Raw genomic sequence first — 141,825 nt, 5'->3', positions numbered from 1 at the left:
CTGAGATCAGGTTGGATCAGGAATCTCTGGCTTATTCTTATTACTAGAGGGGAGAGATTCCCCCCCACCTTGCAACACCTTATCAAGCTCATAAGATTTTCTCCCCTGGTTCTCTAGAAGATAGTGTGGCATTCACTTAGAGACTAATCATTGCTCTGGAAATTTCTAAATAAGATGAGGTTGAGCTAGCAGTCTAGTTGGAGAAAAGCTGGATGATCTATCATCAGATGATGTTTCAATAGCAAGTTTGGAATTTTCATTCAGAATATAAATCTTTTGCAGCGGGGAAGGTGATTGTGGGGAAGGAGAATTGTTGATCATCCCCAGGGGTCTGTGAGGATCTGATGAGGGCATTGCTTTCCGGGGTAGACTTCTTCAGTCTTGCTTAGCGTTATCCTGATACAGGGACCATTTAACCTCTATGCTGAGGTTCTCTGGCACCATGGCCTTTTTTCAAGGACAGCTGCTGTCCACCAAGGACAGCTACTGTCCACAAGGACTTCTCCAGGGATGATTTGGGTACTCATCCTGAGTAAAGTTCCAAAGCCACATGGACCTAGGCACCCTCGTTAGCATGGCAGAGTCACAAGACAAACCTGGTGTGGCTGGAAACTTTTCTGTCTTTTGTTTTGCTGGGGAAGGGTACCCCCTCCCATTTTTCCCCTCGCTGTAACCCCTCCCCTGTAACCCCGGAGGTCAACTACTTTCCGCTGCCCTGAGCGGAGGTGATATCCCCTTCCGGCTTCCTTCGGTTCTAGGAGGATATAGTGATGGGGGGTGTAGAGAGACGTGTGGTCATCTGGGCCCAGAGCTAGTTGCTGTGACCATCCCCTTGGCTTCCCTCTATTTGAGCAACCATTTTCCATGCCCCCTGGACACTCACCTTAGGATTCCTGTAGGAAGGATGAGTCCAGGTGTTCTGGAGCTGTGGTTTTCCAATTACTGAGTAGCAGCACTGGGAAGACTTAGCAGTGAACAGATAGTCCAGTGAATTGCAACCAGGGATGGAGAAATCTTCTCTGAGAGGCAGTGCTGCAAGTGGAAAATGCCACAGCTCTGCAGTCACAGGGCTGAATCCATGCTCAGCTATAGATTAGGTATGTGTCCTTGGACAAGCTCTGGGCTCTGATGTCTCAGAACCATATTTATAAAGGGGAGACATAAAGAAAATAAAGGGGGGACATGATACCTCTTTCAGAAATGCTTGGAAAATTAGTGGTAAAATAACACTGCACACAGGACTGTTATGATCTCACCAGAAAGGAACAACCACAACAGGGCTTAGTCATCTGAAGGGGCCACTCTGGCTTGTGTGTGGTTTGCCTAACCAGAAGGGGTTAAAGGACAGTCTCATCAGTGCACGAGGATGGGAAGTTAATCAGGTCAGTACCAAGCCCAAGAAGAGTAAGCTTTGTCTTGTGAGAGCCAGGATGCAAGAAAACTATCTTTTCAACCAGCTTATCTAGCTTCAAACTACTCTATTGCCCTTGATTATTCCCTATTCTGGGGATACTCCTAAACCAGCCTGGGCCAGGAATCACCTGTGGGCACTTCATTTAAAATATAGCTATCTAGAGCTCTTTCCTGGAAATTCTGTTTCCAAAAGTTTGATGTTGGGCCATAAAATCTATCCTTTTTTTATTATATGAAAAACAAGAGGAAGATGGGGATATAGTTCAGCGGCACAGCACCTACTTGGCAAGTATAAGATCATGAGTTTGAATCTTGGTACCAGAAGCCAAAAACAAACAAACAAACAAACAAACTCCCCAATGTATGCCTATAATCCCAGCGTTCAGGAGGCTGAGGCAAGAGGGCTGCTGTGCATTCAGTGTATGCTACAAAGTGAGAGCTTGTCTTTAAAAAAATCATAAATAATATGAGAGTAAAAGTAGTTATTATATTATGTATTGCTATCTTCAAAGTAGTTACTCAGAGTAAAAGTCATAGGCCTGAAAGATTTTTACAAAAAAAGGAGATAACACAAATATTTCTTTTCAGTGAACTAAGATAAACTAGTAATATAAATGAAACCCATTAGCGTCATATATTGAAATATTTTTAAAGCTATAGAATTTATAATTTGGTTAATTATTTGAATTTCTCTCTACTTTCTATTTATCTCTCTTCTATTTTGCACTTTACTTCTACATATATTTACATCTCTATATACAGTATATATCCTACTTCCCTGAAAATAGGGTCTCCTGGAATATAAACTTCAGGTGTAATTAATAGCTGGTCATTACCATGGGGATGGCCGGTGTCATACAGAAGGTTATGCCTCATTATCTTGCTTGGTGGCCATTCTGTAATGACAAGTAGGGGAAGGACAGGCTGATTTAGGCCAGTATTTTGAATCTCTAGTTAGGTCTTTTTTTCAGGAAAACATGGGATACATACACACATATATATATATATATATATATATATATATATGTGTGTGTGTGTGTGTGTGTGTGTGTGTGCATGTGTGTGTGTGTGTTTAGTGCATGTTTTTTTTTTCTTTTTTATCGATACCAGGGATCGAACTCACGACTGTCTGCTTGCAAGGCAGGCGCTTATGCCGCTGAGCTAAATCCCCAGCCTTTTAGTGCATGTTTACAGTACATAATGATCATACTTATTATGGTGGACGTATATATGTACATAGTGCATTTCAATTTTTTTTGGTTCCTTTTCCCTCCTCTCCCTCCAACTCTTCTTCTCTACTCCATTTACAAAAGGTCTATTGCCATTTTTCCTTCAATTATAAGAAAAATCATGCAATGCTTGAGTTTGTGTGTCTAACTTATTTCACTTAACATTACCTTCTCAAGTTGCATCCATTTATCTACAAGTGTCTCAAGTTTATCTTTCTTTATGGTAATACTACTTCACTGTGTATAATATCACATTTTCTTAGCCATCTGTTAATAGATGGAGAACTAAGATCTAGCTATTATAAATTGTGCTGTGACAAATATGGGTATACGTGGTAAAATGTCATAATTTTAACTGTATTTGGAAGATAGAAGGAGAAATAGCTGAATGAAATGGAGTTTCGAGTTTTAGTTTGAGGAATCTCCACTCTCTTTTTTTTTTTTTTTTTTTTTTTGTGGAACCGGGGATTGAACTCAGGATCTTGCATTTGCCAGGCAGGCACTTATGCTGCTGAGCTAAATCCCCAGCCTGGAATCTCCACTCATTTCACAGTGGTTGTACTACTTTACATTCTCCTAACAATCAGGTAGAGTTCCTTTTCCCCCACATCCTTACTAACATTTGTTATAATTAGATATTTTGATGATAGTCATTCTTTTTGTAGTAAGAGGGTATATCAGTGTAGTTTTAAAGAATTTTTATTTTAAGGAGAATAAAACAAAACAAAAAACAGAATAAAGCTAATCAAAACAAAACAGTAAAAGTGATACAGCACTTCAAAACAGGATAATTGGTAATCAACAGTGATCACCACAATGCCTCTTATTATCTTCCAAATTGCTGCCCATATCATCAGACACAACAAAATCAAACAAATGGAACAGAATAAAACCAATCAAAACAGAACACTGGGGGCTGGGGATTTAGCTCAGTGGCATAAGCACCTGCCTTGCAAGCAGGTGGTCATGAGTTCAATCCCCAGTACCAATAAAAAGTTAAAAAAAAATTAAAAAATAAAGTTAAAAAAAACCCCAGAACACTGAAGAAAACAAAAGAACAAACTGGAACAAAACAAAACAGAACAATATTGGATTTCAAAAACAAGACAGAAGGAATTCTCCCATTGTTGCTATTCTGCACATTGTTATCCTCCAAATAGATGCTCAGATCACCAGTCCTAGGCCTGCAAAGTCAATCAAACAACACAATAATTGTTTTTGTATTTCAGTTGCTATCAACTCAGGCTGTGATCCACTGTATCAGCTAGTTGCTTGAGTGGGAAAGGAAGGGGTTCCTGTCTCCCAGTCTGTGCACCAGCTGGCTCATGGGAAAAGCAAACTGGCTTCTTGATTCTCTTTCTCAGTGTAGTTTTAATTTACATTTCTCTGATGGCCAGCAATGATGATTATTTTTTCAAATATCTATTGGCCACTTGTAGTACTACTTCTGAGAAGAGCCTATTCATCTTGGTTGTCTATTTATTGATTGAGTCTTTTGTTTGGGGGAATCTAATATGTATTTTAGTTCTTTATATATTTTTGATGCTAGGCCTCTGTCTATGAAATAGCCAGCAAAATATTTTTCTATTCTGTAGATTGTCTCTGTACTCTTTTGATTGTTTCTCTCACTGAACAAAAGATTTTTAATTTGATAGGATTCCATTTGTTGATTCTTGGTATTATTTTTTGTGTCACTGGGTTCTGTCCAGAAAGGTTTTGCCTACATCCATGCCTTCAAGAGTTGTACCTATTTTTATCTTCCAGTAGATAATGTATTGTTTTTTAACTCTTAGATTTTGATCCATTTTTTTTTTAGTTTGGTACATGGTGAGATATATGGGTTTTAGACTCGGTCTAAATTTGGACAATCTAATTGTCCGTATTTGTCTATAATCTAATATGGATATCTAATTTTGCCAGTGCCATGTATTAGTGGGCATATCTTTCCTTCAATGCATGTTATAGGCTCCTTTGTCAAAGATCCAATAGTTTATGTACCTGGGGATCTTTCTGCTTCTTTTATTCTGTTCTATTGATTCACATGATACTATTCTGTTTTAATCACTGTAGCTTTATACTATAAATTTAAGTCTGATCTTGTGATGCTACTTGCTTTGTATTTGTTACCCAGGATTGCTTTTGCTATTCTGGATCTCTTCTGATTCCATATAAATTTTAGAATTGTTTTCCCCAGCTCTGTGAGAAATGATGTTGGTATTTTATTGGAATTACATTAAATCTGTTTATCAGTTTCAGAAGTACAGCTATTTTGATTATATTAGTTCTACCAATTGGAATCAGGGGATATTTTTCTGATGTCTACTTTTATTTTCTTTTTCAGTCTGATGTAATTATCATTGTAGAGGTCTTTCACATCTTAGTAAGGGTAATACCTAAGTATTTAAATTTTTTGATGCTATTGTGAATGATATTATTTTCCTAATTTCTTTTTTTTTTTTTTTTTTTTTTGTCTTTTTCGTTTTTTTTTTTTAATCGGTACCAGGAATTGAACTCACGACTGCCTGCTTGCAAGGCAGGCGCTTATGCCGCTGAGCTAAATCCCCAGCCCCGTTTCCTAATTTCTTTTTCAGTGAGTTTATAGTTGTGTACAGGAAAGCTATTGGTTTTTGTGTGTTTACTTTGTATCCTGCTACACCACTGAATTTGGTTATCAGTTCTAAAAGTCTTTTGGTGGAGTTTTTAGGTCTTGTAAATAAAGGATCATGCCATCTGAAAATAATGGTATTTTGACTTTGTCCTTTCCTATATGTATCTTTTTATTTTTTTCTTTTACCTGATTGCTCTGGCTAATGTTTCAAGAACAGAAGATAATGGACATCCTTGTCTTATTACTGATTTTAGAGGGAAGGCTTTCAGCTTTTCCCCATTTATTATGATGTTGATGGTCAGCTGGCCATAAATGGCTTTTATCATATTGAGATAAAGACCTTCTCTGCCTATCTTCTTCAGGTTTTGTTTAAAATCGTGAATGGATATTGGCTTTTGTCAAAGGTTTTTTTCTTTATCTATTGAGATGATCGTGTGATTTTTTTATATTTTCTTCTGTTTATGTGATGAATTACATTTATTGATTTGTGTGTGTTGAAACGTCATTGCATCCCTGGGATAAAGCCTACTTGGCTGTAATTCTTTTTTATTTTAAAGAGAAAACAGAAAAATCAAGAAGCAAACAAACAGAAAAAAACAACAACCAAAGCAAAATCACAACAACAATAAAGAAAAACAATACCTATATAGGTTTGCAAAACAAGATGATAGAACTTCAACAACGGTAGTTATATTGCATATTGTTATCTTCAAAATAGTTGCTCAGGTTACCAGATACAGGAATAAAATAAAACAATAAAGCATAACAAAGCATTGGATTTCATAAACAAGACAGAAGGAAATCCCCCACAGTTGCTATCCTGCATATTGTTATCCTACAAATAGATATGCAGACCACCAGCTTTAGGCCTGCAAAGTTGATCAAATGATTCAATCATTTTTTTTTACTTCAGTTGCTATGATTTCAGCCTGACTTCCTCCAAATCAGCCCATTGCTTTTGGGGTGGGGGACACAGGGAATGGCTCTTCCTGACTACCAGCCTGTGCATCGACTGGCTCATGGGAAGGTATGGTTTGGCTTCTTGATTCTCTTCCCAGTCCCCATGGCAGCTGCCCCTGGTTAAATGAAGCCACTTGGTTATGAGGTATGATCTTTTTGATAACTTGTTGCATTCTGTTTGCCAGAATCTTGTCAAGGATTTTTGCATCTATATTCATTAGAGAAACTGGCCCATAGTTCTATTTTTTGATACAATCCTTGTCAGGTTTTGGAAAGAGGATAATGTTAGTTTCTGAGAATGATTTTGGAAGTACTCCTTTTCTCTCAATTTCATTAAAAAGTTTGAGTATTGGTGTTAGATCTTCCCTGAACTTCTTGTAGAATTAGACTGTGATTCATCAGGTCCTTGGATTTTTTTAGTTGGTAGATTTTTGTGGTTGTTGTTGTTACTACTTCAAGATTTTTAAGTTCTTTTTATTCGGTTTCGGCAATTCATACGTGTCTAGGAATCTCCCCATTTCCTATGAGATCTCCAGTCATTTGGCATATGGATTTGTGAAGTAGTTGCTAATAATTTTCTGGATTTTGGCACTGTCCATTGTGATTTCATTTTTAGTGCATTAATTTGTGTCTTTTCTTTCCTTTTATCTTGGTAAGATTGGCTGAATTTATTTTATTTATTCTTTCAAAGAACAAGCTCTTTGATTATTTGCATTTTTTAGACTTCATTTCATTAATTTATGTTCTCATCTTTATAATTTCTTTCCTGTACAAGTTCTGTGAATTTGGATTGTTTTGTTTTGTTAAGACCTTTAGATGCATCAGTAAGTTATTTATTTGGGCTTACTATATATATTTTTTGATGTGGGTATTCATTGCTACGAATTTTCCTTGTAGGATTTCTTTCATTGTGTCTTATAAGTTCTGGTACATTGCACTGGCATTATTGTTTCTTCCTTAATTTCTTCTGTGACCTATTGATATTCAAGAGTATGTTGTTTAATGTAAATGTTTGTGTGGTTTCTTTTGGTATTAACTTCTATTTAATTTCACTGTTATCTGATAATATACATGATAAAATTTTGATTCTTTTACATTTACTTAGGCATGCTTCATTTACTAGTATGTGGTCTATTTTGTATTTGATTTTAGCAAAAATCAAGTGAGAAGTGATGTGAGGTCTATTTTAGAGAAAGTACCATCTGGGACCAAAAAGAATGTGTATTCCATTGTTGGGTGGAATGCTCCAAATACAGTGGAACTTTGCTTCACAATCCTAATTTGTTCTATAATTTTGGAAAAGATGGCCACATTTCTGTGGGAAAGATGGCTGCAGTTGTGTTTGTCACCTAATGCAGAGTTTTCAAACAGAAAAAAATTTGCCAAATGCTTTTGTGTATTAAATTGTTTGTAAACAAAAATGTTCATGAACCAAGGTATCACTGTATATCTATTAAATTCATTTTTACAAGTTTGGTTCAACTCTGATATTTCTTTTTCAACTTTTTTGTTTAGCTGACCTGCCCATTTGTCGTAGTATTGAGATTCCCCTTTATAACTGTATTGATGTTTATCTGATTTTTATATCTAATACAGTTCTTTTTTTTGGTACTGGGGATCAAACTCATGATCACATGCTTGCAGGGCAGGTGCTTATGCCACTGAGCTAAATCCCTGGCCCCAGTAGAGCTCATTTTATGAAGTTGAGTGCACCATAGTTTGGTGCATGTATATTTGTTATGTCTTTCATTTGAATAATATTTATGTTAATATATAATGTCATTCTTTACATCTTTTGATCAGCTTTGGCTTGAAATCCACTTTGTCTAAAAATAAGATAGCTACTCCTGCATGTTTTTGAGAAGTTTAATAGTTATCCTGTTATGTAGAATATTGTTTTCCATCCTTTGATTTTTAATCTATGAAGTTCTTTTTGTGTGAAATGTGTTTCTTGCATACAGAATGCCACTGGATTTTGTTTCTGGATTCATTCTGCTAATCTATTTCTTTTGATGATCTTGTTAAATTCACTTATATTGATTGTCTTGGTTACTTTTTCCTCATTGCTGAGACAAAATATCTGATGCTTTAGTCCATAATCAGCTGTCTGCAAGGCAGGGTCATGTGGCACTGGGGCAACACTTCAAGGCAGCAGCCAGAGCAAAAAGGGGGAAGCACAAGCCTTTTATCCTCCCTTATATTGTACACAGACTATCCCTGCTCCAGACCTGGCATAGCACTCACAAAATCTCCTTGCCCTACTGTTGCACAGAATGAGGATATTTACAAAGTAAAGATCCTGGCTTCCTGCTGAGTCTCTTAGTTACATTTCTAAACTTCTCAAATTGACAAACATGATCAACCATAAAAATCCACCCCTTGTCAGCTTGGCAAGAAGACACATTTCTTTCCAGACACAAAACATGCTTATTTTTAACATTTTGCACTTGAACAATATAACACAGTGTAACAGTCCTTAAGAACCAGCATTAAGTCTATCAACACTATACTACATTAGAAACACAATATTTTGTCTTTAGTGCCCCAAAGACTAATGCACATCCCTTTATGCAAAGGCATTTAGTCCATAGCAAGAGTTGCCAAAGTCCTCATAGTTTCAGCATTGCTGAAAAGTGTAAATCCCTCTCTTCCAAGATGTAAGGCAAACTTTTGTGGCAAGCCTCTATACAAATGAATACAAAGTTAAACACTTCCAACATGCAATGGTACATGATGAACATTCCCATTCCAGAAGTTACAAACAGGGGAATACAAAAGGTTGGGAGCAAACAGGTTCAAAATCCAGCAGGACAAGTGTTGTCCTACAGTTGCATCTCCAACATCTGAAGCAATCTGTGGCAAATTGTGAGCTCCAAAGGTCTTGTGTGGTCCCACCCCTACAGCACTTTTGGTGGTTACAGATCCCATGGCTTTTCCCTTAGGCTGGCTTTGCTCCCTTCTTGCAGCTGTCCTTGGATGATCCACATTCCTGGCTTTTTCAAACTGCTATAGTCTCCACTGCATCTTCAGCTTCACACACTGCTGTCTCTGGGAAACATTGCCTGAAATCTGGGTAGAAGCCTTTTTAATCTAAGAACTCACATATTCTGTATGCCCCTAAAACCAGTGCCATGTGGATGCTGCTGAGGTCTGCTGCCAATTGGAGCATTAACCAGGCTTTCCTCTCTCTTGGCTGTAAGGGTTGAGTGCCTGGATTGCTGAGCACTCTGAACCTGATTCTGAGGAACAGATTCTCTATAATGCTGCCATTCTGCAACCTGGTGCAGCCATTGCTACCATTCTGGAACATGGTGCTCTGTGGCTTTCTTCTCTAAGCAGTCTTTCACTTTTGCAGGCTGCAAAGCATGGGAACCTGCTGCCTGCCTATTCCTGTGATGGCTACAGGCCATCTTTTTTAGTTTTTGTCCCTTCTTAGCAATTGAGATCTTGACTCTATCTTTTTTTTTTTTTTTTTTTGGTACCAGGGATCAAACTCACGACCTAGTGCTTGCCAGACAGACACTTATGCTGCTGAGCTAAATCCCTGGCCTCTTGAGTCTGTCTTTACAGTCCACAACTATACTGGAGCTTTTTTTCTGGCCAAACTCACAGTATTTTAAATCATCCTGCTGAGTTCTTTGCTCTGGATTTGCAACATAAATCTGGTCAAAAGCCCCAAACAATAGCCATGCTACACATCAATATTAGACTACATTGAAATTTCTTTTGCAAGATTAGTTAGTCCACCACCCTTAGTATCTGTCTCAGGTAAAGTCTCTGGACACAAGCAAAATGCAGACAAACTTTTTGCTAAGCCGTACACACACTATGTGGAGTCCAACAACCAATGGAGTCCTTTCCAGCAGAAACCTCCTGAGCCTGGTCTCTACTGGCAGGGTTTCCATTAGCATTCAGTTTTAAGCTCTGACCAGAATCTCCCAGGCAAAACAGTCTAAGGTGTTTCAGGTCTATACATTCTGGTGACATCTCTCAATCTTTCCAAATTTTTCCACAAGCCATTCCAAAAGGCTCTTGAATCACATGTCAGGAATAGTCACAGCAAGAACCTCACTCCTAGTACTAAATTCTGCCTTGGTTATTTTTTTTTTTCTCATTGCTGAGACAAAATGTCTGATGCTCAAAATGAAGGAAGGAAAGATTTGTTTAAGCTTATAGCTTTTGGAGGTTTCAGTCCATAATCAGCTGTCTGCAAGGCGTGGTGATGTGGCACTGGGGCAACACTTCAAGGCAAAAGCCAGAGCAAAAAGGGAGAAAGAGCAAGCCTCTTCTCCTTCCTTATATTTTATATAGACAACCCTCCTCCAGGGCCAGTGTAGCACTCACAAAATCTCCCTGTGCTCCTGTTGCACAGGATGAGGGTATTTACAAAGTAAGGATCCTGGCTCCCTGTTGAGTGTCTCAGTTAAACTTTTAAACTTTTCAAGTTGACACCAGGTAGCCATAACATTGAGAGTTACAATCAATAGATATTGACTTATTCCTGTCATTGTATTAATTTCCTGTTGCAGTTTTCCTTTCTTCTCCTTCCACTGAGTTACTATTCATATCAGACATATTCATTTTATTAGATGTTTTATCATTGTAGCTTTATTTTCTCCTTCTGGGATATTCTTGAGAATTTTTTAGTGTTAGTTTTCTGGTCATGAATTTCTTTACGTTTTCTTTATTGTGGTGGTATCTTATTTCTATACCAGTTTTAAAACATAATTTTTCAGGATATATTATTATCATTGTTTTATTTTAAAGGTAGTAAAATCCAACAAAACAAGATAGAAAAAAGCCAATCAGAACAATGCAGCAAAATTGGTAAGGAACTTCAAAGTAGGATATCAGGAAAACAATAATAGCTACCATAGTGTATCTTGTTATCTTCATAATAGTTGTCCATTCCATCAGGTATAGCAAAATCAAACTAAAAACAAAACAGTATAAAACCGATCAAAAGGAATAAAGCAAAACAGTTAATCAGAACAAAGCAAAACAGTGAAAACAATATTGGACTTCAAAGACAAGATAGAAGGAAATTCCCCATAGTTGCTATATTACATAATGTCCAGTCCCAAGAGATGCTCAGACTGTTAACCCCAGGCCTACATGATCAACACAATGATACAAGTTGCTTTATGTGCCTTAGTTGCTATAACTCAGGCAGTCCCCAGAGTCATCCAGTTGCTAATGGAGATGGGGGAGGATTCCGATGGTATTCGATTCTCAGCCCATGCACCAGTAGGCTCTCAGGAGGTATTGTTTTTTCTCTCCCTTGAATGTGCACAGCTTGCACAGCTTACCAGGGAGGCTTGCTAGTTGATTTCTTAGTTGGTTCCCCAAGTCCCAGCATGGCCAATTCTCCTTTGCAGGATATAACACTTTGGGTTGAGTATTGCGTTTTTTAAGAGCTTCAGATACTTTATTTCAATGCTATTCTTGTTTTTAGGTTTCTGTTGTCTGGCCTTGAACTTATCAGATAGCCTAGGTTGCCCTCAAAAGTGAGATGATCCTCCTGCCTCAGCTTCCAGAGTGCTGGGATTACAGGCATGTGATACCACACTCTGTACCCCAGCCATTTTTAAAATCTATTTTGAGACAGAATCCTGATAAATTACTAAGTTTCCTCAGGCCGGCTTGAATTTGTGACCCTCTTCTCTCGCCTCAGTTTCTCAGAGTGCGGATAAAGGCAGTGCTACCTGGCTAGTGGTGCTTCAGTTGACTTTGACTGTGTGGCTTTATACATTTGTTCTTAGTAATTGTCCTACAAAAGAATATGTTAGCAATTCAACAAGTGGAAAATGGATTCAGTGGATTGGAAAAAAGATAGGTAGATTACAAAGTTATTCAAGTTAGTCATTAAGGAAGTACAAAGCCAAACCACTTCTCATCCATTAAATGACTTACTTTTATTTTAAGAAAAGGAAAAAAAACCCAGAAAAAGTGCAGCTGAGGGTGTGGATAAATTGGAACCATCGTCCATTTGCTGGTGGGAATGTGAAATGATGCTGCTGTAGGAAGCAATCTGGTGTTTCTTCAAAAAGTTAAGCACAGAACTACCACATCACTCTACAATTCCAGTCTAAAACCTGTGCCTAAAACAATTAAAAGTTGGAGAAAATCATTCTGATTAGAGAGTAAAACAGCAAGTGGTCAAGAAGAATGTGACATTTTCAGGGAGCAGCAGGTTATTGATGGTGTAGCTAGATGAATGTAGCGAAGTAGAAAGTGACTGTCACCCCTCCCCATTTTCTATCCCCACCTTGGCTCTGTGAATCAAAGCCAAGGCCTCTCAAGGTTAGCAAGGTTAGCAAGAGCCACATCCCAATCCCAAATGGGAGTTTTGATGATATGTTTTACCAGTGTAAGATTTATTTTATATGAACTTCTGCTCTCTCTCTCTCTCTCTCTCTCTCTCCCTTTTCATCTTCCTCCTCCTCTCTCACCTTCTCTTTCTCTATGGTGCTGAGGATCAGATCCAGAGCTTCCCTGAAGCATGCTAATGTTTTAACACTGAGCTATACTCTCAGTCCAAAAGAATAGGCTTTGATGATATGTCACACTGTTGAAGACTTCTTTCACATGTTTGTTTATTTATTTCTGACCCAGAGTCTTGAGCATGCTAGCAATGCTCATTCTACTACAGTTCTGGGCTACGCTCTTGCCCGGTGAACTTCCTGTTTTGTGCGTTGGTTTTGTGAAATTAACAAAATTTCCCAGTGAAATTATAGGGTCCTTCAGCACAGAGATTCATATTTTTAAATTTATGTTAATTTTTTTAATTTGTCTTTTTGAGACAGGATCTCACTATGTAGCCTAGGCTGGCCTTAAACTCAGTGATTCTCTTGCTTCAGCCTCCTGACTGCTGGAATTACAGCACTTGCCAACACACCTGGCTATTAATTTCTTTTGCTGCTTTATATTTGAAAATTTCCATGATGATATTGTTTTCAACATTATGTGCAATCTTTCATTTTCATTTCTTTTGGATATTCACTTATCCTAAATGTTAAACTTGTTGAGGCAACACCAAACTATTTTCCACAGCTGCTACATTACTTTACTTTCCCACCAGCAAATAAACAAGGCTTCCAGTTTCTCCAGCTTCTTTTCTTTTCTTTTTTGTGGTACTGGGGACCAAACTCACAACCTCGCACTTGCCAGGCAGGGGCTTATGCTGCTGAGCTAAATCCCTAGCCCCGGTTTCCCCAACTTCTTGCTAACATTTGTTATTCTTCATTTTTGATCATGGCCAACCTAGTGGATATGAAGTGGTATCTCACTGTGATTTTAATATGCATTTCTCCAATGTATAACCTAAATATCATTTAAATCTACTTACCTTTTTTCAACTCACTGCCTCTGTTTTTCACCCCCGCCTCTTCATAGTGTGATTATTAGGATTAAGTGACTCATCTATAATGTCTTTTTTAAGTATTGGTGATTTAATTTTCAAGCAAGATTCCACTGAATCATCGAGGCTAGGCTTAAACTTTTGATCCTCCTGCTTTATCTTCCCACGCACTGTATTATAGACATGTGCCATCACACCCAGGTATGAGATCTTGAAAACATTTATATAAATGAGTATCTCTATATAAAACAGTATAATGAATATCATATATCACTCAGACCAGTGCCTGGCATATAGTAAATACTGTATAAGTCTTAGAAATAAGGAATAAAGAAAAGAAAGGAAGGAATGAACTTCTACTTATTTGTTTATTTTAAAGGAAGTAAAACAAAACAATGAAATGGAACAAAATAAAACGTGAAAACAATATTGGATTTCAAAAACAAGATAGAAGGAAATTCCCCACAGTTACTATATTGCATATTGTCCTCTAAATAAATGCTCAGAGTACTACTGGATTTAGGCCTGCAAAGTCAATCAAACAATTCAAGCATTAAGTTGTTTTTATGACTTCACCTGCTATCATCTCAGCCTGTGTTCCTCCAAATCAGCTAGTTGCTTGGGTAGGGGGCTCTTCTTGTCTCCCAGCCCGTGTGCCAGCTAACTCATGAGAGGGCACAGCTTGGCTTCTTGATTCTCTTCCTGGCCCACATGGCTGCCTGTAGCTCAAGTAGGAGGATGCAGGTTGGCAAATTTTTTTTTTTTTTTTGGTACCTGGAATTGAACTCAGTGCCTTGTGCTTGCCAGGCAGGCACTGTGCCACTGAGCTGTATTTATTGCTGAATTTCTTAACTTTGATTTCTTCCTAGCACACAAGGCCCAAATTGGACTCCTTTCAATTTCCTGAAGGTCTCACCTTCTCATCTGCCTCATGATCTCTGCACACTGTATTCTACCTGGCACAGTTTCTCCTTAGCTCTTTGCCTAGTTAACTCTTACTCGACTAAGTGTTACCTTAAATCACGACCTCTTTACCCCAAAGCCTTGATGATCTAAAGTATACAAAGGAAGACTTCATCTTAGTTCTGGGCAAGAGAGCCACTGCCTTGGGCTTTTTGCTTTAGAAGATGCCATAAAAAAACTGTGTCAATGACATGGGGATGTCTTTCACTTGGGATTCAGTATTTGGTGCTGATCCAAAGTAACCGGTTATTCTGAACACACACATTTGAGACTGGCTCAGTTTATGCTCCAGGGAGACACATCTGTGCATCTTGCCCCCTGTATTACTTATTTAAATTGATAAATAAAAAATTGTATGTATTTTTGTGCATAGCATGATGTTTCAAAGTACTGTATACACTGAAAATATAGCATGCCTCACGGATGTTCAAGCTTTCCCTGCCCAGAGGCCATGCCAGTGTCTGCCAGTTACTCTCTGTATCATTGCAAGTCTATTACAAATGCTGTGAAAATAAGCATGCCCTGTGTCCCAAGTGACAATGTCTGGATGTTGCAAAGGTGCGTTGGTGGTGTCACTGTGAACTTTGGAGACAGACAGGCTTGAGAGTTCAGGGAGGCACTGAGCTGTTTGAACGCTTAGCTAAAAGAAAAGAGAATTAAGTTGTTGAATTCTTCTTTTCCAAAAGCATGACTGCAGTACACTCTTCCATGATGTGTTGTAAATAAGTGCCAGGTGTGCATTTTCTTGCTTGTCTTTGGGTTTGGATTTCTAGTTCTTCAAAGACTCATTAATCAGTGTAAAACAAATGATGACACAAGGGATGGAGTAATCGAAATATATGGTGACTATTTAGAGCCATGTTGCCATTAATCCTTGTTTCAAACACATTTGCAGTGTCTTTGGTTGTTGTTGTTTGCTTGTTTTTGTTTTTTTGAGGCAGGGTCTTTCTGTGTAGCCCAGGCTGACCTTGTACTCAGAGGCAATCTTTCTGCCTCAGCCTTCCGAATGCATGTGCCTCCACACTCTTATGAGGTATTGAAACACTTGGTGAATGCAGCTGCCAAGTGACACTCAGTGGAAAGGAAGGCTCATAAAAACATTACAGTGTGTCCACATTTACCTTTACCACGGAATCGGGCACTGTGCAACTTCTGGCTCTTCCTGAAAGTCAAAATGTCTGTAAAAAAATAAATATTTTGATTTCATTCAGGATATAGAGACAGCCACAGCAGTGCAACTAAAGACATTCATGAAAGGAAACTTCCAGAACTGCTTCAGCAAGTGGCCAGAACAATGGGGATGTGTGTTCAGTGTGAGGGGAGTATCTTGTGGGAGATTAATGGCAATTTTTTTTTACTTTAATATATTAAAAATATAAACATTCGTTGTGACATTTTAGTCTTTGTCTGTGGGTCAGTAGAGCCACTTGGTCCACATGGTGCAGAAATAGGAGGGCTGCTTCCTTGTGGATCCCTGGGAAATACACCTTCCTCATCCTCCAGAAGGCCTGGGGGCCCAGCGCTCCTACTGAATTCTCGGATGGTACAGCGGTTCGCTCACAGCATAAATAGTCCAGCACTGTGTCATTTTCCCCAATAGCAGGTTTTAAAGAGACCAAACTGGATATGATCTCCCATTGAAGAAGACTAACTGGATGGTGGAGGAAGAGGTGGAAAGAGTCTCTCTAGAAGGAATCCAAGAAGATAGTGAGCAGATATGAGAGGTGGCAAAGCTTTGCATCCATCTCCAAAAACAGACTGGAGAAAAAACAGTGAATATAAGAAAACTGGAAAAACCCTTCCTTTGCTGAAAGTCCTTATCTTATTTCTCTTAAGGCAACACCTTTTTGAAATTTTGAGTTCAAAAGACAATTTAGAGTTAATTATGAGGGAAGCCGTGTAGAAAAGAATCATCAATTTTATTAGTGTGGAAATCTTCTACCTGCCTTTATTCCTTGTGGCAACAGCCTCTTGTAAATCTGTGTGAAAATGCTTTCATATCCTGACTGATAGAAAACGTTCCCCACTGGAGAAAAGCCCCATGAATTTACTGAGTGTGGCAAACATTCATTCACGTGATGTATCTTGTTTAACTGAGAAGTCATGCTGAAGAAAAACTGTGCTTCTGAAGATTGAAAAGCCATTGACAGATGACAACTCAACTGAGCAGCAGAAAATTCATCCTAGAGAGAAACCAGTGAATGTAGCATAACTTTATTGAATATTCCAATTAAAAAAAGAATATTACAATTTATGTTGAAGAGAAAGTTGAAAATGTACTACATATGATAAAAGTGTCTCTCAAATTTTTTCCTTTTCTCTGAATTTGAGAAGTCACACATAAACCTTATAAATGTAAGACATGCAGAAATATCTTCAGCCAAAAGTAAATATTTATTCATCAAAAAATTTACATTGGAGAGGAACTTTGTGAATGTGGAGAGCTTCTCTTCTGATGTCACACCTCACTCAGCAGAGAAATTATAGCAGGGGGGAAATGACTTGGCCTGTAAGGTATGCGGGAATATTTTCAGCTACAACTCCAATCTCACTGAACAAGAGCATCTTCACACTCTAGAGAAACTTTCTGAGTGCAATGAATGTGGATGGAGTATGTCATTAAACATCACAATACCCACCAGGAGAGAAGCTTTTTGACTGTAATGATTGTAAAAATCCTATAGTCAGAAGGAAAACCTCCTAACCCATTAGTAAATTCACACTGGAGAAAAATCTTTTGAATGCAAAGATTGTGGCAAAGAAGTCAAACCTCATCAGACACCAAAAAACTCACACAGGAGAGAAGTCTTTCACATGTAAGGAGTATGGGAAAGCCTTTATTAGCAAATCAATACTGAGCATGAGACAATTCATATCAAATGTAATGAATGTGGAACAGCCTTTGGCCAGAAGTATCTCATAAGGCAGCAGACATTCACAGAGAATAGAAACTCTACAAATGCAATGAATGTGAAAAGCCTTCGTCAACAAATATTACATGTCTGAAGATTCATTCAAGTGATAAACCTCATGAATGCAATGTATATGGGAAAGTCTTCTTTCAGAGGTAATCTCTCACTGTGCATGAGGGAAGCCATTTGGGTGAGAAGCCCTATGGTTGTAATGAATGTGGGAAAGTTTTCTCCTATGTCAAACCTAGCCTTGCATATCAGAATACACACAGATAAGAAGCCTTATCAATATAGTGGATGTGGGACAGCTTTCAGCTGTAAGTCCCCACATTAGACACCAGAAAATTCATCTTCATTAAAAACCGGTGGCTGGGTGTGGTGGTACAGGCCTATAATCTCAGCACTGGGGAGGCTGAGGTAGGAGGATCACTGAGTTTGAGGTCAGCCTGGGTTACAAGGTGAGTTCAAGGCCAGCCTGAACTGCGTAGTGAAACTCTCTCAAAAAGGCAAAACATAACAAAACAAAAACAAACAAACCTGCAAATATCTTCAAAATGGGAAAAACATGCACCAGGAATTTCTGTTTCACAGTACATGAGAAATATTTTGAAGCAAAGCACCACAAGTGAGTTGAACTTTAACAAATACTAAAATTTAGAGGACATCAACAATTCATACCGAAGAAAAAGACATTCATATGATGAAAAGACTGTGCCCAACCAAAAACCAAACAAATGAAAAACAACAAAAAACAACCTACAGCAGAAGTAACAGTTTAACTTTTGGTATATTTCTCTATAATTGGGATCAGAAAAGGGAGGCCTGTTACTGCTCTCACTATATAAGTTTGGAGTATAAGAAAAATAAGGTGTAAATGTTAGAAAGGAAGAAACAAAAATTTACATGATAACCTAGAAGTAATAAGCCTTTATGATGGTGACTTTGCAGAGCAGAAGAGACTCCTGAAAGAGACCTATGCATATACACGAATTCGAAATATTAAAGAGATGGCATTAGGAGAAGAGGAAATAATAAGATTTTAAAAAATTATTTGGAGGGGCTGGGGATTTAGCTCAGTGGCATAAGGGCCTGCCTGGCAAGCGCAAGGTCATGAGTTAGATCCCTGGTATAAAACAAAAAAACAAAACAAAACAAAAAACAACAACAAAACCCCACCAAAAAACCCCCAGACCAAACCAAACCAAAACACAACAAAACAAAACAAAATTATTTGGAAGCACTTTGTTCTCCAAGAGGAGAGAATGGATTATGAATTGCAAAGAAAAGTAAAAGGCACAAGAATTGAGGACAAAATTATGAGAAGCCTATGCACTAGAAGTAGCTAAAACATGGCTTGTAACAAATTTAAAAGTACAGATTAGTTTCACTTGTATACTCAGGAAGTATCAGGAACTCCTCTGTGGCTTGATTTGTGGTAACCAGATATTGGGAACAATTTAAATGTCCATCAGGAACAAAATAAAAAGCTCTTATGAAGGAATACTATATACACATCTATATAAATGCAACAGATAAGAAGCACATGTTAATGGAAATGTCTAAAAAATATGGAGAGGGAAAAAAGCTGCAGAATGATGCATACAGTACAATGACTTTTTGCAAATTTGAGTTATAAAGATTTCTTGATGACATTCAGTACTTTATATTGCTAATGGGTACACATATGTATGTAAATGCTTTTGAAATCCATTGGAAGGAAACAGGGGCAAACCTGTTGGTGGTCTGGGAAGAGTACAGAAGAGAAGGGAGGAGTGTGGAGGTGGAGTGGAGCGGGCCTGTGTTTTTTTTGTACTGAGAATCGAACTTAGGACCTCATGCTGCCAGGCAGGCATTGTGCTATGGAGCTATATTCCTGGCCCTCTGCTTTTTACATAAATACGCATTTTCTTAAACACCAAGAGTAATGTATGAAGATACTCACTAATTCTGGATTGTGGTTATGTGGGCATCTTGTCTTATTTTTTGTACTTTCCTGTATTTTAAAAATTTTACCAAATTAAAAGATAGAATTAAAAGTACCTGTAGGAATCATGGTAGAATGAATTAATTTCAAATTGAATACTAAATATTTCTAGAAACTATTTCTAAAATTTTATCAACAAGTGGATGAACTTACTCTCTGTCACATGAAACTATCTATTTTATTAACATTAAAAATGATACACAAAGCTGGGCATGATGACACAGCCTGTAATCCCAGCATTTGGGAGACTGAGGCAGGAGGATCATTGCAAGTTCAAGACCAGCCTGGGCTACAAAGTGAGCTCAAGCCAGCCTGAACTGCATGAGACCCTGTCTCAAAAAGACCAAATAAAATAAAATAAATATTGTATTTTTAGGTCACATCTCATATTTACAGCAATGAATGATGGCTGAGGAACATTTAGCAGTATTAGTATACATTATTCTTAAATTTTTATATTTGTAGGTCTAAATATAATATATGTGAAACATGATATTCCTTTTATTGACTATTCTATGAACACTGAACACTAGAATTACATATAGCTTAATGTTATAAATAAATATATGTTTTTGTCTTTTTTGAGAACTGGTCTTGCTAGGCAGTTTGGGCTGGCCTTGGGCTCACTTTAAAGCACAGGCTGGTCTTGAACTTGCAGTGATCCTCCTGCTTCAGCCTCCTGAGTGCTGGGATTACAGATGTGAGCTACCATGTCCAGTTTTTTTTAAAATATATTTTACTTAAATTTTTAATACTTAATGAAATATTCAGCACTTTCATAGAAACTTTCTCTCCTGCTGTCTCCTCTGGAAGAAAAGAATACTGGAAAACCATGTTTTCAGTGACCCTGGTTTGAAATCAAGGGGTTCCAGCCCAGCTTTACTCCCTTTTTCCCCTCGCTGTCTCTGCTTTTGAATATTTTGTCTTCCTTCCCATCTTAGATGGTGAGATGGGGTTAAGAAGGTTGAGGGCTGGGAACTTAGCTCAGTGGCATGAGCGCCTGCCTAGCAAGTGCAGGGTCCTGAGTTAAATTCTCAGTGCCAAAAACAAAACAAAACAAAACAAAACAGAACAAGAAGGTTGAGCTAAATCCTTGATGGGGGCTGAGGGTGCTTCATTTGCTGGAGGTTTTTTTTTTTTTTGAGGCAGGTTCTCACTATATATTTCAGGCTGGGCTCAAACTTATCAGACTTGGGAAGCTGAGGCAGAAAGATCACCTAGAAGTTCTAGGCCAGCCAGAATTACATAGCTAGATCCTGTCTAAAACAAAAACAAACAGAAAATAAAGGAAACCATATCTTCTCAAACCCTATTTTTACAGGGTCACTAGTAAGTCAACCATGGGGCTCTGCCCTGTGACTTTATCTAATGCTGACATCTTCTGAAGGCCTTGTCCCTAAAGATCATGCTCTGATTAGGTTTCTACCCTCTTAATACCATTGATATATAACTTTGGGGATTAAATTTCCAACACGTGAACTCTGGGGGACACAAACCATAGCAGTTATTGGGAGGATTAAACGAGACAACTGATGGGTGGTAGCTTTCACGATGTTAGGATGTGGAACAACCTAACTTGTGAGTTTGGGCCCCCTCCTCCCTGCACAAGGTGTAGCCACTCTGAGAACCAAGTCCTCCCCAGCAGCAGGGGTAGCAGTTCCTTCCTCAAAGGGTTCTGAGGGGTCCTGCTGAGGTCAGGGGTATGAAGTTGCTTGTAGGGCTCTGCACAAATGGGAAGGATTACTTTTCTGCTTCAGTTTGCCCTCCAGCAAAGGCTGAATAAGACTGAACTGGCCAAAAAGGGAGGCCCAGCAAGGAATGTGAATCTCGGGAGGAGAAGCAGAAGAGCTAGAATAATATCTGCACTGTGTTTCTACCACCAACAAAGCCTGAGTTCCAAGAAGCAGCTCACATCCAGGGAAGGGAGGTGAGGAATGGGCCTGCGAGGGGACAGGGCTGTGTGAGGAGAGGGCAAAGGAGTCCACTGCTAGCAAACCCAGAAGAAAGGAAGCCTCTCAATTCCTGCCTTTCTGTCTCCCTTAGTGAACCCGTCTCCCTTGTAATCCACAAAGCACAGCTCCTGGCCTTGAGCCACAGCAATGTTGGTTTCCAATGCCCCCACCTGGCAGGAAAGTATGCTTGGGACTGGAGTCCAGGGCAAAAGGACAGGGAGGGGCTTGCTGTCCCTGGATGGGGGCTCCTTGTGGTTATGTCTCACTGGCCCAGGGCACAACACCTCTGGCCAGTCCCCTTGCTGCTTTGTGCCCTCCACTTCCCCTTGATGGGCCTGAACCAGGGTTCGATGTCAGGGCCAGGGCTCTGCTGGCCCAGGGCTCCATGGCTGGGTCATGAGTGTCCTTCCCTTGGGAGCTCAGCCCACAGGATGTGCCAGGGAATGTTCCCTCAGATTAGTGCCTCCTGGGGTGGACAGCAGCAGCAGGTGGCAGGAACAGGGCAAGGGAGGGAGCAAAGCTGAAGGACAGAAGCTTTCTTCTTCAGGCACCCATGCAAGGCGGTCTGGGCTTCCCCAGGGTCCTGGCCTCAGGCTCACCACTTGGTACTGCTTAGATCTCTTTATGACCAACTGTGGTGACAATGACAGTAGCATCAGGGTCGGTAAAAACTGCTTCAAATGCAGAATAACTTTTAGAGTAGGGAGAGGGAAGCAGGGGCAGGTGAGGAGGGATAAAGATGCCACTTGTGAGTTCCAGAACAGGCTAGAGGCTGAGGCAGAAGGGTTGCAAATTCAAGTCCCTTAATTAGACCTCTCTCAAAATAAAAATAAAGTGGATGAGTTCAGTGTTCATGGGAGAGAAGAAAGGGGAGAGGAGGAATGAGGAGGAGGCAGAGGGGGAAGTTCTAGCAAGAAGCAATATATAAGGTTTGAAAGAGGCACTAAGGCACCCTAAATTAATGCATTTATCAGGAGAAACATGGTTAAGGATTTATTTTATTTGATATCAGGAATCGAACTGTTGAGGATTTTAAACCCTGTGTTTGTTGTCAGCTCAAAGGTGGAACAGTTCAATAATTAGCATAAGACAGACGTCTGAGGGGAGGAACAAGGAGGCAGTAAGTGCAGGCAGTCAGCAGAGCAGGATGGTGGAGGGAAATCGAGGCCACAGTTCCGCTGGTCTTGCCTACGCCAGGCCTTGTTTATGGATGAGTTTAGGAGTAATCTAGGCAGGCCGGCAATGATGTGGTTTGGGCCAAAACTACTTCTTCTTTTATTTTTTTTGGTATTGGGGATTGAACTCACGATCTCGTACTTGCCAGGCAGGCGCTTATGCTGCTGAGCTAAGCCCCTGGCCCTGAGTCAAAACTTCAATCGACATTGGCCTCCCCACTCTTGGCCTAGAGTGGGGTCCTCTTAACCCAGCTGGCTCCCCGACCTCACAGATCGTGCAGGTGAGGAACTGGCTTCCTGTCTGTGTCAGCATTCTGAATAAACTCAAAGATGAATTTCACCTGGGTCTCGTAGGCTTGGACTGAGATCTTCTCATTGACTCCGTGAATCCTGAGGCAGAAAGATGCATTAGGGGGAGCGGAGGAGGGTCAAGAGCTACAGCACGGGTGTTATACAGAGCAGTCCTGACTTGCTCCCCATCTCCTGACAGCCACTGGCCTGTCTTCCATCTTCCAGGGTGGGAAGTGGGCAAAATGGAAGAGCCAGTTTCAAGATGTCATGTGACTTTTGGTTATCTGGCAAAGTGCAGAGGGAACATAATGAATACATTCTAGTGGAGTTCAAAATCTTCGGCTCTGAATCCCATTTAGTAATTTATCCTCAACTTCCAATTCTCTTTCTGTTAGGACAGATCCCCAGCTAGACTTCCCTCCAAGACAGCTGCTCACTCCTCAGCTTCCTAAGGCTCAGAGAGGGCAGGGAGGACACCTCCAAGGACACCTTGTTCTATCTCCTCCTTGACATAGGGCTTTGCTGCTGATTTCAGGTCCACCAACCTGTCTTCCCACAACACAACAAATCAGACTACACTTGTAACTCAAAGATGATTGGAAATAGAGCGGTACTTGCCTTTCTGTCCTATTTGAAAAATAAGAACAAAAACATCACAGTTATCCATGAGCTCATATCCAAATATTTTCTTTCCTTTGTACAACTGACCTATTACAGGGAAATCAGGTCTGGATATGATAAATAGTAGAGAGGTATATGGAAATGATCTTCCCCTCCATGGGACTCCAGTTTTCTGAAGAACCCACAAGACAGTAAACCACAGCTAAAATCGGTGCTCATGTCTGGGATTTCCACAGTGTGTCTTCAGAAAAGTCAAAGCACATGCCCACTTTTTTTTTTTGGTCTTTTTCCTTTTTATCGGTACCGGGGATTGAACTCACGACTGCCTGCTTGCAAGGCAGGCGCTTATGCTGCTGAGCTAAACCTCCAGCCCTGTCTTTTTCCTTTTTATCAGTACCGGGGATTGAACCCACGACTGCCTGCTTGCAAGGCAGGCGCTTATGCCGCTGAGCTAAATCCCCAGCCCCTACATGCTCACTCCTGATCTCAGTGTGTGTGCATTTCTGAGTGATGAACGGCTTTATTTTGTATAAAGAAAGTGAGGTTCCGGGTATAACTACTCTCCCATGGGCAGGAAGGGCACCCAAGGTCCTAATTCCACCAGGTTTTCACCCAGCGTTTGATTATGTTCATCCTTATAAAAGAGGTGCCATTTCCCTAAGTTCTGGGCAATGACAAACCTCTGGCCATGAGGGCAGTGGACTTCCACAGTGTCTCCATTTTAGTCTGCCAAGCCCTGGCTCTGCCTTGTTCTGTGGACTGTTGGGGTGGGAAGGGACAGGTCACATGTGTGGCTCAGGGCTGGTCCACTCACCTGTTTGCATCTGAAGGCTTCAAGACGACGGGATTGAACAGGTAGATGCCGGTGGTGAGGTTTGTGTAGTGTCGGCTGTCTGTATTGCCAATGCAAGTTCCTAGAGCGGGAAGATGAAGAGGAAATGGGCCAGGGCTGGGGGTATAGCTCAGTGGCACAGCGCCTGCCAGTCAAGTGTGAGGTCCTGAGTTTGATTCCCAGTACCAAAAAAAAAAAAAAAAAAAAAAGGAAAGGAAAGGACTTTATGTGAGCAACCAAGCCAAGCAAGTGTCAGGAGGTGGAGTGGCTGGAGGATTAGGGTCTCTATAGGGCAACACCTGGGCCTTCTTAGGGCCTATGGCCATGCTATTTTTGTCCTTACAAAAACATAATTTCAGACAAGAACATAGAATTAAGGGCATTGGTGAGATGTCCCTGGAATGATCCAAACCTCAGTGTCCTCTCTCCAAGGAGGACAATGATTTGCTTTCATCGCCATCACAGGGCCATTTGCTGTTTTAGAAACCAGAAATCTGGATATAACTTGGTTATCGACTGACCTCTATTCACTATTACGCTTGGTCAGTAATAAACACCGTCTAGATGCAGGCCTCTTCAAGTGGAACGTAACTTCCTGTTATTCTCATCCAGAGGGATGATTCCAGTCTAGTCAAACCTCAGGTGTGGCAAGTCCCAAGATTCTCCTTTGCCAGTTTCCTACTTTCCCTCAGGTAGAGTAGGGCACGCAGATGGGGCTGGGATTTGTCCCTAATAGGTGTGTTCTTTGGGAAAAATCAACGGACAAGTGCCACACAGAACAATTTGAGGTGGTAATGTATGCTATGTCAAATTAACTCTCCTGGTTTCCAATGAATAGCCAGCCCCTTCACAATTCTGTGTTTTGGATTTCTCCCCATCTTTTTTCCTGTCACAACTCAAACCTACAGGTGGGGATTATGGAAAGCACCCCAGAAGAGAAACAGCCAGGACAGCATCTTTTCTTTTTTCTCTTTTTGGTCTTCAAGGCTGGCCTTGAACTCACTTTGTAGTCCAGGATGACCTTGAACTCACAGAGCCAGCCAAGTCCTGGGATTACAGGCATGCACCACCATGCCCAGTGAGGCAGAGTCTTTGAGACCAGGAGAAGAGGGCTTGGGGCTGTGAGGGCCAGGGCTTCTAGATGTTTAGAGAAACCCATGATTAAATCCAGAGAGGACACAGGCATTCACATTAGAACTTCTCTTTCCTATTTCAGGGACCAAAAGCTTCTTAAACTATGATCAGGCATCACTTGTGTCAGAATCCTCTGTGGATATCTGTCAAAAGGTAGACAGACAGTAGGGTTCCAGCCACATGTGGCTGACTTGAATTTCTGAGAGTGGGTCCAGGTGGCCTGCATTTTAAGATGCTCCCTGGCAATCCTTGTCCACTCCTGGTTGGATAACCATTATCATAGGTAGATTTGGACAGTACAGTGAAGACTGGGGTAGAGGCCCAGAAGGAGCTGCCAGGGTTGGACTGGGCTACAGGGGTGAAGGGAGTTGATGCATCTGAGTTCTCCCTGCTGAGCTCTTATTCTGGAGAGAATTAGAACCACAACCTGGGTGTGGGGAGGATCTTGGCTGCCTCTGTGACTCCTCCAGAGGAAAGTGGATTCTAAGCCATTCCTCCTCTCTATGTCAGGGAGCACAGGTCCTTGTTGGCCTACACTAAGCAAGGTCCTAGGCTTGACTGAATTTATTGTTTCTGCTCCTTTCCTGTTTGTTTTCTCACTTCCACCCTGAGGGGAAAACACAGTTCTGGTCCCATCAGCAGGGGAAGCAGCCAGCTGTTTCCAGGATGAACAGCTGGGATGGGTGTGGGGCAGTGGTCACTGCATAGGAAGTGGTTCCAGCCCCACCTCCCTCTAACCACAGTGGATGAAGTCATTACCGGGGACAACAATATTGACTTCCGGGAAGACGGACAGTATGGTCTGGCGGAGCAGCTGGTAGCCTAAGGCCTGGTCATCAGAAGGACTGATGGGCAGAGGGTCAAAGGCTCTTAGCACTTCGAACTGTACTCGGTCATCAGCCACGATGTTCTTGGTGAGTTCTAGGACCTCCAGGGTGGAAACAGAGCAGGGATGAGGGGGTCAGATTTCACATCAATCTGGTATTCAACTGTCATATGAATTTTAAATTGTTCTTAAAGAAGGCTAAACTTGAGACATTTCTGGGTAAATGGAGGCATCTTGAGACCATACTCTTTTTTTTTTTTCTTTTTGGTGGTGGTGGTGGGGGGGTTGAACTCATGACCTTGCACTTGCCAGGCAGGCACTTATGCCACTGAGCTAAATACTTGGTCCAAGACCAAATTCTTAAGTGAAATAAATCAGACACACATGTTTATTGTGTTTAATGTGTGTTAAATTGCATTGTTTCTCTGGTATGGGAAACTAAAAGGGTAAATAAGGATCAAAGTGTGTAATAGATATTGTGAAATAGGAAGAAGACGTTCACATGAGAAGGGGAACTAGGAAGAGGAGAGGGGGAAAACAAAGAAGGGAAAAGAAAAAATGAATGGAAGGAAAATGGAAAGAAAGCTTTTGTAAATAAGTAGAGAAAAGGTACGGGAAAAGGAAAAGAAAGAGAGACCATGTACAGGCACAAATTCCCTATGATGAAAGTGCTCATTATGTATATCTAAAATGTCTTAATCAAATTTTTAAAAAAGTAAAAAATAAATGGTCCCAATTTCTCTCCAGCAAGGCAGAGCCCTGGGGTTTACAGAAAGGACCTCAATTTCAACTGACTTTGGTGATGCAAGAGGTGAGCCTTCCTAGAAAGCAATAGCATGGCAGGTTTAGGCTAAATGATAGGTTTGTCTTATAGCCAGGAGTTGGGTGGGGAATTGGACTATAAGGAAATTATGTGTCATTTTCCTGGAGATGAGGGTTATGTGCTAGTTGAAGGTATAAATGAAACAGTAGATCTAGAATCTCAACCATCTCAAGGCAATGGGAGGCTTCAGCTTCAACCTGAGAGTCTCAGAGAGGTGACACCAGGCCATCGCATCTTCTTTTCTTTCTCTGGGCATCCCTATTTTCTGTTTGTAACCAACTATACTAGAGGGAGGAAGATGAGCTCAGCTCAGACAAAAACATCAGGAGTTCAAATACTAGATTCTAGTTTTCTCTCTTTGTCTTCTTTCCTTAGGATCGAGCCTGAGAGAACTACTAGAAAATTCAGCCTAAAATGACTAGAGGGAAACCAGCAAAATCCCTGACCTAAAATAGGAGGCCAGAGAGACCCTGAGCAGTATACTGGTCACAGTGTGGGAATGAACCCAAACCCACACAGCCCCCCAAACACAGGTCTAGCACCACTCCGGACCCATATGATTGGGGGTTGCATAAAAATGTTCTCTGCAATTAGTGGTCATTTTAAAGCGGGGGTTGGGGGGTCCTATTGTTAGGGATCACCTGAATGAGGGCATCGCCTCAAGTACATGTTGAGTCTAGGGTAGAAGTGAGGCTTCCCACTTCTGGCTTAGAAATTATCATTTGAGTCAAAGCAACTCCCTGTTGCTGGGTGGGTGAGGAGGTCACAAAGCTTATTTTCCCTTACAGCTAAGTTTCATGCTAGCACTTAAGGTCCAAACATTCTATTCTAACCTAAGAGTTAATGTAGCCTATTTAATTTTTTTTCCTTTTGCAGTGCTGGAACATGCTAGGTAAGCATCAACCACTGAGTGACTCCTTTTAAATTTATTTTGAGACAGGAAATTTTGAAATTGCCCAGGCTACTCTTGAACTTGTGATCCTCCTGCCCCAGCCTTCATGCCTGACTAATGTAGGGTCTTGATACATTCTTCACCCACTGCAAGGTTCCTGAAGTCATCTCCTGTGAGGTTGGGCTGGACTGTACACACTGTTCCCTGCCCCAAACCATTTCCTATTTCCTGAAATCAAAGAAGGTAGTCAGGCTGCCTCCCTTCAGTAAGAAGGCAGGCTTCCCACTAGCAAGCAGCTAGTGCTTCCCACCAGCTCAAGGACATGTCCGGGTTCCCAGTATCAAGCACATGAAAGGTCTGTAATAAACGTTGTATACTTGAGACACAAAAAATGGGACCTGTTAAAAACAGTACCTAGAGCTATCTCCATAACTAACTCACCAGAGTCATCCAGGTACTTAGTACTGCTGGACTGGGCATTTCCCTGAGCTCACAGGAATGATGTGTCTCTGCTTCCTGAGTCCACACAGGTGGAGGAGGTGAGGAGAAGGACACTTCAGATCCTTCAAGTGTGAAGGATGCCTTTGCGGTATGAATTCTGAGACCAAGTTCAAAGGAAGGCTGTGAAACTAATGGCAGAGAGGCAACAGACATTCTGGGAATAGGGAGGGCTGTGACAGACTTGGAACTACATGACCTTGGCAAGGTCATCCAGCTGTCTATGTCTCAGCCCGCTTATCTGTCAACACGCAGTGAGATTTTGCAGAGTGTGTATGTGTCTTGTACCATGCCAGAGCCTGTGGAGTACATACATGCAATATGAAAAGAGGAGGGGCACTGATGTTACAGAAAGCCACGTCCCAGCTCAGTATAAGACACTCATACTGGGGATATAGCTCAGCAGCACAGGGCCTGCCTAGCAAGTCAAAAGTCATGAGTTTGATTCCTAGTACCAAAAAAATCCCAAAAAAACAAAAACAAAATACCAGAAGGTGCTTCTAACCAAGTTGCTGAAAACTGGGATGGTATATTTTAAATAACAGCTTGTCTCAGTTTCCTAGTGAGTAGCTGTACAGCAGGGTAGAATCTGATTGCTCAACTCTAAAGTCCTAACCCAGTTTTACGTGTCTATTAGCTTTACCTCCAACACATCTTCCATTCATGAGAGGAACATCAGTACACATAAAACAGCTGTGGGACAACACAACACTGTGGAATGTTCCAGAAGGATGGCAGAGAGAGAAATGAAAGGTCAATGTATTCTCAAGTAACTCTGAGGTCTCCCTCATTATTGGTGAGTCCCTCCTCCTACTCTCAGTCTTGTATCTCTGGTTATTTCTTAGGAAGATCCCTCTAATTCTGAAGAAAAAAATGCTAGCTAACATTTATTGAGAGTGTACAATGTGCCAGGCACTGGCCTAACCATTTACTTCCATTGACTATAGTAATGGGCATAGTTATCCTAGGAAGTAGGTGCTAAAGAAAGGGTGCTAGTACTGTTTCCCATTGAGCTGTTGCTCCCTGGACACATTCTCAGGTCTGTTCCTCCCCGATCTAGTGGAAAAACATACTCAGAGTGGGTGTGCTTGATGGCTAGATTTGACATGGTTCACATCTCCGTCCATCACTCTGGACATGGCATCTATTATTTTCTTCAAGGTACTTCCCACTTAACAATCCTCTTGTTCTTTTATCTGGTCATTTGCTTATTGCTGTTGCTTCCCATTAATGCATAACTGTCATGAGAATGAAATCTTGTTTCTCATGTTCACCACTATCCCAAATGCATAGAAGAATGCTGGTCAGCATTCTGAGTGAATGCAGGAGAGCCTCTTCTCTATGATACCCTGATAGAGTCCTGTGAGGGATGAGAACTCCATTACTGCCCAAAACAGCATATTCCAGAATGTTCCCTCAAGTGGAGGCTCCCTGAAACCTCACTCAGTGGCCATTTCTACTCCTAAAGGTGCATTTAGAATGAACTGTCCTTTCCACTGGTAGCCTGTCTTGTTTTCTCATAGGTAGGTGCTGAAGTCTACCTACATCTGGAACATGGCAGAGACGAGGTGAAGATGGAGAGGACTCTGGTGGCTGCCTGGCTTCCATCTCCTGGATCCAGTGTGGGACTCTGTGCATGCAACCCTCAGGCCATGTCCTTGGAAAATGGACTAGGGTACTTGGGAGGGGGACGACAAGAATCAATGGAGCTTGTGAGCTTTCTGATTGATGGGAGCTTTCCATTCCTCACTGGTGCAGGTGGGCAGGATGGAGTTAGGAATTGAGGGTGGGGAACAGAGGAGGGAAGAGTGCCAGGACCTGGGGAGATGAAAGCCCTGGTTGGGTGGAAAACAGCCCTTGGGAAGGGCATGGAATTGGAATGAAGCTGGAAAAAAACTGGTGGAAAGAAGCTCAATGGGGGAATTCAGTGATTTCCTGGCCTCATGATCCCCCAGGGAGAGGACAAAAGTTGGCACCTGATGAAAAGCAGCATGCTCCAGTACTTTACACCGATTCTAGATTCCCCCTTCCCCTAATGCTAGGTGGCTCTAGGCAGGTTATAAATCTACTTTTCATCTTCAGTGAGGAGTGACTCCTCCCTACTTGAGGACAGATGAAATCCTTCACAGGAAGAACTTAGGAGAGTCTAAGTGGAGCTGACCTCCCATGATCTGTGGCAGAGACCTGCCTCAGCCTGTGTACTCTGGGATATTTAACTTATCTGGTAGTTGTTGGGTAACTATTTTGCAGTCAGATTAAACTTTTGAATTCTTTTTTAAGAATTCAACCTTATGTTTGGATAAGCTGGCATTTCCTCTAGATATTAAGCATGCAGTGTAACTTCTGCTCACTCTTGAGCTTTCAGCTCAAATGTTCCTGCCTCAGGAAAGCCTCGCCTGGCTCCAGAAGAAGTCTCCTCATTTTTCTCAAAGTACTAGGTTCCTTTCCGCCATAGCACCCACTGTTAACTTTGCAGGTTCTGATTATGTTAATAACACTCTGCCTTGTACCTCTAGTTCATTTCTCTCCATATTGGAGATAGTATTGAAAATTGCCTACTAATTTATACACTACATTTCTTAAACTTAAGCCACTATATATTTCCTAGAATTTGTTCTTCTTCCCAAATTCTAAGTCTTGGTGATAACACTTGTGCTAGGCCAACTCCTGAACTTGGGTTAACTCTCGGGGCTGCTCTGCCTTGCTGTCACTGCACATCTGTACATATCCTGTTGAACCCTTTTCCTGCAGGTGAGTTCCCTGTCTCCACCCCATGACTCGGCCTCAGTTCAGAGCTTCACAGGCATTGCCTGAACTGCTGCAATAGTTTCTTGTCTCTTCCTACCCCAGCACTTTCTCTGTGGGCTACTGACATCATCTACCAGTAAATCCAAGCCTAGCTTGGCACTGTTTGAAGAACTCTGAGAATTCATTCCTGTTCTCAGTGTGGCATACTAGGCCTTGATCCCCAAGCTATGGCTCTATCTCCTATTGATTTTTATCTGTTGTTACTTTTCCCCAATTTCTACTCGTTAGCCACAGGAATATTTTATTTTTACTAAGCCCTGATGATCCTTTAACAACCAAGTCACATTTCTAGGGGCCAGAAAAAATTTATTTTGGCTCTTCAAAGTAGCATCGGCTTCCTTTGCAGTGGTTGTACGGTGACTTGCCCATCTCTGATTGTTATAACTGTAGTGTAGAGTACAGACTCAAGCTAGGGTGCTGGGTGCACCATCATTGAATATGCCGTTTAACCGCTCTTTGCTCCATGTCTCCATGTTTACTGGTTGAAAGAGCAATGAAGTGCCTACCTCACAGGGTACCTGTAAAGACTAAACGGGTGGTGTGAAACGTGTGAACATCTAGCCATCTAGTCAAACATACAACAATCTCATTATGTATATTTACTACTTTTGATACCATTTATTCATCTGTATCTCCCACTTCCTACCCCAGACACCAAAATCCTCCAAACCAGAGATTTTATCCTAGCCACACAGCCACAGAATGCCTTGGAGTAATGTACACTGAATAAAGGAAACTGGCCCAGTCCTACGATTGTACTAAATACAGGTCCTTAGGGCCCAAACTCTTCAAGTTGAACCCATTTTCTGGATACATGGGACGTACCTCACTGACTGTCTGTGCAGGGTGAATCCGGAAGTTGACTATGGCCTGTGCCACCGGGGGGATGACATTCACCTAGGGAGAGAATCAGAAAGCCTGGCCTGAGCGGACCTCAAGTCTCCAACCCATGAAATACCAATTACCAGCAACAGCAGGAGCAGAGGAAGGTGATGTGATTTAAGGAACCAGGGCTTACTACTCTCAATCTGTCCTTGTCTTTGCCGGGCCCTTGGGATGTAGTTATATTTAGGGCTGGGGCATGCAGCATTTCATTAAGTCTTCTGCTTCCTGGACCCCAAGGTGGTCACAGAGATGCTCAGAGAAAATAGCTTTCTTGGCAACAACCTGGACATCTGTATTCTGGTCCTGTGCTGCACACTGGGAGCCTTCTGGGAGCCTTTCCAGGAGACCTGGACATTTTTGAGTATGTTAGTTTAATACAAAAATACATACAGAGTCCATTTCACTGCAAGTTTAAAGTGTTTTAATTGGCAGACAATATAAAGATATTTTAAAAACAGAAAAACTATAAATTGAACACATGAAAGTCTTCCCTTTTGAATTTTTAATAAAATACTGCTCTGTATATATAAGATCTAATAAAAAATTCCAGTTACTTATTAAAGGCTTATGTGAGAAAAGAAATGAATTGATATATATATATATATAATATGTATGAATTATACTTAATTATATTAAGTGAATAAAATGTTCACTTGTCTGGACAACTTAATAGTGTATCAAAAAAAGACTTAACAGTATATCGAGTGCTGAAATAATCAATAGCAACTAGTAGTATATTACTCGAAAAAATTAATTTTTATAGGTCTGTATAAAAAATGTATCACTGGAACCACAGTTGCCTTCAGGACTCGAACTTGCGATGGATGAACACACCACTGAGCACGGCCGTATTACTGGGTCACTGAAGCATGCACTCTAGACAAGAGCAGTGGATTGCCAAGGTTCTTGACTAGTAAAACTACCTTCCACAGGTTTTACTTTGCTTTTCACTTTACTTTTCTGAAAGGAGGACCTGTGATATCTGAATTGTTACCTCAGGATGCTAACAAGGAAATCTAGGGGCTGCCTATTGGCTCTACTGCAGAGGACCTGGGGCCGCCCGCTTCATCTGTCTCCTACTGTTCCTGGCAGAGGGTGGGAAAGTGTGATGGAAGTGAGAATTAAGGCAGTCTGCAAAACTGTTCTAGAATTTTAAACTATTCTGATCAGCAAAAGAAATGCCTGCAAAAAAGACTATCTCACTGACAAAAACTCATAAAAATGTACATAAGGAATACTGTCTGCTAGGAATTAACTCGGAGGCATTATGCACTTCAATCAGCGCAGGGTCCAGATGGCCAGATTCCTTCCATCTCAAAGTTACGTTGTTACTGTTTTGCAGTGCTGGGGGTTGAACCATGGGCTTCTACCATGGAGCCACAGTTAGCTTTTTTTATTTGTTTTGTTTTTTGAAACAACCACTACATAGTTCAAGTTGGCTCTGAAATCACTACTAGGTAGTGTGATTAGGCCTTAAACTTGCAGTGATCCTCATGCCTCAGCCTCCCAAGTAGCTATGAAACAGGCATGTGCTACTACACCTAACTCCACAGGTCACGTTGTGCTTTAAGGGAATGGTGCCCTTTTAAACTGTGGTGGTGGCACTGCCAGTTATAGGAGGGATCAAATTCTCTTTAAGATTTCAGAAAGGCCTGTGCCTTTGTGTGGCCAGGTTTGGCCCTTTAACTAGACACTCCATAGTGGCCAATCCACAAAGCAGACTAATTCATTGAAAAGTAAGTCTTGGAACAAAAATTTATCAAAGTATTGATTTACTTGAAATTTATTTCTGGAAGAGTAAACCTCATATAGAAATTATGTTTGTTAAGAACACCCAATATTTAGTAGATTTTGGGAAATGATGAGTTTTAAGTGAGATAATGTGTATATATATTTTTCCTTAATTTTATAAATGGCAAGTGAGTTCCCTCTTTGTTTGTTTTTTTCTTTCTTTCAAGAAAGGGTTTTGCTGTGTAATTCAGGCTGGCCTTGAATTCACTGTGTAGCCCAGGTTGGCTTCGAACTCATGGCAATCCTCCTGCCTCAGCCTCCTAAGTGCTGGGATTGCAGGTGTGCACCACCATGCCAGGCTGGTTTCCCTTTTTCAATTTAGGATTAATACTGGGTAAAATGTATTAATTACTCACTAAGTAGATACATCTTTGAAAACATGAGGATCCTTAAAAAGATCCTTGTTGGTAGAAAAGTTAGAAACCTCAGTCTACATGACCAAAGTGTTAGTAAATATAAAACATGTTGAGTTATAGCCTGACCATAAGTCACAAGAAGGAACTCCCAAGTGACCCTTCTTCACACCAGTATAATGGTTGCTTTGGGGAAGGTCACACCTAAGGAGTTTGAGAGGGTTGTGGATGTCTTCCACTAAAATAAGCACATATAAAATGTGGTCAACAATTTCAGAGAACTGGCAGGCCTTGGCTAGATTCCTGCTCTGGGTGCATACCCATGGCATGACACAGGCTGGTTGTGCACTGCCCCTTCCTAGTGTTCAACTGCCAGGCAGAGAAGGGTGATAAAGCCAAAGGTCAGAGGAGATAGAGAAGGGGGTGGGCAGTAAGAAGGTCACTGCAGAACCAGGTGACGTTACCTTGACCCCGGCATGGAACATGGTGACCGCTGTGGTGGTCCTGATCATCGCGTTGGTTATAGGATTTCTATCTATCAACCTAAAGCAAAAGGATGTTAAGTCGGACATTAAGAACTATCCAAGGGGGACACAGGAAGGGCTGGAAGTTCACCCACTTTCCTGAAGCGTGCAGACCTTCAGGACTGAGAGAGATAGCCTATACCTGATTAGATTAGGTGTCTGTGCAGGCTGAGGGATGACTAGTGAGGCCCAGGAAAGCCAATGAAAGGAGACTGCAGCGAGGGCAGGGGATGAAAAGGAGGGAAGGATAATACTTAACCTGCTTACGAGGGGCTGAAATAGCCACATGTTGCTCAAGACTATATTGGCAGGGAAGGAGAACTGAAAGAAAGAGAACAGCATTAGCAGGATTAGCTGGGACAATGCAGTGTGGTCCCTGCCCCCTCGCCTGGGTCTCTCTGCTGCCTTGAGATCCTCACTGAGTTCCGCTGGCCTCACCCTTGCTAGAGGACAGGGCAGTTTCTACCTGGCAGGGCTAGCTGAATTGCTTAGCAGCCTCAAAGATGACTGAGAACCAGCTCTCAAAGGGTGCCTGGGTACGTTACTCCTTAGGGTCTCAGCTAACCCCGGGGAACAAGCCTGATCTCTTCAGCAAGGCTGAGCCACTGGTTTGAAAGTTGAGATTGGGCAGAGCTTGGGACAGCTCTCCAAAACTGCCTTCTCCACCACCCTCCTGTTCCTCTTCCACAGCTGGTCAGGAGCGCATGCTGCTTCTTCCCACACCTCACTCGCCAACTGCTGCAACATCGTCTTTAGCTGCCCCTTTCCAAACATGTTTGGCATTGGAGTCTGCTCCAGTCTGGAAGAGAAACAGAGTTCTCAAGACTTGGAAGTTTTGACCAGCTATGCCATTCACTTGTGTGTGACTTCAAGCATCTCAACCACTCTCAAACTCTTAAAGCACCACCAGGATCATCTCTACTCTTCTAGCAGCAGCTCTTCCTGCCCGTCAAGTCCAAGTTAGTCCTGTCCTCACCCTCCCTCCCTCCAATTCTTTTTGACATCCTGTGTGTCCAATCTTATGCCCCTGAAATGCTGCAGCCAAGCTGTCAGTCTCCTCTGCTGAGTGTCCTGAGGCAGTGCTGTTTCGTTCCTGGTATGCCTATCCCCTGGCACACAGCCTTGACCATGGCAGCAATGCATTCAGTATTTGCATGAATACTATGTTCCTTCCAACTTTGTGAAGAGAACCTAGCCATGGGTGAATGCTGCTCGTACAGACCATACTGTTCTTGCCTCACAAACAGCCCTGGTTTATCTCTGTACAATGGCCAGGGCAAAAGAAGAATTTAATAGATGATTTAGCCATTTGACAACTTGTGAAATTCTTTACCTGCTTAGCTGACTCTGGACCAACAGTCCACCTGGCCTAGATCTTGCCCTCTGGCCCTGCATGCTGTAGGGATGTTCCAATCCATCCTCTGCTGACCCCAGTACTTGCCTGCTGTGGGTAGTTTTGTCCCCACCATGGGCTCACACCATGGCTTCCCAGCCCAGCATCGCCACCTCAAACCCAAAGCAGGATAGTGCCAGGCCTTCCATTCTGAGCAGAGCACAGGTGCTGCTTACCGGCTAATGGCAGCTGACAGGATGCCAATGCTTGTCTCCTTTGGAGGAGCTGAAGAGTGGCCTGAAGTCATGTTTACTTGCAGCCTGAGGTCAATTGCACCCTTCTCTGAGACCGAAATCCTGTGGAAGGGGATCAGGGATGGCTTTCTTAACATCTTTCTACCCTAAATTATGTTGGGGAGGAAAGCCCAGCTGGGTGGATGCTTAGAGGCTGGATTTAAGCTGCTTTTTAAAAATCTACACTAGAGAAAGGAGGGAAGGGGAAGATGAGCATGCCCAAGGCAAAAGGGCTGACATGGAACAGCCTCACCGGGCTGGAGTCATCACAGCTTGAGGTAGCTCCCTTCCAGGTGGGACAGGGATGCTTTACTCACATGGCAAAGGGCCTCTTGAGGCTGGGAATGAATCCTTCCAAGACACCACTGCCCTCATCCACAATGAAAGCCACCTGGACGCCTCTGTTCTGTAGCAGTGCTGAGATTTTCTGAGCCCCGTTGGTCCCTGATACCTGCAGACACATCCCAAAATTTTCCTTCTCAAATTTCCTTCCTGGGGGAAGTGGGGAGGGCTGAGACAATTCCACCTCACAGCTTCCTGGAATGTCACAGCAGGGAGAGTCCAGCTTCTTTCCTTTTACAAAGGAAGAAACTGAGACCCAGAGGGTGAAGTGACTTGCCCAGGGCCAAAACAACTAGCTGTCCTGCAGATGAGTCATTGATCTTCCTGTTCAGTTCACCGTTTTTCTCAGGGTGTAGGTGACAGAATACCTGCCTGCTTCAGGGAGTTTGTTAAAAATTTAGGTGGTTGCTGGGCTTAGTGGCCAGACTAATTTGAGCCCAGCCCAGCCTGAACCACATAGTGAGACCCTATCTCAGAAACCAAACCAAACCAAACCAAAACAAAACAAAACATTCAGGTCTTTGGCATACGATACAGTAATCTGAATTTTTGGTCATGGTCCTTACATAGTTCTGGCACCCAGAATAGACACCCAGGGAAGTTGGCAAATCACTACACCACTTCATGGAGTCCTTGTAGCTAGGGAGCTACAAGGTAGATGATGGTGAAATGTCTACCAATAGGGTCCCAGAGATAGGTACAGGGGCCTACCTCCTCATCGTGACCCAGAGCAATGAAGAAAGATCTCTGTGGGATGTAGTTTCTGATCAGCAGGAGCTCCAAGGCCTGCAGGATTGCCTGGGGTTTAGAAAAACAATGGAAGAGGAGAGAGTGAGGTTATTTAAGTAGGATATCAGAGACACCCAGCTGTTTCCCTGGGGGCTGGTGGAGCAGGGATCTGATAGACTCTCTTTAAAGAGAACAAATTCAAATGTTTCCAGGGGGCCAGATGTGGGGAAGTAGATTGTTTCATAAAACATTTGCCACCTGGAGAAAAGCATAAACTTACTAACGGCAGAGCTTAGTGGGTGTGTGGGGGATTTTCTACTCCAGGCCCTACACATTTGAGAAATTAAGGTCCAGCAAAAGGAAGCAACAAACTGATGGCTGGAACCCAGGTCTCCGGGAGCCAAGATTCTTTCTACTATAACCTCTTTCCTCCCAGAAGTCAGCCGAACATCTCTAGGGCCCCAAGGCAGAAGAAAGAGCATTTCAGACCATCACGGAGTTCTTGTTGTCCAAGGTACCCCGACCGTGGATGAAGCCATCATGCTCCAGCCCAGAGAATGGGGGCACCTCCCAGCCTTCTTCAGGGGCGGGCACCACGTCGAAGTGAGCCAGCAGCATGTAGGGCTGCAGGCTGGGGTTTGAGCCTTGAACGGTGAGCAAGTGACTGTACTGTCCCACAACTTCATGCTGGATAAAGCTGGTGCTGAACACTGTGGGAAAGACTAAAGGCAAAGGGATACAAGCAGGAAAGAAAATCGAAGTTCTTTTGGTCTTCTCATTGAGTGCTCCCTAGCTTTTTGTTTAGCATGCATTTTCCTTTAGGAAGCCTTATCAGACAAAACTTTTGATCTGTCTGCTCAATCCCCAAGCCTTCTCTTCCTCTTATTTTATTATTTAATTAAGACAGGTTCTCACTATGTGGTGCAGGGTGGCCTTGAACTCACTTTGTATCCCAGGATGGCCTCAAACTCATGGTGACCCTCCTGCTGCAGCCTTTCCAGTGCTGGGATTACAGGTGTGCACCACCATGTCCAACTCTTCCTCATATTTTAATGTGCTATGATTATATCATAACATGCAAAGACTCCACCATTAAGAATGGTCAGTATTGGGGCTGGGGATTTAGCTCAGCGGCATAAGTGCCTGCCTTGCAAGCAGGCAGTCGTGAGTTTGATCCCTGGTACCGATGAAAAAGAAAAAGACAAAAAAAAAAAAGAATGGTCAGTATTTCAAGATCTGGCTCTGTCTGATCTACAACATATGATTACATGTAGAAACCTTTGCAGAAGAAAGAGTGTGTTAACTCTTGAATATAGCAGTTCCCAATATCCAAATTACTCAGACTCAAACATGCTCCCTCTAGAAAAATATTTAAAGATCATTTTCTTTTAGGGGACAGCACTCCTACTGTTTGTGTCACATGGAGTTAAAAGCTTATTCTGACTGGTATAGTGCCACACTTCTGTGTGTGGGTATGGGTGTGGATATTCCCTAGGTTGATTACTCAGAATATTGGTAGGCTTAACACAGGTAGCCTTAGATACATGGGAGAAAGAACTTTATTTCCCTCTAGGCTTTTCGGAAAGAATCTATATGTACCTCTGGGGACATTGGAAAACAAACAACTGAAGAAACTAATTTTAGTACATCAGCCAGCTTATCTAATTTCTTTCTTTCTTTTTTTTTTTTAAGATAGGCTCTTGCTTTGTAAATCAGGCTGACCTTGAACTCACAGCAATCCCCCTGCCTCAGCCTCCTGATCCTCCAGAATTACAGGTATACACCACTGTGTCTGGCTTAATTTTTTTTTTAAATCAATTACATGATAAAGGCTTTTCTGCTCAGCTTCCCAGTTTGATGGCCAGGCATTAATGCCAGGTTCCTTAGACCCAGAGTGTTAGGGTTAGGGACTACTTGCTAATACCAGGCCAGCCTCTCCCACTTCTGAAAAACTTTGGAGGAGCTGCTTTTTATTTACTTTAGAAAGGCTGCCTCTCTTTTCTCCATGATTTTTTTTTTCTTTTTTTGTACCAAGGATCAAACTCCAGACTTCAGGCTTGCCAGGCAGGCACTCTTGCCACTGAGCTAAATCTGTGGCCCTCTCCATTAAATTTTAACAAGGGGTCAGGGGGGCTTCTAAGACTTTTTCCCTCTCTGACCATCCTTCCTTGTTCTGTGCTCCATGGTGGTGGGGAGGAGAGAGGATAGCTCACTCCTTAACTGCCTAGAGCAGGGGTGGAGAACCCAGGACACATTTTTTTTTTCTTTTAAAACATGTTAATGTATGAGTAGTTTTTTTCCTAAATGAAAAGCTCAGTAGTCAGGTTTAGTTGTAGTGTTGGCACTTCACGATAAATAAGTAGGTTTGAGGTTGCACTTTGGGCACTCGTCTCTGAAAGGTTCGCTACCACTGGCCTAGAGGTTTGGAAATGAACTGGTAACAATCTGAGTCTCCAGAGGCAGAATGGGAGTATAGGATACCGCTCTGTGTGGATATAGGGGTGGGTAATGCATGGAACATAGTTCTAGATATTTTCCCAGGTAGAAGGAATCCTGTACTTAACTAAGAGTCTCCCTTTCACACCTCCCCTCTATGTACAGCCTCAAGAGAAACTCTCAGGAATTAGACTCTCCTCTGATCAGTGATAAAATATACTTCTTGATCATGTTGTAAAAGGACTGTGTTCCCAGTGCTGTCTCCTAGAGCCCACAGTTTCCAGCTGACCTTTATGAATGTATTCTCCAAACTCAGCCAGGGCTGTGGTATTGGACTCCTCATGGCTAAAAGACACTGTTGGAATCTGGATGGCACCTGTCAGAGTTAAACAGTCAGAGACAGAAGATTAAAGATGGTACAGGTTAGACATCCCTAACTGAAAAGTGAAATCCAAAGGCCTCTGAAATCTGAAACTTTTTGAGTGTCGATGTGATAGTCAAGGGTTTTGGATTTTGGGGCACCTCAGATTTCAGATTTTCAGATTAGGGATGCTCAACTGACAAAGTCAATTAAAACACTGCAAAATCTGAAACACTTTTTCTGGGCCCCCGTACTCCTCCTGTATCCCCCACCCCATCCTCTGTACATAAAAAGTTATCTTTGCATTCATTATCTTTTGCAGAAGGCAAAATAATTTTGTGGAGCTATCATTATTATTTTTCCTAAGAAGAGGAAACAAGTCTAGAGAGGTTAGATGAGCTGCCTAAGATTACACAGCAACAAAGCCCCGGAAGATATAAACCCAGGTCTTCAGGATTTGTTGACGCTAATAGAGTTTGTAAAGGAAAATAAAGACTCAGATTGAAATTTTAGCCCTTGAGCCTGAGGAGAAAATTTCCATAAATTGTTTCCCAAGGCCTCAATGCACTTCTGAAATAACCACTGTCTTTGATGAATCCCAAGCTTCATTGGTCTCAAGGCACTCACTGTCCTGGGCCCCCACATCAGTGTCAGTTATGTGCTTGTGTGAGTAGAGGATGGGCTCCCTCTTCATGGCCTGCTTCTTCAAATTTCACTGACCTCAACCATGTCAGCTTTTGAGGCAAACAATGCCTGGGATTTTTTTTTTTTTTGTCTTTTTATGGGTACCGGGGATCAAATTCACGACTGCCTGCTTGCAAGGCAGGCGCTTATGCCGCTGAGCTAAATCCCCAGCCCCTTTTTTAAAACTTTTTTTTTTCGCAATACCTGGGATTTAACTGCTACCTTAAATATTCATCCTCCCCACCAGACCTTTCAGTTTTTGAATTGTCGCTAAATTCATCCCTTTAAATCCTGAGCCTTTACAGCTTGCGAGGGCCCCATTATCAGACATAAACACCAGAGAAATGCAATGAGTAGTGAAAATATTTGATTAGATAGCAATCTAACAATCCAGAAACACATTCGCCGGGAAGTCTAGGAAGCACCTCTGAAAAACAACCTGAATTCCATGTTGTGTTTTGCTAAGGATCAATTCTACAAATCACAGCTTGTCATAAATATGGGGAATATGAGGTCCAAAAAGACTAAATTGCCCACCCAAGAGCAGACCCAAGATCTGAACTCAGCTGTTTTGCAGCTTGCTAAGAATTTCTAAATCTACAGTTCCTATTGCTTCTGTGCAAAAGGTCTCTTGAGTAATTTGCTTTATATTATACTTTGAGAAAGCCCTGTTCCATCTTCCAAGCCTATTGTTCCAGCACATGAGCAATCCCTTTGCAACAACAGGGGTTACATTTTGTCCCTGCATCTCTGCCTGCACATGCTTACATAGGCAGTTTTTCTTAATCCACCATTTAGTAATAGGGCAAAGGCTGGAGTTGAGCTCAATGGCCAGGACAGATCTCATCATCCCATTAGATCTACAGAATCTAACACTCAACAGAAACTTTCCTCTTTTCTCCTGGAAAACACAAATTCAAAAGATCCACAGTCTTTCTGAGAGCTATCTGGAGTTCAGTGAAGTCCAGACATTTTCTGTTGTCACCCAGCGCTCATTCCTTGGTCCCCACCCTGGAGAAGATAATTTACTGACCTCAATTTCCCATTTCTAGAGATAAGACTAAGATAGCCTAGTTTGATCTTAAAATATCGAAGAAATTTGACAGATGTGAAACTTAAGCGCTGTACCAATAGCAGCCCTTGTAATACTGGAGGTAAGTAAAGGCATTGGGAGGGTGGAGCCAGTCCAAGGTGGTAAAACTGGCGGGGCAGGGAACACGAGAGCCCCAGAAACCAAGTCTAGGGGGAAAAGTAGCGAACCTAAATCGGAACCTGATACGGGGTGCCGGGACTGGGCCGGGAGGGATGTTCTGCCCAGCTCCAGCTTGCGGTAGGGACTCTCCGCGGAGTCCCAAGGGCCGAAGGACCCACTTTTGGACCCCGGTTCACCTTTCAGCGCCTCTTTCATAGCGACGAGCTCCTCTCGGCTGAAGTGGGAAGGGATTCGCGATGCCCCGCGTAGCTCTCTGTGCCCCAGGTCCTTAGACATGGAGACAGTGGCGAAAACTAGCAGTAACTCACAAAGGTACCACGGAACCATGCTTCGCTGGAGTGCCCGCGGTCAGTTCGCCGCAGAATTTCCACCTGAGAGCCCAGAGCGCGGGTCTCGCCGGGTCACGCCTCTGGTTTCCACGAGCCAATTATCGCTGGTTGGAGCTGAGAAACAACCAGTCATCTGGAAGGCCACGCCCATACCCACAAGGACTTATGGGAGTTGTGGTTTTACCACCCTTGGCCGGCCAGTGTAAAGCCAGGGGCGAGGCCTTAGGCCTGGCAGCCGCCCTTGATCTTCTGCTCTAGGATAACTGTAAAGCCTCTGATATGCGACAACAAACCTAGTTAAAGGGGAAAAGGATCTTACAGGATTTTAATCTGTTTGAGCATCTTCTGATGTTTAGGGCTTGATTACTACTCCACAAGTTTCCTAGGAACGTGGGCTCTGCCGGCTCTGGGTTTGGATTTGAACTACCATAGAAGTGCCTATGTGGAGACGCCCCTTTGAAATACAAGCTTAGCGGGTTTGCTCTTGTTTAGGAATTTCACTGAAAGTGAATTTTGTTCTGTCTCTGTTTTTGGTAGTGCTGGGGATTGAACCCAGAGCCTTGCAGTTAGGCCATGATTATCCCAGAGTTACATCCTTAACCCATGAAAGTGTTTTTGATATTAATGTTGACATTACATTTATTTATTTTGGTACCTGGGATCGAACTCATGACCTTGTGCTTGCCAGGAAGGTTTTTATGCCATTAACCTAAATCCCTGGCCCTACTATTGCATTTAAAAAAAAAAAAATTTTTTTTTTTTTTTTTTAACATTTGTTACAGGCAGCTGAGCTAGTTAGAAATATTGTAGGAAGTCAGGGCTAGGCCCTTGAAGAAGCCGGCACAGAGGACCAGATGTGTGATGACCTTGGAGGAGACATAACATCTCTTGCTGTGGTGGAATTTTGGGACACCCTTGGCAGGCCAGTATAAAGCCAAGGCCAGGCCTCTGGACTGGTAGGTACTGCGGCACTTGATCTTCTGTCCTGGGGTAGTGTAAAGCCTTTGTGGTGGGATGTCCAGACAGAAGGCAGAACAAATGCAACCACACCCTTAAGTATAATCCTTAGGGATTAAGTATGGATCACCTTGAGAAGCCAAGAGTCACCATCCTAACTTCCTATATAGGAAGAGTCACTGATGTGACTCGCTTCCCCGTTTGTCTCTGATTTGGTCAATTTTAGCTGAACAGTTAAACTTATTGATTGACCATAGCTCTGTCCCCCCTCATGCCCATATGCCTTGTAAGTTCCCAGGTTTCCTCAACTTTAGACCCTCCTCACCTCATGTTTTTACTCTATAAAAATTCCAAGAAAATACAGAATCTTTGGCAACCCACTCGGGACCCCTTCTGTCTCTCTCTGACAGAAGTTTTCTTTCTCTCAATAAATGTTTCTGCTCTTAACCTCCATTGTTCCTAAAATTCATTCTTTGATTTTAGAGAACATGAACTCATTCTGGACATATAGTAGGTCAGGAGTTTCATTCCCCTATATCAATTGCATTTTTGATGGAATGGAAGGATTTGTAGGTTGTTCCATTTATGAAAATTTTGATGTAGTTCCCTCTTTACCTGTGGTTTCAGTTTCCATGTTTTTATTTACCCTTCGTTAATTGTGGTCTGAAAAAAAAATATTTTTGTCTGAGACAGATTTTCACTATGCAGTTTAGGCTGAATTTGAGCCCACTTTGTAACCCAGGCTGGCTTTGAACTCACAAAGATCCTCTTGCCTCAGCCTCCTGAGTGCTGGGATTGGTCTGAAAATATTAAATGGCAAATTCCAGAGGTAAACTAAATTTTTTTTTAAATTTTATTTAAGAGGAAAAAGAGAAAAACACAAAACAAAACAAAGCGGTGTAAGGGTACACGTAACACAGAACTACAAAAAAAAAAAAACAGTAAGAAATCACCTGTTAATAGATTACATATTATCATCTTGGAAAGAGTTGCTCAAATCACAGTATCAAAGAATACAAAGTGGACATTCAAACAGAGAGACTGCAAACAGCTGTGTTCAATGATCCAAAAACATTAATATAGTCAGCTATGTAACACCCCTAAACACACTTGCTGTTATATCCGTTAGAGCTCTTTTTTTTCCCCTCTCTTTTTTACAACAAAATTTACACATTTTGGATTTTATTACTCCTTAGTTCTTATTACTTTTTTGGGGGGGAGAGAATAAAGTCAAATATGGCAAAACAAAGCTGTCAGTCAAAACCAAGGATAGACATAGCACATGATGTAGAACAGGGTACAAGGTTATCAACAATGGTTATCAACGATGTCTCTTGTTTCCTTAAAAAGAACTGTCTATCTCATTAGATATTATAAAGTTGGACAAAACAGTAGAGAACAAGACCAATAAAAGTTAGGCATTGTAAACATTACAGGACTTCCAAAGGAGACAATAGTCAAACCAGAATGGGCATCTTAGTGAATCTTATTGCCTTCAAAGTAGTTGCCTGTACCCTCAAACTTGATACCATCATACAGAATGGAACAGAGTCTAATCAGTCAAAACAAGATCGTGGGAGTATTACAGGACTTCAAGTTAATAGGAAATCAAAAAGAGTTACTATTATATATCCTAATTTTTAAAATTTTTCCCCTTAATTAAGACAAACATAAGAAATAACTAAATAATTTTTTAAAGAATAAGGGAGAGATTGAGATAAAACAGGACACAACAATATAACAATACAGGTCAAAGCATGACTGTTTCAGCAACCTAGTGCTTCACCACCAAATAACCCGACTTAATAGTAGTTGAGGTAAACTAAATTTGAATCACTTATTGTTCTGAGTAGAGTGAAGCGTGCCTTATCCCTCTTCCTCACACGCAAGATGAGAATCATACCTTTGTCCAGGGGACCAGTGCTTGTACACATCACTTGTCCTTTTGAGACAGGGTGTGGCAGACTGGAAGGGGAAGTAGGAGTGACCTGTTAATTGCAAAATTTCACAACTGGAGTTGGTGGCAAATGCCTGTAATCTCAGCCCTGGAGGCTGAGGTGGGAGGATCAGCACGAATTCAAGGACAGCCTGAGCTAAATTAGTGAAACCTTATCTCAAAAGCCGAAAGAGGGGAAAAATTCCCTGGACACATGCACAGACTAGTTTCCAAAGCCCTGCATGTGAACTATTCCCAAGAACTGGAGCAGGTTTTCTGTAGGATGCCCTGGACCTGACTGACATCAGTCTGAGGAGTGGATGTTACAAAAAGGATGATTGTCATTTGAATTTTTGCTGCTGTGTTCTCTCTTGCATGTGGCCCGTCCTCACACTGTAGGGTATGCTCCTTCTCCTGCTTTTTCTTGGCCCAAACTTGCCCACAGTCTGTTCTCTTCGTACCTTTAATAGAATTTTGGTACCATTTGCATTTGTCTTGACCCATTTTTTGCTCAGGACAGAGAAAACTTAGAAACCACCTCTAGGTAGAGGCCTCAGCACCCCAAAACCTGTTAACATATTGTCACTTAGTAGGAGTCTCAGTCACTACATTTATTTTGCTGTAACCCATTTATTTTTCAAGTAACCCTAATTTTACTTCATAATGACCTTGAAGTACAAGAGTAGTGACACTGGCAAAGTCAGCTATACCAAAGAAGGACCAAAGTGCTTCCTTTAACTAACGCCAACAATTCTCCACATAATAAGGAGAAGAAAAGCTTGCTGATATTTTTAAGATCTATACTAAGTATGAATCTTCTCTGTGAAGTTGTGAAGGGAAAAGAGGCCAGGTATGGTAGTACGTGACTATAATCCTAGCACTGAGGAAGCCTGAGACAGGAGTACAAGTTTGAATCCCACCTGGTCAATTTAGGGAGACTGTGGGTCTCACTCTAAAGTGCTGTGGATGTAGCTCAGTGGTAGAGTGCCTCTGGGCTTAATCCCCAGTATCCCCACATTATTCCCCCCAAAACAAAAAGGAAAAAGAAATTCATGCTAGTTTTGCTGTCAGGGCTACAATAAAAAGTTCAAAACACTCCTAATCCAAAATGCTTCAGAAACTTCCAAAACTTCTTGAGTGCTGACATATTGCCACAGCCAGAAAATTCCATACCTGAGTTCATGTGATGGGTTGCAGTTAAAATGTATATACACTATGAATTATATAAAATTACATTCAGGCTATGTGTTTAAGGTATAAATGTCTCCCTAAAATAAATTTTGTGTTTAAATTCTATCCCCAAAATATCTTATTATGAATATGCAGATATTCTAAAATCTGAAACCCCTTTCTGATACCAAGTTTTTTTTTTTCCATTTAGTGATTGGCAAATAGTATCTCCTTCTGATACTAATTTGTACTTCTGTCTTAGTTACTTTCTTATTGCTAGGACACAACACCCATAACTCTGTTGTACTAAAATGCTAAAAAACTAAAATGCAAAGTTAAAAAGATTGACTGGAGCACCGACCACACAGTTATAGATTAAACAATCATACTGTTCTGTATGCGTCGTCACCCTAGTAACCTGTTTGCTGTGTCAACCTTTGTTCCCTTTATGAGAAACACGTGTTCCTGGAATTAGCAGACCAAGGGCAGTAAATTAAGGAAAGAAAGAGGTAACCAGCAACTGCGAGATGTCTCTGACCCCAAGCAAAGGGGAACAAAGACCTTTCGCATTCTTGCTCGCTTCATATCACTCCTTACTTTGCAGTTTAATCGTTATAAAAATCTGTCAAAATTCTAACCCAATTGCACAGCTTTGCAAACTCCATCTGCATTGTGCCACTGGTGTCAGCTTAAATAAAAATGCTCTTTTTCTTTTTAAAATAAGACGTCTTTTTCTTGAATAACATCTTGGGGCCTTGTTTTTTGGGGGGTACAACAACTCTAAGGAGGAAAAGTTTACTTTAGCTCACAGTTTCTAGAGGTTTCAGCCCATAGTCAACTGGCTCCAAGGTAGGGCAACAAGGCAGAGGAGCCTGGCAGAGGAGTTTGGCTCATAGCATGGCAGACAGGAAGCAGAGAAGGGGCAAAGGGAGCGGCAGGAAAGAGACAAACCCTCCCAGGCCACTCCCTAGTAACTTGCCTCTTCAGATCAGATCTACCTCCTAACAGTAAGTCGGCAGTAAACTCATTGGTGAGTTATTGCACTGATGAATATCACATTCACCCCCTCACCAATCACCTCTCCAAAGCTCGGCTATCAGTACATGAGGTCTTGGGGGGACATCTAGCTATAAGCCGTAACAACTTCCAGCTGATTAAGATGCTTAAGTATCATTTAACATGCTTATTTGCTATTCATGTTTCTGTAGTAAAATGTCTGTTAATATCTTTTTGCCCATTTTTGTTTTAAACTTTAATATATTAATATACTAATATTGGGATGCTTATGTTTATATTGTGAATATTGTTTCTGTTTCTGACTTGTACTTTTTTTTTTTCCTAGGCATTTTGAGACATTTCTATCTCAGTTGACCTTGAACTCACTATATAGCCAAGTTGGCCTTGAACTTGCAATTTACACTTTTAAAATGGTCTTTTGATGAACTGAAGTCTTTTTTTTTGTACAGGGACTCAAACTCAGGGCCTCATGCTTTACTCGGCAGGTGCTATGGTGCTGAACTACATCCCTGGCCGTGAACCGAAGTCTTAATTAGAATGTGGTTGAGTTTATCATTTTTTTAATGACTAGTAGTTTTTTGTTTTCTTGCTTAATAAATCTTTGATATGTAAATATAAACATGTTTTGATATGCTATCTTTAAAAGGTGTTAAAATTTTGCCTTTTACACCAAAGTTCTTAATCCATGTGGAACTATTTTTTTTGCATGTGGTACAATGTTAGAGTACAAGTTATTATTATTCCTTGTGATACTGAAACCAGGACCTTACTAATGCTAGACCTTCTAATGAGTTATATCCTCGGCCCAAATTCCAGTTTTCAAACTATATAGCATATTTTCCTAGCATCATTCATTAATCTGTACTTTCCCTAGTGATTTGCAATGCCAATGCTATAATTTGCTAGCTTTCATGTATGCGTAGCTCTATTATTTGGTTATTTCACTGGTTGCTCTGTTCATTATTATGGATTATGCTATGTTTACTATAAATTATACTATAATTATGATGGCTTTAAAATATGTTTTTTCTTTTCTCTTTGAGGCTGGGTCTCAGTATGTAGTGCAGGTTTGCCTTGAACCTACTTGTGTAGCCCAGACTGGCCTTGAACTTGCTGTAATCATCCTGTATCAGCCTCTGGAGTGCTCTAATTACAGGTATGTGCCACCAGGCCCAGTTTAAAATATATTTTATTATCTAGTACAGCATGTTTCTTTTCTTTTTTCTAGTACTATGGATAGTCTACGGCCATACCACCCTGAACACGCCTGATCTCGTCTAGTACTATGGATAGAACCTAGGACCTTCATACTGAGCTACAGCCCTGGTCCTTTTTATTTTTATTTTTTAAATTTTGAGCAGGTTCTTGCTAAATTGCCCAAACTGCGTTCAAATTTGTAATCCTCCTGCTTCAGCCTCCCAGAGTGCTGGGATTACAAATATGTACCATCATGCCTGATGCATGTGGTCCTTTTTAATTGATTTATGTAGCCAGCTACATTAATAAATTAAACAATGTAAGTCACCCTTATATTCTAAGGTAAACTATACTTGGATAAACTCATGCTGGATTTTCCTTAAGGATTTTTAGACTTTTGCTTGTGAACTTGATTGGCCTATAGTTTTTCTTTTCTGTAATGTCCTCATTTGGATTTAGTACTAAGTATGTAGAAGCTTCAGAGATCTAATTAGGAAATACAGTAGAGATTTCTAGTTGCCTTAATATCCATTTTTGGTCATTTCTAAATAACAGGAATCTAGAGTTTTAGATCAACACAATGCTAACCACATTCCCAGGAGGAGCGTAACTGGGTTTGCTATTTGGAGAATGAGAGGTAAAAGGATGTATAACATGTGGGTTAGAGTGTGTCCTTAAGGATTCACTCTTTATAAATTCCTTTCTCCCTTCTCAGATGTAATTCTTGTAGGTCTAGCAGGTGCAGTGGGCCAGAGAGGTGAGCTAGAAGGAAGTGAGTCCTTGGAAGTTCCCTGGAGTGCTGCATCAGCTCTGGGTTTCCTGCCTTTGGACAGCTTCCGCAGAGAAAAAGTAAGCTTTTACCAAGTTTAAACCAATCATCTTAGCTTTTTCACTCAAAATGAATAATCTTGGGACACATAAATCTCTCTGATCTCAGTTTCCTCCTATTTTCCATTGTTATGAACGAAAACACCTGAGGCCGGGTAACTTTATGAAGTAGAGGTTTTTTTGTTTGTTCATTTTTAGGCTTATTGTTCTGGAGGTTTAAGACCATGGCGCCAGCCAGTGTCAGCTGAGTAGTTTAGCTCTGGTGAAGGATGGCATCTCAATAGTGAAAGCACATGCTAGAAGAAGAGGTCACATCACAAAACAGGAAATCATTGAGCTCTGCTACTGAACCCAGAATCATATATGTTGTCTTATGTGACTAGTGCTTTTTACTTAATATGTTTTTTAAAGTTCACCCATGTTGGATCATGTGTTCATTTTATAGCCAAATAATATTCCATTGTGTGAGTGTATGATATGTCATTTACCCACTGATGGATGTTTGGGTTGTTTCTACATTTAGTTATTATAAGTGACATTGTTTTAACTGTTGATGTACAAGGTTTTATTTCTTTATTTATTTATTGTCTTTTTGAGGCAGGGTTTCACTATGAAGTTCAGGCTGGCCTTGAACTTACAGAGATCCCCCTGCCTTGGCCTCCTGAGTGCTGGACTTACAGGCATGTGCTACCACATCTGGCATGTACAAGGTTTTGTTTTGTTTTGTTTTGTTTGTTTGTTTTGGTACTGGGAATTGAACATATAACCTTGTGTTTGCCAGACAAGTGCTTATGCTTTTGAGCTAAATCTCTAGTCCTGTACAAGCTTTTATGGGAACATGTGCTTTCATATATCTTCCTAGGAGTGAAATTATTGTGTATTGTACTTTTATGGCTTATATCTAGATGTCCCCCCAAAGGCTCATGTAGTCATAGGTGGGGCCTTTTGGAGGTCTAGGATGTATGTGATGAGATTAAAAATGTGATGCAGGGATTAACTCTATGATGCTAGGATTAAGGGTACTAAATCCTGGGTGTGAGTGCTACCTGAAGACTGGGTAGCCAGGATGGAATATAAGGGACAGACGGAAGGCTGCTTTCCTGCCTTCTGCCTGACACGGCCTGTTTCTCTGCAATGACCCTCTGCTGTGCCAACCTGCCTTGGAGCCAGCCAACTATGAACCAAAATCTTGACAAACGGAGCTACAATAAACATTTTCTTCTTTACCTTTGGGTATCAGGTATTTTGTCTGAGCAATGAAAATAGTAACTAAGACATGTAACAACTCTGGTGTAATCATTTGAGGAGCTGCTAGACTGTTTCCCAAAGGAATGGTTTGCCCACTAGCAGTGTATGAGGATTCGTCTTTCTTCACAGCCTTTCCAACCCATATCTGACACTTTTGATTCTGCCATCCCAGTGGATGTAAAGTAGTACTTCATTTTGGTTTTGATTTGCATTACCCAGATAACAAATGATGTGAGAATTTTTCATGTGTTTATTGGTTTCTTTCTTGGACGAGTATCTGTTCAATTTTTTTCTTTTTAAAAAATAGTTGTCTTTTTATTATTGAGTTGCAAGAATTTTAAAAAATATATTTTAGATATGTTTCTAATCAGATACATGATTTGCCAATATTTTTTCTCATTCTGTGGTTGTCTCTTTACTTTCTTGATAGTATCCTTAGAGATCCAAATGTTTTTAATTTTGATTAAGTCTGATCTACTTGTTTTAATTTTATCTCTTACGATTCTGGTACTATATATAATAATTAAAGTCTAGGTCATGAAAATTTACTTTTATGTTTTCTTCTAATAGATTTATAACTTTTGCTTTTACACTTAGGTCTGATCAATTTGAGTTAATTTTTGCATACAGTGTGTGGTAAAGAACAACTTATTTTGTAGGTGGGGACTGTCCAGTTGACCTAGCACCATTTACTGAAGAGTATCTTTTCCCCATTGAACAGTCTTGGAAGTCTTATGGAAAATCATTTGACCATAGGCATAATAAGTTTATTTTAAAACTCGATTCTGTTCTGTTGATCTATAGGTCTATCTTTGTGGTAGAATCAAACTGTCTTAATTACAGTTATTGTCTTAACTGCCATTACTGTGTAGTGAATTTTGGCACTGGCCATGTCCTTTTTTTTTATTTCGAAAAGAATAAAACCAAATGAGAAAAAACAAAACAAAACAAAACAAAAAAAACAAAATGAGATCATTCAAAACAAAAGGATGGACATAGTACATGATTTAAACCACAATACAAGGTGATCTACAATGGTTACCATTGTTATCTTCAATAGAATTGCCCATATCATCAAGCACAATAAAATTGAACATAGCAGTACAGAACAAAATCAATAAAAACAAAACATTGGAGACATAGGACTTCAAAAGAGGGTACTAATCAAACCAGAATGGGTATCATAGTGAATCTTATTGTCTTCAGAGTAGTTACCTATACTGTCAGACTTGATACTGTCAAACAAAACAGATTCAAATAAAATCAGTCAAAACAAGACAGTGATTGCTATACAAGGCTTCATATTACATTAATAGGAAATTAAAAATAGTTACTGTAGTATATCCTGCTATCTTTGGAATAGCTGTCTGTGCCTTCAAATCTAGTACAAGTAGACAAACTGGAACAGAATATAACCAAACTAAACAGAGTGATGAAAACAATATGGGTTTCAAATCATGATACAAGATTAAGTGTCCTCTGCCTTCCCTTTTTAGACAATTCCTCTCCTTTTACTTTCACAGAGTGCACTGTACATTTTGTATTCCACTAATTCCTTTAGTTTTTAGATTAGGGAGGCAACCTGCTATTTACCTAGGTGGTTCTGAATTTTTTTACCCCTGAGCTTGATCTCAAGTTGTATCCATTTATCTACAAGAGCCTCAAGGTTTTCCTTCCTTATAGCTGAGTAGTTCTCCATTGTATAAAAATGTTATGTCTTTCCAACCAATCTGCAGCTGATGGGTGAGCTACCCCCACTTTTTTCTGGTTCCTTGTCATATAGAGAATTATTTTCTCATCTTTGACTTTTAGTCCATAAACCTTTTTTCAGGTTAATTATACTATGATATTTCCCTTACGTTATTTAGAAGTCCAAATACCATCCTTGTGAGTGCTGGGATGAGTGCTGGGATGTGTGCCCCCTTACCCAACATATTCTCTGGTGATCGTCAATAAACATAGCTGCTTTTCTCCTATCCCTGGATACACACTTCACAATTTTTTGTTTGTCATACACAAACATGTTCATACACAAACTGGAATCTATCCTATGGCATCAGCTCTGGTAATTTTCTTAGCTCAATATAGCTTTGCTCTCACCTGTTTTGTACCGTTACTGGCATGTATATTATATATGTATTTTGCATTTCTACATGTTTTAGGCCCAAGAATATATTATATATGTGTTATATAATTGCTTTTAAAATGTATTACAAGAAGGTAGGAAGCTGGGCATTGTGGAGGGCATGCCTGTAATCCCAGAATTTGGGACAGAGGCAAGAGGATGATCATCAGTTGAAGGCTAGCTGGGCCTACATAGTGAGACCTTGTCTCAAAGAAAAAAATTATACAATTACCTTTGTTGGTGCTCTATTTTTTCATATGGATTCAAACTCCTGTCTGCTCCCTAGTCTGAAATTCTTCCTTCAGTATTTCTTGTGATGAGTCTGCCAGAAATGTGTTTTCTCAGTTTCTGTTTATGAGAGAAAATTTTTATTTTTGTCTTCAGTTTTGGAAAACAACTTTGCAAAATGTGTGATTCTTGGTTTTTTCCTTTGAACACGTGGGATACTTTCTGTTATTTCTGCTGAGAAGTTGGCTGTGAGCTTGCTGGTGGTCCTCTGTAAGTGAGGAGCTGTTTTGATTTTAAGCATTTTTATTCTACTGTATCTGAGAATCTTTTTGCAGTTATCCTTTGAAATTTATTGAGCTTCCTGGATATGTAGATTATTATTTTTCAATAAAGTTTGGAAGTTTTTAGCCATTAATAACCCTTTCCTTCTGGTATTTTCATTTTGTACATTTTGGGTATTTAATGATGTTTTCCATTTCTCTAAGGTTCTGTTCATTTTTTTCTCTATTTTTTGGTTTAAATAATCTCTGACAATCTATTTTTAACTTCACCAATTCTTTCTTCTGCCAGTAAAGATCAATCATTGAACCCTCTAAAGAATTTTTTAAAAAATCTCAGTTATACTTTCAACATACCATAATTTATTTATTGTTTTGATGCAACATTCTGTTTGATGCAACATTGTCATAGCTGCCTTTCTTTCCTTTGTTAATCATTCTGTTCTGTGAATTTTTAAATAATGATCATTTTGACATCTTTCTGTTAAAGCTGACATCTGTTTGCTTTCATAGGCAGTGACTGTTGCACGTGTTTTGTCTGTTTTTGACTCCACTGTTGTGTGTGTGTGTGTTTTAATAGGTATCATACTTTTTTGTTGGAAACTGGGCATTTCAGATAATATTATAGCAAATTTGGCTATTGATCATCATTCTTAGAGGACCGCAAGTTTCAGACCAGCCTGGACAACTCAGTAAGTTAGGAAGACACTGTCTCTATTTATAAAAAATAAAATAAATGAGATGTAGCTCAGACAAAGGCCCTGGGTTCAATATTCAGTACTACACACACAACAACAGCAAAAACAAAACTACATAACTATTAACACTATCAGAGAATTAAGTAAATAATCTGGACACACCTAATATACAAAAATCAATAGCTTTTATGTATGTAAACCATAACCAATTAGTATAATTTTAAAAATACTCCATTTATATAGCAATAAAAAGGTAAAACATAACTAGACATAAACTAGAGAAATGTATAGGATCTACATGGGGAAGTAATACTGAGATTAACAAAAGAAAACTTAAATGGAAAGGAATACCACATTCTTTTTGAGGTACTGGGGATTGAACACAGGGACTTCACACTGAGCTATGTTCCTATTTTTTTTTGTACCCAAAATTTAAAAATTTTCTCTTTATTCTCCTGAATACCTGCTTTATGGATTCTATTTCTTTCCTATGCTGCACTTCCATACTTTGCTTAATCTCACCTATTTTTTTTGTCTGTGTCTGCTCTAATGTTGCTAAGCATGGTGTGTATTTTGTAATCTCTGTAGTTGTTTGAGAGATTATTTCTGATTTCATTTTTTTTCCAGAGCTTCATTCAGTCGAAGCTGCTTCTACTTCAGAGAGACCTGGTAGGGACTTTTGGATTGTCCCACCTCATTGCCCCCTGGGTTTGCCTTTGGGGAACTGGATATCTGGGGTTGCATCTTGTTTAAGCGTCTTCTCATTTCTTTTCTGTTTTCAGTTTAACTCCTGGAGTGATGCTTGTAAGTTGCCCATGGTGGGTTGCTTTATTGGTGGTATTTAGGACCTTTAGGTGATGATTTCTTCTCTGAGGTCTCTTCTGGGTATAGCTGGTTTTTGGGTTTTGAGTCTGTTGGAAGATCTTACCTCTTCAGTTTGTTGGAGATGAGAAGTTGTTGTTCATTTGGTCCAGCCCCGGTTCTTTGGCACTGTGTCACAGTATTTCTTGTGACCCTTAGTTAATTTCAGTCATGGATTATCAGGGCCAACAGCTGTTCAGTTCAATTATGTTAATTTTGGCTATAGTGGTACTAATAGCATCAAATACAACCTATAAAACAACAAACGGAGCTAACCCTTAATTTGCAACTTTTAACTTTGTAAACTAGATTTGTGATTATATAACAAAATTTAAAACAAATCAGATAATTATATGCAATATATAAGTCTGTAATGTGTCAATTTTGCCCTCGGGGTTAAAGTTTAACATGGATTCAGGAGAAAATAGAGAAATGGAAGAAGAGATTACAAGTAAGGTTGGAGGACAAAGCGAGGATCATGCCAACTTGGGGAAACAGGTGCAGAAGACTGAAAGAAGAGAGATGGAAGAGATAAAAGGTAGAACAGAACAGAACCACACCCACAAAGAGGTCAGGAACCACGCTCACACTCATAAAAACAATGATGGAAAAAAAGGAAACAAACAAACAAAAACAACAAAATAAAATGAAACAAAAAAATGAAAAGGAAAAGAAAAACCAACAGTCCACTTCCAGGACTCTCTGGTTTCACTAGCAGACAGCCTGTGGAGACAGAGTTCTGAATTGTGCCACTGTATCCAAGCAGCCAGCAATTACCTTATGGCAGTGTAATAGATGACCTCAGAAGGCCTACCCTGAGACCAGACTCATTGGGCTTGCCACAGTCCAAGCGATTTCCATGAGTCTGTGCCCAGCTAGGAGCTGGTAGAGGAAGCTGGCTGCAGTTCTGGATCAGGACTTATCTGACCTGACCTCAAGATGGCTCCCAGATGATCATTCTCTCCCATGGGAGGACTGAGTCCTCTGCACTCACCACCAGCCAGTGCCATCTTGCACGTCCGTTGCTTCCCTCTACTGGGAAGTCTCTCAGCAGAGGCCTCTGGGGTGGTTAACCATCACCATCACTGTGCCCATGCATCCCCAGTTTCAAAAAGCTCCTCTCACTCAATGAGTCCAGCTCAGGGAGAAGGGGCAACCAGTTACCGCTTTCTTCTTTGGTGAAGTTTTTCTTTTTACTCTCTCTGTGGGCTTCAACTCACAGTTCCGACTCTTCTTGGGTCCAGGCCATCCATTTCCATCCTTTTTGTTTTCCTCATGATGCTATATTCTACCATCTGGACGGTAACTCTCAGAAAGGCTGTTGTCTGTGCTGTAAAAATGAGTCCAGCTCAGAGAGAAGGGGCAACCAGTTACCACTTTCTTCTTTGGTGAAGTTTTTCTTTTTACTCTCTCCAGATGCTGGAGCTTTGCTCTTGGACTTCCAGAACTATGGGCTAAACTTCTTTTCTTTATAAATTCCCTGATCTGTGGTATTTCAGTTATAGCAACAAAAAATGTGCTAAGACTTACATCTACACATACACACATGTGTATACAAATACACATATACACATGCATGCACATAGGTATGGTCATACATATATAATATGAATGTAAACAGATACAAGATACATACAGTTTTTAAAAACTGTGGACATGTGCACGAGAAGTCAGGGAGCTTGCTGATAGGATGCAGAGAGCTGACCACAATGTAAACTACAGGCTGGAACTAGAGAATCAGCATTCTGCAACTATCATAGAAATGATAGGGCTACACAAGAATCATCAATGGATGCTCACTCTAGGGAGATACTTTAACGAACAGCAGGATATTTGCATGGCCTTAAAGTGTTTCCCCAAAACCATAAGTTGCAGGGAGAAAAAAAGAAAAACTTCCCTCTGGTGATTATGTGGTGAAGAAATCTGGCAATATCCTGACTGTATAATCAAAATTAACTTCACTGTGAGTGACTGATGAATAGCTTGTTCTTCTTGATATGACAGGCAGAAAAAGAGGAAGCATTATCTATGGAGTACGCTAGGTGAGAATATAGTGGAATTATGAGAAGATATCAGACACATGAGATATGAAGGATAGGAAAAGAGGGTGAGTGAACCATAGTCTTAAAAACAATGCCAAACGTTGTAAAAGGCAAATCATGAAAATGTTCCATATTAAAGAATGCTAAAAAAAAATGGCCACAAAATTCAGTATTTTACCATAGTGTGTCTTCTCTCCAGTGCTGGAGAGAAAATAAATGCTCCAACGAATGTTATTAGATTGACTGACAAAACTGGAGTAGTGTTGTGTCCACATAAATTTATCAAGTTGGTAACTGTGAAATGGTTGTGAGTTAGAGAAAATCTTTAAGGAAATACACCTATCCTAAAATGAAATTAAAGGACATATCCTAAAATGGTTGGGGAAAGAGTTATGTGTGTCAATAGGGAGAGACAAAGGAGAATCAGTAATCATCTTAGTCACTTTTTTACTGAGACAAAATACCTAACGCCTGCAACCTAGAGAAGTTTGTTCTGGCTCATGTTTTGGAAGTTTCTGTTGTTGGTTGGTAGGTTGGGCTGCACAGCCCAGGTATATGGTGGAGGACCAGCTGCTCACCTAATGGTGGTCAGGAAGTGGAGAGATCCAGGGAGGAGCCAAGGGGGCTTGCGTGACCTGCGACCCAGAGCAGAGCTCCATTGACAGCACCCTCTGACAATGGGTAGCTTACCTCCTCTTGGACACGCTCAGAGATTCATGGTTTTTAAGTCACCCTGTTCCAGTTTTGGATGATGAGATAGTCACTGCATGGAAGTTTTTGACTCAACCCCACTAAGACCATATTGTAGTTATACAATCTTGGCAAAAATGGATCTTAAAAGATGAGAAGTTAAAACATGCATTTGATTTTGATGTCCTTCATGTGTGCCTCTTCCTGAGCCTCAGAGGCTGGGGTCATGGATCTGAGCAGTCCTACCTGCTGGCCCCTGCCTGAAGCCACATGATGAGAGGCATCCCTGATACCACATGTGCAACACCTTGGGAACACGTCTGCACTCATGCACTGGCAACCTGAAATTGTTGGAGAGTTGATACCCAGTCCTTGATTGACAGGAGATGGGAGCGATGGTTAAATGTCTCACAGTGGCTCCCTCTGTGACTTATCCTCATGCTGGCTTCTTCCATCCTCTTTTCACTCCTCCTGCCTGGCACTCCTGTCTGTTAGATCACTTCTAAGAAACCTGTTCACAGTCTCAGGTTCCGCTTCTAGGAGGATTCAGGCTAAGATAGTGTCAATGAAAGACATCTAAAATTCAAATGGGAAGACTGTTAACTGTGAATCAACCCAAGACTAGTTGAACAGCAGGATAAAGCAAGATCAGCACAGCCCAGGGATTTAGCTCAGCGGTTTAAGTTCCTGCCTGGTAAGCACAAGTTTGTGAGTTCAATCCCTGGTACCAAAAGAAAAGATCAGTTCATAATTGTCACTTTGGAGCTCACTGTCTTTTCTGCCTGTGGAATATAACTTCCTCCTCCTACGTCCATTTTTCTTTCTTCTGGTTCTCTTCATCTATACATTTCCACAAATCTACTCTGCTGACAGTTCATCTACCTTTCTTTTTTGCTTTGTCTTTTCTCTGGTCCTTCATCTCTTCCTACTTCATTCTACGTCTGTCCCCCTCGCACCTTTGCTCTTTTTCTGATTCTTATCTCCTTCCCCTCATTTTCTATTGTAAGCAAAGCTAGGAGTCAGTCTAGCTTGCTGGACCCTTGAGTCCCATCCTTACTTTTCTCGACATCATTCATAGACAGGAGAGGAAAAGGTGAGATTGGATCAAGCATCCCCAGACTCAGTATTCTAGATGCTTTGCTGAGCATTGATGCTGTTGACCCTGTATCACTTTCCCTTCACGGGGACAAAATACCTAATACCCACATTTTAAAGGAGGATGAGTTTATTTTGGCTCATGGCTTCAAAGGGCGTGGTCTGTAGTTGGTTGGCCTGAGGCAGAAGTGACATGGGTAAAGGGATGGCGGAGGAAAGCTGCTCTACCCATGGCAGCCAGGAAGCACAGAGAGAAGGGAAGAGCCAGGAGGAGCCTTGCAGGTCATGCCTGCAGTGACCCACCTCTTCTGACCCACCACCTCCCAACAGCACACTTAAGTATGAAATCATCAAAGGCTAATCTCCTCATGAGCAGAGAACCTCTATGATCCAATCATCTTCCAAAGCCTCACCTCTGATACATGAGACTTTTGGGGACATTGTAGATGGACACCATAATAGATCCATAATAAACATCTCAGGCTGGTCTCAAACTCACAAAAATCCTCTTGCCTTAGCCACTCGAGTGCTGGAATTACAGGCATGTGCCGCCAATGCCCGGCTGCCTCAGTGTTTTAAATCAACTCAGATTATTTACTTTTCATTGTTATTTGACTCTGGGGAGGAATGACAAGTTGCATGCTGCCAGACTGGTTATAAGGCAGGTGAGGATATACTGTGATGTTTTTATAAACCTGCCTTCCTATTGAATGGTACTCAGGAGCATTCACTTCACTCTGTTGTCCTAAGACACTCATGAAAGAGGACTTCCAGAACTGCTTCAGAAAGTACAAGGATGATGGGACAAGTGTTTGAAGCAAGGGGAAGTGTTTTGAGGGAGATTAATGGCAATGTGTATTTTACTGTTATATATATAATTAATATATATTATATATAACATATATATATTTACTGTTTATTCTGATCACACTACTGGTCCTTCATAGTCAAAAGCATAGCATTGGCTCTCAAGCTGATTCTGGGTATGCAAATCCCTTAGCCCACTCTTCTCTCCCTGATCTTCACTCTTTAGCTGGGTCATGAAAACTTACTCATCCATAAGAGTGGAAAACCAGAAACTGGAAAGGTGCTAGAAAATCTGTGAGGAAATCTGTGAGGAAATCTCAGGTCCTTGTTTCGTCTCAGCATGCAAAGCCAAGCCAGATGTTCCCTGGAGGTAACTTGGTTGCATCTCTGTTAAACCATCCAAATGTGCACTTCACATTTCAAAAGCACTTTATTACCAAAATGAATGAAAGGAGAAAGAAATTTAAATTAAATAAATTACACAAATATCTCAAGAGTCAAGCTTCCCAGCCCTCCCTGGGAATCGTATCAGCACAGGTCAGGATCAGGCAGGACATTGAGAAGTATTGAAATTCTGGATTATTTTGCTGCCTTGCCTCCTCCCTCCTTGCCTCAGTCATGTCCAGAAAAGTGGCATGTGTGACATTTGTGTTCTTCTCAACATGTCTCAACAGTGAAGTTTTCTTCAGTGTCTTCCCTTGCCCCAGTGGGAGCACTGAGAATGCTTATTGTGCTGGAGAGGTCACAGATCCTTTCTGCAGCCCTGACTCCAGGCCTTTGTGAGTCACAGTCCCCTTCAGTTCTGGGGCTGGCTAGAATATTTATTAATGATCACTCCATCGAGTCTCCAGGGGATCCAGACACTTGGTTCAAAGGAGGACTCTGACTTAGGCTGCTCTGAGGCTCTGTGACCTTCCTCCTTCTCCTGGGCCTGAGCCGGACTTTGAAGGAGGTGGAGTAGGGGCGGGTGGGTTGTCATTGGCTGAGGTTCTTGTCCTCCTGGAATTTGGCACTTCAAGTGCTGGGCACGGTGAATCCCAGATAACATTGTCTTCTGCCTTCCAAGTTTTGAGTTCCATTGGCAGCCAGATGGCATAATGAATTCACTGAGAAGCAGTGCCTCTGGGCCAAGAATGTGCGGGTGCTGGGCCAGCACCCTCTCCTTTAACTCTAGGAAGACTTGCTAGCCGACCACAGACATGCAATGCAGCTCAGGCTGAAGTTAGGCACTGGGACTTTTTCCCAGGCTGGGCCAGCCCAACCTGTTGGGACAGGGAACTTGGAGAACAGTGAGGCAAGGCCAGAAGATTTTCTGTGCACTTTCATGGAAATTTTACAAAGCACTTGCACATGCGCATGGAACCTATTTATTTTCAAGTCAACAGTGGAGTTCCTCTCTGTATCTATATATAGGTTCCTCTAGATATACCTCCTTAGATAGACAGAGACCTTAACCCCTATTTTCATCTTTCCTAAAGGAAGACGGACTCAGGTTAAGGACACCCTGTGGAGAAAGACCCACTTAAACCAGCCCCACGCCACCTCTGAGGCCCTCTGGGGGGTGCAGCCGATCCTCTAAGGCCTCCTCCTTTACCTGTGGGAGGACCCCATCATCAGCCTCCAGGCTGATAAAGGAAAGTTAAAACTATTGGCTCTTCACCAAGTGAAGAAGCACAAGGCAGACATCCTGAGGAAAGGTATTTTCCCCTCTGCCTGGAGACTAGGGGCACTGTTAGAAGCCAAGTCCCCCCAGTTTGGCCTGGGTTGGCACTAGCACTGCCCCCTTCTTCTAAATCTTTGGTACAAAGCGGGATTCCCAAAAGCCTTGGCGCAGAATCACTAGTATCTGCTGCTAGGTGGTCAGAGGATTCTGCCAGCTGCCTGCCCCATTTCCTGGGCTCCTACTCAGCCTCAAGTGGGAAGGACCAGCCTCTCGGGGGAAGTGAGTGGTGCTTCTGGAGGCTGAGGCAGCCCCTCTGTGGGCCAGCCCTGGGGAGGTAGCTCTGATGGTTGTGAGGGGCCTGGTCACTGCCCAGGCTGGAGTTTGAAGTGCTGAACAGCAGTGGCCATCTCGGCATCCTTTGGACAAGGAAAGGAGATGGTCGCCAAGATAGAATCTCCTAGGTTGTGGAGGTCACATGGCCCCCGGTGCAGAGCTGCAGAATGGAGTTGGGGCATCTTGGTCTCAGAGTCTAGTTCTGTGTCCTTGATGGCAGGACATCTTCTGCCACCAACCCGTGCAGGCCCTAGAACCCTTGCCAAGCTTGGGTACCAGGTCAGCGCAGTTGTTCTTGTGCTGTCCTTGGCTCACTCTCAAAGTCTGGAAGTCAAAACATCCCTCAGCTGCCATGGCAGGGTGTGGGCAGGTGGTGTGGAGTGGGCTGGGCTGAGGTTAGGGGAGGGGAGTTCACCAGACTCTCATCCCAGCAGGGGTGAGCATTCCCTGCTGAGAGAGGAGGGGAGAAAGAAAGGGGCACAGAGCAGAGCCAGGGTCCTGGTGGCCACACTCTTCTCTCCCATCCCTCCTTCATGGAAGTCCCTGGTGCCAGGAGCTCTGCAGGCAGCATGGCGAGCAGCTGGGCCTCACAGGGCGGTCAGGGTCTCCGTGTGGAACATGCTCCCGAACATCTCCTGGGGGGCCACAGCAAGGAAGGAGGAGAGGGAGGAAAAGCGTTAGACCTGGGGGGCCAAAGAGACTGCAGCTAAGAGGGACAGTGTGGACCTCAGATAGAGCGAGGCACTGTGTGTGTGTGTATGTGTGTGTACATGAAGAGGGGCGGCAAGGCCAGCCTCAGACGGGAACTGGTGCCGTGATCATGGGCGAAGGTGCTGGGATCCACTTGTGCACGGTGTCCTGTGTGACCTTACACGGGCACACGTCCTTCCCTAGCGTTTCAGCTTCACGTTCTCTATCAGGTGAAATGAGGATTGGGCCTAGAGAAGCCAATAAGTTTTTTTTTTTTTTTTTGTCTTTTTCCTTTTTATCGGTACCAGGGATCAAACTCACGACTGCACACTTGCATGGCAGGCGCTTATGCCGCTGAGCTAAACCCCCAGCCCCAAGTTTTTTCACTTTGATAAGCGAGCATTTCAGCACCATCCAGACTTTATGGGAATGTGTTGGAGATTCCAGGGAGACACAGACATCATGCTGCCAGATCTCTGTGGTTCTGGCTCTATTTTCCATGGTCTGCACCTGCTATCAGCACTCAGAGATGTCTTCAGAGTTCAGAACTCAGACCCAAAAAGAATGGGAAATGACCCTGAGATAGGTGTTATTTTTAATAGATTCAAAGCCAGATTTCTCTAAATCTTGTCACCTGGTTTTTTCCTTTTGTTTTTCTTTCTTTTTTTGTCTTTTTGAGACAGGGTCTCACCATGCAGTTCAGGCTGGCCTTGAGCTAAGCAGCCCAGGCTGATCTCAAACTCACAATGATCCTCCTGCCTCCTAAGTGCTGTGATTACAGACTTGCACCACCATGCCCACCTCCTGTTACCTGCCTTTTGTTTGTGTTTAATTGAGGAGTTTGGGGGTAATGTCCTTGGGCCGTGTGGGGATAGTGACCCTTCATATCTGCATAGCCTTTAGTTCTTAAGGGCTATCCACTTGTAAAAATAATAATGTACCCTAGAATTGCAATAACCCATGAGATTCTATCAGAACAGAGCTCCCAAAGGGCTGGGGTGTGGGGTGCAACTGTATTAGGCAAGGACTAGTCACTCCAAAAATACTTGTTGAATGAATACAACACACACCAGTCCCCTGTCCCATTAATCTTGTGGAGAACAAGCATTGTCCATATTTCTCTGAATTTGCAAATGGTAACAACAGGGCCCCAGGAGTGTTCTGTGGCTCTCCCAAGACCACAGAGTGAAGAGCTGTGGCTCTCTAGGACTCTGTCCACACTCTCCCTTTCCCAGGCTGCCTTTTAGGAGGTGGGAAGAATCTCTATCTGCTATTCAGAGAAAGAGGAGGATGCAGCCTTCAGGAAGACTGCTGCAGCCAGGTGCGAGGGGCTGCAGTGAACCCCAGTCCTGGAGAGGGTCCCCTCTTTGCCCTCCCTCAGCCCCATCCCTCGCTCACCTGCTCCAAGTCCCAGTAGCCTGGGTTGTCCTCCTCTGAGTCACACAGGGAGAGCTCGGTGTCCTCTGGGGCCTGGATGGAGGGAAGCAGGCGCAGATGAGTCAGTGCCAGCGACACTGGGCGGCTGCAGGGAGCGCGTGGGGCAGGCGCTGGGTGCGCCTGTACTGCCATGTAACTCTCTCTCACGTGCCTCACCAGACAGAACCACAGGCAGGCAGAGGTGGGCCAGGCCTGCCTTCCCTGGCCTAGGTGGGGCAGCTTTCTTACACGGGTGGCTGCCAGGGCCTGGCCGTGGACAGTTCCTTTCCTCTCTCTGCAAACCTGCCAAGTAGGATCATCAGACTGCTTTGCGGGCCTTCTCCTTACTGAGCATAAAAAAGGAGGTGTGCGTGCATGCGTGTGTAATTTATGTGCACAGGAGTATAGTCCATACCAGGTAAACATAGACTACATCTAGAGTTAATTAATCTAGTGCTAATTAACACTAGACTACATCTAGTGTTAATATAATGTAAGTGATACATTATATAGAGAGACTGTAATGACTGGACGTTAGTGGTGAGATTCACAAGAATGGCCTGTGGACCTGGTTTGCAAGCTAGGGAAGTCTATTCTCCCAGCCCGATTTTCCTCTAAGTGTGGAGGGCGGGGGACCAGGTGGTCCTCAGTCATCTCAGGTTCTCTTTCGGTGCTGGGAATAGATGATGTCACCTTTATCCGTCTCTTATGGCAAAGGGCAGAGGTCACCCACGGCCTGCAGAGGCAGGGGAGGATGTGGAGGTGGGGCATGCACCTTGGGGGACGGGGACCCCTGGTGAGCTGCGAGGGCACCTGTGGGAGTGGGGTGGGGGGACTGCGGAGTGGAGTGGACTTTTTCTAACTCCTCAGCTTTCCAGACAATATCCTAGACATTGTTATTGGTGCCTCATTTGCATATCACTTACTGAGCTAATAAATTAAATAGTGAGCAGCTGAGAAAAGAGGCTGCGAGGAGACCATCCTCTCCATCCATCACCAGCCTGGAACCTCTAAGCTTTGCTGAATTGAAACCGGACTCCTTCCTTCCCTTCCCCAAAGATCTATCTATTTATTTTGAGACAGGATTTGCTATGTAGTTTATGTGGGCTTTGAACTTACTACATAGCCCAGACTGACCTCAAACTCCCAGAAATTTCCTGTCTCCCAAGTGCTGAGGTGACAGGTGGGTGCCACTATTCCTGGCTAGGCCTTTTTAGGAGAACAATACCAGATTCAGGGCGTAACATGCTAACCTCGGGGTGTTGGTTCCACTAGAAAGTAGTAAAAGGGTATTAAAAAATAATATACACATAACTTTCAAAATCTAAAAAAAAACCTCAAGAAATCATATTGTTTGATCAATTTTGCTTGCTTGCATCTGATAACCTGCGCAACTATTTTGAAGATAATAATATGCAATTTAGCAGCCATTGTTAAATTCCCATCATCTAGTTTTGAAATCCTTTATCACTATTGGCTTTTGTTGTTGTTGTCATTTGAATTTTTGTATGTTTGTTTGATTACTTTTTGATGCTTCTGTACTTTTTTCCTTCTTAAAATAAAAAATATATAGATAAGTACGTAAAAAATAAAAAGCCGAGAAAGCTGTGTAAGGTAGGTAATAGTAGCTGATGATACCCATTCTACAGATGAGGAAATTGAGGCTCAGTAAGCTGACAGAACTGGCGTCAGAACTTAAATCTTCTCCTAATGCCCTTAATGCCCCTGGTCTGGCTATGGCAGTGTCCTGGAGCCTCTGGTTTGCTACAGGCAAGGATCTCACCCTTTGGGAGTTCTGTCCTGGGACTGCTTCTCTGGCATTTTCCTGAGCAAAGAGGACCGCATCGTGTATGCTGGGGAAGACGTGTTTGCGCTGTACACATCCGTCCTCGAAGACACCTCCGTGGCTGATGTCATTGTACACCTGGGCTGGAAGGACGCAAGATCAGGTTCAGAAAGAGAACAACCATTGCCAACTGGTGCTGGGGGCGGGGTGGGAGAAGTCTGAGGTGTCCAGAGTCCTGGCGGTGGCGTTAGCGTTGCAATATCAGTCCTGGACAGCAGGGGGCAACATGAGTTTGCAGATGCTCAACTTTCCACCGGGGCAGAAGCAAGCGGTTTGGTTTAGGGATTGGTACTCTGCAGGGATTCCTGAGGAGAAGGCTAACTCATCCTCAAGGAGACTGCTGTCCACTCTGTCTCCTAAGGCCCGTGCTTCCTCTCATTTACTTGGATCTTTCTCGCAACTCCTGGCGCGTGCCCGATCTCTTACCCTAACTCTGCACTACGCTGTGTGTACGCACCTGCTGCGCTCCAACAGCCTGCACTTGGCCTCTGTATTGATGCTGAGGATGCCCACTGCTCTGTGGCCCTGTGTGGATAAGACCACGTCTCTGTGCTCCCAGGGTGGTGGCCTGTGTGGCTGCTCTGTGCTTACATCGATTCACAGGCCCGACAGGGAGACAGTCCTCAGTGTCACGTAGCCAACTTTCCACAGTTGGACAGATAAAATGACTTGGCTTAGGATACATAGCAAGTTAGTAATGGGACAGATGATAAACCTGACTGTCCTTACTCAGCTCCGTGGCCACTCACTCTGTTACAGAGACCCTAGGATGTTTATAGAAGGCTCCCAGTCCTTTTCCTCTCTCTTAATCTTTCTGTAGTAGGGGATGACTCCAGGATCTTTGCACTGAGCTCCACCCAAGTTGTCCCTTTTATTGTTTTTTTTTGACACAGGGTCTCACTAAGTAGCTAAGTTACCCAGCCTGAGCTCAAACTTTAGATCCACCTGCCTCAGCTTCCCAGAGTGCTGGGATTACATGCATGCACCACCATACCTGGCTCTGGACAGTCTCTTTTTATTTGGGTCTGAAGTTTTTACAACTAATCAGCAATTTGGAGGAATATTGGGGTGCTCTCACTCAGTGCCCCACCAACCTTTTCCATTGCACCTCCCTCCCCAGCCTTTCGGGCCCCTCCATGTCTGGCTTTTCTTACCATGGATGTTTACCAAGAAGACCTTGACTCCGATCTTCCCAAAGGTGGAGCTCAGCTAGAGGTGCAGGAAGGTGTTGGGGGTGGAGAACAAAAGGAAAGGAATGTTCTGAGTGGATCTCAAAAGTGACTCCCAAAATACACTTCAGAGTGGAAGCCAAACAAGTAAGCAACCCTGAGAGGCCAGGCTGCCAGAGACAAAAATAGCACCCAAACATAGCACTTCTCTCTGGAGTGTTGCCTGAAGGCAGTTTTGGAAAATGGGACGGAAATGGGACTTTGCCAGTGTGGCAGGCACTTAAAGTCACCGTGGCCCATCTTATGGGACCAGGTCTTTTGGTTCAGTAGCTTGGATTCCCAGGTCTGTCACTTTCCCAACTGTGGCTTTGGGCAGAAGCTGCAGGGAAGGATGGAAGCTCAGAGAGACCAGGGCCTGAGCTTTAGGTCCAGGCCAGGGAAGCAAGTGAGACCCAAGTTTGGGCATGGGGCCTTCTCTATCCCCAGTGATGCTGACAGCACCTCCACCAGAGCCCTGTCCTCAGAGGTATGTGCAGTCACAGTGTCCTGAGGGGCAGGGCACTGATCTCATTCCTCGTCTTTCCTAGGTTGGCCAGTGAGTATGGGAAGAACCACATGAGCCAGTGGCCAACAGGACTCCACAGAGGTCCTGCGCATGGGTTCCTGGTGGCCTGAGAGGGTGCTTGGCATGGCCCTGCAGGGACTCACTGACAAGGGCCTGCTCAGCCGAGTGTCCTGTCCTGCTCACATCAGGGGGCTGGAGGTCTGAGACTTCCCCAGAACAGGAGTGTGGAAGCAGAAGCATTTACTTATGTTAGGGCCTCACCTTGGCCAGGGCTTTGGTGCCCATCAGGTCCACAAAGCTGACGCCACTCATGTCCAGAACGAGGGTATGGAAGGTAACAAAGGGTGGGACACTGGCCAGAATGTCACTGGGCTCTCTTGGGGGCTCTGCAGAGGTCACTGGCTCACATGGGGAAGCTGAGGTGTCAGGACTGAAAGTGACGTAGGATATGCCAGCACCATTGGCCAGCGTCTGGTTGTTGTTGGGGTCGGTGGGGGTGACGTTCTCAAAGTCCTGCTGCAGCTCCTGCAGGGAGACCGTCTGGGAGTGGCGGTCGGGGAGGGGGCAGAATCAGGCACCATGGAACTGAGTCACATTTTGCTGCAGCCGGACCTCTGCTAGGAGGGTACAGGTTGAGGGGTGACTCAGCTGACAGGTGTGAACATAGGCCCTGGGAAACCCACAGGAGAGCCCCCAAATTCCCTTCCTGTGGCAGAGCCACTGAGCTTGGTCTCCCACACTCCAGAGAGCAGAGGACCCTTCCACAGACAGCCCAAAGTTTGGGCCCTCTGAGTGCTGGGAGGAGGTTCCTTTGGGCACAGCAGAGCTCCTTTTTGCATCATCTGACTGCTTCTCCCTACCTCTGACTTCCACCCCAGCCTTGCTACTCGGGATTGGCTGGCATTCCCGGAAGTTCACTTCCGTGCCCCTTCTCGGCTTGTCAACAGATCCCAGAGAGATGTCTTACCTTAGCCAGGGCTAGCCGGTGGTTTCCCAGGGCACTCACAGCCCCTCACCCAAGAAGATTGCCTGACTCGGCTGCCCGGGGCAGTGCTCAGAGATTTCCTGTCTTTTCCACATAGGATACTGAAGTTGGGGTGCAAGGGCAAGAGCAGAAAGGGTGGCCTCTGTTCACCTTGGTTTTCATGAAGAGAGATTTCCTCTGCTGTGTGGGCGCCATCCTCTTCTCTTGCCTGCGGAGGTGTTTTTGCTTGGCAAGTAATACTTTCTGGGGGTCTGTACCTGTCTGTGGGAGGAGAACCAACAGCAGTTTTGTTCTCCACCCTTGGTGGGGTGGCCCCCTCGTAGCTCCAAGCCCCTTTCTGCTTCCATCTTCTGGCCACTCCCTCTCAAGGCTTTCTGGTGACCAAGGTTTGAGCCTTACCTTAGCAATGACCTTTTGCTTGAAGATCTCCGAGTTGGCAAAGTAGAGAGGGGCACAGTAAGTGATGATCTTAATCCCCTCAATTTCCTGGACCTGTGACACAGAGACTAAGCTCAGGTTGCAGGAATGTCGCTACTGTTTTTGTTGGGCATGGTGGTACATGCTTGTAATCCCAGCCCTTGGGAGGCTGAGGCATGAGGATCTCAGTGAGTTCGAGGCCAGCCTGGGCTACATAGGGAGACCTTGTCTCAAAAAGCCACAAAACAAAACAAAACAAAACAAAAAGTCTTTACTGTTTTTTAAAAAAACTGCTTCTTAGGGTGGGCACAGTACAAAAGGAGGTGACAAATGCCTGGGTTACCTACCCTACTGTATGTCTTGGGGTTCACATAGATGTCAGTGTCCATGACCCGGGCCAGCACATAGCCATTCCGACTAGATGAAGAGGAAAAGGAGACATGGGGATGCTGACAGCAGGGAGCCTGGAAAGATGTGGGGCGGGAGGGGCAGGGCCTTTTCCCTGAGCTTTCTGCATGAGAGACGTTCCTGGCGGCCTGTGGTTAGTGGGTGTCACCAGGTAGGTGACAGGCAGGCCCTTGGTGTAGCTCCCTGACTACTCCGGGAAGGCATGGTACACAAGGTGACACACTGCAGGGGTCCCGAAGTCAGCACTTCCTGATTCTAAGTTCGTAAGAGGAGGAGAGAAGGAGTCTCCAGCCTCTGTGTTTTCCCTCCTGCTCCTGCCTCACTGTCCGGCGCCCTTAGCCTTTATACTGAGTCCTTTTGAGGAAGAGCCCACGTCTGTCCGCTGCCCGGTGCTGTCCTGGGTGGGTCTCAATGGCTCTGCCGTGTGGGTGGCATTTCTGGAAGGATGTTGGGTCCTACCTGTCTGCTCATCCCCTCCCCTTTCTGCAGCACTAGGCCTTCAGTCTGCACTGGCCCCTTCTAGGGGTCAGGATATGGGAAGCCGACAGTCCAGCCATCCCGTCTGGATTAGGGTCTCCCCAGGCCGGGCAGCACCTCCAGCGCCAGGCCCATACGGTGGAGGGCACAGTGGCTTAAGCATGGGAACCCTCGACAGGCTGGCCCAGTGACCCGGTGCTGAGTCTGGGAGGGAGGAGACTGTTACTTACAACTGGGTCTGGAAGACCACAACCAGGACAGAGAAGGCGACACCCACTGCCACACCATATGGCAGGCTCAGGAAGAAGGAGGAGAGGAAGCTCACCACCCAGACGCACTGTGGGGAAAGACATGTCAAGAGCACACTTGGGGAGAAACACCACGGCTCTCAGGAAGTCTTCCGGGATTAAAGAAGGTCACTCTCTGCCACCACATACCCAGGCCTATCCTTTCTTTATAGTGCATTTTTGCAGTAATTTGTATATTTGGTTATACTGTTGGTAATTTTCCCTTAGACTGAGTGTGATTGCCTGATCTTTCCCTCCCTCCCTCCTTCCTTTCTTCAAGACCCTGGTCCTTTGGCTTTCTTAACTAGACTTTCTTACAAAATGATTTCTTTTTTGCTGTTTTGGAGCTAGAAATCATGAAAATAATAGTAGAGAAGTTCATGGAGCACAAATGCAAATCAATATTGTCTCATTTCAGGGGATATAGCTCAGCGACCTAGTGTTTACCTGGCAAGGTCCTGAGTTTGATTCCTAGTACAAGAAAAAAACAAAACACAGCTATCAAAGCCGCCTTCAGGGTAGAGATAAGATGCACATCTCATAGGGAGGTTAAGGAACTAGCTATTGGCCACAGAGGAAGAGGATACGGGAAGCCAGATAGTCCAGAGCCTGTGAATGGCTGAATTAGGTTTTAAACCCAGGATGCCTCTTGCAAACCCTGGACTCCTAACCTCTAGACTATACTAAAGAGGGAGCTGCAGAGCAGATGGCTCAACCTGAGGCCAGTCTGTGGGTTAGAGGAGGTGCAGAGCCACAGATGGGCGCCTGGGGCTGCCCAGTACTTACACAGTCCAGCTTGCTCTTCCTCCACAGGTAGTAGGGGTCAGTGAGCTGCTTGAGGGAGTTCTTGAGGTTGACAGCTATCAGGGCTCCCAGCACAGCCTGGAGAATCAGAGCACCCCTTGGCATCGGCTGGAGTAGCCCATTCACCTGCCCTTCTCCCACACACCTGACCCTGCAGCCTGGCAGGACAGAGCTGGAGCCCCACAATGCATCCCCTACAGAGCCCTCAAATCTCTCCACTCAAGCTGTGGGATTTATCTTTGTCCTTCCTCTCTCCCCTCCTCCTTATGCAGCCCATGCTTGAAGCCTCCCAACTGAGATCTCCCATAGTGCCTGCAGGTCAGCCTCTAGGGCTAGAAGGAAGGAGTCTGAAACCAGCCCTGGACTGTGAACTGTTTCACCAGCTCAGCCTCTCTTACCTGCAAAATGGAGAGAAGAAAACCTGTCCTGTGTGCCTTACAGGCTGTGACCAAGACTAAGAGTGATAATGACATCACTTGGTCATTTCGAAGTACTGCCCAAAAAGGTTCCTACTGGAGTCTCCCACAGTCTTCTGCTTTCCAGACGGGCTCTTACCTTAGGGAGAGGGTACAGATAGGATCCCAGGACCAGCATGGTGATCATCACCACCAGAGACACGCACAGACTTGCCACCTGTTCAGAAAAAGAGTTAGAAGCAGGGGAAGTTTGGCTCTTGGGTGTTTCCCAATAGATGCCTTTTGTGGCATGGAGATTAGGCAGGAGGAGGAAGATGGGGAGGAGCTGGCCTGGACTGCAGGGGCCTGGCTTCTGTGGCACAACTGTTAGCATCCGCATTACTCACCTGGGATCTTCCCCCAGCTGCATCCACAGCCAGAGTGACGGAGAGAGCACAGCAGATGACGTGGATTTTAAAGAAGGAACCAAAGAAGTTACTGCAGCCCAGGGCGATCATCTCCTGTGGGGACAGGGGCTGGGCTGGTGGGGCAGCAGGGGCCAAATACAGGCAGCCACGCAACCTGGATCTCAGGCCTACGACTTGAGAGGGATCCTGTGCTACAAAGCCACATGCTGCCATTCAAGAAGAAGGCAGCCTTTTGGGGTGGGAGCTCCTCTCCTGCTGCCTCACCTTAGTTCAGAGCCCCAAGGTATCTTTTGGTGCCCCCCAGGGTAGTCGAGCTACCTGGTTAGAATCCACACTGTAGCCATGTTTGTCAGCCAGGGTCCGGCCCATAGCCAGGTTGATGACGTAGCCCACGATGGCCAGTGAGAAGGCTGTGCCAATCATGTCCTTCCACTGTGACACCACAGGTGACACCGGAGTGGGGAACCTGCCAAGGAGCCAGAAAGGGGGCAGGGCCCAGGAGAGTGAGGAGATAGGATCAGCTGAATCCTTCATCACCTTCAGGACCCCACAGTGTCCCAGGATGCTGGTATGACTGCTCTCACAAGGAGCAGCTCTTGCGGGAAGGTACCACTGGCCCTGTTTCACTGAGGCTCAGAGAACCTGACCTGTGCAGCCGCAGGGTCAGGGCCTCATTTGTCTGTGCCAAGGTTCTGTCTGGACTCTGACTCATAGGTTTACATCCCACGTGTCCCCAGTGCTGTGTCTTCCCCTCCTTTGCCTTCTCTGTAGATCAAGCTTTTTCCCTGTTTTCCAGGGCCCCAGCAAGCTTCTGGGCACAATTTGGCTGATCCTAATAGCTTCCTTTCTGCATGAATCAAAGGAGCCAGTGCGTTACAGCACGGCAGAGAGTCAGCGTGGGGCCAATCAGAGAGGGCTGAGAGTGTTAATGGCAGGGGACTTCCAGGGGAGCAAAGCAGTTAAGACAGACTTTTCATAACCAGCGTGGGCTGGTTGGTGGCTCTTCTTGGTAAAAGGCAGCAGGAATAATTCGCATGTGGTCAGTGTCACACACTTTTAGTCTCTCCTTCTCTTTCTCTTCCTCCTTCCCTTTCTGTCAATGTACTGGTGATTGAACCCAGAAAGAATTCACATTGAGGTACATCTCCCGCCCTTTTAATTTTTTTTTTTTTTAAATTTTGAGATAGGATCTCACTCTTACTAAGTTCCCCAGGCTGGGCTCAAACTTGCAATCCTGCGTCACAGCCTCTGGTCAAGCGGCTGGGATTTTAGGGTTGTGTCGCCATGCCTGGCCTCCACTGATTTCCCTCAGCCCAGGGCTTGGTTGGGGGGGGCAGGCTCTGGGCCCCCTGGACTCACCCATGTTGAATGTGACCCACAATCTGCATGTGATACTTTTGAGGCATTTTATAGCTCCCGGAGATAGCTGTTGCCACCACCACCTGTAAATCCCAAAGTGCAGAATGGGCTCAAACTGGGCTCAAGGGGTCTCTCCCTAGTCGCTTTTCTATGTGGGCCCCAAATTCTACTCTTCTGCCACCTAGGGGCAGCGGCAGGGAGGACAATATGAGGAGCAGGAAGAGAGCGAGAGCCACACACAAGGACAAGGAAGGCATTCACTTTTGACCTCCATCCTGGGGGCTGCCAGTGGAAGGGCGGAGGTAGGTGGCAGGTGTGTGTGGGGGGTCCCTGGCCCTGCCTGGAGCAGGAGTCCTCTTCTCACAGCCCCTCCACCCTGGCTCTGGGCAAGGTCCTTACCACAACCACCTCGGTGGGGATAGGGAAGCGGATCTTGTGCATGTAGCGGGCGTTGAGCTCCTTCACCACCACCAGAATGAGCGCGCTGATGAGGGCAAAGATGAGTGAAGCGATGTTGGTGTGGGGAAGGTTTTTGCAAATGTCAATGAAGGTCTGGTGAAGAGAGCATCATACTCACAGATCTCACCCTTTCTTTCCACACAGCCCCACCCTGGGGTGCCTGAGCCAGGGAAGAGATGCCGTCAGTGTTAACGACGGAGGCACACGAAGGCCATGAACACTGTCTCCCTTGCCACCACCCCCTCCCAGAGGCACCTCAGGAGCTGGGGAAAGGCTGCTTTCTTTTTATCTCTCCAAGAGCTTGAACTGAAAGTGGAGGAATGGAGATCAGACTAAGAAAGGACTTCCAGGAAGGGAGAGGTTGAGACACTGGAATGGGGAACCCATGGAGTGTACCTCTCTTCCTCTGTGGTGATTAGCTGCAGTCTCAGCAAGCCCCGCAGGCCATGCAGTTGACCCCTCATCACGTGATGAGAAGTCCCCCCCCCCAACAACTCGGCCAGCCCTTGCTGAGGACATCTCAGAATGAGCAAGTCATGAGTTCCTCAAACAGCTCACTTTGCTCCCTTGATTGGTCAGTGCCTGACTCATTTGCAGATGTGCCCCCAGACTCACAAGGACGATGGACCCTGGGCCTGAGTATGGGGGCACAGTCAGTCCAAAGATGTACTTGAGCACTGAGATCAGGATCTGCAGGCCGGCGGCTGTCATGAAGCCCCGGACAAAGGACTCGGACAGGTAGATGGCCACAAAGCCGAACTGCATGAAACCCAGGCCCATCTGGAAGGGAGAAGGGGGTGGTGGGAGGCTCAGGAAGGGTCATCCGCTCTACAGCTTGCCTGACCTCATCCTGGGCGGGAGTCCCATGCAATATGGGACAGTAGTGATTCTGGGAAAATGAGCCCTCTATGACCTTGTGAGGTCCTTACCTGTGCTCTATGTGTCTGCTACCAGACCCTCAGTTGTTTTGGGGCATAGACCGCTTTGTCACTTCAACATTTTGGCTTTAGTCTCCTTCATTGTAAAGCAAGCCTGGCTGTCCCTCATTGCTTCCTGTCTTGTGCATTGGTACCACTGTACAGATGGCCACCTAAACAGAAACTTGGGAGCCATCTTCTCTCACTGCCCACCGGCAGCCTATCACCATGCTCCATAATGCTTCTGGCAAAATGTCCCTCCCATCTACCCCTATCTTCCTCTCCACAGCCACCACCCTGGTCTGGGCCCTCATTGTTCCTGCCTGGGACTCTGCAGAATCACTGCCATTCCCCACAAGGTTCTAATCTACCTCTAGCCACCTTCTTTGCAGCCCCAAGGATCTTTATAAACTGCCAGGTCGACTCTAGGCCATTGCTTAGGGAACACAATGCAGAGTCACCACTCCCTGACCTGTCTCTGGCCTCTTTCTGGCCCTGTGCTGCCCTCCTTGCTGGTTAGACTGCTCTGTTAGGCCTCCAGTTTGCTACCTCTGCTGGGATCACCCTTCGACACCTGTTCCTTCAGCTCCTGGTTAAATTCTACCCACCCTCTCACCTCCTCTTACGGCCTTCCTGGCTCTCTGTTCCTACAGCCATCTGTATATAACTGTACTGTGTTACTTATCTCTACACAGAAATTTATCTGTTGACAAGGCTACTTCCTCTGCTGGCTAGGAGCAACTTGTGAACTGGGCCTCTTTCTGACTTATCTTTGTGTCCTCAGGGCTTAGCCCAGTTCCTGGGAAACAACCAAAGAAAACCACTGAATGAATGAATGAAAGGTGTTTGTCCCTGAGGCTGCTACTTGGCCTCACATTCTGTTATTCTTTGCGTCCCTTCTTAAAATTTAGGAATCATTTGCTCTGCTTGGTAGCAGGTTGGGTTATGCTGTGTGCCTGCCTTGTGGCAGAGGCTGGAAGGTCCTCCAGGGATGCTGACAGAGATTTAGGGCAGTGGAGAGGGGCTGTGGATCTTCCTAGGCAGCTTTAAAATTCAGGACAATTTCATCACCATTGCTGGACTTAAATATAGACACAGGTAAGAAACTACTCTGAAATTTTAAGGTTCTTTTTGGCTTAGGGTTGGCAGGGGAAGAGGGACAAGGTAGATTTGACATCACATCAGGGGAATTTGACATCACATTAGGTGCTTTGAGACAGAGCAGGGTGTGTCTCCCCCCCCCCCCCAGTACCAGGGATCAAACTCATGACCTTGCACTTGCTAGGCAGGTGCTGTGCTGCTGAGTTATACCCTCAGCCCAGGGGTGGGGAGTTCTGAGGCTGGGGCTGGGGCATCACCCTCACCTGGATGATGGCAGTCAGGCAGGCAAGTGTCGCTGACACATGCAGCCTCTCTGTGTCCATGGCTGCAGTGTCTATGTAGCTCTCATTGGTGACATTGTTGAAGACCCGAAATTTTGACTCTGGGGCCAGCTGCAGACAGATGTTACCCACCAGGATGCTGATAACGGCAAAAGTACCTGTGGTGCCCCATGCAGCCAGCAAAAATCAGAGGTTGGAGCATGCCCATGGAAACCAGTAAAAGGCCGAGGGACACCCAACCCCCAGGAGATGGGTTTCCTTATCTATACCACCCCTCTTTGTAACACAACAGAGCTGTCACTCACATCTAGCTGCCACCTATGCTTTCTAAGGTGCTCTTGCCCTACCTGACAACGTGATCTCACTGGACACATGAGGTCAGAAGTACAAGCAACGCGTGCACCAGAAACCAGCCCTGTGTCAGAAAGGATCAGGTCCTTTCTCTCCACTTAGCACCAGAAAACTTCGTATGTCCCTGCAGTGGCCTGATGGGACCACCCTGGGCATTTGATGGTGGTTTTCTGCATTGATTTAGCCTGAATAGTGTATGGTATATCTTGTTCTCCCAAGTCCTCCTCTCCTGTCAGGGAAGGAGCTGGAACAGGTCATGCTAACTGACCTGCACAGAGGCTCAGTGATTTCTCCAAGGTCACTGAGGACCTAGGACAACACAGTGATCTCTCCAGGATCTACCTACCCCAACTCTGGGAGAAAGAAGATGGAAACTGAGCCTCGTCTCCATGCCATCCTCCTCAGGATCCAGCTCATCCTGCCTGGAAAGGGGAGTGAGCTTACCTGGCACCATCTGGTGCACACTCCCCAGGAAGAAGTAGGTCAGCAGGGGGAAGAAGGAGGAGTAGAGGCCGTTGACTGCAGGGAGATTGGCCAGTAGAGCAAATGCCATGCCTGCAAGTGACAAAGACAGGGAAGGCTCAGCACATAGCTGCCTTATAGAGGTCACAGAGGGTTGAGGTGGGGATAGGAAGAAGACTAGGAGGGAGTAGTGGGCCAGGCCTGACTGAGGGGCTTCTCACCTTGTGGCACCTGGATGCAGCCCCCACTGAGTCCGCCAAGCACATCGGGGAGAAGGTACTCTTTGATCTTATATTTGGGGAGCCAGGAGAGTATAGGCAACAGCCCAAATGCCACAGTTTTGATCTTAGTGGAAGAGCATCTGCAGGGAAAAGGGCAGGTTAAGAGGTTGATAATAACCTATCCGTGTATTCGCAATGCATTTGGATCTCAGGCAGGATTCAGGGCACCCACACTGCTGCCTGCCAGGGCCCCTGAGAAGAGGAGCAGGAACATTCTCAGAAGAGTTCCCACACATGCCCTGGCATGAGCTAGAGGTCTTCTCATTGCAGGCTGCTTGTCTAGGAAGCCCACAGGCTTGGTTTCACAGTGTGGATCGGCCTTTGAAGTGTCAGGTCCACCCTTGGCTTGATGATCCTTCACTAGAAAAGGCTTCTCTGAACTCCTGTTTGAGTGAGAGCAGGTCCAGGCACCCTGGTTTGGGTTCCTGCAGCCCCACCTGCATTCTGTGCTTACCGACTTGCCTTTTGTCTGCCTCTAGACAGCACACTTTTCCACGGCAAGCCATCTGCCTCTCTTGTTCATACTGTACACAGTGACTGTTACAGAGGCTGCTTAGCAAACATTTGTGGCATAAAAGGAAAATAAGTGAAACTCAGTCTGAACTGGGGGCTGTCTGCTGCCCCTTGTCCTTGAACTTTCCCCAGATGGAAGGCTCTGTTGTTTCTGCAGGGTGCAGCTCGGCTGACCTGTCCTTGTTATATGTTGGCTTCATCCTGGAGTTCTTTGTTGGTGAATGCATTGTGGAGGAGGGAAGAATGGGAGACTGTTCCCAGGCCACTGCAGGGTAGGAGAGTTGATCCCTTCTCTGTTTGTTGAACACCTTGAGGTCCTTTCATGGAAACCCCACAGTGTTAGGAACAAGGGTGACAGCCGCTGGATTGATGACTGGATGGGGGTGGAGGCCTGTGATTTTCTTTTCCCAGTGGAAGGAGCTCAAATACTCGGGGCCCATCTGGTGACTCACCCGATTAGGCTTCCTTTCCTGTCCAGCACCAATTCCTGCTCTTTGCTCTTGCTCAACAATAGTTTGCCTGACATTGGGTCCCCTGGATGTCACCCAAGACTGAAACTAACACAGATAACGCTCTGTGTGCCAGAAAGTCCAGGGAGATTTTTCTGTCCCAACTGACACCCTTATGGGATGGCATCACCATCAGCCCCAGACTGCCCAGTCTCCCCTGGGACTTGCAAGTGCCTCTTCCATCCCTGGGATGGTAGAGGGGGCGCTGGACTTGGTGAGTTGCTTAATGCAGATATTAGGCTATAATATTTGTGGCAGAGAAAACCAGATTCATGAGCTGGCTGGGGAAAGCATAGCCACTCATTTGAGGGCTGGGGTCTCTGCCCAGCCTTCCTTGCAATTCTGCCACAAGTGGAGCAAACAATCTGAGGTCTGAAAGAAGAGGAGGAAGCAGATGCTGAACCATACAGAGACCTCGGAGATGCTCCGGTGGAGAGCAGGGTCAGTTTTCCAGGCGTTCACTCACTGACAGGTATTTATGGGAGCACCTTCTGTGTGCCATGCCCTGATCATGATCTCATATCTGCATCGTGGGAATTGTCAGTTTCCTGCCTTCCTTTGTGGTTCATGTTATCCTCATCTTTTAGAACCCCAGAAGACCTCCCCACCCTCTAGCACAGATGAACCCTACCTTGAACTCTTTGGGTACAAAGACTGGCCGAGTCTACCTAGTTGAGGGGCACAGCTGTGGGTACTGGCACTCAGAATTGGAGCGCTCAAGGCCTCAGCTGTAACTGGGTAGAGATGAAGCCTCCCAAGAGAAGCAGGGTTGGGCTGGGGTTTTTAGCAAAACTCAAGTGGGTGATTGGCCTGACCTGAACCAGTTCCACCTGCATCTCCGCTTCAGTCACTGCCAGTGACCTCGATCCAGGTAACTGAATCAGCTCTTACCTCAGGGGAGTAAGCATGTACCAGCCAGCCCACAGCTAGGCCTGGGCAAAAACTGTCCAAGTAGGAAGGGGGAGAGTGAAGTGCGTGGCCTCAGGCCCCCAGGGTATGGTTCCACATCACCTTGTGCAGCCCTCAGTGTCAGTGAGTGACACTGCCCACTGACATGCCAGGGGTAGTAGGGCAGGAAGAGCCTAGGGCAGATGGACCTTTAGGTAGGTGGGCCCCTTTTAGGAAAGCCAGGGAATTTAGAGCCTCCTGTAGAAATTCTCTGAGCCAGATGGAAGAGGGACTATGTAGGCTGGAAAGAAGAGGAAAGACATGGAGTGGTGGAGGCTTTAGGTGCTTTTGGATAAACAGGGCGTAGGGTTCTGGTACCTTGTGCCTCCATTCTACAACCTGTCCACCTGGAGCTCCTGGGAAGACCCAAGAAAGTCTTGGGTGGACAGAGTCTAAAGGTGAAGATGCCCTGTCTCCTTCTGGAATGCTTCTTGTTCTTCTTGTCCATCCTCCCAGGGCCCTCAGGGAAACTGAGTTTGTAGGCGCTAACATTGAAGGTTGTAACGCTCCCCTCCCAAGGGTTTCCTTAAGCCCCACTGTAGGGATGCTAGTGCAGGATCCACGCCTTGGAGCTAGAGGACTTCGGTGAGGAGAAGAGGAAAGGGGAAGCTGGCCCCGGGCCATGTTACCTGAAGGCATGGCGAAGCTTTGCTCCCAGCGGGTATGTCCGATCCTTCTTCTCAAACTCCTCATCAAAGAGAGTGAGAGAGTACGCAGCTCTGTCTACCACAAAGCGAGGCCTGGGCTGGCTCATGTCTGGAGTATTTATAAGCTTTGGGAGGAGCAGAGAAAGGGAGGGTGAAGGGCATCCCTCTCCACACAGCCAGGGCCTTCTGTTTCTGCTCCTGGCTGCAGCAGTTTTATCCTGGTCTTCCCCGCCCTGTGCAGCAAGGTGCCTCCCTTTCCTCCACCAAGTCACTTCTTCTGGTGGCCTTCCTTCCCAGGTACTGGTGACACACACCCTCACCGTGGCTGTTTTGCTTGGCACCGGCACGTGGCTGGCACTGCACATCTGTGACTTCACTCACCCCCACCGAGCACCAGGTGAAGAGGTGGGAGTACGGGGCAGAGGTCACAGCTGGATTCTGTATGTTGAGCCTGCTCCTCCCTGTGCCCCAAGAGCCCCCCAGGCCAGTGTCTCTCCCTAAACATCAGTTTCCCTGGCAGAAAGGCTCCTACCACGCAGCCTGTCAGCTTGGAATAAATAGAGAAAACAGCCTCTGGGAGGTCAGAGTGTGGCTGAGGGGACCTCAGGAGGACCCTTCCTGAATAGGGTGCTGTGGGCCACAAGTGGGAGGGACAGTGGCATGCTTGGGAAGTCAGGATGGTCATTGCCGCCTGTCTCTTCCAAGCTTCCGGTGGCTGTCCTTCCCCACCCCTGTGTACTGGCGTGTCTCTCCTCCTCATTATTTACGCAACTCCACTGACATCCGGGGAGCTGAGTTGGATCCCTGGAGGCCCCTTCCCTCCCACAACTCTGGGTCCCTTCCCCTGTGCCCTGCTCTCCAGGGCCAGGAGAAGCTGCTAGGAGGACATTGGAAGAAAAAGGGTGAAGTGGCGCAGCTGAGAGGGAGGGTTTGTATTTAGTGTTGGAGAGTTCGGGGTGGCTGCGGCCAGTGTGCGGTGTGGTTGAACCTGGGTAACCCACAAGGAGGTGAGATGTCCTTGACCAGGGAAGGTCAGCAGAAGGGAGTGGGCTGTGGGTGCTGTCTGTGGGAGAGGACCCTGGGAATCGATAGAAAGGCTGCTCCCTGAGGGCCCAGAAACCTGCTGCTAGTCCTGGCTCTGCTGGAGAGGGGGGCTGGGTGACACTGCTTCTCCAACCCTCTGATAGCTTCCTTATATCACAGGGCTGAGAAGATCAGATGAGCTGAAGGTTAAGAAGGGATTAAGCTAAAGGGTGGTACAGGTGTGGGTTCCTGTCATTGACAGCCTGTGCTCCAGTCGATGATGGCTGGGTGGATCTGTTCATTTGGTCTTAGGGCTGAGGTCCATTGGGAATTGGGTATGGGCAAGGGTGGGTTTTGGGTGAAATCCCATGCATGGCACCCAGCTCAAGGCAAGACAGAGACAAACTTCCCTACAGTGCCCATGCCCAGGCTCTTGCCTGGGCCATAGAACTCACCAGTGCTTGTTTAATGAATCAATATGGTATGTTAGAGGCAGGGGCAGACATGGATGGAGTGTGAGACCTTTTAGAGGGATAAATGTGGAGTGGCATCAGAAAAACAGCACTGAGTCTGGAGCCAGAATGACTTGTGCCCAAGATTCAGTGTCTTCATCTGTAAGTGGGGTTAACAACAGTCCAGGAAGCTGCTATGAAGCTTCAGTGAGATGACCAGTGTGCAGCGCCCAGCCTTTCCTGGGAGACCAGCGAATGGGAACGACAGTGATTACTACTATTAAGATGGGAGGTGCTTCTTCCTCACGGGGAGATTGTTCTCTGACCTCCAGTGTCCCCCCCTCCCCCCGCTTCTGAGGCATCTTGGCTTCTCTCTCCCTGGCCACCCTTTTGGGGATCTGCCAGGGTCTGGCTTTCCAGGTGAATTTCATGGCGAGTTCATGGGGGAGGAGCCCAGAGCTCTATGCCTGGGCTTTAGAGAGAGACTCATGATTTGGGGAATATGTGACAGGCCACCAAACAGACTACTTGCGAAGAAATAGCCCCGCTTTTTAGGGAGGTCGAATCAGAAAAGAGCCCTTTGGAAAAGGGGTGATGACAGGAGCCCTTACACCCATGGCACCGAGCAGGTGGTGACTCTGAATCTTCCAAACACTAGAAGTTCTAGTAGTGCTTTGGGGATGCTATTAACATCTAATCCTACCGTCTTGCTCTCCTAACTCCCCCAAGCAAAGTCCCATCTCCTCAGTGGTACCTTTCCCCCTGTTGTTGATCGCCTTTTCTACCTTTTCCTCCCCTTCAGCCTCCACATTCAGTTGTTCATCAAACCTTATTGTTCTTTCTTTCCTTTCCCTGCTACATATTTCCTCCCATCCTCCCTCCCTCTCTCTTTCCTTCCCTCCATCTTACTCATTTTCAAGAGGATCAATCAAGCTCCAGATCCTTATTTTGATCTTTTATCCTCTGGCCTTGTTTTGGTGGACTCAGTAGATTTGTGGCCTGATCTGCTCAGCACCCCCAACAAGCTTGGGCATCTTCTCAGACTTTCCTCCTTGCCCTGGTGCCTTGACTCATTTTGCTTTTCTAGTCCTGCCCATCCCTAAGACTTGCTTAAGTTCTTCCTCCTCCTCTCGCCTTCCTCCTTTCGATCTGTGAAGTCTTTCCTGGGATCCCCTTCACAGCTTCCTGTCCAGCCTGAGCCCCGGGCATTCCTGACCATCCCTCCAGGGAGGCGAGGAGGAAGGGAGTGTGGGTGGAGGAATTGCTTCAGAGAGTGAACAGGTGGGTGACTCAGAACTGCCCCTGCCCTTCTGGGCAGCTTCCCTACTGTGGGGAGCGGATGCTAGGGAGTCCCCGTGACACAGGCCAGCAGGGGAAAAGTTCCCTGGCTTTACTGCAACATGACAGCCATCCTTTTCCCGCACGGTTCCCTCATTCCCTCCCCAAAGGGTGTGTAATGTGGCAAGGCATTGGGAGCTTTTGAAATCCCCTGTGCACTCCACACACAGAAGCCAGCAGCCAGTTAGAGGTCAAGAAGTTTTGTCTGGAAAGGAAACTGACCACATAAGTCTAATTCTCTCTTTTTGTGGTTGAAGGAACCGAGTCTCCAGGAGAGGTAGGAGAGGTTGGTCTGAAGCAGGCCTTGACTTCCATGCAAGTGCTCCTGTGAGCAGGGGTCTGGGACTCCTGGGACAGTGCTGATTTTTGCTTCTTGGGGTTGTCACCTGTGATGCATCCAGAGTGTCCTTTCAGACTGTTCTGCTGACCTTGTCATCTAGCCAATGTGACAGGATTTCTGTGTTCTGATTCTCCTCTGTTTTGGGGGGATCGAAGCTAGGGTTTCTGAACTGAGCTTTATCCTCAGCCTTTTTCACTTTCATACAGGGTGTTGCTAAGTTGCTAATTGCCCAGGTTGGAGTGCAATCTTCCTGTCTCAGCCTCTCAAAGTGCTGGGATAATAAGCATTGTGCCTGGATTTGAGTCTTCTTTTGAGGACTTTGTGGTAAGGTCTACCTCCCATCCTGGCTCCCAGGAACCCAGGTCACAAATCTGCAGGCTCAGGAGTTCTCCCAGCTCCTGGTGAGGAAGTGACCTCACGTCCTAATTTTAAGAAGAGGGCTTGAGATGAGGTAGGGTGCAGCAGGGGAGGTCACCTTCATCCCCAGCCAGTTCTTTAGGGCTTGGGACAGTGGAGGAAAGCGGGACGGGAGGCTGAAAGGGTGAGCAGTACACTGGGAAGGGCCTGCCTCTTACAGATAGACTTCAGGGCTTTCAGAGCTAAGGAGGCTGTGGGGTCCCAGGGACCTCCAGGGAGGAGAGCGCACCTCACTGGGTGCTGAATGAGGGGTGCAGGAAGTGAAAGAGAAATCAAGAAAGAGAGGAGATGGAATATGACAATTTGGTCCCTAGCTAAACATGCAGACCTGCTGGGTGATGTCAGCATTGGCCAAGTGTCCCACTGTCCTAGACAGGTATGTATCTGGGGGCCTTGCTGCCTCCTGTCCCCACACCGATCAGGGTCAGGAATGATAGCAGGTGTTGTATGGCAGTAGCGAGGGATGGAAAGTTGACCCTGCCCCTCCTCCACCATGAAGGGAAGGAGAGTGAAGACACTGAGGCCGGTGTGTGGGCTTCAGAGGACAGAGGGAGCCCGGGAAGGGTGGAGGGTAGGAAATGCGGGTGCATGGACAGCTCCTAAACTCCAGGAGGGACGCGAGATCAATCTGGGGTTGGGGGGACCAGGGATCTTATGGAGCCAAGGAGCTGGGCAAGAGGACTCGGTGGGCCTGCCTGAGGATGGGCTCAAGCTAAAGAAAGCCCACTGGGACCTCGGTCTGTCAGCACCCTCAGAATACTGGGCGGAGATGGGCTCCGGTGTCTGGATGCAGTAAGCGCGTGGTCACTACTATCACCCCGAGGGTTTTCTTTCTGCTCTGCAGTTCACTGTACTTCCCTGGTCTTTGTTTTTCCTATCTGCCCTGTGCCCCAACCTCAGACCTTGGGCCCTTCAGATGGTGTCAACATTGGCAGAGGGAAGGCAGAAAATCTCTTCAGAAGAGGGCAAGGACATATGAGAGCAGAGACCAGGAGCCCAGTGCAGTTTGGATCACGGCTAGAGGCGAGCCTGTCCCCAGGCCTCAGACCCATTTCCTCCCGAGCTTTCCCCTGTGTGCACTGTTAGTGGCGGGGATTCTCAGATGCATCTGCACCAGATACAGGACAGCTGCCCCAGCTTGGCCAACTCACCTTGGTGTCCTTGTTGCTGACTCCTACCTGGCCGGTCACTGTGTTCTGGGGGAAAAAAAGGGTCACTTTGAGGTTTCCCCTCTGCTCCTGCTGCTGGCAGCTTCTGCCTCGTCCAGGGTGAGGCCCCCGGTAGAAGGGCACCTCTGTCTGGCCAGGGTGGAGTATGGCAAGAGGGCTGGGCTCTCAGCTGAAGGTGGTGTCCTGTCAGGAGGAGGGAGGCTGCAGAGCACCATGTACCCCCTAGGCATCTTTAGATACTCTTTTTCTTTCTGTTTTCTTCATGGTTCTTGGGTGACCCTTACCCCAGCCCAATTTCCTCCTCAGTGATGCCAGGAAAGAACAAGATGTCCCGGGCCATGTCTTGGGCAGGGGAAAGACTCCCTTTTGTGACCCCAAGTTCGTACTCCTTATCTCCAGGGGGACTCCCTCTGCCACTGCTGGAGGGACAGACACTGGGAGGAGGAAGTGAGTTCCAGTCAAAGGGGCAGAGACTTAAAGATCCTCTCCACAGTGAGACCTGAGCAAAGTCACATGGTCCTTGGAACAGATACTTGGGTTAGACTTGTAGATGTCTCTAAGGAGACTTGTTAGTCTCACTTGGAAGCAGGGGCCTGGACCAGGAGACTGGTGAAGACCTGAGTACTTAGATAAAGCCCAGAGTTGTGTAGCATGGCTCTTATGTCTCTAGTAGTGACCCCTTATCTTCTGGAGGTTGGAGTGTGTCGAGCTGGTCCCCTGACTCCAGTGAGCCGACTCCTATTGTATAGTTTAAATTCCTCTCACCACGTACTGACTCCGTGATATCTCCTGGAAGACTGTAAGCATTAAGGGACAAGAAAAAATCCCTCTCAGCTGGGTGTGGTGGCACATGGTTGTAATCCCAGCACTCTGGGAGACAGAGGCAGGATGACTACAAGTTTCAGTCCTGCCTGGGCCACTTAGTGACTCAGTGAGATCCTGTTTCAAAATAAAAATAGAAGCAGCTCAGTGTGCAAGGCTCTGGGTTCAATCCCCAGTGCTGAAGAGGGGAAAAAAAGCCCATCTGCACCCCCTGAATTTCATGCAAATAGGCCTCGGAGCCGTGGAGCTGACCACGGACAGTGCTGGTGAGGACCACAGTGGTGAGCATGTCTTGCGTGCGCCAGTCTGCATGCTGCCCACACAGGGCTTGTTGGTGCTGATGCCAGGGCCACTGTGAGAGTCTGTGAGGGTGACAGGAGTCTGGAGAAGCCCTCTCTCATTCTTTCTGTGTGGGGGGCAGACCCTTGATGCCGGTGCTTAGATCCAATGAGTCCAAGTTCAAGAGAGGAGTTGGCAGTAAGACCGTAAAAGATTTGCTTGTCCTAAGATTGGGCCTTCAAAAAGGAAATCAGTCCACTGCGTAAGGGGGACTTGGGACCCCAGAGCTGCTGAACAAGGAGTGGGGCAAAAAGGAGCCCATGCGGCTGGCTTGTCATCCTCTCCAGAGGAAGTGGCCATCACTTGAGTGCCACTCTGGGCTTCGGCCTGGATTCTCAGACCTTCACATGTCTCCTTGTCCAAGTGATATCATTCCTGGCCTCCTTGGTGACATTAGCAGCCTAAGCCCAAACCCCTTCTGTGTCGAAGCATTTGCCTAGGAGCCCCGAGGGCCTGCCCACCTACGCCCACCTATGGGGACCTACCCTCAGCTATGGGCACTGGTCCCCTGCCTGCCTGCTCCTTGCTTTCCTTCCCTTCCACTTCTTCCATTTCCCGGGGCTAATGGCGACAAACAGGATTCCTTGTGGTCTGTGCTAAGTTACTGAGTTGAATGAGTGACAGGGGACATCTGGGAGGGCAGGAGTGGGGGACAGCCATACAGAGGAGGCTGGAGAGCCAAGCATGAAGGGAAAGAAAGGGAGAGGCCCAGCCTGCTTCTTCAAAGGCTGGGCTCTGAGGAAAGCCCCCAGGTCCCCTCCCGGGGAGGCTTGGGAGGCAGGTGGCTCTTTGGCCCCACTCTATGCGGGGGGCTTAATGGCCTCCTCTGCCACAGCCTCTGTCCTTCCACTCCCTCAGCCACACTTGGGGCCAGCGTGTGCGTCCCACTTTGCACAGCTGGGCAAGCAGCCCACCCTGTTCCCAGGGGGTCCTGTCACCCATCTCCCAGGGTGCCCCCCTCTAGGGTGGTGGGCTGGGCCGGCCGGGTGGGGCTTACCGGTGGGTGAGCGGAGCGGCTGGGTAGGGCTGCAGGTGTGTCTGGGCAGCGGGCAGCCAAAAGGTGTTCCGAGGTGTGTGAAAGGGCTCTGCTCAAATAATCCAGGGAGGCGTTTATAAATAACTTCACCTCAGAGCCGCTGGGGTGAGCCCCAGCTTCTGATTGGCTCCAACGGGAAGTGGTTTTGAACACTACACCATGGCTAAGCCCGAGGAGATAGGAAAAGGAGATAAGGGGAAAAGGCCCCAAATGAACAGCCCTTTTTTTGTTTTACTGGGGGAGCAAGGCTGTTTGATGGGAGCTTGGCACTTCCTAAATCCAGCCCAGAGACAATAGGTCACATTCAAAGGGGCCCTGCCCCACAGGCTCCCCCAAGGCAGCCAGCCGAGCAGGGGCACCAGGCACGAGGCAGATTCCTCTCTGAGCTTGCTGTCCTGCTGCTAATGGGCTGGGGGTCAAGCCAAATAGCTTCCTGGACAATGGGGGCCTTTGAGGCCACCTGTAGGGTGGGGCACAGGGACCGCTTGCTTTGAAGGTTGGAGATCTACAGCGGGGCAGCGGACCTCTGAACATCCCGGTGGAAGGAGCTGTGCTGCGTCTGGGAGGCCCTAAGGGCCTTCTGGGTTTTGGAACTGTGACAGAACTGCTTCCCTGTTCTGTCTCTGATCTTATGTCACTGTGAGCCCTGGCCTTGGTCTGTCCATCAGGGAAATGGGAAAAGCATCCCTGGCCCTTCCATCTTTTAAGGCATCACGTGGAGAGAACGAGGAGGCTTGGGGTCTGGTAAAGGAGCTCTAGAAATTGGCTCTACGATGATATGAAAGGTGTTCCCAAAGCTGGCAAACCTCCAATCCCCTGGTTCTGTTGCTTCTGGGAATCAGAGTCTGCTGCCCAGGGTGCTGTCCAGGCTGCTGCTGGCCTTTGGGGTCAGAGACGCCTGTTGAGTGCAACAGCGGCAGCACCACAAACAGTGGTGCTAAGGGTGAGGTGGAGCGGGAAGTTTCTGGACATCTTCCGGGAAGGAGAGACTCTCCTGGACATCAGATGCTTTTTCCTTGAGACACCTGGGGTGCACTGTTCCTGCCCTTCCTGCCCTGAGTTGCCCTTTCATCCCTCTAGGAGAAAATAGGTGCTCTGGGGTGCAGTGGAATCACTGGAAGGCACGGCTGGAAGTTGGGGCGAGGGTCCCCCTGAAAAGGTGAAAGTAGCTAGCTTTAGTACATAATTAGACTCAACAAATATTTGTTGAGTGAATGGAAGAATTGTCTACCAGCCCAACCCAAGGGAGCGTTTGTAGATGCATGGCTTGTGGGGCTGGGGAAACACCCAGGGTCACTCAGAGTTGTCAGGGTGTAGCCAATGACAGGCTAAAGAAAGCCAGAACACAAGTGGCCCTACCACTGGGCTCAGGGAAGGATACGTGTGTGGTCACAGCCCCTAGGAGCCCTCCAGATGTCCCTGCATGGACTTAGCATCGTACCTCTGTTCCTAGGGCCCTTTCTGCCTCCTCATCGTAACACTGGTCACTGGTGCCAATCATGTGCTCCACTGTCAGTCTGCTGCTAAAGCCTGTGTACTTCATGTGGGGTACACAGAAGAGAGGACAGCAAGCAGGTATGTCCTTTCCTGTCCACTTTTTGTATCCTGACCACCTAACCCAGTGCCTGGCCCTTAGCAGGCCCTTAATATAGGTTTGTAGAATGAGTGGGTGATTGTGCAGTAGAATCATTAAACAAAGCAGAACCAGAGAGCAAGAATTTGTCCATAGTCTCCTGTAGTGTCCAGCATCATGGATAGCCTGACCTGCTCTAACTTTGGCTAAGAAGTTCCTAGAAAGCAGATGAGTCATCAGGCTCCTACTTCCAGCCAAGAGGCAGTGGACACCAAGTTCAAACAACTGTATCCCTTTGCCCACTGGACAATCTGCCAGGGTTCATCATGCTGGGCAGAGAATGTGCTGCGTAGCTGACAGGAGCATGCAGTGCTATCAGCGGATACACGGCGTTTCTTTTGTATTGGGCTACTGATTGATCTTGTAGGACTTCGTTCATGTGAGTTAGTCTGCCCTGGGTCTGATGCAATTTCCACAGTAACTCTTGACTTCCATACCATTTATCTAGTTAATTCTCAGACCAACTGGCTTTTGTAGGCGTGCTACTCTCATTTGTTTATGGATGATTAAACTGAGGTTGACTGAAGTGAAATTACTTGCCCAGGGTCACATCTGGATGGAAGAGACAAGACCCTAACCTGGAGTTTACGGCTTCACATCCTCTGCTAGATCCATTATCTTATTTTATTCTTTAAACTCAGCAAAGCCAAGGGTGAAGCCCTATCCAATAGCTTTCTTCTGAATCCTTTTCAAATACTTTCTAAGGTAGCCTGGATGTAGATGGAGCTCTGCAAATATCTGTGGAATGAATGACCAGGGAACGTGCGAGGCCAGCCAGGAGCAAGAGGAAAGATGTACAGCGGGTACCCAGGTCCATCTAACTTGTCTCTAATCCCAACCCAAGGGATGGATGGTGAGGCCTCCAGAACATGTGTGGATTTGGAACTTGTTAGCTCTTCTCTGTGGCTCTGCTGTGTTTCGCCAAAATTCTAGGCAGCCTGGCCTTATGTAAGGGAAGGGGACAGAGCCCAAAGATCCCTCTGAAGTCCCAAGAGAGGCAGACTAGGGCGTAGAACCTGACACTCAGGTAGGAGGAAACCAGAGGAAGGGGAGAGAGGGCAGGAGGGAGAGCAAATGCTGATAGCTGAAAAAGTCCTCTTGGGGTGTCATGGACAGAAGTAGTGTGAAGCACTATTGTAGAAGGACTTTACAGCTTGTTCCCAATCCCTCTTTGACTTCTGAATCCATTCTAGATTCTCTCTGCTTTAAATAAATTCTTGGATTCCCCTCTGAGCCCAGGCTTGGTCACCCTCGCCTGTCCCTAATCTCCAACACATCACACTTGGCTACATGTACCCATGCACACATGTGTGTATGCACACACATGCAGATCAGCTTTTAGAGACTTTATGAGTTATACAGATAAAGCCAGTGTACTCACAGTCCCCTCCTGTCACGCCTCTAGCTAAAGAACAGTTTTTTTCCAAGCTGTGATAGAGACTAGTTTAGTCACTGCTGTCCAGCCTGGGGCCTCTGGCCTTCTCTGTGCCTGCTGGCTTCTTGCAGGAGTGCTATGTGGGGCTTGTGCCAAGGGTGTGGGCAGGATCGTGTTTTGGGCAGAGCTGCCCAGTGACTTAAACAAACACCTCCAGGCTGAAGACAGAAGAGTCTTCAGCCCTGCCCTGCAGGGGCAGGAGCTGACCTGGCCTGAGGCGGTCTGCTGCACACAGGAAAGGGAGCTGGCTGGCTGCAGAGCTCCCCACGGATAGGCAAATCTTCACCTCTCTCCCCAGAGAAGCACAGGGGCTTGGCAACCCAGTGGGGCATGTCCAGCTGGCCAGGAAAAGGGTTTCAAGGAGATCAGAGTGAAGCCACCAGAGTTCAGTGTTCCTAAACAAGGGACCTGGCCTCTTGTTATGCAGCCAGCTCTGTGCTAGGCACAGAGTACACAGTCCTGGGAAGGTCATGACCCAACAGAGCAGGCAAAGGCAGGCTTCCAGGGCACACAGAAACCACAAACTGGAAGGAAGCCCTGCCCCAGACTTTATCCTTTCCCTCCACCCTGGCTCTGGAGCTCGCCTTCCACGCTGGGGCAGAGGCCACATGGGATGGGATGGGCTGCCACTCAGTACCACTCAGCGTTTTTGCTGTTCCTCCACAGGACAGAGCCCCACTTGGCTGGCTTTGCTGGGGGCTGTGGGTGGGGACCTGGGCGGGGTGGGAGGAATTCGGCCCCCGGGTGGGCTGGTCCTCCAGATTCCAGAAAGAGGAGAGAATTCTGCTCAGAACCAAAAATTGGTGGGCTACAGTCTGTGCTGCTTGGGGAATACAGAGACAAGGCTGGAGGTGTGTGTGTCGGGGAGGGGGGGGCAGTGGCAGGCTGTTAGTGCTGGCTGCTTGGGAGCCGTTCTGACTTTGGGTTCTTAGACCAAGCCCACATTAGCTGAAGATAGGGGCTGCTTTAAAGGGAGGGGTATAGGGGCTTAAACCCCTAATTTAGGGTGAACTGTGTGAGCTGGAGGAGCAGGAAACTGGTAAACTTAGTTTTGCCTCTTAGGTGAGGGATTGTGTCCCAGGTGCCCGGGAGGCCTCAGGGTATAGGGACCTGGAGATTGCAGGCTCACATCACATCCCAACTCTGGGGTTTGCTGGCCATGTGACCTCATGCACAATATCATCCTGTTCAAGGCTCAGTTTGGTCATCAGTGAAAGGGCACACATAGCAAAAAAGAAGTGCTGCGTGCAGTGAATTCCTTTCCTTCTGCAGGGTCCCACTCGACGTTCAGCCCTCCAGCCTCGCCCTGCCTCAAAGATACCCCTTCCCTCCTGCACTGTGAGTGGCCCTTGTCCTTGCTCCCCCATCCCGAGGAGCCATTAGTGTGGGGACCTGAGCTTGACTTCAGGGACACCACGGACTGCAGGGGTGGGCCGGGGAAGGTCTTCTCCTAAGCTGTACCAGTGCCCTCGGCCTCTCTGCCTTCTCTCCTTGGCGGAAGTGCCAAGTGAAGAGGGTGGCAGTGTGTGTGTGTGCGTGCGTGCGAAGTGTGGGTACTGAGCAAGAACAAGGGTGTTTTTCTAAAAGGGAGGGACCTGGGGGTACACTGTATACCTTTCCTCCTGCTCCTTGCTTGTCTTGCACGTTCCCTGGTCACCTGTGGGCGTTCGCCCGGTCCTAGGTGCAGCTTGCCGTGGGGTGGTTTGGAATGCGCGTCCTCAGCTGCTGGATCTCTGGAAACTTCCTGCCCAGAATAAACAAGACTTCTGTTTTCATTTCTGAGGATTGAACCCATAGTCTTTGCACTGACTCCAGCCCTGAGTCAGGGTCCTGCTAAGTCATTAAGTTGCCCTGGCTGGCCTCAAGCATGTGATCCTCCTGTCTCAGTCTCTTAGAGATCTAGGATGACAGGTGTGCGCCACCACACTCAGCTCACAGCAGTCCTTGTCCTTAGAGCCACGCTAGGCATGGGCAGTGGGGGACAGTCTCACAGCTGGGGCTGCCCCCAGTTCACACTGGAGAGAAGAGAAGGCAGAGAGGAATGTGTTTGTACTGAGGCTTTTCCCTAGGGATTATATTTAGGGGACACGTGCAGACATTTATCAGTACCCTTCAGCACTGGAAACCTCCCAATGTTGTTTTCTTTCTTTTTTTTTTTAACCTTCTGAGGTCAGAGCTCTTGGCACCATGATTCTACTTCCTCCTTCCATGTGGAGGTGACAGCACAGTCAAGGACAAATTTTCAGCCCTAGAGTGAGCAGGTGCATTCTGGGCAGGGGTGGGGACCAAGCCAGGGCTTTCACCTGAGGCCTTTGGGAGGGGATGGGCTGTGAAATGCATATGGTGCCTTAACAAGATGGTCCCAGTGCCAGGATGCAAGAAGAAAGTTCTTTGGGTTCCATAGCACACTAGGCATAACCTGGACAGGTGGGACAAAGGCTGGTTGAATCATACTGGGCTTTCTGAGGCTCAATAAGCATTTCCAAACCAGATGTAGTGGCACAGGTCTATAACCTCAGGACTCTGGGAGGTTATGGCAGGAGGATTCCAAGTATGAGCCCAGCCTAGCCAACTTATTGAGATCCTATCTCAAAATAAAAAATAAAAAAGCCTGGAGATGTAGCTCAGTGTGAAGGCCCTAGCTTCAACCTCCAGTACCACAAAGGAAAAAGAAAGTGTCCACACCACCAGAATACAGGCCACAGCGGGAGCAGGCTCCGGAGTGCTCCCAGAGGCCGTGGTTGGCTGGTGCTAGTTCCTGTCAGCCCTCCAAGGCTGAGCCCTGGTCTGGACTGCTCACAGAGCGGCATTGTTCTTCGGGAGCCTCTTAAGCATTGAGGGTGTCTCATCCTGCTGGTACATTCATTGGCTGTGATTCCTGCTACAGACATCTTGGGGGACAGGCAGGATGCCAAGCTTGTGGGGACGACCTGGGCCACTCCGCTAGCGGGCGCCCAGAAGCAGTAAGGGCTCACTATCTGCTGAGATTTGACCCTTTGGGACCAATTGCCAAAGATGGAAGTGAATCATCCTAGAAGTTCTGATAGCACCCCTGGTCCTGGTGAGGAGGCCTTGAGCAGACCCTGCAGCCAGAGTTTTCTGAGATTGGTTCTCTGCTCCCAGAAAAAGCTGGGTAGTTATGGGCAAGCTACTAAATTGCTCTGAGCTCTCTATTGCCTCTTCGGCAACACATAGGTAATAATACCATCTGTCTCAGAGGGGCATCGGGAAAGACTGAGCAGGTGTTGTCAGAAAAGCAAGTGGCTCAAAGTGGGACACTTCCTTCACCCAGCCCACCAACACTGTCCTGTCTCTGTGTCCTCTCCCCACCCAGCTTGGAATGTTCATCCCTTCTCAGTTTTCTAAGTCCTTCTGCCCAAGCGACATCTGGGTGAATCCTGCCTGCTTGTGCTGTAGTTCCCATCAGGGCTCTGACAGGGGTCTTGTGGTTTAGAGGAGCCTTCCCTCCTGAAGTACGGAAGTAGTGCAATTGCTTCTCCTGTGCTCTTCATCAGGCCACAGTATCCTAAGCATATTAGCACGGTCCTGACCTGGAGCAATTCAAAGGACCACCTGTGGGCCGTAATCAGCTGTCCTCTTTGATGGGCTGAGTCATCCGCAGGGGACCTGTGCAGCTGTGCACCTGTGAATTCATTGCCCTGAGACTCCCCTACTTGTCACCTTGTGCCCTTCACTGTGATAGTGTGAGTTTGCAGTGTCAGCCTTCTCCAGGGCAAGTTTTTCTGCCCCACACTTGGTCTTACTGGCTACCTTCTACAAAACAATTCCACTCTGGAGCTCCAATCCTTGATGATCTGATATCTCAGGGCACATTGTGACCAGAAGCCACACCATGTATCATGCAAGTGTGGGTCATGGCCTCTCTCCTATCTGTGTCACGCTGACTGCCCCAGCCCTGATGGTGCTATGATGTAGACTGCTAGTGGCTATTATCGGAGATAGCAAATCTGAAACTGTGGTGGTCAGGCTGAATTTCTCTTCCCAGACGCCCTTACTGTGAGGTGTGGCTCGTGACTGGCTGTCACTCATGGCGTGGAGAATGAGGTGAGTCGCTCCCATGTCTGGGCTTGTGCTGTGGGTGTGCCTTCTCTTTCCTCTTACTGCTGGCCACAACCTAGATATGATCAACACATGGAAGGAAATGGGGCCCATGAATGACATCATGAAGTCAACAGCACTGCCAGCCTGGACTTATTCTCTCATGGAGGGAGAAATGCCCATGTTCTGTAATCCACTCTACAGAAGTTCTGTTCATAAAAGAAAGTTATATGTGCACGTGTGTGTGCATGCGTGTATATGAAACCCATGGGTGCTCTACCACAGAGCTACTTCTCCAATCCTTTTTGATTTTTATTTTGAGACAGCATCTCTCTATGCTGCCCAGGCTGACCTCCAACTTGCAACTCTCCTGCCTCAGCCTTTTGAATAGCGGGGGGTTACAGGCTCCACCACCATGCCCAGCCAAGAGTTTTATCTTTGACGCATAGTTGGGCACAGGTCTCATCCAGACACTGGTGAGAAAAGCTCCATCTGCTTGGAGTTTTGAACCCTCTAAGAGCCCTAGTGTACAGCTGAAGAGAGAGGCCACAGAGGTTTATTTCTTGGGCCCTCCCATCTGTTCCTGGGAGCAAGCAGAGGTTTGGAGGGACTTGGATTTACCTGCTCCTCAGACACAGCCAGGTCCCACTTTGGGCCCAGCCCTGCATGTCTTGACCAGCAGGCCTTTGCCACTGCTGTTCCCAGTACAGTTCGAGCACTTGCTGGACAGCAGATTGGCCCCTTGTGTAGTGCACCTGTCTCCTGTTTCAAAAGGAAAGAGGGCAGCACTGGATGGTGAGAACAGGAAACAACCCTGTGGCTGGGGGTCTTCTAGGCCCCTCGTAAGACAGTAATGTCTCCCTGAGATTAGCAAGCAGGTGATCGATGGAAGTATGATACTGAGGTTAAGAAAAAACAGTGCATTTGTAATACCTTGTGTAGCACTTAGAGTTTATAGAATGCGTCTGCCTCTTGTGATCCTGGCCTAGTGACATGGACAGGGCTGTTCATCCTTAGGTTAGATGTGTTAAAACTGAAGATCCTTTGGCCACCACTAGGAAATCCCTCAGCTTGGATTAGAACTCAAGATCTCCAATCTCTGGCCTTGTGTTCTTATTTCCATTCCCTGCTGGAAAATGGTGGGTTTGATATATGTTTGGAAAGTGTTGAACGTCCAATGATGTCACAACCCAGGCCTCAGTTTCCTTTTCTGCATATGGGTTAGCAGCAGGCTTGGTGCCCTTCTCTGGTACTCAGTCCCCACGCCAATCCCTGCCTTCACTCCAGACTGCATGGTAGATGCTCTGAGGACTCAGACTCCCCACCCCAACCCATCTGGGGAAAGAGAGGCTCCAGGCCTGCTGCTCCCCAATGGGCAGATCTGGGTGAGCCCGTGTTGTCCCACCCAGGGCTCGGGAATGGACACTTGCTCTTTCACCTCCAAGTGTGAGCCACATGAGATGCCTGGGTGGAGTGTAGGTAAAGGGCCAATGGGGAAGAAAGGTTGGTTTGACCTCAGTGCCCCCAATCAGCTGCCACAGCAGTACACAGACACAGCCCTGTGCATTGATAAGAGCATATCCACTTGTCAAGAACCACACAGACACTAGGCCCTGTGCCCCACTGGTGTCTGCAGAAAAGCAGCATGTAGGATTCAGGTTGGACACCAAGAAGAACTTCTCAAGGCATCAGAGATGGGACCGTGTGAAATCTTCTAATGATGTGTGATAGATTTTAGAAATGCTCATCCTTCTGGTGGTGCAGAGGGGAGGGAGCTGGAGGACTTGCTGGCTGGATGTATCAGATGGGAGACGAATGCTGGAGAAGGCCTGAGAGCCCAGGCAGAGGAAAGGCCTGGAGGAACAAAGCAAACACTCACAGGAAGTAGGCCCTTTACTGGAAGAGCAGCTGGGGGTTCTGGGCGCTGGGGCAGGGCCCCTTGCTTGCCAGCTGGGAAGCAGCACTCTTGGGTCCCAGCCGTAGATTTCCCTGTGTCTCATAGCCAGGGGGAAGTGAGCTGGTGTTAGAGCACAGCGGGAGCAGCAAAGATGGTAGCCAGGACCTTCCGGGAGACCTCCTGGGGTTCTCCCCAAGAGGGATACAAAAGGCCCTGAGGCTTTAACTCTCTTCATTTCCACATTCTGTTTTGAAAAAAATGTCAAACATACAGAAAAGCATAAAGACTTCTCCAGAGAATGCTGTGTGCCCATCACCTGGATTCTGCCATTGTCTTGTCTCACGTTGCCATGGTGCTTGCTACATCTTTTCCCACCGTCCACTTCGCTCTGGTCCATAAATCCTCCAATGCAGGGATGCATTTTGGACCGAGGTGCATCACGCAGTACCCGCAGAGGCCAGATCCTCAGTCTACATCATCAGCAAGAGTGCAATGTTTCTTGCGGCTGTTTTTCTACTTGGGAGACAAGTTTGACAGAAGGCGGTGTCCATAGCTCTGTCATCTGTGAATCTGGGTATGTGCCCTGGCTCTCCCACACCTGCACCACTCAGACCCCCAGCGAGGTCCACCGCACCCAGGCGGACTCTGCCTGGTCCCTGTGAATTCACATCCCACTCCTGGCGCCGCACCAGCAGCTCTTTTTCTACCTCAGATTGAGCTTCGCTTGTTCTAGAACTTCATTTGTAGGAATGAAATCACAGTGTGTGCTCTTACCAAGGTCTTTCTCCTGCTGCATAAATAACTCCTGTGGTCTTTGGGGAAGAATCTGCTTTAGTTAACACCAGACTTCTTTTTTTAACCATCAAACATGTCCCCAGATGTAATCTTTGTCATGTCCAGAGGAGCCAGGTTCACAGGGAACGGCCGTATATACCTCGGCTTCCCATTCTGTGTGTCCTTTGTCAGCTAAGCGTCAACTTGGCAGGGGCTCGGGGTTACCTGTCAGGTATGCGGTTTCCTGGCTCCCAGCTTCCTCCTTCTGCTGCTAAGGTCCCTTTGGGGCACCCCCTACCCACACTTCCAGCTCCAGCACTTAGGGCTCTGCCTTCGCATGCCCTCCCCCACTTCCCACAAAGCCAGCAGGATCTGATAAGGAGCCATTTACACCAGGCAGCTGATAGTCCAGTTACACTGTAACTGGGCTGCCCTCCATCTGGCCGTGCTGCCTCTCTGGGGTATTGACTTGTTCTGCTTTTATCTCCAGTGGGGCCTGATAGGCCTGGCAGCCCTGTGCCTCTCAGACTTCTGCGGAAGCCCCCTAAGGACACATGAGTCTGAAGGGACAACTCATCTTTCTCAGTGGCTCTCTTTTGCTTTGAAGAGATTGTCATAAAGTTGGGGGGCAGCGATTGAACCCAAGTGTGCTCTACCAGTGTGCTACAATCTCCTATCATTTTTATTTTTTATTTTGAGACAGGGTCTTGCTATTTCACTAGGTTGTTCAGGCTGGCCTCAAACTTGCAGTCCTCCTGCTTCAGCCTCCCAAATAGCTAGCATAGCGACCATAGGCAGCTGGGGTGTTGTAGATCTATGTTCATCCTTAGACTCAATCTGTAGATACAATACAGAAGGCTTAGACCACGATGTTATTAGTAATGCCACAGCTAAGGGAGACCACACCCCAGAGAAGAGTTGCTATCTAGAACTGACACATTATAATAATAAAGTAGCTAAGTAACTAAGTAAATATATGCGTATGTATGCATACATATTGGATGACCCAAGGACAGCTATCAGAAGACCCAAAATACCAACATGAGGAGGCTAGAGAGGGCAGAGGGGGCCAGTTTCCAGAGATGGTCACTGAAGGATGGTATGTTACTCAAGGGTCATGCCCAAAGGAGCACCTGTGCCCACTTGCCTAGGTTTACCTGTTACATGGGCCCTCCAAATCTGGGAGGAAAAGCCAGGTTGTGGGGTACACTTTCCCTTGGCATGGGGTCCCTGGCTTGACACAGTGCCCTATGTTGAGTGGCACAGCCTTTCATAAGTATTTTGGGTGCTGGTAGAAAGTGAGAAATGGCATGTTGGGTTGGAGGAATCCAGAAAGTCACTTTTGTCTGAAGGGGAACCAGGTTGGCCATTTGACCAGAGTTTGATTGTCCCAGTCTTCCCGAGGTATCTGCTTCTGGGGGTGCTGGGTGACTTGTGGCAGTTGTCTTCTGAAATAACTCAAGTGGAGAGGTCTGGCTTCTTTCCTGGCCAGGAGGCCACCAGGACTGGCACAGAGTGGCCTGTGGTCTGCCTCCTCCTACAGTCCTCCCCTTCCTGCTCCTGCTGGCCCTCACCCTGCAGTTCTGTGCCCAGTCCCATCCTCACCGTGAGCACGTGAATTTCTCCAACCTGTTCTAGTGTAGAACCTCCTGGAGGAGCAGAACAAATATGTCCCTGGGTATTTAGAGTCACTGTATCTTTTGGAACTGTCACGAGTACTTCGTAAAAGCTCTCAGATGACTCAAGTACATTGTGGGGGGTGGGAGGCCCAACATTACCTCAGTCCTGCCTTCTCTCTGCCCTGCTCCAGCCTCTTGGGGTTCCTAGGAAACGGTGAGGCTGGGGACCTGCTCCTTATGAGATCCTAGGGTCAGCCCCAACCATGTTCTTCCTCTGAAAAACAGGCTTTCTTCCTTCTTTCCTTCCATCCTGCCTTCCCTCTTTCCCTCCTTTCCTCCTTTCCTCCCTTCCCTCTTTGTCCTGATTCTCTAGTCTCTGCGGGGGGATGTTGACGGTGCACCCCAGTCAGCATCCTGGCTGTTTTCAAGCCTCCATTTCCCTGCTGAGCTTATATAAAGCAATGGAAATGGTTGCCAAGAAATCTGCATTAAGTTGTCGGGGCATAACCTGCCTAACAGTCCCAGGGCCTCCTTGTAAGGAAGAAAGAAAAGGAAAGAAAAGAAAAAGAAAAAGAAAAGAAAAGAGAAAGAAAACAAACCAGCTTTAGAAAAGGTGAACAGTGTCTAGCCCCAAAGCAAAATTCCAGCCACAGTGAAGGGGAAGCCTGGAGAGGTTATTCTGGACTGGGGACATTGTTGTAGCTTCTCAGATTGCAGTCCCTGCCTACGGATCATGCTGAAGGCAGAAGAAACTGCAAATATGTATGTACCTGAGGTCACATCTGAGTCACAGCTGGTTTCCGCCTCCTTCTCCAGCAAGGACAAATAAAGGATTTTCTGCAGAAAAGAATGACTGAAATCTATAGAAAACTCATTAGAGAAGCCAGTAACATCTATATGCTGCTATTTTGTAAATGACCTTGTTCCTGGGACTTGTGGCCTGTCATTCTCTACCAGGTTTGTCTGGCCCAGGCTGGGGTGTGAAATGGTGAAGACTCAGAAGCCAAGGAAGAGAGCCCCGTCTTCTGCTAGTACCCCTAATACCCCAAATACTGCTGGGGAGACCCACCTCTTAGCTTACCTTAGTTGGGCTCCCCATAATAAAGAAGGTGGGAGCTTAGCTGGAGTGGGGAATAGGGCAGGCAGAATCCCAGGGTCTGCTTCTTCCCTGGAGCCCTGGCTGGAAGCATCAGCTGGAGCCGGTGGGCACCTTCCTAGGCTGCCCCACGGCCTCCCGGGATGGACGCTGTGCCTGGAGGCTCGATTCGAATCTGCTGCTCCTCCAGGCCGAGCTGTGTGACAGTTCCCTTCCCTTTCTCCTCACAACCCCCTGGCATTTGGGCACAGCCCTTCCAGGCTGCTCTGACAGCTTACTGAGCCACCCTGTCTGCCCTGGGACCCGAATGCCCTCCCTCCTTTCCGGGCCGATTTCTCTACTCAGCCCACTTCGGCTTCTATCCCTCAGCCTCCCCCAGGTGCCCCTCCCCGGGTCCCTTGTCCTCTGCACAGCCTCAGCATAGCAATGGCACAGTGAATGATCTAGTCTTCCCCACTAGAACATGGGCCGGTGGTCAAAAGGGGAGGGTGAGGGTGAACCCCAGCCTGCTCAGAGCCCTGGCCTGCTGGTCTGTGCCTTCACTTCAACATCTGCTGTGTATAGCATTCTGCCGCTGGCATGTAGCTGATGGTTAGTAGGTATTTGTTGAATGAATAAGTGAGTAAATGAGAAAGTTCCAGGTCACAGCAGGTGTCCCCACAGGACTTTTGGTACAAATAGGGGCTAAGGGGGAGGCGACTGACTGCCCCTGAGAACAGAAGTCACTATTGCCTGATTCTGAGAACTGCCACTAACTTATTCTAGCCGTATAGACTCGGGGGAAAGATACTTCCCGATACCGCTAGAGTGAAAGCTCAGGAAATCAGTTCCCCTCCTCCCTCCACCCGGCATGCCCTCCACGGCCTAAGAACCCCCACCACCAAGGCCCTGCCTTCTAGAAGGCCATAGCACCTTCTAGAAGGCCTTGGCATGTGGACCTGTGGGGGCCATTCATCCTGGTCAAGTGTCTTTGTTACACCTGATTTCTTTGGGACCCAGCCACTTAAGGATGGGCTGGGGAATTCCTAGACCGTGCTCTTGGCTATTGTGGGAACCAGCTGTGGGAGAAGACTGAGGGGTGACCTTGATGGAGAGGTGATGAGAGAATTCATTGTGTAGCAGAGGTCAAGTGGGCTGTCATGGGCACATGCTGAGCTTTGAGAGATGCTCAGGATTTGGGTATGTAGGGAGCATGTGGGGGGGCATGTGGGCCATGTGGAGGGGGTAGCAGTCCCCTGTGAGTGACTCACCCCCCTTTTCAGAGAGTACCAGGGCTACAAACAATTGCTGGGGACATCTCTCTCTGGAAGTTACCTTCTTGCCCACCAGTAGAGGTGGGTAGGTATCTCTTTGCCTAACCTGGGCTGATGGTGGGAAAATGGGTGAATACTACAAGTGTGTGTCTTATAATCAGTTGGTGCCTCTGCATCACTTACCTTGTTTGGTCCTCACAGGGAAGTGGGAATTATCAGCCCTGCCTTATGAATGAGGAAACAGAGGCTCGGAAATGCAGGAGCCTACCCCAGATTACAGGGCTTATTTGAACAGAGCCAGGATTCCCTGAGTCCTGAGCACCAGGCTTTCTGGAGCTGCCCTGGGTGGAAATGGGGGCACTGACTGGATCTGGGTCAGGCTGCAGGACAATGGGAAAGCTCAAGGTGGATGGGGAGGAGGGGCAGTTCCGCTGGTCCTTGGAGATGGAAGAGTTGGGAAGCTAAGGGCCTTCGGCTATGCGGTCAGGTGCAGGGGCTGGAGGGTGTCACTCAGGGTAGGTCAGCCATAGCCCTGTCCTCCCACCCACTCTATCCAGCAGTCAGACATCTTCATTGCGACAGCTTGTTTGGTTCTTGGGGACAGTGTAAGACCTCTGTCACCGCAGAAGCTATGTCCAGGCCAGGCTGTCATATATTTTCTTCTTCAGGACTTTCCCTCCCCGCTGCCTGCTGTTGCTCTGGACTCTGGGTTGGGGATGGTGGGAGAGAGTTTCATTTCCTGTAGTTGCCAAGGCCAAGGTCACAGCTCTGGTCAGCCCCAACCTCTTTGTTTTCCTTCTGACTGACATGGACAGCAGGGTTCCCTGCTCTCATCAGATCCTCTGGTCTCCTGGGAAGGTGGCCCAGGAGTGCTGTAGGCTGTCAGCCCTCTCCTGGGGGCGCCTCTGCCGGATAAGCTGACTGGACCTCACCCTGGGACTTGGAGCAAGAGCCACAAGGGGTGAGGCTGGGGCCCTGCATCTAACAGGTTCCTGTGGAGTCCTCAGGAGCATGGTCTGGTGCCGTGGCATGAGATCACCACACTGTCGCTGGCTGGGGAGGGCCAGTCTCCTAGGGTGCTGGGAAGGAGTCCGGATCAGTGGTGGTGAGATAAGACCAGTTGAATGAACAGAGTTTCAGAACTCAGGCAGGAACCCTGCTGGATGCCCTTGAAAATGTTATCACCTCCCGGTGCCACCCTCAGGCCTCACCCACCTCCCACAAGTGCTGTCTCACCTCACAGAGTGACAGGAGCTCTCAGGTTCAGGTCCAGAGGGGAAATGTGAAGAAGGACATGGAGGGAGGCCAAAAGCAGTGAGGAAAGATGTTTTCAGGATCACTAATTCTAGAAAAGGCGGAGGGAGCTCCTCAGTACTGCCCAGACCTCAGAGAGCTTTATTCATTAGACTCCTGACCAAACAATCAGGTTAAGAGACAGCTGAAGGAATGGGGCAGAAGCTCATGAAATGCTGACGGAGGAGAAGGCCAGAAAAGCTTTCAGCCTTGAGTTTATTTATTATTTTGAGGAGATTTAATTTGGTTGCTCCTGAATATGTTTTAGTGTCTCCTTCTGGCCCTTGGTCAGTACAAAAGGGAGAGAGCCATGACCAAGATATCCCTGTTCCCTCCTTCGTGTGCTGAAGGTCAGTAGAGAGGCCTGTGCCTGGAGAGCCTTCTCTCCTTTGCATCCAAACCCAGACACCTGGATGCCAGGCGCAGGTGTGGGCTTGCCTGGCGTGGGTCCCCAGGGGAACTTGGTGGGGCAGGCAGGATGTGTCGGGAGGAGTGGGCGGCCCTGCTCCACAGGGCACAGTGTCTTTCCATGCCACCCGCCCTGTGTGGTTGTTTTCTGGAACTGCCCCCTCTCCCACCAGCAGCCTCCATGGCTCACGTAGGGGTCAGATCTGGAAAGGCACCTGGCTGCCAGGTTTTGAGCATGTGGCCATCGCTATATGACTGAAGGGGCGGTCAGGAAGCCAAGCTGAGTAACCCAGCTGTCCCTGGAGCTGGAGCCCTGGCAGCCCTGTTGCGGACCCTGGCTTGGACATGCCAGCCTAGCAGGCTAGGCCTACAGGACACCCTTGCCCCGTTTAGCTCAGGCTTCTTAGCGGACACTTGGTGGCAGAGGGGCGGTTTCTGTCCCAGTCATCTCACCGCTTAGTTCTTGTGTGTCCCTGTAGCAGCACTGCCAAGAGCAGCACGCGGGAGCGGAGACAGAGATGAGAGGGAGCCAGGAGCACGGACGTCCCTGCCTCTCAGTGTAGCCTGGGTCTGCATACACGAAGCAGCAAGAGTGCTTCAAATCCCAGAACCCCTAAGAGCTAGAAGTAGAAATCCCGGCACCCAGGTTTGTTTCTGAGTCACTGGTAACCTCGGGTAAGTTCCAAAACTCCCTCTACGGAAGGGGAGGACGATGTCCACGGCGCCCTGACTGGGGAACGGGTGTGCACTGCAACTGGCCGTGCAGTGGAGCACTCAGGCGCCGGGAGGGCGCAAAGGATTTAGTGTAGCTCATCTCCTTTCAGCTTCCTGGCCACGGTGTGAGGCAGCACAGTTATTATTTCCACACAGGGAAACTGCGGTGGGGAGAGACGAGGAGCTCACCCGTTTAGTGGTGGCACTGCGCCCCCAGACCTGGAGCCTGGCTCCTTTCCTTCTGGTGAGGGGGGTGAAACAGCAGGCAGCAGTGACAGTGGCTGACTCCAGGGCCCTGGGGTTGCTGCGTCAAGCTCCCCTGTGACAGGCTGGCAGCTGTGGGGTGGTGGGGAGAGGACGACTGCCTGAGGAACTCGGCTCTTTCATCTCCGAGGTGATCCCCTCATCCTGAGCTGGGCTCCGAGGCATCCCCTACGTGGCAGTCCGGGCTCCTCTCCACACATCCTCAGCCGTGTCTGCATCTGCCCCGCCGTCTTTTCACTGCTGTGCTCCTGTGCTGGGTGAGGAGCTGAGGCTGGGGCTGGAGGAGAGACCCACCTGGGGGCACCACGGGTGGTGGACTCTCAGCCAGTGCTTTGTTCCCCAATTGAAGTACCTCTGTAGGAGTCCCTGATGACACAGCACCACTGGAGTCAGAATTCTCAGGGGGAGGCAGAGCCCACCCTTGCAGAGTTCATTCATTCGTTCATTCATTCATAATGAATGAACTCTGCCACACTGCCAGATGAGTGGACAAAAAAGTGAGCTGTCTTGGGAGCCCGGCAGCTCGGGGAAGAAGGGAGGTGGCAGCAGTCGCTGCTGATGGAGCCCTGAGGAGAGACAGCTGAACTTGGGAGGAAAGGATGGCTCCGGAAGAGGTCCAGGTTGAGACCAGAAGCATGAATAAAAGTGGCCTTGGAAAATTAAGCTGAGGGTGGGAGACAGGAATAGTCCTCAGCATCTGTGCAGCCTTGATGGCAACAGCGTGCAGTGTACCACTGTCCTTAGTGCCATTCCGAACCCCTGCCCTTGTCCTTCTATGTCCCTCCTACCTGTGACCCCTGCCCATCCTAGGGTGCCCAGCTCCCCACTTCCCTCCTAGTGGCAGGCCTGGATGTGGACACCATTACATCCTCACTGCCCACTGCCCTGGCACATGGATGGCTCCTCTGGGTGTGGACCACTTCCCTCGGGAGGTAACTGGAGAAGAGGCGGCAGGTGAGACCACAGGGACATCCTGGCACCAATTCTGTCCTGGAGACTGTCAGAAAGCCTTTGTCCTGGTGGCCTGTAATGGGTTTCAGAAGAGAGCTTCAATATTTGCTGCAAACACAGGCACAAAGGATGTGGAGGACTATTGTGGGCTGTCCAAAGAGGAGCTAATCCTCCTGGCCTGAAGGGGTTCAAGTGCTGGGTAGGTGCTTGGGGTGTTGCTATGTATGGGCAATTGTGAGAGATAATGGCACAGAGGGGGGTAATTCCCCACACAGGAGAGGGAGGTGAAGGGTGTGGTGAAGGGGGACAGCACCAGTTTCAAAAGCTCAGGAAACAGGCGATACTCCTTGGATCCCATGCTTCGCACAACAGCCCTTTCTCAGCCATCTGGGTCATCTTATTAGCTGGCCTTTGCCAGGTCACTCGTGTCTGGGAAGGGGATGGCAGTGAGGTCAGCCAGAGCTCTTGGGACTCTCTTTCCCTATTCCTCCCCTGTCTCCCCTTCTGGCTTCTTTTTGGTCCACTATACATGGGCCAGTCATCTCTTGGCTCCTGGAGGCCCAGCAAAGGGCACCAGCTGTATTTGCATGCCATTAGCATACATGCATTCTATTGCAGGAGGCTATTTTTAGCTTCTTCTTTCAAACCTGTCCAGCAGTCTCTAATTATGGTACATGAGTGTACTGTTCAGTCACAGGAACACAGAAAGTCTTCAGTGGAGGTGATGGTGAAGTGTTTCCTAGGTTCCTTCCAAAAATGGGTGGTGGCTTACCCTAGAGTGCCCCCCTTCTTCTTGGAGTCAAGAAAGAAATCTGCAATCCCAGGAGCTGGAGGGTTGGAAGCTTAACTTGAAGCTTTGCATTAGCACAGAGGGCTCTGCCAACATCCTCTCACCTCCAGACGTCTCCAGGGATGCAAAATGGTGGGGTTGGAAATCAAGAGGAAGAAACATGGCAAATTTACATAAATGTGCATAATTCTATGTAATTTGCATGGGTGGGATGACTCTGTTTTCTATAGATGTTCAAATTCAGGTTTTTGCTTTTTAAGCCAGTCCTCTCTCTCTTGAATTTTCTTTTTGTTTCTTGTGAGCTTCCTAAGAGGCAGACATGCCACTTCCCCAGGAGGTATAGGAGATTGGGGAAACCGATGGGGAAGAGAAGATAGGCAGTGTAGATGTCTGAGGTTTCTGCAGGATCTCAGCAGTGCCATCCCAATTCCAGGATGCCCAAGGGTCCTCAGGTGTGAGGGACGCTCTCCTGAAGCATTCCTTTGCTAGAGAACCATGAGCTCTTATTTCCTCTCACAGACTTGCTGAACTGGAGCAGAGTAAGGCTGGGTTTGTCTGCTTCTTGCTTAGGGGGTGGCCAAGCCACACAGTAAGAATCCAGAGCTCTTGGCTCCCAGGCCGTGGTTCAGCAGGGACTGACCTGTGTCTAGAATTGAGAGCTGACTCCTAGGAACAAGGGTCTTAAGAGGCACCCTCCAAACTGCTTCACTGACACCCTGTCCCTTAGGAAAGGAGAAAGACTCCCATCCCCTGGGGCTCTGGGGCAGGAAGGAATCGGATTGCTCTCACAACAGGGGCTTGGAAATCTGTCTAGTTATTTCCATTGACAGCCAATTAGTATCGTATAGAAGATAAACGAGGCTTGACTCAGCCAAGCCAGGCTGAGGAAACAGCTGTGAAAGCCCTTTGCCAGCGGAACCATTGCTCTGCTCGCAGCCCACCCTGCCTGCCTTCTCTCCTCATTTCCATGCTTCTTGCTTATCTTCTAAAGACAATTTTTTTTGAGAAACCACATTGTTATAATTATGGTTCTACTTAAACAATTCACATAATAATATCCTTCTAAAATACACATGGACTGCACCCCTTGAGCACCTGGAAACCTTTGAAGGCCTGGCAGTCCCTTCCGAAGTCTATGGGAGTGGGGGCGGTGGGTGCCCTCCCCTCCCCTCTCCTCTTGCTGTGCCCCTCTTCCTTGGGACCTCAGTCCCCCTCCGCCCTCCTGCGCACACTTCCGGCTCCTTCCCACCTCAGGCTCTCAGCTGTCTTTCGCTTCCTCTCACCTGCTCAGGCCCCTTCACTTCCCACTTAGGGGGCACCCCTAGCGGATCAGATCTGTGCCTGGTTTATTTCTGTGGTGGCTCCTTTGTTCTGTCTCCCATATGGAGAAGGCCTCACCTGCTTGAACATCTCTGTCCCCAGCATCCTGAGAAGGCACCTAGAGCAAAGGAAGATCTGTTGAATGAATGAATCTGTATGGATGAGTTGGGATTGGTGACAGATGGTGGATTTTGGAGTTAGAGAGGTCAAGTTCTGACTGTGGTTCTGTCACTCACTGATACCATATGTGTTAGGTCTGAGAAAGAGGAGGAAGAGGAAGGAGTGGAAAGGGAAAGAGGGCCGTGAAAGGAGTGGTGGAAAGGAGTATAAAATATAAGTAACCTTTATTTCGGGAATGTGGGGAGAGACCCCCCCCCCCCCCCCGGCCCCGGGGCGCAGCATCTTCACCCCGGGTCCGGCAGCATCTCCACCCCGGGGCCGGCAGTCTCTCTCTGGAACACACTCTCCCTTTCTTCTTCTCTCAAACACGTGTAGTGAGGCCCATAAGTAGCCTCTGTCTGGGGCGGACCCCAAGGGGCATTAGGGATGCACAGGTATTTCATTGGCACACGCTTGGCGCCAGGGACAGGTTCTTAGGGATGGGGGTATAGGGTTACAGGTAAATCTATAGGGGCGGGGGAGGCAGGAGCCCCCTAACTTGGCTGAGGCTTTTCCTGGTTAAAGTGTCCGGTCTGGGCCAGCAACTCTTTCAATATGCAAGTTAGTTAGCCACCTCTCTGAGCCTCTGTTCTGCCAAAAAATAACCTCATTGTTGAAAATTATATTCAGCATTGTGTTTAAGAATCTGCTATGTCTGGCCCATGTAGGGACCTCATTAAATAGTTACTGCTAATATCAACAATTATTAGTTACTGCTGATATTAACCATTAATACCTGTGTTTCACACTTACTCTGTACCAGGCTCTGTTCTTGTCTTTAAAATTCCACTTGACTGCACAGAGACAGGCAACCAACTACAAGACCTGGGTTTCCAGGAAAGGAGAGGCAAGAATAATGCCTTCCGCAAGCCTGCCTCTGAGACGGCGTCCTACAGCTTCTATATCACACACGCACCTGTTGGTCTGATCTCCTGCTATAGCTTTCAGGTAGGCGGGAGAGGCCTGAGTGTCTCCACGCTACAGTGGGACCACAGCGGCCCCGAGATGACACCGCTGGCCAAGGTCACACGTGTGCCTGGGTCTGCTTTCTTCTTCTTCTGTAGCTCTGGTCCCTCCAGTCACCTTGTGTGGTTACGGGTTGTAGAATGTCTGCTTTGTTTACTTTTCCAGCTCTGGCCTCTGGAGCAGTGTTTGGCACAGGATAAGCACTCGGTAATTAGATATGGAAAGAAAAAGTGAGGGACAGAAGAAGGCCGGCAAGAGGCAGAGCTCAGAGGCAGAGGAGGCAGGGAGGGCTCAGCCTGCAGAGCCCAACGAGCTGGGCTGGGATCTCAGCTTTGCCCCACACCAGCCCTGGTACTGGGGCAAATTCCTTGCCCTGATGGGTGCCAGTTTCGCAGTCTACCTGATGGGAGGGATCACACAACCCCCACTTCATAGGATTGCTGTGAGAACTGAACGCTTATGTATGTACTTTGGTCTCGGCATTTGGAAACCCATCTGATTTTCTCGAATCATGAGCTGTCATTCATCCTATATAGGGAAACCTTGCTGGAGATTTTAAGATCAGGGAAAACTACAGGTTCTGGAAAGACAGACAGATCCTAGGTGTAAATGTCTAGGATGCTCCTGTTGACCCTTGGCCTCTCTTTTCCTTGCAGTTGTTTACACAGCAGCTGTTGTGACCCAGAACTGTGCCCGGTGTGCCAGGGGCCAGGGAAGATGATGAGTTCGACTCTTGGGGATCTGGGGTCCAATTCGGAGGAGGGAGGCAGAGTCTCCCTGGGGCTGAGTTTCTCGGCTTCCTACTTTCAGAGACTCTGATGAGCAGGCATGAGAATTGTATTTTAAAGTTGTTTTTTTTGGTACTGGGAATCAAACTCATGACCTTGCACATGCCAGGCAGGTGCTTATGCTGCTGAGCTATATCCCCAGCTGTAAAGTTTATTTTACATTACTGCAATGCGCATCAGAGGCTATGAATCCCAGAAGTCTTTGGGGGGAGGAGATGAGGCAACAGGAAAAGAATGGATAAAATCTTTTATTTTTTTGCTCATTCATTTGCTCATTTATTCAGCTCTCATTTATTGTATCCTCAGCCCACAGCCTCAGGGATCCCAGAAGCCTGTGCCTGATATCATATATAGATTGAACAGCAATGTCCCTCTCTGGAGTTCTGGCTTCTCCATCGAGCATGTACTCTGTGCCAGGCAGAGCACACTCATAATGAAGCCCTTTGAGCCAAGCATTGTCATCTTCACCATTCAAGTGGGACAATAGGGACTGGAACGTCAAGTGACATGCTCAAGGCCACCCAGGTATGAGAGAGACAGGATTCAAACCCACCTGACTCCAAAGGTTTAAGTTTTTAAATTGGAAAATGTGGATCACAGAAAAGAATTTGATAACATGCATTCTTGACACAAAGCTTAGTAGCAAAGTCAGCTCATGACCTCACTAAAGGAACTGGCCATTTCCAGTATGGTCCAGTCCCCTGCTTACCCCATGCTGACCCCATCCCTAGCAGTCACTATCTACATTTGGGGTTCATTGTGCTGTTATGTTTTCAGTTGTTTCAAACCCCCATGCTGCTGACACACTGGTGTGAGGAGGAGCCGTTGTCTATGTGGCTTGGGGCTTCTTGATTGTTACTTGGCACGGCTCCTTCCATGGGTCACTGCCTTCAGGTGCTTCTGAGACTCTCCCAGCGGATGCGCATGGCTTTGGTTCCGCTGCTGGGGAATGCTATTGCTTGAATGTAGCACATTTTATTTACCCAGTTTCTCCTGCTTTAAACACCACTTGACTCTGTTCTCTGATGCACCCGGTAGTGTTGAGTAAATGCAGGGTGGGTTTCCAGGCCCAGGGGGCCTGTTTGGAGCACACTGCTCCTCACCCAGCCAAAAGGAAACACCAGTTTACCTCTAAACTGGGTGAGGGCTTTGAGGGGCCAGTGTCAGGTTAGGAAAGGGGATTTCAAGGTGTCGAGCGCTTGGCCAGCCCTGAGATTAACCTTGGTAAACATCTAAGCACAGTCACTTCTACGGCACTTTACGGGGCAGCGCACACACTCCAGAGTTTATCTTCGGAATCGAGCCTCCCAGGCTGGAAACACTTGCTGCTGTTGACTGACGTCCAGGAGAGACTTGGCTTCCTCCGACACAGGAGACCCGCAGAAGAGTAAGGTGATCTCACCCCACCCGGAGACTTGGCACCTGCCCCAGGGCACGTGGGTTTAGGGGATTTTCAGGCCTCGTCCCTTGCTGGCAACAGATCCCCAGTCTGCCTGTCACGCTTCAAGGGTGCGCGCTGTGGGCGAGCAGGAGAGCTCGGCCCTGCTTAGATCACCTCCTCTGCCCCTCTTCTCTCCTCTCCTCCCTTCTTCTGCCAATATTTAATTTCCTTCTTTTAAATTTTTGGTTGAGTAATCCAAAAGAGTTGGAAATTAAAAGTGTAAAACTATAGAAGGAAAAACTTTCGCTTGCTACTGACTCCCACTTTCTCTATCCCTCCCAGGAAAAGTGACCACTGTTATTCATTTCTCTTGCATCTTTCTAGAGTTTTCTTTATATAGAAGCAAAACTGAACAGAAGGTCTTGTTTATGAACTGATCAGTCCCATTAGAGAACTGATAACACGCACATGTGATTCTGCCATTGTCTTCTCAAATCGCAATGCCTCCTAGAGAACTGTTTCATAGACCACTTCGTTATTCTTTTTAAGTTGTCATGTAATGTTTTATTGTATTTCACTCTATTTATTTATCACCTACTGGGCACCAGTCTTACATGGAGTGCTGGGCATACAATGATGGATCCAAACAAGTCCTGCCTTCAAGGAGACTACAGTCTAAGCACAATAGACAAACAATTCTTATAAGGTTTTGGATACTATTTGCTCAAAAACATTTATGGAGCCCCAGTTGCTCTGCATGTGGGAAGGACAGATGGTGAAACCCGAGCAAAGCCCAGCCCTCTTCTTGTGATGGTGTGAGCTGACCGAGGAGGGCGAGTGTCTGGCTGAGGGAGCGTGTGGAGGGCCCCTAAGCAGATCTGGGGCTCAGGGAAGGCATACAGAGGAGGTGAGGTCACAGCTGATGATTGGTAGCCAAGGAGGGAATTACCCGGGCTGGGCCCATGCTCCAGGATAGGGGTGGGGGCAGCCAGCCGGCCCACCACGGGAGCGGGAGGAGTGCATCAGCCCTCCAAGTGAGTGACACCCTCAGGGAGCAGAGGCCTGGGAGCAGTCTGTGCCTGGAGGGAGAGAGAGAGGCTGCAGACCACAGACAGATTTGGCCACAGGGACAGCTGTTGTGTGCAGTGGTGGGGGAAGGACACTAGGCAGGCAGGAGGCCACAAGGAGGACATGGTACTGTCTGTGAGAGGCCTTCACGCTGCCTGTTGGGGGGAGGGAGGGAAAGGAGGGAAGAATTTGGTGTGGTGTGCGCTGAGCGGGAAGAGTCCCCTCCCCTGTGGGATGCATTGATGCCAGTGAGGAGTACAACTGGCCCAGCTTCTTGATGTCTTCATCACCCCACTCTAGTCCTCTGTTTCCGGGCTCCACAAGGGCCAGCTCCTTTCCAAGACCGCTTCCTTCCCATGGTGCATACACACACCGAGCACCTATACATGGCACACACACGCGCGCACGAATGCATGCCCTGCCCTGTGCACTACACATCCACCCCTCCTTACCCCCACACACTACATACTGCACACTCATCCTACATACACACACCACACGTGTGCACCCCACTCAGCACAGGCTATGGCTCTCCACCAAGCTGAGCTCCCTCCAGCTGGTCCTCACCCCCAGGAAATGTCCCAGAGGGGCCTCTGATGGATGTAGCTCACCGTGGCCACCTAGCTCAGGTTTATCTGGTGATAAGATTTGGTTCTGCTTTTCCCCAAGCCCCAAGAGCACGTGTCACCCTGCGCCTGGCCTAGTTCTCTTCTCCAGCAGCGGGTAGCCTCCTCCTGCCAATGCCTGGGCCAGCTGGGGTGAGCACCAAGGGCCAGTGTCAGACTGGGGAGTCCGTCCGACGGGGTGCTAGGTGTCCCAGTGCAGGGTCCTGTGTGGACCGCTTGTCTGCTCATTAGCTCTGCTCTGAGCCCTTGCTGGTGTGGCCCAGGGCCCCATGTCCCATTGGCTTCCAGCCTCAAAGAAGATGGAAAATGTGGGAGTGGGCCTGGCCACAGTCTCCACGAGGCTGTGCCCCATCAACACATCATTTTTCTTTGAGCTCCAGGCCTCTCTGTCTTTGTGGAGGACTTGGAAACTCATAAGGGCACAGGTCCCACTTCATGGATAGTGACCTGCCTGTCTTCACGGTGGCCAACCTTGACTGACACTTCTGTGGTTGCCATCTTGAAATTCTTAAAAGCTTTTCAAGGGGACCCCATGTGTTCAGTTTGTACCAGACTCTGCACAGGAGTGCAGAGTCTTATTGTTAGCTTATTGTTTTTCCGCCCCTTTGTATCTTTTGCATTTTGAATCATGCAGGTGCAGTGTTTTAAAAATTAAAAAGTAAATTTGGTCAAAGAGGCTACATCCCAAGAGCCCAGTAGATGTCTGAAACCATGGATAGTGACAAACCCCATAAATGCTGTGCTTTCCCCTATGCTTACCTACCCATGATGATGTTTCATTTATGAATTAGGCACAATATGAGGTCAGGACAACCTAACAGTGTGCTGTAGCAGGGATATAGCTCAGTGGCACAGCACCTGCCTGGCAAGCGTGAGTTTGATTCCTGGTACCAAAACAAAAACTGAAAACAAAAAATATACTGTAATAAAAGTTGTATGAATGTACACTCAAAATATCTTATTATGCAATACCCAACCTTCTCCTTGTAGTGATATGAAATGAGGCATAACCTCTGTGCTGAGGAATGACGGGTGACAGAGCTTGTGACACATTAGGCTATTCCATAATCGTTGCCTGAACACAAGCACGTGATATACATGGCAGCTGACCTGATAACCAAGGCTGTTACAAAGTGACTAACGGGCGGGTCACATACCCAGTGTGGACACGCTGGTCACTGTGGTAGGAGATTTCACCACAATACTCAGAATGACAGATGATTTAAAATTAACCATTTTCCTCTATTAAAATTTTTAGTCTACAATTGACTGTAACTGGAAACTGCAGAAAATGAGACGATGGACAAAAGGACAATACTGTTACCGAAAGGATAAAAACACAGCACATATTTATTAGTGCACATTTAGAGATGGTCCATATGTCCACGGTGGTGCCTGAGCTGCTGGGTACACACCAGCGCGCTTGCAGAGTGCAACCCCGTGACGGCGTGCAGCTGGTCTCTGGGGGCTCCTGGGACACACAGACAGGTGTGCTGCGGCCCACGCTGCCCATGCCAGCCCCACACTGCGCGCAGGATGAGTCAGGTCAGATTCCACAGCTGGGGCAGGGGCTCCTCGGTCCCCTTGCTGGTCCCTCCTGATTCCCCAGCTTCTAGGCCAGGAGCCAGGAGACACTAACCGGCAAAGCCATCGCCCCCAGTGCTGCCTGCCCGTCTCTTTTCGCCTGGGCCCTGTCTGCTCCCTCTGCAACCAGAAGAAAAAGCAGGCGATGGCCTCAGAGTCAGCACAGTCAGAGAATCCGTGGCTCTGGGCTTCTCACTCCGGCATCTGTCTCTGATTCTGATTTCTTGCCCCAGTCACCTATATCGCAGGTTTTGCTCATTTCTTACTAAACTTAAGGAACTCGAATTCTCTTGGCTCGTGAATCTGAGCGGAATGTGCTCGGACCTGCACGCGCTTTCCGCACCAGCGGACAAGCCAGCTTGAAGTGCGGGTGGAGCGGTTTCCGCTCAGCCTGGACGCGATGGGGCGCTGCTGCCCTCTGGTGGCCAGACGGGAGAACATCGTAGCGCCCTTTAGCCGGTGGGTCCCCTGCCTGTCACTGGGAGGGCAGCTTTGAGTCTTCAGGAGAACGAATGTCCCTTCACTGTTCCCGGAGCACAGCAAGCTGTCCTTGCCTTAGGGTCTCCGCCTTGCTATTCCCTCCCTCTGAGATACTCTTCCTAAAGCCCTCGGTTCAAACACTCCCTCTTCAGGGAAGCCCTCCTGGACTTCATCCCCGCTCCTGTTGCTCATGTGTGAACTGGCCCTTCCTGTTGCCTATTCCTCACCAATTGTAGGCTCTTGGAGATAGATAGGGGTCTGGGGTGTTTTATCACTGGACCTCAGTGCAATGAATATAGCACTAAAATACCCCCGAAAGGAGTAAATAAATGCATATCATAGCAACAACAGCAATGAGAGTTAAGTACAGCTTCTGGTCCTCAAATTACACCCCAATTGAGAGATGAGCAAACTGAGGAGAAATATATGTGAGCTGCCTCAGCACCAAACAGGCACAATGAGCAAGTCTCTGGCAGCTTCTCCTACATCCCCTCAGTCCTTCACCAGCATCTGCCGGTGTAGCCAGGCCCTGCTCCTCGACCCGGGGTGCTGAGGGCGGCTCTGCGACACCTGCTCACAGCTTGTGGTGAGGGGAGGAGCCAGTCCACAGGACTCCAAAGGTCTTGGGGCTGTATGCAGGGGTGTGCGTTCTGTAGCAGGACTGTGTTTGGGAGTGGCGGCTGGCAAGAGTCTGGAGCTGCCCAGCAGGATCCCCCTGAGCTGCTCTGCTCTTCCTCTGGGTCCCCGGAGGCCCAGCCCTGGCTTTGCTGGAGTCAGCCTCAGGCAAGGCCAGGTGCTCTGGTTCTGAGTCCAGCGATGCTTATGGACTCTGGCCGCAGGGCCTCAGCCTCGGGCTGGGTGAAGGCAGGCAGTGTGGCAGGAGGCAGGAGGGCCGGACAGTGGGTCCAGGGCGGTTCTGTCCCTGGAGTGCGCAGTGGGAGTTGCTGTCAGCAGCAGCTGCTCTTCGCCTGGCTGGGCGTGAGCTTGATGGAGTCTACAAGGTGATTCTCCAAGATGCCGCGATACTGCAGGAGGAAAAGAGCAGTCAGCGTCCGAGGCCTCTGACTCTGGAGCATGCCCAAACGCTGCTTCTTAAAGGCCTGGAGGTTGGGTGAGTCTTTCCTTTCCCAGGGTACAGTTGGGAAACTGAGGTCCAGCAGGGAAGCTGCTGTCTTCCTATCCCACCCCTTCCTGCCTCCTTTTCCAGGAGCCTGGAGTAGTTCTGAGGCCAGGTTGGGAGCTCAGCCCCTGGGCTCCAGCAGACAGGACAGCAGCCCACTCCTCGCTCCCAAGGCCCCTAGCCTTCTCTTCATCAGGGCCAGCTCCCAGCCTCCTTTCCCCCAGCCAGGCCTCCTTCCTTCCTGATCCAGGATGTGTGCCCCAAACTGCCCTGTCTCTGCTCCTCTGCTTGCTCTCTAAACTCTCCCAGCCCAGCGAGAGCCTGGAGAAGACTCCTTATCTGCCCAGCCTCTACTGGGGAGCATCCTGGCTCACAGATTGTAGACCCATTCCAGGTGGCCCAGGGTTTCCCCAGCTGCCACCTGGGACCAAGCTGTCTCCCAGGGAGCTTGAGACAAGAGAATAGGAGAGCATGGCTCCTTCACCCTGGCACCACCACCCTGCATGTAGCCCTGTTTTCTGTCTGTTTCCTTCTGCTCTGGCTTGGTCTTTTGGACCTGGGGGCTGCAGCTTCAGGGCTCCTGAGTGCCCCAGCTCATCTACACGAAAGGACCGGCAGAGACCCCAGAACCCCGAGCCCATGGAGTCCACCTTTGGGAGAAGTCAGGTGGAGGCACTGCAGGAACAGATGGGATGCTGTCCTGGCAGGTGTGAGGCACTTCCGGGTTTGCTAGCGGGGCAGAGTTGGACTGCTTCACGCTGCTTCTCTTCAGAATAGTGGTCTCTTCCCAGAGCAAGTCAACCCTGAGCTCTTTCCACTGATGGCATCCCTGTCATGTGACAGTGGTATCATTTGCTCCTAAAGTTTCCCACAAGCTTTAACCTGCGGGCTGCTCTCAGGTTCCCTGTGCACCAGTCTCACCCAGGCCCCTGGCAGCTTGCACATCAGCTGTGAAGTGACACAGGGATATGCTGATGTGTGTGTCACTTTGGTTGGGTCCTCATTCCAGCCTGGTCATCTGGGTGGTCTTCTCTTTAGATCTTACAACCTGAGGGTCTCCCAAAGGTGCGCTGACTTCACTGAGCAGCCACTACCCAGCCTGTTTCCTCCTGGCTGTTACTCTGCAGTCAACCTGGAAGGAACAGGCCTCCCTGACTGACCTCAGCAGGATGGCATTGCTAAATTTCTAAGAACAAAAGCCGCCCCCCCGACCATCCTACAAAGCTAGCATGTGTCCCTCCTTCAACTATGAAGATACTCCATGTCATATTCTGGAATAACAAAACACCTTAATCCTTGAACAGGGCCATGCTGGGACATCAAGTGACTCACCTGCTTTCTTCCTCTGCAGTGTTAGTTGAGCACCTACTCATGACTTTACATAAGTGATTTGTGAATTGCACTTTCTAGTCCAGAGCTCACAGCATAACTCAGACACCTCTATGCAGTGTCTCCAGGACTCACCACACAATGTGCCAAAGGGGCCTCATTCTGGCTTTCCTTGATAAAGCCCTGGATTTCTCCTCCACTTCCTATCTTGGCTCCTGGCCTCACTAATCCACTGTGCCCCCATTTGCCAAACTAGAAACCTCGCCACAAACCCAAATTTCTGGTTCCTTCTCTCCTACATTTGACCTTTATCAGCTACTAGTGGTCTCCTGGGAGGTCTTCTCTTTAGATCCTGCACCCTGAGGGTCTCCCCAAGGTGCCCTGGCTTAACTGAGCAGCGAGTTTTCAGTCTAATCCCTCCTGGCCTCTCCATGTCCTGCCTGAACTAATGCAGTAGCCTCTTAGGTAACCAGGGAGCCCACCATCCTGATCCCACTGCCACCCCCAGCTCCAAATCCTTGTATGTGGCTCCATTTACAAACAGCCATCTTTTACTCCATGCCTTCTCCCCTGCTGGGAACTGTCTTTGCAAACTTCTTCGGCCTCAGTCTTTGCTTACAAATTCTGCTTCACAATCACTTTCCATGGATTTGGCTTTCTTAGCCTAGTGTGTTTCTTTTACTGTGAAAATGTCACTTTTCCAAGGTCAGGGTAGACACTGCAAAAAGATGTCCTTGGCTCCCGAGTGCCCGGCTAGTCCAGAGCCCTGTGTAGAAATCATGGCCTGAGGCGGAAGTCTGAATCGCCAGCCCGGACTTGAGACCTCTGCTACCTGGTACAGGTGATTAGTTGCTTTCTCTACACGTCCTGTTACCCTGCGTCCTCAGTGCCACACTCCTCCCTGCAAATGCCACTCACAGCCAGTTTCTGCCGGAGCCCCAAGGGTTCATCCCAGGCCCCTGGCTTTGTTCTCTCGCAGCCCTTGGGCTACCATGTTCCCTCCAGGCCACAGCGCCTGTCAGAGCCCTGCCCTCCAGCACCTCTGAGCTTCCCCCCATGAACCTGCCCTCGGCTTGCTCCTGTGTGGCCACCTCTCCCCACCATGTCTCTTACAGTGAGACCACGGAGGAGGCCTGTGTCTGCAGCCCTCACTGACAACTCAAGAACTGCTAATGGAATTGAGCTACTTTTGCTTTATAAACAAGTCCGTTGAAGCTCGGAGTGCCCAGGTGTCCACTGGAAGGCACAGGGCAGGACTCACATCCAGGCCGGTCTGACTGCAGACATGGCGGTTGTGACTTCTGCTGCTCAAGGTCAGCTTTCTGCCTGAGCCCGGAGGGGGCGCTGGTGAGATTTCCAAACTGTGCTGTGCTCAGGAAGGATTGTGGAAGGGGGCGGGCAGACAAGCTAACACCTATTAGTGTGGCTAGATGTCACAAAAGCAACGCTGTAGAAAGGACGCGATCGAACCCTACATCAATAGGAGGGACACGATGCCAACCATAAAGGCTCTCTGTCCCCGAAGGGACCAGTGCTAACCAGCACACGCAAACACCGGCAGGGCTGCTGGGAGCGGAGACAGAGTACTTGGCAATAACCGCATCATGTTTGCAGGGGAGAAGGATCAGAGAAGGATCACAGTGTTAGGAGCCTGTGCCTGCGTAATAAGGCCACACTGCTTGACTTTGCGCTGAAACAGACACTCCTGGGCTTCCCTTCAACTGGAAATGACCACGGTCTGGCAAGGGGGAGAAGCATGCACCAAGCCCAGGGACAAACCAGAGACCGGTTCTGCGGGGCCAAGACCTGCGCCCCGCAGCTCGAGCCAGCCCTGTGACGCCGCTAGAGGGCGCTGACGCCCCGGTCCTCTGCAGACAACCCCCAGTGGGTTGTCTCTGGGTAGAGCACAGCTCTGGGGCATCTGGCCGCGGCCACCGGGCACCCTGGATGAAGACAGTGCTTGGGCAGCTGTCAGCTCCCGTCCGCATTTGCCGCTTTACCGTGTTCAGTGCAGCGATTACCACTCTCGCCCCCTGTTTTAAGAAGCCCACCTTGATTAAAGGTGGCAGGATGATGAACAAGCTGTCTCTCCCCGTGTCCGTCTCGTAGATCCTGTTCGGAGCCCCCAAACTCCACTCAGGATAGTGTTAAAACCCTGCTACTACTCAGGAATGATGGAACACACCTGCAATCCCAGCACTCTGGGAGGAAGCTGAGGCAGGAGGGTTGCAAGTTCAAGCCCAGCCTGGGAAATTTAGTGACCTAACCAGACCATGTCTCGAAACAAAATAAAAAAGAAAGAAAGAAAGAAAGAAAGAAAGAAAGAAAGAAAGAAAGAAAGAGCTGGAGGAGTAGCTCAGTGTGAAGGTCCTGGGTTCAATGCTCAGGACTCTGAAATGAAATGAAACAAACAAGACAAAACGAAGCACCCCTGTTACTGCTTCCAAGCAGCCTTCATTCTCTCCTTTCCCACAGGTTGAGTGGTCAGTGTCCCCTGCTCTAGTCCTGTCATCAAGTCCTGCCCCACCCCCTGTGCATTAGAAGCAGTATCAAAACCACTGTGCCTGTCTCCCTCCTCAGGCCGAGGGTCCCTGAACCGGCACAGGGCCGGGCACTCGTGCCACCCTGAGTGCACACTGGCAGAGCAATCCAGCCAATGGGCAGAGGCTTGCTCCGTGTTTTCATTGGCAGATATCAGTGCCCCAGGGGCACAGGCCCAGAGTTTTCAGCGGCTGTTCCAAGGCACTTGTAACCATCCAGATGCTGACCGTACACTCTAAGGCACTTTATGCCTCTGTGTTTCCAGAGCTGTTGAGCTTACTCGGTGACTAACTCACTAAGATCATGAGCACCTCTGTGCCACCCTGTTCCGGTATGGTCTTCCCTGAATGCTCCCAAGATCCTCCAGCCCAGGAGCGGTACAAACTGGTGCCACCGCCACACACTCACCCTTGACAGAGCCTGTCTGGCCAGCACCTCAAAGGCTTGTGCTACGTTGATGTCGTTCTTGGCACTGACTTCAAAGTAGGAAATGTCCTTTTCTTCACACCAGCCTTGGGCCATCTCCGGGGGCACCTGGGGGTGGGGAGGGGAATCATCACTGCTCCATTGCCAGCATGATCACTGGTGTGGCTCCAGTGTGCTCGGCCCCCCTCCCTCATGTTGAAATTGGTCCCCAGTGTGACAGTGCTAAGAGATGTTGCGGCTTGGAGAGGTGAGGAGGTGGTAAAGCTGGGCGAACCCTGTGTCCAGGGAGTGTGTTCTTGCTCTTGCAGGACTGGACTGGCTGCTGTGAGGGTGAGCCCTGGCACATGCCCCTCACCTTTGCCCCTTCTCTGAGCTCCTGACTGTCCTTTCTCTTTACTCCATGAGTTGAGGAAGCATGAGGCTCTCATGTTTCCCAGCCTCCAGAACCATGAGCCCAATCAAACCTCTATTCTTTACAAGTTATTTAGTGTCAGGTATTTTGTTACAGAAACAAATGGACCAGGGCATCACTCCTCCCATCACTCCCATCACCACCACTGCTCATTTCATGAGAACCTTCCACATTTAACATGATGCATGTTCTCCTTTAAATCCTCACTACATGTCCACTTTGTAAGCATTACCTCAATTTAATTAAGGGAACCAAAGTTTTTCTGCTGGAGAAAGGTTCATTCTCCCACGACACATTACAGGCTGGGGGAGATCAAGGACTGCCCCTCAACATGTTGCTTCCATTGCTGCCACAGGTTCTAGAAATACTGGTCTCACTGGCATTAAAAAGTGCCATGCCATACTAGCAACAAACTGCTGTAACTGCTATAACTGACTCGAGCTTTCAATACATAGACACACACCCAGACACACAGACACACACAGACACAGACACACACAGACACAGACATACACAGACACAGACACACAGACACACACACATCAGTAGAAACATGAGAAAACAAGGCAATAATAATGCAGCCCAAAACTCCTAACTGCCCAAAGCTGATCTGTGGGGCACCAGTGGAAAGAAAACCAAAAGCTGAGAGACTGTATTACGTAAAGTGATAAGGAGAGACGGCAAAACAAGCAAAGAAAAGCAACAGATTAAGAAGGTGCTTAGGGAGCTCAAGGACGATATAACTAAACAGATACTAGACTTAATAAGTGAAATGATTAGTGACCTCTCACAAGGCACTAATAAAAAGCTAGTTGAGAGCTTATTATTCCACCCTCTTGGTAAGTGCCCCTGGCGTGGGCCAGGAGGAGAACCAGCGGCTCCTGTGAGCCTACCGGTGTGCGGGCTGAGAATCAAACTCTTTCCCCTCCCCGCATAGTTACTGGGGATAGATATCTCAGCATCTCGTGGGAGATGACCATATGCAATATAGCAAATATGGGGGATTTCCTTCTGTCTTCTGTTTGAAGGCAAAGGTTGTTTTCAGTATTTTTTTTGTTATGTTTCTTATACTGTCTTCAATACTCTCAATTGGTTTTATAATGCTCTGTTTTTGGTTTGATTTCGCTATACCTAATTGACTGGACAACTATTGTGAAGATAACGAGATATCCTATAGTACCTATTACTACCATCCCAGTATCCTACTGTGAAATCCTGTACCAATTTCACTGCATTGTCTCCGTTGGCTTTGTTCTGTCTTGTTCTGTTGTATTTTTACTACTTTCAAAATAAAATTTAAAAATGCTAGTGGAGATAAATGTCTATAATGCATAAGTGACCGGCCTGGCAAAGAATTAAGAATCCACAAAAAGGTTGCAAACAGAAAACCAGGAAAACAAGTCTATTAAAATATGGGCAGCAGAAGAGGCCAATTTGAGTATATAGAAATAGAAGATAGAACTGATGCAGGTGACCATATAGTCAGAGATATATTATGGTTTTTTCTTTTTATTTTTTAGTTTTTTGGGACAGGATCTCATCGTGTAGTTCAGACTGATCTTGAACTCATTATGTAGCTCAGGCTGGCCTTGAACTCACAGCAATCCTCTTGCCTCAGTCTCCAAAATGCTGGGATTACAGGAGTGGGCCATCATGCCTGGCCTCAGAGATACTTTAAGAACAGAAGAATACAGAAAATGGACCCAACAGCTGCTACATAATGCAAAGAAAATTAATCTAAAATTAATTAGAATTAGTGGAAAATCAGAAGACAGCACAAATGGCATAAAAACCCCTTACTTACAGAAATAATAGCAGAACAATTGCCAAGAATAGGGAAAAACTTTAACATGGAAGGTAAGCAAGGCATATAGAACCCCAAATAGCCACACACAGAAAAGGGCTTCTCTGTGACACATCATAGTCAAAATTCTGCAAGTCCAACACAAAGACAGAATCTTGAAAGCTGCTAGAGAAAAACAAGTCATGTATAAAGTTAAGCCCAGTAGAATTACAGCGGACTTCTCTACACAAACCTTGATGACTAGGAAAGCGAGTGGGGTGTTTGAGCCTTAGAAGAAAACAACTCTCATCCCAGACTACACTATCCTACAAACTATCTCTCAAAGTTGATGGAGAAATAAGGTCTTTCCAGAGAGCATTTTAAGAAATTCATGACCACCAAATCAGTGCACCAAAGAGTTCTCCAAGATATCCTTGAGAGACAACAAAACCAACAATGCCAAAAAGTCTAAGGGAATGAATACAGCAGGCACAGTTAAGCAGATGAGGAAAAAATGAGTCAGAACAGGAAAATAATGTAATGAAGGAAATAGGTCAATGTGTTTCAGTAATAACTCACAGTGTGAATAGCCTCAACTCCTCAGTCATGTGATGTAGTTGGCACATAGGATAAATTATATACTATAAGAAAAGAATACATTTTATCCAAAAAGAAATTCACAGACTAAAAATCAAAGGATGGGAACAAATTCTATGTAATGGAAACCCCAAAACCAGCTATTCTATTTTCAGGCAAAGTGGACTTCAAGCCAAAACTGATTAGAAGAGGCAAAGGCAGTCACAACATACTGGTTAAGGGAGCAATTCAACAGAAGAGATAACAATTATAAGTAAGTGTGCACCCAAACACTGGTGCACTGTTATGGCTTGCTTAAATGTCTCCCCCAAGCCTCATGCAGTCATGAAGGCAGCTGAGTCTAGCGTTTGTGATTGGTTCATTGTCTAATGCTGGGACTGGTGATGTGAGGACCATACCCGCCCAGGTGCTGCGGCCCTGCCATGCCACCCTGCCTTGGAGCCAGCTGAGTATGGACTGAAACCTCTAAAAACTGTAAGCTAAATAAACCTTTCCCTGGCCCTGAATCAAGGCCGGCAGCTTTCTGATGCTGTTGGTTTCAAGTAGGAGCCTAAAGAGATGTCTTTCTATGGTTTGTTGGTCAATTCAGAACACGGACAGTGAAATGATCAATTCATTAGAAAGAAACAGCTTGAAGCAACCTCCCGCCCGCAGTGAGCGGCTGTGAACATGGCAAGCTGTGGTAGCCCAGGACAGGAGTCACCGACATTTATTGGGACCCCAGCCATGCTGGGACCTGGAGCGCTGGGGAAATCAAGCAATCCCTCCCCCTTGGTGAGCGGCTGTGAGTGTGGCAGTCTCTGGAGGCCTAGGATGGGAGATACCTGCATTTACTGGAACCTGGGCCATGCTGGGAGCTGGAGTGCTGGGAAATCAAGCAACCCCTCCCCGCCTGCCTATTTTGTTTTGTTGAACCTCAATATACATGAAAGTATGGACAGCTATTTTGAAGAGAATGAGAGACTCTACAACAGCCATTAGTGACTTCCCTATTGCCTGGTTTTGAAGACTTAAAATGCCTTCCTCATTCATTTGGATCAGTTTTATACTATGTTGTTTTGTATGAAATCTCTATATGTGAAGACATGGACAACTATTTGGAAGAAAACAAGAGACAATATGATAGTGAAGATCTCAGGTCATCTAGCTTTGAAATTTATATCTTTTACATTGCTTTCTTATGTTCTATTTTGTTCTGTCTTGTGGTCTTTAATTTTAGCCCCTTTAAAATAAAAATAAAAATTAAAAAAAAATCTTTTCTTCCTTCATTTTGGGTGTCAGGTATTTTGTCTCAACAATGAGAGAAAAGTAACCCAGACAAGCACCAGCTTCATAAAATAAATACTGTTGGACATACAAGATGAGATAAACATCAACATAATTAGCGTAGAGGACCTCAACATCACAAATACACAGATCAACTAGACAAAAAACAAAAACAACAAAGAAATATTAGAGTTGAACCACATCTCTGAACAGATACACTTAACATATATTTATAGAATGTTCCACTCAACAGCATACACATTCTACTCAGAAGCACATAGAACTTCCTCCAAAACAGACCACCTGCTAGCTCATAAAGTGTGCTTAAATAAATGCAAAAGAATTACAATTATTGCACAAATATTATCAGTTAGTGCAATAAAACCAGGAAATCAATAGCAAAAGAAACCACAGAAATTATGCAAAGACATGAAGATTAAACAATACACTCTTGAATAACCAAAAGGTCATAGAGGAAGTCAAGGAAGAAATTAGACAGTTCTTAGAGTCAAACAAAAATGCCAGTACAACGTACTAAAGCCTATGAGGCACAGTGAAAATACCAAGAGGAAAGTTTATAGCTGTGAATGCGCCAATCAGAATGATCTTAAGTAAATAACATAAAAGTGCACCTAAAGACCCAGAAAAACAAGAACAGTCCAAATTCAAAATAGATACAATTAAATTATAGAGGTCAGAGTAAAAATTAATAAAATTGAGACTAAAAGAACTCTACAAAGAATCAATGAATAAAAGAAATGATTCTTTGAAGACTAAACAACATAGACAAATTATCTGTCAATCTTACCAAAAAAGGGAAAGAAAAAATCTATGTCAGTTCAATTAGACATGGAAAAGACTTAAAAAGATAAATGGAAAAGGTGAAATCATAATGTATACTACCAAAATCTAGAAGGTTATTAGTAACTACTTTGAGAAGCTATACTCCAATAAACTGGAAAATCCAGAAAATATGGAAAAATTCCTAGATACATATGAACTAAAAGTTGGAACCAAAAACATTAAAAATCCTGAGCTATTCATTAATAGGCATTAAAATGATGCAGTAGTTAAAAACTTAGCAATTAAGAAAAACCCAGGAGCTGATGGATTCACCACTAAATTCTGTTAGAACTTCAGGGAAGATCAAATGTTAATACTCTTTAAATTCTTTAATGAAATTCAAAGGGAAGGAGTATTGCCAAACTCACTCTTGGAAATTAGTATTATTACTTTGATTCTAAAATCACATAAAGACTCAACTAAAAAAAAGTACAGGCCAGTTTCTTTAATGAACATAAATGCAAAGATCTTCAACAAGATACTGGTAATCAGAATGCAACAAATCATTGAAAAAATCATACATCATGACTAAGTAGAACTCATCCTAAGAATCCAAGGATAGTTTGATATATGCAAATCACATCAATGGAATACATCACATTATAGTAGCAAGGTCAAAAATCGTACAATCATTTCAACAGGTAAAGAAAAACTTTGACAAAATCCAGCATCTGTTGTTGATAAAATCCCTGAAGAAAATAGATACAGACGAACCTTATCTCACCATGGTACTGGCACAAAAACAGACATACCATGGATCAGAGGAACAGAACAGAGGATGCAGAAACAACCCTAGGCACATTCAGCCATCTGATTTTTGAGAAAGGGCCAAAAATAGAGACTGTAGGAGAGATAGACTCTTTTAGCAAATGCTGCTGAGAAAACTAGCTATCCATATGCAGAGGATTGAACTGAGACCCATATTTCTTACCATGCATTAAACTAAAATAAAAATGGACCAAAGATCTAAATGTTAACAATCCACTGGAAAATAAAGTAGGTAATACTTTTGAAGACATTGGCATAGGCAAGGACTTCATGAATAGAACCTCAACTGCACAGACAATCACAAATTGCACAGACAATCCCAAATTAAGAAGCAGGATTATATCACACTAAAAATCTTCAACACAGCAGAGGAAATAACCAATAGAGTGAAGAGACAACACACAGAATGAGAAAAATACTTGCCACTCCTCAGAATGAGAAAATATTGCTACTCCTCAGAGAGAAGAGATATATTCTGATAACTAGTATATATACAGCTCTTAAAAAGTTAGACCTCCAAAATAAGAGGTCCAATAAAAAATGGGCAACTGAAATGAGCAGACACGTCTCAGAAGAAAAAGTACAAGTTGTGGGAGACCACCAAGCTGTGTTCTCCTGAGAAATGAAGCCCTTTCCTCCATCTTTCCCTGAACTTCATTTTAACCAGAGCTGGCTATATTGAGCCAGGTGTTCTCTTAATTGGCTAAAGAATGTGATCGAGTCTGGCAGAGATGCCAATGTCTTATTGCCACATGTGGATAAGAACTTCCCAACCCTGCTGAAATAGCTGAAATGGGGGCTCGAGCAGGAGCCTGTGAGATTCCAGGGCTAAGACATGAGATAACATCTCAGGTGAGGCCATGGAACTAAAAAAGAAGTGTGCTTTCCTGGCAGTGAAGGAGTCAGCCTTCCATGTCAAGCTATCTGTTGCATTGCTATTTAGAGAGCCTCCATGCCTGCAAAGTTTCTCTTCTCTAGCACTCTACGGGGACCACCACCCTCCTCCCTAATTGAAAGCAATAAAAGTCATGACTTTTTGGAGTTCTGACCTTTTGTTCTACAGAGAACATTGGCCATCCCAGAGCTCCTCAACAGCAGAACTTTCTCTCTGTCTTTCTTTTGCATCTGTGTGCTGTAATACTGGGTTAGACTGAATCCTCCATGGGGCTTTCAGTATAAAGGACTAATAAATACATGAAAAAAAAGTTTAACAGCTCTGGTCATTAGAGGAATGCAAATTAAAACAACAATGCTGGGGCTGGGGAGATAGCTCAGTGGCATAAGCATCTGCCTGTTAAGTGCAAGGTCCTGAGTTCAATTCCTAGTCCAAAGAAAAAGAGATTCCATCTTACCACAAAAAGAGTGGCTATCATCATAACTAATGCTGGTGAGGCTGTAGGGAAAAAGGAACTCTTCTGTGTTGTTGTTGGGAATGTGAACCAATAAAACCACTATGGTAATCAGTATGGAGAGTCTTCAAAACACTGAAAACACCAGTTATTCTTCTTCTATGTATCCTCCTCAGAGAGTTAAAAACATCACATTATAGATCCATGCATACCCATACTTATAGGGGCACAACTCTTAACACTTAGAGGTGGCCTATACGTCCACCCATAGATGAATGGATAAAAAAAAATGTGGCATTTATACTGATGGAGTAGTACTCTGACAATAAAAATGATAAATTAGAGTCATTTATAGGAAAATAGATGCACCTTGAGACTATCATGTTAAGTGAAATAAATCACACACTTAAATATTACATGATTTCTTTTATATGAGAATCCTAAAGTATAAATAAACTAAAAAGCAAAATAAAAGGTAACAATAGAAAACAGACAGACATATCTTTTGCAAATGGGAAAGGGATCAAGAGATGGAGGGGGAGGCATAGGTAACATAAAAAGAGTTAAGATGTGTTATGCACATGAACCAACTTCCCATTACGCATGTAGTCATTATGTGTTGCAGGCATAGTACCACTGCTGGCACTGTCTCTTTTATCTTAGCTCCCCTGTTCCTAGGAAGGGCAGGAGGGCCAGTAGCTCATTTCTTTCTTTAACAAGGCTTATGCCACCCATCAGCCCTGCTCTGGCATTGTGGGGCCTGTGATCTGAGGTTGGAGGGTGATGACTATGTCTACCGAAGCAGCCTCCCCTCGGGGCCCAGCCTGCTTCATCTCCCAGGTACTGGGGAAGTTGAGCAGAGAGGGAAGCATCTCTAAGCTGAGTCTTGGCCTCTAGCTTTAAGCTCCTTCTGGCATTGGGAGAAGGGACCCCAGAATTGGTTAGGAGTACTCCCTCCCATGGGACAGAGATGCAATGAAAACCCCTCCTAGCGTGGGAAAGATCCTGAACTATGGGGAGAGAGAATCAAGGATGCTCAAGCCACTGACTGCAACTGTCCTCACTAGTAACATGCAAATGAGGGCCTTCTATTTAGGTATCACCTTAGGCATTGTGAGGAGTTTGTATTTTTAAAGCATGAGAGGGCAGTCTGGACTTACACATGTCACATGTCACAGCTCCTTCTTCCTTTATGTCCAGCTCCCTATCCAGCCCCCAATGCCCCAGTGCTGAGCATCTTACTGGGACACAGTAGAGCTCAGGAGTCACCTTAACAATGGAAGTGAAGTGAGAGGACTCTGTTTCTCTGGGATGCAGGGGGATTTATTGAATGGCCTGAGAAACAGAAGCCAAGGGTTGGTGCTTGAGATTGCCTGGTGACAGCTCAGAAGCTGGGCCTGCTGAGCTCAGCTGTTCCTGTTTTGAACCAGGACAGACTCTCGATCCCATTTCCTCTGCTCTTTTTCAGTTCCATTTAAAGGAATGACTGCAACGTTTCAGTTGGGATTATTCTATCAAAAAAATCCTTTTTCATTTCCTCTATATTCACCCAGCCAGGGACTGGTGGCCTGGGAAGAAACATACCCAGAGAACATTTCCCTGTTTCTCTGCCTGTTCTGGCTGGAGTTTCATGGCTTGTAAGATCATCTTATCTTATGAAGTATAAGCATACTTTTAGGTTTGGACTCTGGAAACAAACTCAAGGTGTGGACTTGGGGTGTGGGATACACAAACATTTAAGGAGCATTACTTCTGTTAATTTTCCTTGTGGTAGACAATAAGCTACTACATTTTATGTTTTTGTTATAGTTTTGCTCATTCATTGGATACCAAATATTTGGCAAATTATTCCAGTTTGCATTATTTTATTTATGATGTTTTTCCACTTTGCATGCCTTCCTTTCAAATGATTGTTTATACTTTTGTTATAATTAGCACATCTAGTACTAATTAATAAACCACTTACTATGACTATAAAAGAATATTTTTAGAAAACATAATCCAGTTCTATGAACTGGGTATTAGAGACCATCTCTCTGAGCATAGAGCAAAGAGTTCACATTCCATGAATAAATTCCTGTAGCACATAGGTGTTAGCAGAGATGTTTTTTCTAATAAACTGCATTTGTTCTGCAATTACCTTCTGTAAAAGTATACAGATATTTTTAAAAGAGTTAGGTCAACAATTTCTTTAAAGTCATTGTGTGTGTATGTGTGTTCCTTGTGGTAAGGAATGCACAATTTCACAGTTTTAAAGCAATAATTCAGGGTTATTAAGTACATTCCTACTGTTGTACAACCATCACCACTACCCAAACCAGAACTTTCTCATCTTCTCAGATCTACTGATATGTTTTTAAATATCTATTTTGTTTTAATGATGTAGGAAAAGCTGCCATGTTTTCCAGCCTAGTCCCTTACAGATACTAAAGAGGATAGCAATGGTATAACTTTCTTTAATCCTCAAACAACCTCAGAAATTCGAGTTTGGGTTTCCAGCCCTCTGAGGAAGAAACCGGAGGAGCCCCAGGGCACCCAGGGAGCAAGTGGCAGTGTGCAGTGTGAGTCCATCTCAGCTGAGGGTGCTACGGTTTGCGATGTGCCCCAAAGACTCAAGTGTTAGGGTTCGGCGCCCAGCCTGCTAGGCAACTGGGGGGTGGGCGAACCTATAAGGTGTGGAACCGGCAGACGGAAGCTGGGCCTTTATGATTATGCCCTTGAAGAGGCGATCAGAACCTCACCTGACCCCTCCTCTTCATTTCCTTTGCTTTCTGCTGCTATGAAGTGGCTTCTCCCAACATGTATTCCTGCCATGTTGTTTTTCTTTTTTTATTTAATTTTTAAACTTTATTTTTAAATATTAGTACATTTTTATCCTACATAATGATAACATTCATTGTAGGGAATTTGCACTTATACTTAATATATCTTAATTTTTCCCTCCACTTTCTTTCCCTCCCTTTAACCTTTCTTCCCCTCTCCACTTATAAAAGCTTTGCTTACATTTTTTCCTTTCCATTATCTCCCCCCATTCCTTCTTGCTCTTCCCTTCCCCCACCTATGTTCCGCTTTCCATTTGAACATGCTCTTCCTGCTTCCCAGTACCTCTCCTCCATTATGCTCATTTGTTGCCCTTTGGGCTTTGCGCACCCAAGACACAAAGTAACACTGTTCTTAAACTTGTGGGTGTGATTTAGTTCTCTTAAGATTTTGCACCATGATGTTCCACTGCAGGTCCAAAGGCAATGACATGCACTGACCATGGGCTGAAACCACAAGCCAAAGAAACTGTCGCCTCCTTGTAAGTTGATTATCTCAGGCATTGGTGTCACAGTGGCAGAAAGCTAACACAGAGAAGGCATCCCCTCCGCAGCCTTGGAGCACACCCACTCAGCTCTGTGCAAGTGCGCAGTGCGCCCTCCCCCATCTACCTCTCAACCCGACCCCTCCATTTCCTCGCTCTCAGCCAACCACGGTAGGTGTGCACCCGAGTAAAGCCATCTGCCAGCCTCCCCTCTCCGCCTTGCTTTGCTGGGTCTCTGAATTAAAGTCCCCGAACTCTCCCTCATCCACTTCCTCCTCTCCACTTCCCTGTGCCCATTTCAGTACCATTAATGCTTCCTCACCTGTTGCCACAGACAATCTCCTCCTCCTCCCCTGGCTTTGCTGAGGCTTCCATTCCTCTCTACTGGGACCATTTCCACGCCATCCTCACTCCAGATGCCAAAGAGGGGGTTGGCTCACCCTCACCTCATTTCTTTCAATCCTTTGCTTTTCCTTTCTCTATACCACAGCACACCCTGAAGGCTGCAGGGGACCCCACTGCTCCTGTGAGTCATCACTGGTCCTTCTGTCCCTGCTGGGAATGCCCGTGTCCATGGAAGGCTTGTGATCTGGTGTGGCTTCCTCTTCCCCTCCACACACAGCTGGCACTGCTCACGGTGCTGCAGGGTTCCTGCCCAGCCATTACTCCCTCCACTTCCACCTCATCCTCCCCTGGCCAGCCCCAGGCTCCTGTAAACACTAAACCTGCCTCCTGTCCCGTGGTCACAGTCTTCTCTTCAAGCCTGTCCTCTCTCCTGCCCTGCTCACCCACTTCTGACACCCACTCCCTAACCCTCAGCCTTCTTTCTCCCTCTCTTTTCCTTCTCGGCTTCTTGGAGCCCTCCTGGCCTCATCCTTCAGCTCTTCTGGCTTGGGTAGACCTCAGTCCCAGGTCTCTTGGTCCTGGTATTTGACCCACACAAGGCTGCGAAAGATCCACACAGCACAGGCTCCATGGTCATGGTCTCCCCTCCAGTTGGGCCCTTGGTACTACCCATCAATTCTTGTCCTTGTCTTTGAGCAGCTCTTCCTCCTATTTCTCCCGAGAGTAAGCCTCACCAGGACTCCTATCCCTTTTACTTGGTCCCTTTCCTTTCACCAGAAGGCAGTGACTCTTATTTCACCGAGAGAAAGTTGGAGTTGGTCTTGAATTCCGCTCAGCTTCCTACCCTTCAAACTACAGATGTATGAAATATGAGATTAAAATGGGTGTTTGGGTGGAAGCTCTACAGTCTGATAGATGTTGGATGTACTAAAGTGGGTTAAGGGACAGACCATCCTGTGACCACGCACATCTCCAAACATTCATAATCAAGGAGATCTTAGGTGAGGCTTATAGATGGGCACGGATATACAGGAGGTTGAGAAAGATGATTAGTAAGGGTTCCTTCAGAGCAGGAGAAAGTTGTCTTGTTGGTACAACAATCTTTGCTTCCTGTGGGAGGAGAAGCAGGTAGAGTTTTGCCTCTAGTCAAGATGGTTTTTGAGGATGACCATTGACACACAAGTCCTGGAGTTTAGTGGGCGTGGGGGTCTGGTGCCTGACGTTCACCTCAGAGATCTGAGAGAGGAGAGACTTTCTGCAGGGGACCAAAAGGCAGAGGAACACCTTGGGAGGGAGGGAGGGAGCCCTGGGGTGGCTGACAGGTAAGGAATTGAAGAGGACACTTGCCATGGAAGGTGTAGTGTTGTGTTCCTGGTGAAGGCTTCTTAAGGACCCAAAGGGTTGACACACAGAAGAAAGAGCTTGCCACTTCTGCCAGGCCCAGAGAGCGCAAAACTGTTCACAATGACAGCAGTCAAGTCAGCACTGGCCCAGCTTCCCCACCATGTCTCCTTCCCGCTTGACTGCAGACAGATCTGATGCCAGAATTAGGACCTCAGTTTTCAGGGAGGAAGAGGGTGAATGTGTGAGTTTACTGGAAAAGTGTCACCAGTGGCTGGCCCACTGGGGAAATAAGGAGGACACTGCCTTTGAATGAATGTAGTGCCTGGGTTATCACCCAAGGCTGGCTATTTGTAACCAGAACTGAGCACCGAGGTGAAGATTTCTATCTACCTGTTTCCATCTTAGACTTCTCCTTCGAGTTTTGTTCTTAGGTAGCCCACAGCCTGCTGGTCCCGTCCAGCCACCTGCAGCTGTTCCCCAGGCTCCTCAATCCAAACAAGACAGGCAGGCTTTTCCTCAGGAGCAGGAGGCTCCCTTCTGTCAATGGTGGTGCACTTGGAAGCACCCTCCCTTGCTCCTCCCCACTCACCAACCACTCCATCCTGCCCTGCCTGGGGATGCTCAGTTCTCCCATGACTTTTCTCTATTTGAACCATTGTGAAAACTAAACTCAAACACAACGATTCAGTTCCCCATTACCTTTCTCTGTTTGAAACACTAAGAAAACTTGAGTCAAACAGCTCTTTTGGGTTCCATCTTTGGCTTTGTTTGGGAACCAGCTGTCTAGTGGTTAACCTGATGACCTGGACTATGCTTACACTGATAAGAAAAATCACTGCTTTCTCAGAGAACTTATGGATCCAGGCATTTACAAATGCAGATCTCCTCTGACCACAGGCAGAAATGCTATTCAAATTCAACACCCCTCAAACCCTCCTGCTCCCTTCTTCAAAGCCTCAACTTCTCCATGCTCTGCCTCTAGACAGAATCACTCAGTTCTCAGATCACATCATGCTGTCCTGTCAGCTGGGAACCCATCTCTTGCAGGAAACCTGTCCTGTATTCTGGACTTGAATATGTGCCTCTTCACTAGGACCCCAAATCTCCAGGGTGGAGGGCTGCATTTACTTAAGGTATCATAACTGCTTTGCAAAGAGTCTGTATCCACTACGAGTCTGTGAATTCTTGAAGTAAGGATTGTGACTGATTCAGCTCCATACATGTGAGACCTAACACAGAGCCTGGTAATAGTGGGTACTCACGTGACAGGTGTTGAATGAATGAACAAATGAGCAGACAGTACCTTCCTGTCTTCCAGATCGATTTTGTTGCCCAGCACCACCATAGGATATGACTGCTCCATCTTGGCTAGAATATCACCCCGCCAGACATCCAGGGCTTCAAAGGATTCCAGATCCGTGACATCAAAAGCCAGGATGCAGCCATCGGAGCCTTTGTAGAAGGTGGACACCATGGAACGGAACCGCTCTTGACCGCCTGTGTCCCAGATCTGGAGGGGAAGAGCAGCCGCCCCGTGGGGCTGTGACACAGGACTGGGGGAAGGTCTGTCAGGCTAGAGTAGACCCATGCCTCTTTTTTTTGGGGGGGGGAGCAGGTGGTTCTTCCACACACCAGGCCACAGGATCATTTAACGTCCTGTGAGCACCATCACACCTGAGCTCTCATTTGGCTTTTGGGTTATCAAGGTTGCTATTCTCATCTGACAGATCTGGAGACTCAGATCCTACATGTAACTTGGCCAAGGCTACCACTAAGTTTGCTAGGGAGCCTGATGTCTCCCAGCTCCACAAAGAGCCAGAAAGTGGATCAGATCAGCCTTTTTCCCTGCAAAGAGCCAGACAGTGAATATAATGGGCTTTGCAGGATGTGCTGTCTCTGTTCTATCCATTTGCTCTGCGTTATAGAGCAAAAGACAGCAGGGATATAAGTGGGTATGGCTGTGTCTCGGTGAAGAGAACAGAGTAGACCCCAGTTGAAGTTCACCCAGCTCTGCTTGACCCACCCCTTGTTCCTGCTGTGCTTTGCTATGAAGGTGAAGATGCAGGTTATTTTTGGGTGCGTACACAGGATACAGGAGAGGATGGCTCACCTGTAGCTTCAAAGTGGTGTCGTCCAGGATGATGACCTTGGAGAGGATGCTGGCCCCCAACGTGGTCTGGTATTCCCCGTAAAATGTCTTGTGCACATATTGGTGAAGGAGAGAGGTCTTTCCCACACTGAGACAAAGCCCAAGATGTGCGTGAACACATGTGTGTACAGTCACACTGTTCTCAGAATCTTACCAGGTCCCTAACATGGTTGCCCCTTCCAGAGATTCTGGTTTCAGATGTTATCTGTGGCCCAGGGACCATACTTAGAGGAACAAGGGATTAAGGAACAGTTTCTAGATGTAGAAGCCAAATAGAAGCGCTTGAGTTTGGTGGGAGTTAAAAAACCCCACAGTAGGTCTCTGCCGGGTGTGGCAGGCAGCAGAAGGCACAGACTTGCAGGCCAGACCCAGAACTCACCGCTTTGTGCTGCCGAGCCAAGGCCCAAACTATCTGTTCACTGCTGGTCTCTGTCTTGAAACTGAGCTCCCTTCCCAGAGGTGAATGCACTTCTGCTGCCACCCAGAATTAGAAAGCGGCCTAGGGGAAATGGCCTCCCTTCCTGTACTTGGGGGCTGTTGCTCCCTGACCCCACACCATGAACTGAGCTCGGCTTACCCAAGTTCTCCGACGATGATGAGTTTCAAATCCACCTTCTTCTGAGGATTCATGAAGGGGCTCAGAGCCTGTGGGGAAACAGAAGTCACCTTCATGCTACCAGTGTCCCTGTGGCCATTGTCACTAGGGCTGGTCCTTAATGTGCAGGTCTCTGCCCTGGACCTGGGATGGGGAAGGGGAGCTAGTCTCCAAAAGGGGAACAAGAGTCAGAAACCCGGACTAGCTCTCCCCTTACTTACCTAGGGGCAGGACCGGAAAATCACTCACCCTCCGCACTCCACCAGCACTGCCCTGGGGCAGCACTTGCCAAGAGGGCGGGATGAGACTGAACACAGGCCTTGCAGACAGTCAAGCCTGGAGCCAGGGGTGGAGGGCTCTGCGGAAAGAAGTGCTGGGGTGGGCAGGACAAGGGCCCATTGTCAGGACTGCCTGGAGCTCAGAGGGAAGCTGCCCTCCCCCAGCACGAGGTGCTGCTGCAGTGTTGGAGTCAAAGGGCTCTTCTCCGCTGCAGCTGGCAGTGCTGGACTTGGTGCGTGTTGCTGGAAAGCTACTTGGCAGCAAGCAGTCAGAGCCTTAAAAGTGATCTGACCTCCACTTCTAGGAATTTGTCCTAAGGAAATAACCAGAAATGCAGACTCTTGTTCCAGAATGTGCTTCTTAGTATGGTTTGTAAATATCCATCAATAAAGAAGTGGTTAAATTCTGGTGCACATGAATGTAAGTAGTCATTACAATAGAGCCCTTGAGTATTTTATACTAACACAGGTTGCTGTAGCTTGTGCACCGGGATGTAAATTTGAAACTTTATATATAATATCACCCTAAATAGTTCAGTATAAAGTGATATTAAATTGAATTTACTTTGTCTTTTTTCTCTTTCTTTTTGATATTGGGAATGGAATCTAAGACTTGCCCATGCTGGGTGAATGCTAACCACTGCACTGCACACCCCACTCCCTGTCCCGAACCTCTCAATGTATTCGTTTGAAATACAGGACACAGACACTGTGAAATTGCTAAGGCCAACTAATGAGCACTTGCACCATCTCACAACCTCACCATTCTCCCGTGATAAGAACAGTTTGCAAAGCCTTGTGCTAGACACTGGGACTGCCCACGATGAAGGAAATAGGACCCCACCGTGGGGAGTCATCAGGAGGATTGTACCAGGGCCGGGTGACACCAGAGAAAGTGTATTGTGCTCAGGAATACAGAGAAAATATGATAAAATTCAACAGAATTTGTAGAAATGAGGCAGAAGGTGACGTTTCCGCAGGAGGGGGTGACATAAGCAGACCCTGGCACCAGTGAGTGGAGATGGCGACTGGTTCAGGGGAAAGGAGGAGGCAGGAAGCTGGAGCAGAAACAGGACTAAGGTGGGCTGTAAACACCCTGCATCAGTTCCCTCATTCTCTCAGCACCCTTTTCTATCCTCCAGCCGTGTGCAGGAAGGGATTCAAGGGTTAGCCCAGGCTGGTAGTTTGCAAAGGTCTCACTGCCCGACTCCCTCCCACAAGTCAGCCAAGGGACACTTGGCTCAGAAACTCCTAGCTGGGTCTCACATAGGAGGGCACTGGGAGCAGCGGGGGGCTGTTTCCTAAAGGCTTGGGTAAAAATGTGCTCACTTTGCTTGAGAGATCAACACAACATCTTAGAAAGAGAATTAGAACAAAAGGAGGTGGGGAGAATGGGGAAGAAACTGGCCCTGGCTCGGAACCCACAAGCAGGCTCAGAGAAGCAAGTCACTTATGACACCTCAACGGCTATGCAGTGACAGACAGGGGAGCCTGAGGAGGCTTCTGTGTCCTGTAATTCCTGAGCATGAACCCACCGGATCTGGGGCCCTGGGCTCAGGATTGGTGAAATCACAAAGCCCTAGGGGACCTGGAGGTCCTAAAGAAAGGTCGCCAAAGTGACAACATAGAGCGGGCGCCAAAGGAACTGGGGTTCCTGGAGGGGAGCTGTGTGAAGACCTGCCACTAGTCATGTGGGGACGAGGGGGCTACATTTACAGGGGGTAGCACAGCAGTGACAATGCCACAGTGCTATCTACTAGCATCGATTTTCCAGACATCATGCTGAGAGCTTTGCAAGTATGCGAAGAAGCAATATGCATGTTGTGAGTTAAATAAATCAATAGTTTTATTGCAATGCATTTAACACACAGTATGTTGTTATGATGCATTTACTGGCACAAATTAAGGGCTCAAGAAATGTTAGCTACTTCATTAGACGTGAAAATAGCCTATAGGATTCATGCTACTATTATCTTTTTATTACACACACACACATGCTTACAGAAGTTGAGCAGCTCATCCCTAAAGACATAAAGCCTGTAGTGCTAGAGCATTTTTCTTTTCTTTTTCTTTTTTGTTTCCTTGAGAGGAGTTGTACTTTGTTGCCCAGGCAGGACCTGGCCGTGCAGTCCTCCTTCCACAGCCTCCTGAGCAGCTGGGATTACAAGGGTACGCCACTGTAGTCAGCAACAACTGTGATCTTACCTGCCTGCAAAGCTATCATGATCACTGCATACCTTTTTCACTGGGCCTTGTGAGAACACCTATTTGTTGGACCTAAAAATCCAACAATCAGACTCCCTATGTAAATTCTAATCCATGAGTACACCCTGGGATACTAGGAAGTTTTAAAAAGAAAAAGTGGTAAAATGGAAAAACGCATGCTCATTTAACTAAAAACAAACTTACTGAGCAATTTGTGTAGTATGAACCCAATCACAAAAACAAATAATCCCTAGTGTGTGACTGTGTTTCATATTACACATTTATCCTGAGAATATGCAGAATGTCATGGATAGATGTGAACGATAGGATTAATGAGAGAGCTGTGGGAAGGCAGATTAGGGGCTAAGAGCTATCTTTTTTTTTTTTTTATAGATGTCTGGCTTTAACAATTATTCTACAAACCTAAATTATTTCTGTAATTAAAAATACCAGATAAAGACGTAACCTCTTTTACAAATATATGTGACTGCGTGGCTGCCCAGAGTCACCAGAATGTGATTTCCTGCTGTGATGAGTCACTTGGCTGGGACAGGAGGGAGAAGCAGGTCCCACTCAGTGATCATGAGTTTTGGGGTCAGAGCTTTTGTGCCAGCTCTGACGTCAGGCAAGCTATTTGGTTATGACAGCTCCTTACCGAAAAAGAGGATGACAGAATTGTGGCTTCCTCAGCAAGCGCTGTATTTTGTAGCACACAGACTCCTTGGGATGGGAAAGATTCACTTAAATGTTTAACATGTGGGATGTAGAAAGGGGGTTGGGGACCAGATTCCCGATTTACAGCGCTTGCCATCTTCTGGGCTGTGACTCACCCAGGAGGGCTGGCTGACTGTGAGCCATTAGTGTGGGGCCAGTGCAGGCCTGGGAGGACCTCAGAGGTCTCCTGGGCTCACCTTGCACCCCGTGCTCCAGCCACCGGACCACACCCATGGAGAATGCAGCAGACCTGCTCCAGGGTGCTTCTTCCTTTCTTGGGGGCCACGAGAGAATTGCTCAATTCCTGTGCCACACGCCCGCCTTTTGAGTTTTACTTGAATCTTCTGATCACTGCCTCAGCCTGTAAGTTCCCTGACTGCTCACCACCCTGGTCTCCGTTCTGTCCCTTCTACGAGGGCAAGCGCTTTGCTGGAGCCTGCTACCTGAGTCTCAAGCACAGCGGCAACAAGACAGTAGCTGGACTGGCTCAGTACCGTACTGGCTCCAGGGGCATGTGCAGACTTAAGCAGCGGCTGAGGTCCCATTCCCTGTCCTCTCTGCTCTGTCTTTGGCTGGGCTGTGCCCTCGGCTGTCCTTCTAAGTCTCTTCCTGTCCATTCAGCTGACTCAGATGATTCAAAGCAGAGCATCGTCCCACAGGCCAGGCTGACTCATCCTCCACGGTTCAAAGCAGTGACAAGCAACCTCGGAATGCAGGACCTGCCATCAGCTACCCAGGCCCATTTGGGGCAGAACCCATGCCCCACTGGATGTGACCAAGTTTTCTCCCTCTCTTGCCTGGCAGCACTTCCAGGGCCCCAGTGTCCAAAGTTACCATGTGGCTCTGTCCCGTGAAGCAGAAAGCCTGAGAAGTGGCCAAGGTACACTTGGGCTCAGTGTCTAGTTCTCCAAGAACTCTTGGAGCTGCTCTGTCCTCACCTTCTCACCTCCCTCCTTCCCCACTCCACCAGCCCCAGCCAGGACCGCGGTGCAGTCTTCTGCCTTATTGGCATCTGCTGGTAGTGGTGGTGGGGTCTGTCAGTAGGGAGACTGGAGCAGGGGCAGGTGAGAACTCTGAAGCAAGTCTCCTTTGGCCTCTTGCCCAATCTTTGCCCCTCCCTTCCCAATCTCATACTTTAGAAGATAGAAAATACATCCACCCTAAAAAAATTAATGAGACTTGCCATTGGCAAAGTCAAGTTTGTTGGTAGAAGAGACTATCAAGGGAATACAAGGCCTTGTTGCCTGCCAGGAGCATTAACAATTTTGCCACACCCACCCAAACCAGGTCCAGACTTGCTCCCTACGGGAAAGTAGGGAGCCCCAGTTTCAGGAGGTGCAGCATTCTTTTCTTTAGGTTCTCTGGAGCATTTAATCCTGACTCCCCAAGCACACTGTCTGTGCCCAGGGCAGCCTCATACTCTCTGTATTTCCACAAATAGCCCAATGCACGATGAGAAGATAGAGCCTTCTATAAATAGCACTCATCCACCCATTCATTTACCCATCCATCCATCCACCCACCCAATCCACTCATCTATCCATCCAGCAAAAGCAGTGGATGCCAACTGCGTGTTAGCATTAAATATATAGATCAGTTACGATATCCATGGATTTACATGATGGAGAATTAATCAGTAAGTCCAAAGGAATTATTTTTATCAACACACAATGTTTTGAAATTACAGAGAACTTGCACTTTATAAAATGCCACTATGAGCCAAGGCTTTCCCAAACAAAGAACTGGTTAGTAGCAAGCTGAGACTAGATCCCACAACTAGTTCATTGACTTCTCTGTCATGTCAGGAGAAATATTTATGATTTGGAACAAGGTTCATTATCTCCTGCTTTAGTAGCCCAGCTTTACCAACGAGGTGCTTTGGCCCACAGAGTTCCGTTGTCCATGCGGAGTGGGGACACCACGTGCCAGCCTCCCGGAGGGCTCTGTCTTCTGGCGGGCCCTACAGGCCAGAGGCAGCAGCACCACTCTCTTTCCTGAGTGGCTGCAGCTGCATCCTGCCTGGCACCACTGGCCCCCGTGGATTCCCGAGCAGGGCTCAGCTCCCCAGACAGGCGGGGGGAGCCCTTTCCTGACATCTTGCCAGAAGCTGCCAGATTCTAAGCCTCTTCCCTGGGTCTGGTCTCCACTCCAGTCCACTAAGAACACGGTGAGCTCTGGGGCTACTGGGAAGACAGAAGGATAAAGACAAACTTACAGGGCACTTACAGCTGTGGCTGAGCAGCCCTGGCCTCCCCGGGCAGGTGGCTGTTCTCTCCGGGTCCAGAGGTCTCTCTTTGGAGCAGCAGTTCCAGCCAGGCCCGAGGAGAAAGGCTTTGGAACTTATAGGTCTGTGGCCAGGCCACTTCCCTCTGAGTTTTCCTCCTCTGCCTCCGCGTACAGACTTGGAAAAGTTGCAAAAGAGGCTGGGCCAGGCTGACCTCAGCTGTGTGGGTGGCAGAGCTGGGGAGGAACTCGAGAGCTGGGTTTCTGAGCAGACCGGCTCTGGAGCTCCTAACGAATTTGGTTTATAGGGACCCTGGCCATAAGGGTGAGAAACAAAAGGCTTGAAATGGGGACTGGAGGGCTAGGGGGCCTGTGAGGTAACAGGGCCCCATAAAGCTTTTAGGAAACTGCTGGTTCTTCTGCTGGAAGCCACCCAGGAAAGGGGCCCTTTTGTGTTTTGAAGTTCTCAGTACATGGGTAGCAGATTCGGTCCCACCACCAGCCTAGTAAGAGAAAGTTTTCGTTCTCACACCTTGTCCTCACCCCAATACTTTATACACACGCCTAACATACCTACACACACCCAAACACCCGCCCATACCACAAACCCCAGACTCCGCATGTATCCTCACACCACACACACTACATATACCTTACACCCCACTATACCACGCACACTCCACCCCCCACCTGCACACCCACACAGCACATGTGCCACATATACCCCATAGTGCAAACACACACCCCACACCATGCACACATGCACACACGCACACCACACCACACCACACCAATACCATGCGTATGCAACATGAGACAAGTTCTCACACTCCTCAGGCCCCAGCCGAAGTGCTCAGGAGACTCCAGCCATTTAACTCACTGTCAGCAGGGAGCTAATTTACAGAACTCCTTGAGCTGCCTGGAACCATGCCTTGGGTAATGACTGTGCTTGGCAGATGAAAGGGGAAGAGAGTGAGCTCTGACATGCCCAGCTCTGCAGATCACTCAGTCTCCGGGAGGGCCCTCAGTGGGTGAGACCTTGGTGTGTCTTTCTGCCCCACGTTCCTTTGCATGGCTTCTGTCTCCTTGTCGGCCTGTCCCTTTGTTTAGCTATCTTCCCAGTTGGTGGGAAAACCCTTCCTCTGTGTGTGTGTGTGATTTGGCCAAGAACCACACACTCCTCGAGGGCAAGGGGATGACGGTGAACCCCTTCCTCGGCCACTCCTACTGCCAGCGACAGGCCCCGCAAAGGAATTTTTGGTGGAAGCAAAGTGGAAGCCATGTCCTTGTATCGACTGGCAAGCGTGCCTGGAGGGAGGGCGTGACAATTTCCATGAAGTATAATGTTGACAGGCTACAGAGAAGTTGGAAAAATTTCCAGGACATGTTTACCCAAGATTTTCTAGTTTGATTTTTTGGGAAAAGGTGCATTAATCCACCCTCAAAATAGCCACTGATTTATAATAGCTGATTTGTTCTGAAACTGTTACCCTTTAAATATTTCTCCTTCATATTCAATTTTTTTTCTGAGACCAGGTTTTAAATAAATGTGTGTGTATGTGTGAGAGGAGAGAGAGCGAGGAGCAGAGAGCTGTGATGTGGTCCTGGGACTGCGCTGCTGGGGCCTTTGGGGCACAGGAAGTAAATCGCTGGCCTTTACTACTTCTGAAACTTGTTCTTTCAGGGAACATTTGCAGAACTATCCCCAATGCTTCTGGAAGCCAAGTCACAGGCTCCAGCGTCGCTTCCTCCATTACTAGGAGCTGCAGCCAACCTCCACCCTGCAGAGGAAGCCTGAGGTCCCCCATCATATGCACATTCATTCAACAATCTAAGTAGGCCAGACACTGGGGGCTCAAAAATAGAAACTGAGTTTTAACAATAGGAGTAAGCTCGGTGCAAATACAGAGGTGTAAGGAGCTGGAGGAGGAATACCGCCATTTTCCCTATGGGAAGGGGGAATTTGAACTGGAGCTCAAGGAAGCTGGGGCAATGAACATGTTCAGAAGTGTGGTGCACAGCTGAGACAGCGGGTTCCAGCTAAAGGACAGTGATTTCGGGCGGGCAGAGGAGATGCTGAGTCTCTGGGTGGCAGAAGGCAGAGTGCACAGCTGGGCTCCAAATCCTTGCTGACCACCCTCATAGAGCATCCCACAGGCCAGAGATTTTCATCTAGTCCTTCTGAGCATTGATTTAACATCTCTTCCCTGATACCCTGAGGCTCATCAAGGGGCTATTTTGGGAATGGTCTGCTCCTCCACTGGGCAGGGTAAAAGGACTCCTGGGAGCACAGGTGCAAATGAGAAGGCCAGGGATTCAGTTTGGTTGGGGTGGGCTGGTTGGGAAAGGAGGAAGGGGTCAAACTGGGGCCAGGTTCTGGAGCACCCTGAAAGTTCTGTCAGCTTGATGTTACTTGGTGCACCACAAGGCACACCTGGGAAGCCCAGACAGAGCAGGGAAGTCTGGGATTGGAGCCAGGTTTCTGGAATATTAATCAGCCCAGCACTGGTGTGTTGGGAGGGAGGCAAGACCAGGATCAGAGAATCCATTTGGATGTTCCTGAAATACCCTTGGTGAAAAGCAATACTTGGGCATGTGTGTGTGTGTGTGTGTGTGTGTGTGTGTGTGTGTTTGGGGAGGAGGGGAGGTAAGAAACAAGGTTGTAGAAGAATTTTTGTAACAGAGCTGGCAGGCTGTTGTGAAGACAAAGTCTGTTCCTGTTCCATCACTCAGCAGGCTCCCTGTGACTTTCACATTGCTTTTGTCCTCCAGGCGCCCTCTGAACATGCAGCTCAGACTGGTCACTCAACGCCAAGGGGGGCACCCTGCAGAAAGGCCCCCAGGGAGAGCACCTGCAGGCATGGGACACAACACTTAGCTCCCCTTGGCACTTAGGGCACTTTGTTCTAGAAGAAGAGCTATAAATCCTTTTTACTCCAGGCCCTTTTGTCTTTGATGAGATTCATTCTCCTGAGTAGGGATTAATTCCCTGAAAGACAATGTGGATCTCAGCCATGATCAATTATCATCACCAACTGCTAGAACCGCGAGGTAGGATGTTGTAGGGAAATCTGTTAGAGGTTGAAGGCTGATGACTCCAAATTCATGCATCTGCCAATAGCGGGGACCCAGCAGGAAGTACCTAGTACCACCCATGATGCATTTTCGGCTCTAATTCAGACCTCTAGATTTAACTACCACTTCATGAGAAAGAGAAGTTCAAAGACTGATGTTAAATGCCACCAGTGAAATTTTGATGATTAGTGCCATAGAAGAAAAGAGGATTAAGAGGCTTTTA

The 141,825-nt window shown here is 46.7% G+C and overlaps 3 protein-coding genes, 2 long non-coding RNA genes and 1 other non-coding gene across 10 annotated transcripts; 3 read left to right on the top strand and 3 right to left on the bottom strand.

Moving 5' to 3' along the window:
• Positions 1 to 22,361: 22,361 nt before the first annotated feature.
• Positions 22,362 to 42,651, bottom strand: Pm20d1 (peptidase M20 domain containing 1). The gene is made up of 13 exons (XM_003474670.5): positions 42,402 to 42,651; positions 40,257 to 40,343; positions 38,021 to 38,253; positions 37,514 to 37,600; positions 36,778 to 36,911; positions 36,404 to 36,523; positions 35,558 to 35,633; positions 35,094 to 35,155; positions 34,775 to 34,853; positions 32,107 to 32,178; positions 26,194 to 26,362; positions 24,283 to 24,382; positions 22,362 to 22,946 (listed from the first exon to the last, which is right to left on the bottom strand). The coding sequence occupies exons 1-13, from the start codon at positions 42,550 to 42,552 to the stop codon at positions 22,823 to 22,825; spliced, it is 1,494 nt and encodes a 497-aa protein (XP_003474718.1). The 5' UTR covers positions 42,553 to 42,651; the 3' UTR covers positions 22,362 to 22,822.
• LOC106028759 (uncharacterized) lies at positions 26,217 to 35,302 on the top strand. Its single transcript, XR_001202384.3, has 3 exons — positions 26,217 to 26,348; positions 29,111 to 29,269; positions 29,997 to 35,302. It is a non-coding gene; the product is annotated as an uncharacterized LOC106028759 (long non-coding RNA).
• A 17,499-nt stretch (positions 42,652 to 60,150) lies between the features above and the next one.
• Slc26a9 (solute carrier family 26 member 9) lies at positions 60,151 to 86,423 on the bottom strand. Of its 2 annotated transcripts, none has more exons than XM_013158116.3 (22): positions 86,340 to 86,423; positions 84,164 to 84,364; positions 79,425 to 79,567; positions 76,766 to 76,905; positions 76,527 to 76,637; positions 75,714 to 75,889; positions 74,048 to 74,212; positions 73,373 to 73,525; positions 72,974 to 73,056; positions 71,933 to 72,080; positions 71,594 to 71,707; positions 71,347 to 71,424; positions 70,774 to 70,869; positions 69,931 to 70,037; positions 69,163 to 69,232; positions 68,798 to 68,890; positions 68,549 to 68,659; positions 67,675 to 67,953; positions 66,834 to 66,888; positions 65,617 to 65,762; positions 63,816 to 63,887; positions 60,151 to 62,362 (listed from the first exon to the last, which is right to left on the bottom strand). In XM_013158116.3, exons 3-22 carry the CDS (start codon positions 79,547 to 79,549, stop codon positions 62,315 to 62,317), a joined length of 2,370 nt encoding a protein of 789 aa, XP_013013570.1. In that variant the 5' UTR covers positions 79,550 to 79,567; positions 84,164 to 84,364; positions 86,340 to 86,423; the 3' UTR covers positions 60,151 to 62,314. The 2 variants fall into 2 exon arrangements, with proteins under 2 accessions (XP_013013570.1, XP_003474831.1); XM_003474783.4 differs by having other exon boundaries at positions 84,164 to 84,208; positions 86,340 to 86,416.
• Positions 67,060 to 74,054, top strand: LOC134473885 (uncharacterized). The gene is made up of 3 exons (XR_010044368.1): positions 67,060 to 67,374; positions 73,159 to 73,275; positions 73,577 to 74,054. It is a non-coding gene; the product is annotated as an uncharacterized LOC134473885 (long non-coding RNA).
• Positions 86,424 to 112,192: 25,769 nt separating the features above from the next.
• Rab7b (RAB7B, member RAS oncogene family) lies at positions 112,193 to 138,712 on the bottom strand. 4 transcript variants are annotated; one of them, XM_013158033.3, is made up of 6 exons: positions 138,520 to 138,712; positions 133,090 to 133,157; positions 132,474 to 132,600; positions 131,667 to 131,873; positions 118,335 to 118,460; positions 112,193 to 113,961 (listed from the first exon to the last, which is right to left on the bottom strand). In XM_013158033.3, the coding sequence occupies exons 2-6, from the start codon at positions 133,140 to 133,142 to the stop codon at positions 113,884 to 113,886; spliced, it is 591 nt and encodes a 196-aa protein (XP_013013487.1). In that variant the 5' UTR covers positions 133,143 to 133,157; positions 138,520 to 138,712; the 3' UTR covers positions 112,193 to 113,883. The 4 variants fall into 4 exon arrangements, with proteins under 4 accessions (XP_013013487.1, XP_013013488.1, XP_003474830.1 ...); XM_013158034.3 differs by having other exon boundaries at positions 138,531 to 138,712; XM_003474782.5 differs by lacking the exon at positions 138,520 to 138,712 and adding an exon at positions 133,329 to 133,699.
• Positions 121,640 to 121,776, top strand: LOC111758298 (small nucleolar RNA SNORA2/SNORA34 family). Its single transcript, XR_002792495.1, has one exon. It is a non-coding gene; the product is annotated as a small nucleolar RNA SNORA2/SNORA34 family (small nucleolar RNA).
• Positions 138,713 to 141,825: the final 3,113 nt, after the last annotated feature.

Source organism: Cavia porcellus, unplaced genomic scaffold (assembly GCF_034190915.1).
Source record: "Cavia porcellus strain 051 isolate PalLab524CR breed Dunkin Hartley unplaced genomic scaffold, mCavPor4.1 scaffold_29, whole genome shotgun sequence".
Classification (NCBI taxonomy): Eukaryota; Metazoa; Chordata; class Mammalia; order Rodentia; family Caviidae; genus Cavia; species Cavia porcellus.
Note: the sequence above shows the minus strand (reverse complement) of the source record. Positions and strands in the feature narration are given on the sequence as shown.

Coding starts and splice junctions, on each gene's coding strand:
- Pm20d1 (XM_003474670.5), bottom strand. CDS start 42,552: ATGGTTCCGTGGTACCTTTGTGAGTTACTGCTAGTTTTCGCCACTGTC. Junction 35,156..35,557: donor TGCAGCAGTTGGCGAGTGAG/GTGTGGGAAGAA, acceptor TCTTTCTTTCAG/TTCTCCTTCCCTGCCAATAT. Junction 26,363..32,106: donor CTGCACAGACAGTCAGTGAG/GTACGTCCCATG, acceptor TCCACCCTGGAG/GTCCTAGAACTCACCAAGAA.
- Slc26a9 (XM_013158116.3), bottom strand. CDS start 79,549: ATGAGCCAGCCCAGGCCTCGCTTTGTGGTAGACAGAGCTGCGTACTCT. Junction 70,870..71,346: donor ATCTGTACCCTCTCCCTAAG/GTAAGAGCCCGT, acceptor CTGATTCTCCAG/GCTGTGCTGGGAGCCCTGAT. Junction 63,888..65,616: donor CAGGACAGAACTCCCAAAGG/GTGAGATCCTTG, acceptor CCCTCCATCCAG/GCCCCAGAGGACACCGAGCT.
- Rab7b (XM_013158033.3), bottom strand. CDS start 133,142: ATGAATCCTCAGAAGAAGGTGGATTTGAAACTCATCATCGTCGGAGAA. Junction 132,601..133,089: donor ATCATCGTCGGAGAACTTGG/GTAAGCCGAGCT, acceptor GCTTTGTCTCAG/TGTGGGAAAGACCTCTCTCC. Junction 118,461..131,666: donor TCGATCTGGAAGACAGGAAG/GTACTGTCTGCT, acceptor CCCCACCCCCAG/GTGCCCCCGGAGATGGCCCA.